This window comes from Macaca fascicularis, chromosome 12 (genome assembly GCF_037993035.2).
Source record: "Macaca fascicularis isolate 582-1 chromosome 12, T2T-MFA8v1.1".
Classification (NCBI taxonomy): Eukaryota; Metazoa; Chordata; class Mammalia; order Primates; family Cercopithecidae; genus Macaca; species Macaca fascicularis.
In genome coordinates this window covers 13,657,697-13,775,149 of record NC_088386.1, presented here as the reverse complement: position 1 = coordinate 13,775,149, position 117,453 = coordinate 13,657,697, and the positions used below count along the sequence as shown (strand labels likewise).

At 39.9% G+C, this 117,453-nt stretch overlaps 1 protein-coding gene and 1 long non-coding RNA gene across 5 annotated transcripts; one reads left to right on the top strand and one right to left on the bottom strand.

Moving 5' to 3' along the window:
- Window positions 1-4,331: 4,331 nt before the first annotated feature.
- Window positions 4,332-69,410, bottom strand: LOC123567885 (uncharacterized). Of its 2 annotated transcripts, none has more exons than XR_010579844.2 (4): window positions 69,150-69,410; window positions 68,616-68,737; window positions 41,521-41,777; window positions 4,332-7,442 (listed from the first exon to the last, which is right to left on the bottom strand). It is a non-coding gene; the product is annotated as an uncharacterized lncRNA (long non-coding RNA). The 2 variants fall into 2 exon arrangements; XR_010579845.2 differs by lacking the exon at window positions 4,332-7,442 and adding an exon at window positions 25,875-25,967.
- A 146-nt stretch (window positions 69,411-69,556) lies between these two features.
- INSIG2 (insulin induced gene 2) lies at window positions 69,557-90,591 on the top strand. 3 transcript variants are annotated; one of them, XM_005572956.4, is made up of 6 exons: window positions 69,557-69,627; window positions 76,577-76,968; window positions 83,422-83,546; window positions 87,271-87,437; window positions 87,624-87,723; window positions 88,842-90,591. In XM_005572956.4, the coding sequence occupies exons 2-6, from the start codon at window positions 76,725-76,727 to the stop codon at window positions 88,881-88,883; spliced, it is 678 nt and encodes a 225-aa protein (XP_005573013.1). In that variant the 5' UTR covers window positions 69,557-69,627; window positions 76,577-76,724; the 3' UTR covers window positions 88,884-90,591. The 3 variants fall into 3 exon arrangements, with proteins under 3 accessions (XP_005573013.1, XP_005573014.1, XP_073864994.1); XM_005572957.4 differs by having other exon boundaries at window positions 69,557-69,752; XM_074008893.1 differs by lacking the exon at window positions 87,271-87,437 and having other exon boundaries at window positions 83,422-83,506.
- The last annotated feature ends 26,862 nt before the right edge of the window (window positions 90,592-117,453 follow it).

The window sequence follows — 117,453 nt, the reverse complement described above, 5'->3', positions numbered from 1 at the left end:
AAAAAGGTCTCAGCAAAACAGCCATGATATCAGTCAAGAAAGTTTGAACAGGGCTAGGTGGCACCTGCTTGTAGCCCCAGCAACTTGGGAGGCTGACGCAGGAAAATCGCTTGAGTTCCAGAGTTCTGGGCTTTAGTAAGCTATGCCAGTCAGATATCTGCACTAAGTCTGGCATCAATACAGTGACCTCCAGGGAGCGAGGTTGCCTAAGGAGTGGTGAACTGGCCCAGGTCAGAAACAGAGCAGGTTAAAACTTCTGTGCTGATCAGTAGTGGGATCATGACCATGAATAACCACTGCACTTCAGCCTGGGCAATATAGAAAGACACTGTCTCTTAAGCAAAAAGAAAAAGAAAGTTTGAGTAGCCCATATTTGAGGGCAGAAACCCTTCACAGTCTTGAAGACCTTTAACAGCCAATGCAGAGAAGGAGGCTTGTGAGGAATCTCTCAGATAAATCCATCTCTCTCCCTTTCCCTTCACTCCAGGTAGCCTCACAGATTGTGTCTCCCTAGTGTGATATCTGAGGACTAGAAATCAGTTATTCTGTCTCTCTTCTGTACACCGAGTACAGAGTCGTGTGATGTTCCTCTAATTGCAAGATTCTTTGGAGCCTCACAAATACTTTCCACTTCCTGGGTAAAGAGGTACCATAGTGATATAGTTTGGATATTTGCCCCACCCAGATCTCATGTCAAAATGTAATCCCCAGTGTTGGAGGTGGGGCCTGGTGGCAGGTGACTGGATCATTGGGGTGCATTTCTCATGAACGGTTTAGCACCAACCCCTTGGTGCTGTCTTCGTGATACTGAGCCACTCATCATGAGATCTGGCTGTTTAAAAGTGTGGCACTTTACCCCCCTCTCTAGCTCCTGCTTTCACCATGTGATGTGCCTGCTCTCCTTTCACCTTCCTAAAGCCCGTTTAAGCTTCCTAAAGCCTCCCCAGAGGCCAAGCAGATGCTGGTGCCATGCTTTCTGTAAAGTCTGTAGAACTGCGAGTTAATTAAACCTCTTCTTTATAAATTACCCAGTCTCAGGTATTTCTTTATAGCAATGTGAGAATGGCCTAATACACATAGTAAAGAGCTTCCTGTTAGGCTTAGCTTTGTTCTGGAGGAAGTCTTCTATAAAACCTCAATTATTCTGTCTCCAGGCTTCTCTCATTCCTTCTACATGTAGTGCAACAATGGGTGTTCAGTAAAGTGGGTCACACAGCACAATAGAGGGAGTGCTGGAACCAGAGCCCCAAATTTCTCATTCCCCATGTTCTTTTGCTTATCCATCCATCCATCCATCCATCCATCCATCCATCCATCCATCCATCCATCCAACAAATATTGCTGAGTTTCTTCTACGTCAGTAGGTCTCAAACTTGGCTGCACATTGGAATCACCTGGATTCCACCCTTAGCAATTCTGATTTAATTGGGCTAGGGAGAGGCATGAATATTGAATTTTTTGCCTTGGAACATATTGTTTTATATACAACACAGTAGTGAATAGTGACTTCATTATGGGTTTGTTTCTTTACAGATCACAGTGGTATACAAAATTCGAAATCCATAAACAAAGAGCTCTTAGGTTAAATGAGTTCTTCCTAAAAATTCTTAATGGCATGCTGGTCTATTCTCAGGCAGTACAATTGTATAATGCACCATCCTATATTTAGCATTTCACATTTCTACAGTAAAATAATGGAGGCACAGGCAGTGCAAGCAGATTTAAACCCCTTCTACTTCTGGACTGAAGGTTAGAAAAACACAGCATGTGCACACACACACTTGGATGAGTTCTTCCAATACATTTTTCCCCCAAAAATGAGAGTTTTATCAAAGATTTTCAATAACTTCCATAGTTTGTACAACCACACTCTATTAGCTACATTAAAAAGGATTCAACAAGGGCCCAACTACACAGTAGTAAATAAACATGCTTGAGAATATCTGCTACATTCTCTATATCCTGGAGAAAAATAATCTTTCAATTTTTTGGTAAAGTTAATAACTAAACAATTCTTTCCTATGGTGGGGGGTGGGTAATGGGACTGTCAAACCTTCACAGGTGATTCCAATGAGCGGTCAATTTGAGAAGAGTTTCTCTGTGCCAGAAACTGTTCCTGGTGCTGGAGATACTGCAGTCAACACACCAAACAAGATAATTATGGACAGAAATTAAACATGTAACTAATAAGAGAACATCAGGTAGAAATAGGTGCTATTAAAGGGGGCAAAACCAGTGTAGTTTGGGTGTGGTGGCTCACACCTGTAATCCCAGCAATTTGGGAGGCTGAGGCAGGCAGATTGCTCGAACCCAGGAAGTTCGAGACCAGCCTGGGAAACATGGCAAAAACCTGTCTCTACAATTAAAACAAACAAACAAACAACAATGACGACAACAACAACAACAACCACAACAAACAGTGTCATGCAGTAAAGAATAGCTAGAGTCAGAGTCACTTTTAGATGAAGGGGCCAGGATTAGGCTTTGCAGTGCCATTTGAGAGGAGACCTAAATCCCAGAAGAGTGCCATAGGATGACCTCAGGGGAAAGCATTGCTGGCAGAAGGAGCATCTGAGGTATTCTGGACAGTTTCCCATTGCCCTTTCAGTCCTGCCGTCAGTCCTCTCCTTGCTCGTTTCAGCACAAGGCTGACCAGTAAGGATTTCAGCAGCAGGGCCTGGGGTGTGAGGATCTGGGATGTGGGTCTTGGGATGAAGGGGTGTCTGGGATGTGAGTCCTGGGGTTTGGGGGAACTGAGGTATAGGGTCTAGGAAGCAAAATTTCAATAGTAATATGAAGAACTTAAAAAATATCCTTTGATACGATACTTCTACTTTCAGGGCTTATATAAGATCTTCATCACAATGTTACTGATAAGAAAAAAAAACCTATAAACTTAGTAAATAGCCCATAATAAGGGATTGGTTAAGTACATTATAGTCTGTCCATTTGATGCAGTGAAAATGTGTGCTTCAGCAGGCCATGAACAAAAACAGTGAGAGATGAGGCTATATAAATGTTAACAATGTCTGCCTGCCAAAAAATTATTACAACATTTAAAAGGCAAACTGGAAAAATATTTGTTACCTATGACAAGAATTCTTCCAAATGAGGAAGAAAAATGTAATAGAAAAATGAGCATAAGACTTGAATAGAGAATTTCTAAAAGAAATTGTCACTAATTGTCTGAAATAAATAACAGCGTTATTCTACAAGGTTAAAATATGGTATCGTTTTGTATGGAAAAAATAATTATGTTTAAAGGACATTAAACAAATGCCAGTAGTATTCCCTAGTCAGTAAGGTTTTACAACATTTCTTGGAGGGCAATTTGGCCAAGTTAATTTTTCACCAAATATTCATTCTATGCCTCTTGTGTGCCAGGCACAGAGAAGGGCTCTCAGTGTGGGTGAGGGTAGAGATTCAGGACCAAGGAGCAGTTTGGAGTTTTCACAGAGCATGGGAGATTGTCTCAGTCTCTTCAGGCTGCTATAACAAAATACTGTAGAGTGGCTTGTAAACTACAGAAATTTATTTTCCTCACTTCTGGGGGCTGGGAAGTCCAAGGTCAAGGCACTACCAAATGTAATGTCCGGTGAGGTCCCATTTCTCATGGATGTACAGCTTCTCATTGTCACCTCACATGCTAGAAGGGTGAGGAGCCTCTGTAAGGCCTCTTTTATAAGAGCACAATCCCATTCATTATGGTAGAGCCCTAATCACCCCCCATCTTCTAATAATACCACCTTGTGGAAGTCAGAATTTCCACATACAGATTTTGGGGTAACCCAAACATTCAGACTACAGCAGAAGTATTACCAACATTTAGCGTCCAGTTGTTAAAGACATCAAACTTCCTGCATTGATTTTAGGTCATAAAAATTTCTTTGACCAGAGAAATGTGGGCAGATAGGCGATTGTGCCAGTTCTGGGTGAGGTGTTAAGAACCATTCTGTGTTCCCTCACTCTCCTATGCTCATGTCATTCACCAGCAGAACGCATACTCAGGCAACCATACCTCCATCCGCCTGGGCCCTCAAACAGGAAACACCAGTGAGAGAGCAGAGCAGACCTGAGCCCCAAGCCCAGCTGAGCACCAAGCCCATGAGTGAGATATCAGTGCTTGCTGTGACCAATGAGGCTTGGGGGTTGTTTGTTAAGCATCATTATCATGCATAACCTAATAAACTGCATGAAGAATTGTTCCCCCAGATGCCATAAGCACGCCCAACCCTCTTTCTGAAAAACACTGGATACAGAAAAGAAACAAAATAGAGCTCTGGGATGAACATACACAGTCAACCAATCATCACAGCACAAATGACACGATGCACATTGAAATAAGTGCCTTTAATAATGAGTTGAAAAGTGGGATGAAAAAGAGGAACAGGAGGAACAGTTTTGAGTGGGGAGTTAATGAAAGTTTCTCCAGGGACACAACATGTAAGACTTGAGATGAAAGAGGGTTAGACCTGAAGTGGGATAAGGGCTTCCAACAGAGAGGGGTCCATGAATAGGGAGGAGCTTGCACCTGAGGGGTTGGAGCAGGAGCGCTAGGTGCCACTGGATGGCCTGGCCCAGTCAGGACCTTGGGGACCACCAGGAGGGGACTGGATTTTACCTAAGTGCAATGAGAGCAATCAGAGGGAGTTTTGTTGGTTTGTTTAAATCAAAATTTGTTTTGTAAACATGTTAGTTTTAGCATGATTTAGCCTTTGATGTATAGAAATGGAATTTGAGTTTCAAATGTCTCCAGTGGCAGGACTGCCCACCTAGGATCCCTATTACCTTTCATGTTTTGGGGAGGGGGTTAACAACACCAACTCAAGTACTACCCTTACACTGTCTAGAAACGAAAGGAAACCATTGACTCAGGAATTTCACTTCTAAATACACCGCATTTACGTAACATTATCCTTCGTATTATAGTTCCATCAAGCTTTCATGTGAAAACTAGATGAGAGAAAATGAAAATTACTTTAGAAGAGAGACCAAAAAATACTGTTTTCTGGATTAATCAGACTTCCTATTAATAAATAGCAATAAGAATACAACTTTCATTATCTTGAAATCAAATAAGATGAAAAGAATTATACTAAGATTCACACATATATTTGCGTGGATGTACATATGGGAAAAACCTAAGTATGTTTCCCCACTCCCTACTCACGATCACACAGTACTTCTGGCACCAGATGTATGGGGGGTTTTCTCCGCATGCCAACCAAGCAACTCTGCAGCAAACACCAGCTAAGTGTCCTGCTATTCTGATCCTACTTACCTGGAGACAGCCAGGTAAAGTTGGGTTGAGAGTTCACGATAGGTGAGGGCTCAGTCCTAGGAAACTGACCCCATTTCCCATGCCAATTACAAACTCAGATTTTGACCTCAGCTTCCGGCCCACTGACTATAAACCAGGGTTCCCATGATTCCCTCCTTGGATTGTGGCATTGGGCATTCTGGTGAGCTCTCCATGTGATCGACACAGCAGGCATGAGATTTTATTCCTGAAACTTATGTCAAATTGTCCAGCTTAGCAGTTTTTGTTCTTGGTTGGAGAGTTGTAGCCAGATATTGAAGTAAACTAGAGGAATTTGAGATCTAATCCTAAATAAATAATAAAAACTTGAAAACAATGAACAGGGCTACGATCTAACAACATGTGTACTATGGTTTTCTTCTGAAACATAATTTCTCTCTATTGTCACCTCCACTTCTACTAAAAATAATCACAGTAACACCAATTTGTTTGTAAAATAAGTTTAGTCTCAAACTTGGCCTAATTATCTGTGTAAGTACAGCAAGAATAACCATATAGGTTCCTTTTAAATTTGCTTTGCTGATAATTTTGACAAGAAACCTCAGACTGGATTTTTTAAAACCTCTCAATGCTAGGAAGTCAAACAAATGCAGACATCAGACTTTGCCCTTAAAGCCAGATATTGTATGCATGTGTTCAAATATGACATTCCAGTCAAAGCCTTGATAATATAGTCAATGTTTTCAGTTGTATCATGTTAAAGAGAACAGACTCTTGTTGAATTTATGCAAATAACCATATCATCATAAACAAAAATAAGAATACCCATGAATTAATTCCTGAGTTTTGGAGGGATCAGGTAAGGAACAAAAGCAACTGTTTCAATTTTTGTTTACGAAAGTATGCATTAGCAAATTGCTATAAGTTATAGTTAGTTTAAAAGGAAAAAAAAGTTCCCTTAAATCTGGATAATGAAACATTAAAGGAATCAGAAATATTTCTCTTTTAAAACGCCATTAAGCCCCATTATTCCTTCTTGTCAGTTCATTCAGTGTCATGTAATACATTTTTGTTCTGTTTAATCTTGGTTAGCAGTTTCACAAACCCATTAGTTTCTTCATTAGAGTTCTAGAAATTCTTACCCAGTCCAACGGTACCTAAAAAAAAAAAAAAAAAGAAAGAAACCCACAAACTCAAATTTATCAGAAACCTGTACTTGCCAGAGTTCTTTCTATCCCTATTATGAACCTTCTTGAAGATATAAAAATATGACTTGAAGAAGGTTAAATTCCATTTCTTATTTGACAAAGTTTCTCATGTAATTTAATGAATCAAATAAGCTGCTTAATCTGTTTACTACCTCTCTTTTGCATTTCCAGGGGTCCTCTGGGCTGTCCAACAGCTGGCTCAAGGTCAAAAAGACTTCATTTTATAATTTGGTTTTAAGAAGTTTGTCGAAAATAAACTTTCAAAACACTTGATCAAGAGTAGGATCACAGGCCACTATGAAACAATAATTATTCCTTTAACCAGAGTTTTAATTGAAAGAAGTTGCAAGGCTGGGGGAAGTGGCTCACACCTGTAATCCCAGCAATTTGGGAGGCCTAGGCAGGATGATTGCTCAAGTCTAGGAGTTCGAGATCAGCCTGGGCAATGTGGCAAACCCCGTGATATGGTTTGGCTGTATCCTCACCCAAATCTCATCTTGAATTCCCACGTGTTTATGAGAGGGATACGGTGGGAGGTAATTGAATCATGGGGCAGGTCTTTCCTGTGCTGATAGTGAATAAGTCTCATGAGATCTGATGGTTTTAAAAAGGGGACTTTCCCTGCACAAGCTCTCTTCTCTTGTCTCCTACCATGTGAGACACGCCTTTCACCTTCAGCCATGATTGTGAGGCCTTCCCAGCCACATGGAATTGTAAGTCCAATAAACCTCTTTCTTCTGTAAATTGCCCAGTCTCGGGTATGTCTTTATCAGCAGCGTGGAAATGGACTAATACGCCCTGTCTCTATGAAAAATACAACAACGACAAAAAATTAGCCAGGCACAGCGGTATGCTCCTGTAGACCCAGCTACTTGGAAGGCTGAGGTGAGAGGATGGCTTGAGCCCAGGAGGCAGAAGTTGCAGTGAGCTGAGATCATGCCACCACACTCCAGCCTGGGCAACAGAACCAGACCCTGTATGGAGAAAAAAAAAAAAAAAAAAGCATATTTGTAGGAAAAAAACTTAATGCTTTAACTCAATTTTCTTAAGTAATCAGAGATCTAATAAAGACAGTATGAAGCATAGGAAATTATCTTGATAAAACACAAAATCTCTTTCTCCTGCTTACTGGTTCCCTCTTTCCTTGCTTCTCTTTACTTCCCAAATCCATATTTTGAAACAACCTTTAAATAATATCAAAATTAGACAAAATTACTTTTCACCCAAAGAGAAAAAAGCACACCTTTATGCCTTCCTTATAATTTTTCTCAACAAAACACTCTCACTTTCCTACTTAGCATATTGAATTGTTCCCCTTATTTCTAGTAGTTTTAGTTATTTATACTAATTATAGTTGTTAATTCTTAGCAGTTGCAAACCAATTCTGTAGACTAGCACCATTTCATAATTTCTAGAAATATGTGCTTCCTGAAGGTACAAATTTTCTTTTTTTCTTTTTCTTTTAGAGATGGGGTCTCTGTTACACAAGCTGGGCTCACATTCCTGGTCTCAAGCGATCCTCCTGCCTCAGCCTCCTAAGTAGTTGGGACTACATGCATGTGCCATTCGTTGTATCTGGTTAAAGTACAACTTTTTAATGTGGAATAGAACATATTTACTAATAGACCTAAATGCATTTTGTCTTTTTGTACAATTTAAGAAGCCAAAAACAAACTTAAACTTATGTGTAACAATTAATGTTTCAGCATTTTATCGTACTTAGAAATGATTCAGATATTTCATGAGAATCTATTACTTACTTATAACACAACTTTAAGTTACTTACAAAGATTTTTGAAATCATGAAAATTTTATTTATAAACTTTTATCCTGTCTACATTTTCCTAGTCTAGTCATTTTTAACAATAATTCTTGAATTGCCCATTAAACAAGGCTAGCCATCATTTAAGTTATTTCCATGTAACCCATTTTTAAAGGATGCAAATGCTAAGCATGAACTCTAAAGTTAAATGCATGGGTATTTTCCTGATCACAAGACACAGTCGTTTTTATTAAAACAACAATAGTAATAAACTCGTCCTATTTACCAAAGATTTACTCAAATCACATGAACTAAAAGGCATTAAAATATTTGATCTAAGTGTTTAGGTTTTCTTCAAGCAAATTAGAGCTTTTTTTCAGCTATTTTGGTAGAGAAATATCACATAAACGTAATACATATAGACACACAGACACACAGAGAGAAGCAGATCTTACAACTTTTTAACGATTCTGCTAGCCAGGCATGGTGACTCATGCCTGTGTAAACCAGAGTATCTAAGACAAGTCTCAATCAATTTAGGAAGTTTATTTTGCCAAGGTTAAGGGTGCACCCGTGATACAGCCTCAGAAGGTCCTAACAACATGTGCCCAAGGTGGTCGGAGCACAGCTTGGTTTTATACATTTTAGGGCGACATGAGGCATCGATCAATATATGTAAGATGTACATTGGTTCGGCCTGGAAAGGTGGGACAACTCAAAGTCGGGAGGGGGCTTCCAGGTCATAGGTAGATAAAGAACAAATGGTTGCATTATTTTGGGTTTCTGATTAGCCTTCCAATGAATCAAAGGAAGCAATCAGCTGTGCATTTGTCTCCTGGGAGCAGAGGGATGACTTTGAGTTCTGTCTGTCCTTTGTCCACCAGGAATTATTTTGTGGACAAATTGTGAGGGAGGCATGTAGCTTTTTTAATCTTTGTAGCCATCTTATTTAGGAATAGAATGGGAGGCAGGTTTGCCCTTCACAGTTCCCAGCCTGACTTTTCTCTTTGGTTTAGTGATTTTGGGGTCCTGAGATTTATTTATTTTTTCATACCTATAATCTCAGCCCTTTTGGAGTCTCAGGTGGGAGGATCACTTGAGGCCAGGAATTCAAAGCCAGCCTGGGCAACATAGCGAGGCCCAGTCTCTACAAAAAAAAAAAAAATTAGTTGAACATGGTGGTGTGTTCCTGGTGTGTTCCTGTAGTCCCAGCTACTCCAGAGGCTGAAGTGAGAGAATTGCTTGAGCCTGAAAGTTCAAGGTTACAGTGAGCTATGATTGTGCCACTGTACTCTAGCCTGGGTAACAGAGTGAGACCCTGTTTCAAAAATAAATAAATAAATAAATATTCTGCATTTTCCAGTTTTCAAAATCTCTCTCCACTTTAGACTATCAATCTTATGATTGATTATTCCTTGCTCTAAACAATTGTTAGGTAGGTGGCCTTAAATTTGCATTTCCAAAGTCATGACATTTGTGTGAAACTAGGTGGAAAATTTATAGAACTTAGGTCTAAATGCCACTATTTGCTGAGATAAAGAAGGGCGTAGGTAAAAGACTCAGTTAAGACAAGAGGGCTGGGAAAATTACCTTAAACAAGAGTAAAATTTGTTACGTAAGCTTTAAGCCAATGTCTTTCCTATTGTGATTTAGGTACTGAGAGGAAGACACCCTTAGAAATGGAGATTTCATTTATAAATGTAAATTTATTTTTACAAGGAATTTCAAAATAGCTAGCTAAATACGGAAAGTTGTATTTTGGAGACCAAGTTAGTTCAATGGGCAGTCTTTTCAATTGAGTTTGTTTCTTAATTAGATTACTGACTTTAGGATGGAGTTCTTCAATGAACTGGGCTAAACAAAAAGGTCAGTAGATTTAATTTTCTTATAAATCACTTAAACTTTTTATTAGGCATTTTGTGAAAAGCCGTTCAAAATATGCAATAAACATTTTTTGAAATACTTTTAGAAGCTGCACCGTTGAAGGCACTATTAGAAGCTTATACCTATTGAAGGCATCCCTGGGTAGACCTAATTTGAGAGCCCTGTAGATCAGCTCTTCCAGAGTCACTCCCAAAAAACAGCCAGAACCAACAACAGCAACAACAACAACAACAACAAAAGCAACAACAACAAAAAAACCCAGAGACTTAAATAATGCCTTGAGAGCTGCAATGATTGAAGTGGCATCATTGTCTGGGGTGACACCTGAGGTTCGTTGCCTCGTGGCCATGGAGAGCAAGGATGCAGACACACAAAGAGTAAGGTTAAGAGTGGAGGATTAACAGGCAAAAGAAAGAGAATAGTTCTCTGCTACAGAGAGGTGTCCCAGAAAAATGCGTTGCCTATTTGTGGTGAAATGCAGTGGTTTTCATAGATGAGTTAAGATGAAGGCGATGTCTGATCTACGTAGGACACAAAAAATCAGTTAGGACCAGGTGTGCCATCTGCACAGGGTGCAAATCTCTGGCAGCCCCCACCCCAATCTTTTATTATGCAGGTGGGTTCTCTGCCTGAGCTTCTTCATGTTGCCCATTTCTTTCTTACTGTACATGTGCTAACAAAAAAGGGAAGATGGAGCTTCCATGGCGGACACGCCTGTCTCCCAGGTAGCCCTTTTTTGTTGGTGCGGTTGCTGGCATTCCCCTGTGCAAGCTTCCAGCTTCCTTTTTTATGTTTTGCACCCCTATTTCTCAGGTTGCTCTTTGTTAGAAAAGACATGATTTCTAGTTATGCTTTTTTGTTAGAAGGGAAGTTCTGCCAAGGACTCTTTGCCGTCACTATCTGCCTAAATAATTTCTTTCTCTCTCCTGTATCACAATCAGTCTAGCTGCAAATAAGGTGCAACCCACATCTCTGTCTGGCCATATTTTGCTAGCTGCAAATGGGGTGCAGCTCCATTTCTGTCTAGCCATATTCTTGAGGCTCCTAGCCTTTTGATTGGCCACCTATATACACAGACCCAACAACCCATGTACCCCTGACAGATGGAAAGTCAAGCCAAGTTCTCAGGACAAGAAATGAGATGATCAGGAAAGCAATCACTGCCCATGAAAGGGAAAGGATCAATCTTAAAGTGTAATTGTTAGAGTAGGTAGTTAGGCAGATATGAGCAGGGCAGAAGAGGCCCCCTTCCACCAGGAATGTCAGGCGACTATCAAGTGATGGTCAGGCAGTTGTTAAACTGTCTAGCTAACGTTGTAATTGGTCACAGCTGGTGCCAGGGAACGGCCCGCTCCCAATAGACAGAAAACACCTGAAGCTGATGAGCAGCAGCTTCCCGGTAAGATCTCAGGACTGGGGCTAGTGGGCCCAGGCATGCACACTAAGAGGCAAGATGGCAGTTTAATTGGTATATGACCTTCTTCTGGGAATATGTGACGGGTAAGGGAAAAATGCCTCAAATGAGCATGTGCACAATTTCAGTAAACACACTATATGTGGCCCCTCCCAAGTCCTGGCAGACCACTGCGCACGTGGGCAGCCTACCCCAAGGGAAGAATCAGGGGAGAAGAAACACAAACCCTGGAATCATACCAACATATAAACCCCAAGTCAAGGGGAGGCACTTGAAACTCCCAAGTTCCTTGCTTGGCCCTTTTCCAAATATACTTTACTTCCTTTCATTTCTGCTCTAAAACTTTTAAAATATACTTTCACACTGTGTGTTATGCTCCTCAGATGAATTCTTTCTTTTAAGGAGGCAAGAACTGAGTTACTGCAGATAGTGAATCTGTACAAACAGTGTCACTGCTGCTAACACAATGTTGAGCCAGGGGCAGTGGTTCTTGTCTGTAGTCCCAGCTACTCGAGAGGCCAAGGTGGGAGGATGGCTTCAGCCCAGGAGTTTGAAATCAACCTGCGCAACATAGCAAGACTTTGTATCAAAAAAATAAAAGATAAAAATAAATAAGTAAATAAATAAATCATTAATTTTTTTAAAAGTGTGGTGTTATTCATCGGGAACATTCTATGCAATAGCCACTATAATTCTGACATTTTTTAGTGTTATTTTGCCACTGTTGTAAAATTTGCAGCTTCCAGAGCCATAATTTCCATACATAAAAAGGAAGGTATAGCTGGAAGGCAGAGTACTTGGAACTTTAGAAATTAGGATCCCATTTTTACACTGGATCTTGGGTCTCTTAAAGTTGAGATGGCTTTGACCCTGACATCTTGGCCTGCATGAAGAGAAGAAATAAAGAGGCCCTTCAGTAAAAACCACTTACTGCCACCAGTTACCTTAAAAACTGGCAATTTTTTGCCAATGACTTGTCAGTCACTGCAGACCAAAAGGCCATGTGTGTCCTGTAACTTGGCTATGAATGAAAGGAAAGAAATAAGAAAATGGTTAGAGGTAGTATGATTTATGAAAAGTTTGTTTGTTTTTTGGATTTTTTCCTCTTTAATATGGCAAAGGCTTAAGTATTTCATTAAATTACAGGAAAGAAGCCAGTTGAGATTTAAAAAAAAATCTTGAAACACAGACTTGGACATTGGAGACTTAGCTTTTAGAATCCTCCCTCAAAGAAAGAAAAATACATGTTTTTCTCCCCCATTAGATTGTCACTTCCTCGAGGAAGGTCAAGGGCTCATGTATTCTGTTTATCTGTATACCTAGAGCCTGACCCAAATAAGTGCACCATGCACATATGTGTAGACAGACGGATGGATGGGTAAATGAATATGAATGATGGGTGGATGGATGGATGGATGAAGGGATAATGAGTGGATGGGTGGATGAATGGATGGATAGATGGATGGGTGAATGAATGAACGATGGATGCAGGGGTGAAGGATGAAAAGATGTAGGCTAAGAATTAGCATAATGTGTGCATCAGAGTGGCCACTAGGTGGCAGATGTGACAGTCAATGACTGCTCTTTCTGAGAAATTAGTTCAGATGGTTAGCTACAAGATAATGGACGACAGTTATAGTTTTTCTTTTTTGTTTTCTTTTTAATTTACTTTCTTTTTTTATATTGAGATAGGATCTCACTCTGTCAGTCACGTGGGAATTCAGTGGCTCAATCATGGCTCACTGCAGCCTCGATCCCCCAGGCTCCTGAGTAGCTGGGACCACAGGTGTGCACTACCATGCTGGGCTAAAACTTCTCTCTTAAATGAACTTACGTAAGTGGAATATGCCCAATATTTGAAGTGGAAATTTGGATTTTCCTGTTATCTATTGATTACTCACTCAAATATCAGTAGGTCGACTTAGTCTTTCCTGGAAAAGGAGCTTTTGGTCCAAAATAATAATAATAATAATAATAAAATAATAAAATAAATAAGGCAGTTACATTGACTTGTAGTTTAAAAAGGGACTGAGCACATGTGTCCATCTTTTCTCTCACCTGAAATCCCACTGAAATGATGGCAAAAGTGTGATTCTACAAGGACACAGAGAATGGAAAAGGAAACAAAAATGCTATTATAACCACTTTCTTAAATGAATTGTACTTGACAAATAACAGGCAGGAAACAACCTGGTCATCCTTAAATTTTCTCTGTCAGATTTTCTTTCTCCCACACCAGGATAATATCTTGTGCAAAGTCAAAGGCTTTTCCGGGCACTTTTGGAGATTAGAACCGTCTCATTTTGGGGTATTGAAAAGTACGCTCTAATCTAATCTTCCATCTTTTATCTAATCTATATCTTCTCCCACTTTCTAGCTTGGGTCTGATTCTGAATTCTGCCAGATGGAAGTGGGGGTTCATGGTCTATTCTTTTTGTCTCCATCAAAACCCTTCTTTCTCTCTTCACCAGCTGATGCTTCTCTGCCCCCCTTAGTATTATGCCCAAGGGGAGCAGGGGTTAGAAGAGGAAAAGACAGTCCTATATTATTGGGCGGTCGTACCTGACATTGGTACCTCTGTGTGGTAGGTGCCCCAATGCTGACCCTTTCTGCTGGTGGTGCTTTTGCACAGTTTTTTTTTTTTTCTCACGCTCCTGTGGGACTTTTGACTTCACACTGTTCTCCCCACACTTTACTTGGTGAAACCTCATGCAGCTGACCTTTCATGATTTCCCCTAATTCTCTTCCCAAGTACTCTTGATGCAAGCTCATTCTGTTGAGCCAGAACTCTTGGGTGGAAACTCAAGCTCACTATTACTTTCCTGGTTTCTCATTTAGTTCTTGGAAAAACTCATGAATCTCTGTCTAATTCAATGACGAAAGTTTAGACCATTCCCACCGCGGTCCCTTCTTTTTTCCACACAAGCATCTCCAGGCAGCCTTAGGTGAGTGGAAGTCACTAATCCTTCTGCCCCACCACCCACCTAACCCCCTAAATCCAGAGGACATGGGTCTAGTTCTCCCAAGAATACTCTTTCCCCACTCTCCGCTCAAGTAGAAGCACAGAACAAGTCTACACATTTCTGCAGCTCAGCAGCAGCTGACTGGGGACTGAGATGTTCGTCTCCACTCCTGGCAAGTAACTCAGTGTCTACAGTGTGCACATGAAGCCTCCCATTGCTTGACCCAAGAGGTGGAGAGAAACTTCTACTTTAAATGTTCATGTGCCCATATATGACGCTCTTCAAAAAAAAAAAAAAAATTCTAACTCACTCTAAAGAGTCTCTAGCTTTTTTATGGAGTTTTCTTTCTTCACACAGGGACTAAAGTTGAGAGGTGGGCTATGGGCACAAGACTCATGTTACTGTAAATGCATGGTATGTTAGTCCTTCATGAATGTCTAACATCTTCTTTTGGAATACGGGCATAGATGGCATTCTAGGCTTTCAGCCTCAGACACAACTCCAAATTTATTAAAAACCTCACTTAGAAGCTTGTTATACTACAATTAAAGATAATTATTAATTATAGTTAGTAACTGTATTAGTTCATTCTCATGCTGCTATGAATAAATACCCAAGACTGGGTAATTCATAAAGGAAAGAAGTTTAATTGACTCACAGTTCCACAGGGCTGGGAAGGCCTCAGGAATCTTACAATCATGGCAGAAGGGAAAGCAAACACATTCTTCTTCATATGGCAGCAGCAAGGAGAATTGCAGAGTGAAGTGGGGGAAAAGCCCCTTATAAAACCATCTTGCAAGAACTCACTCACTATCATGAGAACAGCGCGGAGGTAACCACTCACATAATTCAACTACCTCCCACAGGGTCCCTCTCACAACATATGGGGATTATAGGAACTACAATTCAAGATGAGATTTGGGTGGGGACACAGCCAAACCACATCAGTAATAATTAGAGAAAAAAGAAGGGGCTCTTGAAATTAAAAAACGATAGCTGAAATTTAAAAATTCAATAGAAGAGTTGGAAATAGAATGAAGAAAATGTCCAGGAGGTCAGATATCCTAGTATAAAACAGTAGGGGAGAGGATTTTCACAGAAACAATAAAGCAGTGTCATGATTGAAAAGATCTTCCCAATGCCATGTGTAAGACATGGAAAATGATCTACACAAAGGCACATTATTATGACATTTCAGAACATTAGAGATAAAGAGAGGAAACTAAGATTTTACAGAGAGAATGATCACATCACATAACAAAGAAATGAGAATCAGAGTGGCATGATTTCTCAAGAGTAACACTGGAAGTTGGAACAAAATGGAGCAATGCTTCAAAATTCTAGAAAAATTACTTTTAAACTAGAACTTATGCTCTAGGAAGCCTTTAATCAATGAGAACGATATAGTAAAAATGTATTTATTTATTTTTATTTATTTTTGAGACAGGTTCTCACTCTTGTTGCCCAGGCTGAAGTGCAGTGGTGCAATCACAGGTCACTGTAACCTCGAACTTCTAGGTTCAAGTGATCCGCCTGCCTCTGCCTCCTGAATATCTAGGACTACAGGTGTGCACAACCATGATTGTCAAATTTTTATTTTATTTTTTGTACAGCCAGGGTCTCACTATGTTTCCTGGGCCAGTCTTGAACCCCTGGTCTGAAGTGATCCTCCTGTTTTGGCCTCCCAGGATGCTGGGATTATAGGCATAAGCCACCATGCCTGGCCAAAAATATATTTAAATATGCATTTCTGTGGGGTCACTGGTGATATTCCCCTTATCATTTCTGATTGCATCTGTTTGATTCTTCTCTCTTTTCTTCTTTATTAGTCTAGCTAGCAGTCTAGCTCTTTTATTAATTTTTGCCAAAAAAACAAGCTCCTGGATTTGTTGATTTTCTGAAGGGTTTTTTCACATCTCTATTTCCTTTGGTTCCTGTCTGATCTTGGTTATTTCTTGTCTTCTGCTAGCTTTGAGATTTGTTTGCTCTTGGTTCTCTAGTTCTTGTGATGTTAGGTTGTTGACTTGAGATCTTTCTAGCTTTTTGATGTAGACATTTTAGTGCTATAAATTTTCCTCTTAACACTGCTTTAGCTGCATCCCAGAGATCCTGGTGTGTTGTCTCTTCATTCTTATTAGTTTCAAATATCTTCTTGATTTCTTAATTTAATTTAATCTAATTTAAAGTTCTAGGATACATGTGTAGGATGTGCACGTTTGTTCCATAGGTAAATGTGTGCTATGGTGGTTTGCTACACTTATTAACCCTTCACCTAGGTATTAAGCCCATCATGCATTAGCTGTTTATCCTGATATTCTCCCTTCCTGCACCCCTCCAACAGGCCCCAGTGTGTGTTGTTCCCCTCCTGTCTCCATGTATTCTCATTAGAACTTCTTGATTTCTGTCTTAATTTTATTATTTGCCAGGAGTCATTCAGGAACAGGTTGTTCGATTTCCACGTAGTTGTGTGGTTTTGAATAAGTTTCTTTATCTTGAGTTCTAATTTGATTGCTCTGTGATCTGGGAGACTGTTATGATTTCCTTTCTTTTGAATTTGCTTTTGAATTTGCTGAGGAGCTTTTTACATAATTACATGATCAATTTTAGAGTAAGTGTCATGTGGCAATAAGAAGAATGTATATTCTGTTGTTTTGGGGTGGAGAGTTCTGTAGATATATATCAGGTCCTCTTGATCCAGAGCTGAGTTCATCCTGAACAACTTTGTTAATTTTCTGTCTCGATCATCTGTCTAATGTTATCAGTAGGATGTTGAAATCCCCCACTATTATTGAATGGGAATCTAAGTCTCTTTGTGGGTCTCTAAGAACTTGCTTTATGAATCTGGGTGCTCCTGTATTGGGTGCATATATGTTTAGGACAATTAGCTCTTCTTGGTGAATTGAACCCTTTACCATAAAAGTGTAGTTGCTAGTTGTCTAGGCCATGTCCATTCTTTCTTGCCTCTTTTCTAGAAGAACTTGTTGGGCACAAAAATGTGCTCAGTTAAATTCTACATTTCCCACGCTTTCATGCAGACTAGGAATAGACATGTGACCCATTCCGAAAAACAAAATGAAAGTGGATGACTTCTAGGAGAAATCCCTCAAAGGGGGTAAGATTAACATATATATTGTTTGCCATTTTCCATTCTTGTCTTCCTGCCTGGAAAAGTGACATGAAGCTTGACTTGGAGCAGCATCTTTTCCCATTTCTTTATAAGTTCTTGTTGACCTGTATGTATTATCCTGAATTTCATGAATTTCCACTTTTGAGGTCTGTTAACTAACCCTGAAACCTTTCCCTGCCTGAAGATAATACATTCCCTCTTTGATCAATGCTGTTGACTTAATGTGTCTTATTGGTGTTTACATCCCCAGTGCCCAGTGGAGTAGGTTCTGAATTATAGGACTTTGAATGAGTACATGAACCAAAGAGTGAACAAACATTATCCTCATCTATCAGCTTCCTAGACACCTCCAACTTCTTTCAAGGCTTTAGCACTTGATTCATTGTGTGTTTTCCTCACCATCATTTGCTCACAACTTCCATGATTTCAACGCCCATGAGATCCTTATAACTCCTTGACTTCAATGTGCCGTGGCTTCTCTTAAGGGGATAAACTAAATGATTCCCAAATTCTGTTTCTCCTTGCATCCCTGTTTTCCTCTCCCATGATTTTTTGTTGCCTCTCACCAGGGCAATTGCAATATCTTCCAGTAATTCCCTCACTCTATGGCACTGTAACCCGATTTGTCACCTGAACAACACAGCTTTCTGGCTTAAAATCAAATTTATTAAAAATTGTCTGTCCACTTTACATCTCTCCTTCACAGTCTGATCCCAACATACATTCCTCTCCTAACCTCTCACAGCCAACCCAGGCTTCTCACATCTCCTCAAACCCACTTGGACCTTTCCCAGCTCTTTGCAATTGTTCGTGTATTTTCTCCACCTAGAATTGCACTTGGATTCTCTCAAGCCCATTCATCTCTCCCAACTGAAAGACCAACTCTAATGTCACTTTCTCCCACAAAGCATTCCCCAATGGTTTAAGCAGAATTAATCCCTGGAGCTGTTATGACTGCAAAAATACTTTGCAAGTATGTCTATTATAGCATTTATTAGAATAGTTAATACCATATATAGCTACCTGCCCATATACACTCACTGAAAAAGCTCCCTTTCTGTTACCTTCACAGACCTAGCACACAGTGCTGGGCATGTAGTACACTATCAAAAAACTGTCAGATGAACTGAATTGAGATTCAAGGAGCTATCCCTGACTGTGAGTTAAGTCTAGTGTATTCTGGAAATAGGAAAGGCAATGCATATCTACTCCCTTAGGAACCCAGCCTCATAATTATTTTTAAAGTTTTCTATTTTATCAAAGAGCCTTAGAAATCACTCCTTTTCAAAGCTCTACCAAAGCATTATTTTCCTAATTAATTATTGTGGAAGGATAACTATTGCATAAATCAATTCCCAACTTAGTTTGATCATGATCACTAATGAAATAGATTGGAGATCTGGAGACCCAAAGAGAATGTTTTCAGATGAATAATATATTTTATTTGTCAGCAGTCCTCAGGCTCAATTTATGGTGAAATTAACTGAAAGTGGATTGCAAATAATTGTCAGTTCATTGTCAGTCTGCATTTCCAAGGCGTTGAATAGATAGAATGACGAAAGGTAATTTCGTTTTTCTTCGTAATTGCTTCTGGATAATACCAGAGCCTTTGAAAGAGAGTGTGAGGCTGTGCATGTTGAAAATTGCAAAGAAAATGCAAAACTTGAGTTGAATACCAAAAATTCTCCATATGTCAGATGTAGTAGAATTAACATTTCTAGGATTCTTTGCAGTCTATTCCACTAAAATTATCTACAATAGATAACATGGTTTTGGACTTAAGATATGAAAAACACGATTTTACATGTCAACAGCGATAGTCAGAATGGGGATCTAACTCCCATTAGTTTTATGGTAATTTCTGAAAGGGGTTAAAAAAATACAATTTCTTTCACATAATATGAGGAGTCATTGGGAGGTTTTTTAGCTACTTAAAATCACCAGAGAAGAAAGTAATCAATAGCCAATGAAGATGAATGATGCTCCAAAGACAGATGAAGAAAGTGAGCAGGTAATGGTAGTGGAAGAAATCAGTCTTCATGAAAGACAAAAATAAAACAACAACCTCAGCTTTCTGTCATTTCTTTATATTTATTCTAAAAATGAATTAAGATAAAGAAGGTTACTGTATGACATAATGCCACAAATCACTCACTAGTAGGGATTACCTATGCACTGTGTTGTATGTCGTCAGATTAACATAGTATCTTGACTTGCTAATACCGTTCACCTCACAAAAGGGTCCCGTGGTTCAAATAAATTTGGGAATGTTGCATATAATCTCCTCCTCTTAGAGAATCATAATGCACATTAACATGGGAAACTCTATGAGAAGTCCTGCAATAGGAAAACTGTGTAACTTTGTCTGACCAAATATTTTCCAAGCATATTTTACTGCAGTTACTAATCAATGCCACATGGAGCACTGTCTGAGCAATGGTCCACTGGAAGATCGAGCTGGCTGGTTCTGCAAAAGAGTCTTGGTCTAGATGTTGTTCATTCTTAGAGTTATGTCTGGGAGAGGTATATGGGCACTATCCTTTGTGTATGTCAGACACTGACTCAGTGGTACTGTTGTCTTGAACAGAAGAGACAGGAAAAGCGAAGAGAGAAGTCATGGTTTGTTTAAGTTTATTCTTGCACTGCTATAAAGAAATACCTGAAACTGGGTAATTTATAAATAAAACAGGTTTCATTGGCTCATGGTTCTGCAGGCTGTAGAGGAAGCATGGCTGGGGAGGCTTCAGGAAATTTACAATCATGGCAGAAGGCAAAGGGGAGGCAGGCACATCTTCACATGGCCAGAACAGGAGGAAGAGAGAGAGTGGGGAGGTGCCACACACTTTTAAACAACCAGATTTCATGAGGACTGTATCAGGTGAACAGAACCAAAGGGGGAAATCTGCCCCCATGAACTAACCACCTCCCACCGGGCCCCACCTCCAACACTGGGGATTACAATTTGACATGCGGTTTGGGTGGGGACACAAATCCAAAGCATATCGTGGTCTATATGAAATGGGTGCATACCCTAAATGTAAATTGGAAAATAAAGTAGTGCTACAGAGACATACTCAGTTGCTAACTCAGCTAGTAAAAAAGTACTTGAACATTCACTCTTTTCAAAGTAATCTATGACATGTCTCCTGCTTGGAAGCCCATAGGGTTTGGAGATGAGTGCAATGTCTTTATCATGGGCTACAGTGGGTGCCCTCTCCGGCCCATGCCTGTTTCACACCACAGCCCCCGGGTCACCTCCTGTGCCCATCCTCTCTGGTGTTCTCTCAGATCCCACATCTCAGACCAGGCCCTCTTATGGAACGCTATAACTTTTCTTGATAGTACTCACGGCAAATGATTAATGCTATGTGGAACATTGGTTAACATTGTATTGAAGTATAAGATATACCCTACAAAGTGTCTAATCTTGAAAAACTTGTACATGTGGATAAATCTGAGGAGCTACCACGCTGATCAAGCCGTGGAACGTTTCCAGCACCCCAGAAGACTCTGTTCCTGCTGTTTAAACCACTAAGTTTGTGGTACTCAGACACCTAGTTGGTAGTTAGAGGTGTTCTTGCCACCACCACCTCCACCTCAATGATGCAGGTGACCTGCCAAGGAAGCCAAAGCATTTCTCAGCAAAGCTGTGCCATGCCTGGAAGGAAGTCTGTGGGGGCCACAGAGCTGTGGGTCTGGCAGCCCCGCTATAACACCAGAGTGAGTTAGCCACCAGTGACAATGTTTGGGGGCTGTGGTGGCACCTAGCATGCTAAACTCACATTCAGAACATGGTGGAGGCTGCTTCCCTTTTCTGCTGGCCAAACTTCACACAGATCCTCTTGTCAGCCCAAGCAGAACCACCCAGAGAAGGGGATTCTGCTAAACACAGTTTCCATTTAGCTAAGTCGCCACTGTACCAACCACCACAGGGGGCATCGTTTCTGCAGAGAAGCTCTTTCAATGTCTTGCGTGGGGAGCATACACGAGGCTCCTGGTACCCTGGTCAAAGATGGGAGACAGGATGGGGCTCTGGTCAAGAGTATGTGGACCTCTACTAATCCTTCAGTTTGGGGCACATAACCTCATCCATGGCCTCAACTCTGACACATGTTCCAGAGTTGGGATTCTGGCCTTCTCAGGGTCTCCAGAGAACAATTCTCCGGTTACTTGTGAGAATCGGGGGTTTGGTGATGCAACTGCAAAGGACGGGAATGATCAGGGGTGGGTCCAAGTGGCTCTAACAGAGGCTTTCAGACTACCTCCCTGTTTTCAGCCCTGCCTGAGCCTTACTCCTGCTCTCCAAGCTACCTGTGCCTCAGCCCTGAAGTTGTCAGAGTTCTAAGCAGTGAATCCCTCTCTGCCATTAACCCCACTGGGCTCCAAGGTGTCCCTGCATTCTCTCCTCTGCAATGCCAGATACCTGTTCTCCACTTTTTATTCCACTTCCAAAAATTTGTTGACATTTTTCACTTGCTGGTGCGAATTTTTATCCACTGTGGTCTTTTCGCTTGCTCTCATTGTCCTTGCAGGTTATATATATATATATATATATATTTTTAATAATTTTCCTCACACTTCGGTTGTGTCTCAGAAGGAAGTAGCAGTCAATACATACACCCAACCTACCATTTTAAACACAAGACTTAAAATATTTTTTTCTATATGTTTTTGGGGTATAGGTGGTGTTTGACTACATGAGTTAAGTTCTTTAGTGGTGATTTGTGAGATTTTGGTGCACGCATCACCTGAGCAGTATACACTCACCCTATTTGTAGTCTTTTATCCCTCCCCTCCTCAACCTCCCCCGCAAGTCCCCAAAGTCCATTGTATCATTGTTATGCCTTTGCATCCTCATAGCTTAGCTCCCACATATCAGCGAGAACAATGTGTGGTTTTCCATTCCTGAGTTACTTCACTTAAAATGATAGTTTCCAATCCAGGTCACTGCAAATGCCATTAATTCATTCCTTTTTGTGGCTGAGTAGTATTGCATTGTATATATATACCACAGTTTACTCATCCACTTGTTGATTGATGGGCATTTGTATTGGTTCCGCAATTTTGCAATTGCGAATTGTGCTGCTATAAATGTGTGTGCAAGTATCTTTTTCGTATAACGATTTTCTTTTCCTCTGGGTAGATACCCAGTAGTGGGATTGCTGGATCAAATGGCACTTTTGATCAAATGGCAGTTTGATCAAATGGCAGTTCTTCTTTTAGTTCTTTAAGGAAGTTCCACACTATTTTCCATAGCGGCTCTACTAGTTTACATTCCTACCAGCAGTGTAGAAGTGTTCCCTGATCACTGCATCCACGCCAACATCTACTGTTTTTTGATATTTTGATTATGGCCATTCTTGCAGGGATAAGGTGGTATCCCATTGTGGCTTTGATTTGCATTTCCCTGATCATTAATGATGTCGAGCATTGTTTCATATGTTTGTTGGCCATTTGTATATCTTCTTTTGAGAATTGTCTATTCATGTCCTTACCCCACTTTTTGATGGGATTTTTTTTTTCTTTTCTTACTGATTTGTTTGAGTTTGTTGTAGATTTTGGATATTAGTCTTTTATCAGATGTATAGATTGTGAAGATTTTCTCCCACTCTGTGGGTTGTCTGTTTACTCTGCTGACTGTTCCTTTTGCTGTGTAAAAGCTCTTTAGTTTAAGTTCCAGCTATTTATTTTTGTTTTTATCGCATTTGCCTTTGGGTTCTTGGTCACGAAATCTCTGCCCAAGCCAATGTCTAGAAGGTTTTCCAATGTGATCTTCTAGAATTTTTATAGTTTTAGGTCTTGGATACGGCATCTTGGATTTTTGTATATGGCGAGAGAAGAGTATCCAGATTCATTCTCCTACATATAGCTAGTCAATTATCCCAGCACCATTTGTTGAAAAATGTGTCCTTTCTCCACTTTATGTTTTTGTTTGCTTTGTTGAAGATCAGTTGGCTGTAAGTATTTGGGTCCTTCTCTGGGTTCTTTATTCTGTTTCCTTGGCTGATGTGCCTAGTTTTATACCAGTACCATGATGTTTTATTGACTATAGAGTTATACTATAGTTTGAAATCAGGTAGTGTGATGCCCCCAGATTTGTTCTTTTTGCTTAGTCTGGCTTTGGCTATACGGGTTTTTGTTTTTGTTTTTGTTTTGCTTCCACATGAAGTTTTAGAACTGTTTTTTCTAAACCTATAAAGAATGATGATGGTATTTTGATGGGGATTGCCTTGAATTTGTAGATTGCTTTTAGCAGTGTGGTTATTTTCACAATATTGATTCTACCCATCCATGAGCATAGGATGTGTTACCATTTGTTTGTGTCATTTCTGATTTCTTTCAGCAGTGTTAAACGCAAACTTTTTTTCCACTCATTCTTTAACCCAGAGCCCCTTGGCTTTGTTCCCAAAAAACTCCTGGTATAATTCTCCACCTCCTAATTTCCAGGTCACTAGACTCTTTCTAACCATCACTCTGCTTGAACTTTCTGTATATCTGGCCTTGCCCACACCCACACCCCTGTTTTCTGCTCCTACCTGGTGGACGCTGTCTCCTGTGCCGGGTCTCCTGGAACCCCCTGATCACTCCCTCAGTTTCCTTTGCTGGCTTCTCTTCCTTTTCACTCTCCTTAAGTGATATTCCCTATAGCTTAATCTTTGTATCTATTTGCATTCTCACCATGGTTTTAATGATCATGTTTACAGAATGATTCACAAACCTATATCAATCAGGACTCTTTGTCTCAAGTAATAGAAACCTGATTTCAGAAACAGAAACATAAATTTGCTTTAGACCGAGGCATCCTAAGAAACATGAATGACAGGAAAGCCTACCATATGCTGTCTTATATTACTTCTCTGTGTTGACCAACTACTTATACTGAAAATAATGACACAGAAGGAAAGAGAATTGTAATTCCTTACTCATCAATAAGGTGAGCAATGTTGGTAGAATGTGCACATATCGATTAAGATGAAAACAGTCGAGTAACAGAAACCTAATTCAAATTTGGTTAAGAAACAAAGGGAGAGGTTATTAACTCATTTATGTAACTCAGGACTCAACTGAGATGCTCATAATCTCTACTCCTTGAGGGGTTTGTTTTTGTCCGTGTCTCTCAGCTCTGCTTTTCTCCACATTGGCCTCGTTCTCAGGCAGTCCCTCTCTACCTGGTTATAAGTCCAAAATGCTCTATGATGTCATGGTCCTCATGTCTCATCATCCCAGAGGAAAAGGGTGTCTCTTTCCCCACAGATGTAACCAGGTTCCTGTGGAGGACACGGCTTTGCTAAGCCTGCCTGCCTTCTGTGTCCTCCTCTGGGGGTGAGTCCACCTCCCCAGAACCATGGGGACTGAACAGGATTACTACAGAGCAGCAAAGAAGTGGGGTACCAAAGGAAGGGTGGGTTGTGGAAGGGATGGAAAGGGGAAGGAGATATTACATTTATTTTGACAATTTGAGGAGGTCTAGATTTAGGACATCAGGGCTGTCATCCTGGTTCTTTGGGTTTCTTGTCTTTTGTCTGTATAATAGGAAGGTTGGAATTCTAAGGCCCTCTGTCCACCATCATCTTTCTTTAATTCTATGAATAATGGACACATAAAGCAGAAGCTTTTGAAGGTGCCTCTGGGCATAGTCTGAGGGGCAGCAGAGCACAGTGGTTAGGAGCGTGAACTCTGGAAACAGATGTGTCATTCTGTGTGTGTTCATCATCTCGGAGTCTGCTCAGTGGGTGTAGTCTCACAGAGCCCCAGGCTCAGAGAGCCTCACACTTATTTTAATGCTCTGCTGTCACTGTCTTGAAATTCTCGACAATTTTATGTTTGAACTTATGTTTTGCAAGTGAATTCTGACAGACATTGGAGCATGAACGTGAGTAGGGAAGATAAGCACAATATGTTAAGCTCAATAAGAATAATGGGGTATCTGCTGTTCCTTGCTACCTTATTTCCTTACAGAGTTCACAACACCTTGTGAACACAGAATTCTGGCGGACCCACAATACATGGGAGTTCAGTGAGACTTAAAGAGTAAAAGGTGAGCGTGGCATATTGGCATATCTGCATATCTACCACTGACTTTTTGCTTGGGCCAGAACTTGCTTTGAATGCAGAAAGAAGGCCAAAGCATTCCAAGAAACGTGAATGACAGGAAAGCCGACCATACACTCTCTCATGTTACTTCTCTGTGTTGGCCAACTACTCGTACTGAAAATGATGACATAGAAGGAAAGAAAATTGTAATTCCTCACTCACCAAGAAGCCCAAGGTGAGCAGTGTTGGTAGATTGTGCACATATCAAGTGAGATGAAAACAGTTGAGTTGGTTTTGCGCAGCATTTCTATCATTCTGGAGAGAGTGAAATACACACACATGAGCAACAAAATAATGAATTGTGAAATTTTGATTATTCTGCATGTGAGTTACATGCTCTTCTATTTGCACTGAAAACACATTGCACAACATAAAAATGAATGGTACAATTCATACAATGACAAAATTAAATTTTTTATTAAAATAACATTAAATGGCAAATTAAACATCATAACAAGTTGAGAGAGAGACTTAGAAAGAAAGGAAAAAAGCTTTATATTTTCCTACCTTTAATGGCACTTCTTTCCCTGCTTTTGGAACAAAAAGCCTCACATTTTGATTTTGCACTAAGCCCCACAAATTATTTAGCCTCCCCCTGAATCAGCAAATGACTTTACCTCTTGGCGATTCTGTTTCCCTATTTGTAAAGTGGGCACAACCACAGCAGTGTCTCTATTATTGGACTATTGAAAGAATGAACAGTGCTTAGCATTCAGTAGTTGCTCAATAAACATAACCTTTTATTATAAAAATGAGTTAGTATAAAACATATCTTTATGATGTAGAATAGTCAATCTTTTTTGTTTGTTGGTTTGTTTTTGAGATGGGGCAGGGTGGTTCTCACTCCTGTTTCCCAGATTGGAGAGCAATGGCATGATCATGGCTCACTGAAGCCTCAGCCTCGGGGCTCAGGTGATTCTCCCAACTCAGCCTCCTGAGTAGCTGGGCCTACGGGCATGCACCACTATGCCTGGTTATTTATTTGTTTAATTAATTAATTTATTTTTGTATTTTTAGTAGAGACAGGCTTTTGCCACATTGCCTAGGCTGGTGAATTATTAAATCTTAAATTTCCCTCGATGGTGACTTTCTGTAAGCCAAACTTGATAGCGAATTCCCCTCTCCTATACTTTTCCTATGTTGGAGTAACTTGAATTTTTCACAGTAGCTTCATTAATAGGCTCACTTAATTTACTACTTAAATGATGCCACTGGTATTAGCCGAATACTTTATGTAGTCAGCAGTAGAATAAATAAAGTCAAAGAAATCTTTTAGGAGGAGACTATTGTGGAGCTATTTTTTTTAATTCCAAATAAAAACTGAGGTAAGGATTAAGCTATTGTTTATGTGAAAAAGCAGAAAAGGACACTTTCTACTTCTCAACAACAGATGGCGACGTAGCTAAGCAAATAGAGGACATTGTTCTCGGAGAAAATTCTGTCTTCAAGTGTGAGGAAGCAAAGCTATAAACAACATATGGAAAACAATGAACATTTTAATTAGGTGTTAATAACTGAATATTGAATCCTTGTCTTCCACCTAACTCACAACAATGTTATGACAGCTAATTAATAAGTGATTGTAAAGGAAATGATTAATTATTTACAGTAATAATTAGAATAGCTTACATGCTTGTAATCGTAAAATGGTTTTAAAAGTAGACAGATGCAAAGCAAGTTATTATTCTGTTGTTACAGAAATACTGCGGTGCCTCTTTCGGGATGCTTCCTATTATCATTCTGCATTGTCTGGATTTAATAAGCAGGCACCATCATGCATTTTTTTTCCAGCAAGTTTCATTTCAGCCATGGAATAGAAAATCATGTATGTGTTGTTTTTAAAGGATTTTCTGTCATACTTATTTGAAATTACATACATGGGAGTACACATGAAGGCCTACCGGTGTGGGGGGAACTTTTTGGAAAGATATTAACCACAGAACGAACCAAAACAAAACCCTGGACCAGAAGAATAAAGTCTCCCCCTAGAGTCTCTGTTTGTAGCATCTGATTCTCATATATAAAATCAAAACTAAAAAGCAACTATATAATCCCAAACTTCTCCTCCTCCGCCTTCTCATTCCATATTTCAAATCTCTTTGAACTGTCTCATGTCTTCAGGATATAATGAAATCCCTTGCTCTGGAAGGAAGCCACAACAGATATATTTCAAGACCTTTCCCTTTCCTTTCTGCTGGTAGCAGAGCTAATGCAGTTTACTTATTAGATGAGTCACCATGGATACTGATACACTCAAGCCAAGTCTACCCTAGTGAGGGGAATTGGAGAATTGCGGCAATTATCTCATAATTTAAATAAACAAAGCTTCCCTCATTTTTGTTTCAGCTACCTGAATTTTTCAAGTGAATGTCTAATTTTAGTTTTGAATTATTAGAGGTGGTTCTTGTCTCAACCTTCTTATTAGCTAGCAGAGCTCTGGACTGCTTCGCGGTGAAGTACTTTAAGAATGTGCACCCAAGGCAAATGTATTCTGTGCTTTCTATTTTATCATCCCAAGCATTTCTACTTGGCGTTTGGGGAAACAATGTGAATAACTCAAGTCCAGGATGAAACATTTCTGGAAGGCAGACAATATTGAGATCTGGAAATGGTTGTTTGGAGAGCCTAGATATTTCCAACCAGACAAAGACATTCATAATACCACATCCTTCCGGACAATATGGACCCCAACACGTTTTGTGTGGATCACATGTTTCTTGGCTGGCCCCAGTCCAAGACACAACCTGTACCAAAACTTCCAACTGGGAGTTTACGGCTGATCCTGGCCACCTCTCTTAATCCCATCTTTCTTCTCAGACCATGTCCCAACCTTGCCAATGTGAATTCCTCCATCTTATTACCCCTTACTTATTGCAAGTGAACGTTCTAGGGAGACAGAGGAGCTTTGCAAGTGTAAGTCATGGCTGACATTTCCGGGTCCTAAAGCGTCATGTTGTTGTTCTTTAATAACTAGTTTCAATGTCTTAATTACTCAGCACCTTTAAGCCACAATTGTTTGGCTTCAAATAGGACCTGGGTGATGGTAGTTGCTAAGGTGTGAGCCCAGAATGACTATGATCTGCATTTCTTTTCATACTGTGCATTTTCGAAGACTGACTCTCAATTTTCAGCTTTTGCCACTGCCTGTAATATGTCTTGCTCTATGTGACTCAGCATGAAAGGCTTGTCTGACAATCCTATCTCTAATTTCTTATCATTTGCCAGCAGGAGATAGCCATGTTGCCTGTTCAGAGGAGGAGCATCTGTCTGATTGGACAGCATGCTGTGGGTGGAAAGGCTAAATGTCGGTAGAAGTGGACGCTGGCAGTTGACAGACCTGGGTTTGAATCCCATTCTTTCACTTCAGTCATGTGCAATATTTCTTACCTTCCCTGAACTTCAAATTTTATTTCTGTAAAACAGGGATAATAATACATATCTGGCAGAATAGTGATTAGAAATAACTTGTGTAGGCCGGGCGCGGTGGCTCATGCCTGTAATCCCAGCACTTCAGGAGGCCGAGGCGGGGGGATCACAAGGTCAGGAGATCGAGACCATTCTGGCTAACATGGTGAAACCCCGTCTCTACTAAAAATACAAAAAATTAGCCGGGGTGGTGGTGGGCACCTGTAGTCCCAGCTACTCAGGAGGCTGAGGCAGGAGAATGGTGTGAACCCGGGAGGTGGAGCTTGCAGTGAGCCAAGATGGGGCCACTGCACTACAGCCTGGGCGAGCTCCATCTCAAATAATAATAATAATAATAAATAAATAATAAATAAATAAATAACTTGTGCAAAGTGCCCGGCAAAAGGTGAATGCTTAATAACGGTAAACATTGTTAAAACTGCTCTTTATGCAACAGGAGAGAAGATATTTCTATTCTTTTGCTATTATGCCTCATTCCCCTTTCTCTACCATAGCAGGACTTTACCCCTCAGTTACTTATTTTCCAAAAACATATTGTGAGCCCAACACTGTAGGGAACACAAATAGCATGTGGTGCTGTGACTCTGTCTTTAATCAATTACACTCTCATGAAGAAAAGACAAAATGGATATGCATGAAACACAACAATAATAATATCTAATATAGATTGAGAATTTTACTCTGTGACACATTTGTGTTAATGCTTTACAAATTGGATCTCATATCATCATCACAATCATCCAGTCAACAAAAGTATTGTTGTCATCCCAATTTTACAGAATAGAAAAACCTCAGAGAGGTTAAGAGTCTTGCCCAAGGTCACACAGCTAATAGTGGCAGAATCAGGACTTAAACTTGGGCCATCTGACTCTGGAAACTGAGCCCTTAACCACACTGTTTAATTGTTCACATGGACAGTATGAAGTGATGCAAACAAAAGGCTGTCAATTTTCAGAGGCTGGACAGACCATAGTAGGGTGGAATTTACCCAGAACATTTTTTGGAGGGAGTGTACCTTCATCTGAGTCCCACGAGGCTTTCTTTAAAAGGGAATGGTTAACAGTAAAAATATAACAGTCACAAGAAGGTGAATTAGAAGTTCCCCATGAAACCACATGTCCATCATTTTTCTGCTTGGCTTAATGCCAGGGCCTGAATCTTCTCAAGTAATTCATGGCTGGTTCAGGTGTCCCCAGTATCCTGTGATCTCATTTCTCTTACATCAATCATTTGGACATCATTGTTTAAGGAATCAAGGGATTTTTGTGCAGGAAGGGATGCCAGGCATCCCGTCATGACCTCGAGGGAGAGGGTGGCAGTTGCCCAAGGTGACACAGCTGCCCCAGCTAGGAACTGGGTCTCTTGACTGCCAGACTCATTCTCTTTCTGCTTTGACACATTGGGACCTTGCCTTTGATGGCATCAAGGATGGGGGTATAGGTCTTACACAAATTCTCCCAGTTCTGTTTCAAGTGGTTATAGCACATAGCACTGTGCAATACTCATTTCCTCATTGGTACTTCCTTTCTCTGTATCAAGGCAGTAAGAATTTCCCAAAAGACGTTATTGGTCAGTCCGCATCTCCCTCATCAAAATGCTACTCTACTGTCTTGTGGAGAATCAAACACAATATGCTGGGGGCCCCTTCTCTCCTCCCGAGAAGTTGTGTTTCCCCCCAAACGGGAAGCAAAGCATGTTCACACTCAAAATCCTGAGCGTTTGATTAGATTTTAAAGTTGGCTGTACACCCTCTTCCTGCCACCCAATATGTTATGGGTTTGGCTGGAGACGTTTTTGTTTTGAACTAATGTCTTCATTTAAAACAAAAATTCAGAGCCTGGTTCGACAAATGCATAAACAGGTATCCAATTCAGAGTGACTTCTTCGAAGAGGCAGCCTCTCGCCGGCTGTCAGTGGGTCCTTGGTGAGTCGTTTGATGCATTCACTGCATTTTATATTACTTAATGTGGCTTACGTATCTGCCAATAAATCTGAAATACAGGTCACAGAATATGTAGCTCAAGGAAATCCATAAAAGTAGTAGAGAGAGGCTTCACTAACTGCATCAGATTGCCAAAAGCTGAGGTCATTTCCTCTTGCTAAAAACGTAGAGCTCCATAAATTATTTTTATCACCTCCAGAGTCAAGCAAACAGTTTTGCACAGATGCCAAAGGGGTTTCATTGCCTTTTCTCCTCTTTAAGCTGAAAACATTTTCCCAAGTCTTTGCAAAGTGATTGTGTTTATCCTCCCTGCACCACCCCCCCCCCGCCCCCCGCAGCATTGTTAACGTCCTGGTGTATTGCATGTAAATCTAGTAACATAAACACAACTGCATCTGGCTAGGGTCTTCAGTGAAAGTTACGCAAACACCTGAGCCTAGAAGATGGTTCTGACCTCGGTTTAAATATTCCCTATGATTGGGAGTTGACATTGTTTCCTTGAAGATATTTTTAAGGAGATGTTAGGTATGCAGAGACAGTAAAAATGAGCAGTGAACATTCAGTGGAGAACTTTATAGAAAACACTACTGAATTAACTTACAGTACATTTGTTAAACATGAGCACCTCTAATAATGACATTTCATTTAACAATGCCCTTTGTCTTTTCAGTTCATCAGTTACCTATTTCAGTAATGAACTGCAGTCATACCATTCTGATTTTCTCCTAATGTAAAGGCTCAGCTCACTTCACCGCCAGTGAAGCATGATGCTATTATTCAGTTCCTGGCTTAGGAAAAAAGCTGTAGAATATATCACAATTCTAATTGGCTAACAAATATTAAGCCCTACAATTGTTAAGGGCACCCAGTGATTCTGTTTAGCTTTTGATGGGAATAAGTAAAATAAAGAAAGGGGAACGGTTTGAAGGAAAAAAAAAAAAAGGTTAGCGTGTATACTTTATGAGCAGTAACCCAAGTATCCATTGAAAAAATATGAGCACACATTATATTTAATAGCTCAAATGTTATCTTAATTCTTTATCAACAATTCATGCAGATAGCTTAATACCAAATATTTTAGTTAGGATTAACAATCTGTGAAACAGAAGGTGTAGCAAATGAGAGATGGAATTTGTTCTACCTGCAGTCGCACGAGGAGCCAAATGTAAGCTACTGGAAGACTGGGTCATGCATGAGACATTCTTTTTCTGCCAAGTAAATGCAGGCAGATTTGGAAAATATTATGTCTCTCGTAGCCCCGATTTATACTTCCCACGGAAGGTAATGAAGCCTGGGTCCAAACTTATTTTTGTCCCTTTTGCAAAGCTTTCCTCGGAATGAAAGATGGGTCCCTTCCTTGTTTTCCTTTTTCCACGTGGCAGAATTCACTAAGGCATCTCCCCCATCTCTCTTTTGAACTCACCACAACATCTCATTAGTAAAGGCAAGATTCAGCTCACCATAATCTTTCCCCAGCTGGGGCAAAGCTGCACAATTTACAATAGATCTTTGGAAAACTGCTTTTAACCGAGTGCTGCTGCATCTATAGATCTCTCTCAATTACCCACAGTAAATTTAGGCATTGTACAAGAGCAAATTTTACAGTCCATGAAGAGATGAAGTAAAATCTAGATGAAATTCATTGTGACAGATTCCCAGTTAGTGCTCTGATGTGTCTGTATTACAGAAGATAGACATTCTATTAGCATGGAAGCTCCCATAATGGACTGTGAATCATCTCAGGTAATAGAGATGCCAAGCAGAATGACTGAAAAGCACTATTGAATTCCATTAGAGCTCTTTGTTTTTAAATCAGTCATTTCTTGTGAATAACCAACTATACACTTCTTGACCCTATCTCCAAGTGATAATTGTGGACTAATATTACAATACATTAATCTGAGTTACTGTGCAATTAGCATTTCAGCTGCAGGCTTATTTGGGGTCTCCTAAATGCAAAGGCCCATTCCTTTGGAAGCCACAGCTTATATTTCAAATGTGCAGTTTCAGAAAGGGCCTCTTCCATGATGCCATTTCGAGTTCTGTTTCCACATTCTGGAGTTGTTCCTTGGTCATCCTGTTTTCAGGGATTTTGTATTGTAACTTTGTGACTTCCTGCCCTTTCTCATTTAAAGATTTCTGCCTACACCAGGTCAGACATCAAAGGAAAATAATTATCACAAAGGTAAGTCTATAAGGAAACCATTTTAAATAAGCCAAGTCAGCAAATCTTTTCTGCCTTTTTAAAATCTCAAATATGTAGCTAATCTTTAGGAAAATAAAGAACATCACATTCTACTCCATAAACAGCCCCACCTAATCTATCAATTAAACACGATTGATCAGACACAGTGATTACTTGGATAATTAGTACAGGGTTTAGGTTTATGCTGTACTCTGAAGCCTTTGGGATGTCTGCATAATTACCATTTGTACAGTAGATCGAGTTATAGGAATTCTGCTATTCAATTGTAAACATGAAGCACTTAGAATAGACAACTCGAACTAGTGCATGTTTCTTAATTCATTGCATTTGATACAAATGCAACAGCTTGTCATGAGGCAAAGCTTTATTTGGCCAAAAGCTCCGAAGTTAGTATATATACATTTAAAAAACAACCTATCTCTTCTTGTATCTAGTGTCTTCCATCTGATTTGCAAGGCAGGAGAGAGGTAATTTCACAAGGGGACTGTGGCATCCAAAGCACAGCAACTTGAGTTGAGTCACTTCAATATTTTCCCATAAATTCCCTGGGACAACTTTAAAAAGAGTCGACTTTACATCTTCTGTCTACAATCATCTATTTTCACATTGAGATGAACAACATTATCCTCATCTGCGGGAGGATCTGAGACTAGCGCCTCAACACGAGGCTTTCTACTTAATGTTGTAATGACAGGTGTAAGATTAACTTTGTTAGGTGTCTAGCCACTCATGCAAACTAAATTAAATTAATGGAACAAATTTCTCTCATAATTAAGATAAAAATTCATGTCAGCTGTAACCTTGCTGTACACTAATTATATACAAATGATTTATCATCTGCTTCGCCCAGAATATTAATCCTTACCTCATTGATAACTGCAGCCAGTGTTAAGAGATGAGAGTTGATTAACTATGACAGATTGGGCAACCACAGCCCTCGGTGCCGGCGCTACCAGTGAAACCAATAACACTCAAGTAGCTCTCTGTGTTTAAAATGCATTCCCATGGAAACAGATGCATGCTTAATGAAGGATACTGAGATTATTTTCAATAATGACTGATATTGGAACAGTGGGCAGAGCTGATCAATAACAATTAACCACTTAGTCTGCTAAAGACATGGTTAGAGAAAGCAGGTTATTTACACATTAGCAGAACCTTATTCGAAGCCGAGTGCTCCATAATGTCTCTATGCTGCACCGTTTCTCTTTTTCCCTGACTGGGAGGGGCTCCATGGTGGAGAGATGGTATTGTGCCAAGCGCCCTCCTGTCGCCTCTTAGCGCCTGCTTATGAAATGAGTGATTGATGTTGCCAGCGGTTCTTTGGATGCTCTCAAGATAGCTGCCAAACGTATCAAGGAAACTCCAAAAGCAACTGTGACCATGAAACTAATATTGCTTTGTATGGATTTGGTTTGGTGGAAAACTTTACTGCCAAGGCGTAACTCAATTGTACAGAAATTTCTTTTGATCTTTCATTGTATGCTCTTTTATTTAATTTTAAAGAATCCAAGACGAGTTGTGCAGATATTTAAGGAAACCTTTTGCTTTGGACTCCTGTCATACTGGCTGGGAAGGGCTTTAATAACATAAATTTAATAATAGATATGGCTTTCAAAGCTATTTGGAAATTTGCACTTTTATTTTGTATTAATTTGAATCACCCCAGGAGTCAAGATCTTGCAATGCTAATTACTAATATAGACTCCCAGAATCCCTACCCTGACAGTCAGCTTGGAGAAATCCCAACTCCCTGGGCCAAAAAGTGTTAATAAAAAGTGATTAGCTACTTAGGCCAAGGCATATTATAATAATGCATTATATTTCCCTTGAATGGGTGATGTGCATTCTCATTTCTCTGAATGAAGAAAATGGTTGAGGGAGATGAAAATTCAGTCACTTTGACTGGCATTATTACTGAAAGAATCAAGCTTTTAAAACAAATAGAATGCTGCTTTCTCTGCACTTCTTAGATTTAAGATTCAAATCTGAAAATGCAAATAAACAGAAATGTACCCTTTCTGTTTACCAGTCTAGTTCATCTGTTTGCTCTGTTTTGCAGACCTATGTGTGAACTAATGCAAGCAGCTAATGCCGAGCCTAACATGCTCCATATGTTTTAGAACTTTTAAGGTGAAGAAAATAACTGGCCTTTTTCTTCCTTTAGCCCTGTGAGACAGACATTCTCCACTTAAATTATCAGCCACAGGGCATCCGTGGCTGGGACTCCACACAGATGCTAATGAATTTGGAACAACATTTAAGTGGCTGAACAAAAATGGATCCTAAACACCCCAAATCAAGCGCAGCAAACAAGAAATAGGCTGACACATTTCTATCAGGAAGGCAACCAGAATGTCAAACTCTTGAATGATATTGGGTGATCTCAGCTCTGTTTTATCATCTCAGTAAATAAATCTAGAGATGATAAACAACCATAAATACCTGTAACAAATGCTCCATAAAAACCAAATCTTAAATATATTCCACACATCCCTCTCCAATCCCCATCCTCCACCCTAGCCGCCACCAAAAAAAATGACTAACCTTTGACCAAACCTCTAGGTAGAAATAGAATTACATTTAACACAAAGGTAGTAATAATAATACTATATTTTATACCCACAGAGACTAGAGTATTAGAAGAAAACAAAATGACACTCTCAGGGTACAGGCTCGTTAGTTGTTCTTATTGGGGGTACCTGTTTATTACCTTTCTGAAAACACCACGATCTTCCCCCAGTGCAGAGGACTTGAATCCTTACTACAGCTGAAACAGTTACACCCCTCCACCCTGGCTGGAAATGCAGTAGAGGCAATTACCCTTTCCCTACCGTCTGAACAACACAATTATTGGGAAGATAATAAGATTATCCAGGCTTTTGCTTCTTAAAATTATACTGAGGAACACAAACTGAATACTGTTTCCTATGCATTCATCTTAAAAACAAATAAGGGAAGTAAAAATGTGCCTCTAAGCTAATGAGGACCCTGAGACAGAGCCATAGATACATTTTCTCACTTGCCTAATGAGCAAAGTGACAGACAGTGAAACAGTTCACACTTGAGTAATTCTCTAGTCATCAGCAACTGCAGAGGGGCCCCTCCTGCTAGGGTTGTGGAGGGGGGTGGTCGGGAGATGTAATAAATAGAGCCTGGCTCTGCTGGCCAGAATAAGTTATCACAAAGAGAGAGGTCTTAGGGTACACTCCCCAAGGAAATTTAACCAGAAAAAAGAGCCCATTGAAGGCATCTCCAGCCTTACATTCAATTAGAATTAAATTAAAACAATGGAAAAAAGAAATCACCTGCTCCTCATCAGGCCAGCTGCCTGGAGGGGGTGGGGTAGCTAGGAATCTGGAAGGCAATGACCCCTCCCCACTGGGATCTACACACTGTTTTTAATCCGTGCTGTCTTCTCTAGACCTCGCTGTCATGGAAGCATCCTTTCCGGGGAAAATGGGGAAAGTGGGCAAAGGTTAAAGGCAGTCAAGGTGGTGAGGAAGCGGGTGTGTGTGTGTGTGTGCACATGCACACATGCGTGCAAGAGATAGAAAGCATCTTTTTATTGACTACTTTTAGCGCGTGTGCATAGGGCAAGCAGATCTTGCAAATTCACCACGTTTCCGGTTTGGTCGTTAGAAGGAAGGGAACTGAAACTTGTTCCTTGACAACTATGTGCCAGGCCCTGTTTGTCCTTATTGCAACCTCATGCTGACACTGGGAGTGGGCTCTGTGCTAGTTCAGTCACTTTAAAGGGGAATGAACTGAGGTCTCAGTCTGCTAAGCTATTTGCTGAAGCTCACATGGCCAGTAAATGGAAGCAGAGATCCAAATTTCAGTTTGCTTGGCTCCAAAGCCCAAAGCCTATGCTCTTTCTACTCAAAATCTCCCAGTATCCCTCACCAGGAGGCTGATAAAGGAGAAGTGCCGAGTGAGACGTTGGCCAGAGAAGTGGGAGCTGAGCTCAAAACATGACGTCTCTTGTCCATTATCACTAGTTTAACCCTGGGCCCTAGCAGGTTGGTGTGATTCAGGACTAAAGCTCAACACTGGGGTTCCCAGGATGCCAAATATACAACATCTGCAATCTTCAGACATTTGTTTTGATATCACTTAATATCACACATACATATGGCTTAAAACCTGTTCTAAATATTTAGCACATTCTGTGTCTTTTTATCTTTAGTGCTTTAATTGCCACAGTATCTTCAAAATTAGTGGGCCGACTCCAGCACTTAGAAGAGAAGCCTGTTTAATGCGTGCCAGTGCTCCGTCTTCTAGAGGTTCTTTACTTTATTCAAATTACTAATCATTTAGAGCATCACTAAAAGCCTTTTTCCCTTGCTCCCCATGCATGCTTAACCTAATTAACTATAAATGAGGAAAATGCTATCCACATTAAAAGGAAATGTTAACCTATAAATTATCCCACTATTTCTGGTGAGGCTAAGGACTCCTTTAGAAAGCTTAACTGTGGGGAGAATTTCAGTTTATGTGCATTCCCTGCCCTCCCTCACTAGAATGGGCTGCAGAATCTCCCATTTCTGGTGGATTCCTTTGTCTGTATTTATATTTTCTTAAATTGACTCCCTTTGTGTTTGCTTACATACTCTCAGGAAACTAGAATAATCTATAAAATGCTCCCCAGGAGCCCACTGGGGTGAAAATCTATCAAGTGACAACCTAGATTTGTCCCTCAGTGCAGAAAATTCCTATTCTCATACACTTTTCCCAGACAGATCCCATCGTAGGAAGCCAACAGTGTCTTGAGAGCCTCAGATCACAGACCCCAAAGTATTCTCCCTCTGGCTGACCACACCTGACCCGGCCCTGTGATGGCTTCCTTCCGAGCCACTCCATTAGGGGGGTTGACACAAATAGGGCAATTCTTTTGAAAATTCTTGTCAGAAAGAATACCCATTAACACATTCATCTGAAAGACCAGATTAATTTGTCAAATTATCCTAGATTTGACCTTTGAGAGCTGAGGGCAGGCCTGCGTCAGAACAGAGTGTGGAACACGAAATTGGTTATGGAGCAAGACGAGAGGCTGAGAATGTGGATCATCCTCAGAAAACGCTGTCCAGGGAAGGCCTGAAGCAAATCATGGGCCAAGGGTGGAGGCCAAGTGACGGGGACAGAGAGGCGAAGACAAGGGCAGCAGTGCCCACAACAGGAATTCCTACTCTTCAACTTTGTTCGTAGTGGTCCCTACTTTTAATATATGTAATGTATTAAGACAGACAATTCTGAGGTTGTAGTAACAAGGGAAATGCAACTGGCACAGACAACTCCTGATTCTCTTTTTCATGACCCCCCTATTTGGGCTAACCTTTGTTCTGGTTGCCAAGTTCATGACAAACCCCAGTTCATTCCTGCAGCCATGCGGGAAACTCTAATCTTGGAAGGTATTGGAAGGCTTCTGCCCTGCAGTCTTGTTGTGGGTGTATGCCTCCAATTCCTACCCTGGGCTCCGTGAGATGGGGAGTAGTGGAGGCTGTGATCAGGTCACTGGGGAATACCCGAGTCCAAGCAGGCTTGCCATCCACACGTGCAGTCAATTCTTGATTATCCACACCAATGGTCTGTGACCCAGGCCCAGGTAATCCCAAATAATTGACAATCCAAAAGGAATTTCTCTTTGGTTTTGGAATATGCTTTGCTTTTTCTAGCTGCAGATCCCTGCTCCCACTTACGCTTTCCTTGTTGGATATTAAGAATCATTTATGTTCCTTTAGTTGGGCACTTGGTCTGAGCAATGGCTTGAAGTAAGCTTCATATTGAAAATTTGCCTACTCTATAGACAAATGATTCCCTTGCAGGCAGTTGAATTTGACAGTATCATATATTGCATAAAGAATCATCTGTCCAGGCTAGTGTTGTTAATTCATTCATTCATTCACCCGTTTGACACACATGCATTGAGCTCCTACTGTGTTCTAGGACTGCACGATAAATTAGAGCTACGGAGATGAAAGATGGAGCCCTAGCTCTCAGGGGATGTACCTTCTAGTGGGGCTTAATGGAATAGATTTTAGTATTTTCCTCCGGACCTGCACAGACCCACTGCATATTCACTTCTTCCCATTTTCGGCTCCTCATCTAACTCCTTTTGTGTCAGGAGTTTCAATATTTTGGGGAAAGTGCTGTAGATGATTGCTGGGTTGCGCAGTGTTTCCCAGAGATGGGAAGAACCCAGGCCACTTTCATTTTTGAGGGTCCAGATATATTAAAAATAGAAGAGAGGCCAAAACAGGGGTGCAAATGTGTGGTAGATTTTAAATGTTTACATTTAATCAATTAATATTTTGATACTCCAAAATTCTAGTGATCATATAACTGCATTTGGATAAAATGTCAAAAGTCTAAATTCCAAGCCCTTTATGAATGTGAGATGTAGCTCCTCTCTTTCCCATTCCCCACTCATGCTCAACCCCTGCCAAGAAAAGCCCTGACTGTGGGGAAGGAGGTCTAAATGGGACTGAATGGGGAGTCATTTTAATGCTCAAAGGAACCTCTACAGACATGAAGCACAGTTGGTCCATGGCTCTGTGCCTTGTGGTCACAGGGAATAGTTCTCAGCGAGGCAGACACATCTTAAGCTCTTTACTCAAGAGGCATCAAATCAATTTGTTTCTACAAAGTTCTCCCTTTCCCATAGCATTAAAAGGACCCTAGCAGAGTGCCTGGCTAACAGCTACCACTCTGTTAAGCTCATCCCTTCTGAGTATCACCATCTTCTTCACTGCCACCTCCACACACACCAGTATTTATCCTTAGCCCTCTTATTGAAAAGCCCATGGAAGATAAGAAACTTCTGACAATGTGAAAATTGGAGTTAAGGCTCAGAGGTTGCTACTCATCTTATATTTTTGTTTCTGAACATAAAACCATAAAGAGAGCATGCTAAATAAATTTCTGGTGACATTTCACCCACTCAGTTATGATGGGTGCTGTATAATTATTTTTATCTCGATACCCATTGCTTATTAGCAACTTAGCAGGAATTCTCTCCCAGAGAAGATCAGCGTAATGTTTACAAACTTTTGTTTTCAGATAATAGGGATAGAAGGAGGCATTTTCTCTCTGTCTCTTTCCTCCTCCTAAATGTTCAGTGTTTGTTCGTGTTTGAACTCAGAAGTATTAACTCCCACAACCAATACCCTGGGTCCCCTGTGGTCTAGAAACGCAGACTAGTTAAGGCGTGTGAGTTGGGAAAGGACTTGGGCTGCTTTCATGGCTAATTTTGTGTATTTGAAATATCTGTCTAGGAGCCAGAATTATAGCTTCAGCTCTGCCTGTGGCCCTATTAATACACAGCTTAGCCCTTTGCTTCCTGGAAGAATCAGGCATCTTGTTCTTTTTTCAACTTCCTTCAGAGTGTCTCATGCTTCATTGCAAAAGATCTACTCCTCCTTTGCCTTATACTTTAGTCTTTATTTCTGCTCCCAACGCCTAATTTCTTTATTTTTCTAGTTATTTCAGACAGGAGTGATTCACAAGTTAGGCAGACTAGAATTGAAATGCTTGTGGTTGCTAAGAGGGCATTCAGAAGTCAATCCTTTAATACACACATTTCCCACAGGAGAACTTGTGGTTTAGAGGCATTCTCTTGTTGTGTGTGTGTGTGTGTGTGTGTGTGTGTGTGTGTGTGTCTGTGTGTGGTTAAAGGTTTGTAGGTCGAATAGTCAGAACTGGAGGTTGGAAACCACAGAAAGAACAAGAGGAACGGACTTGTGGTTGTGAAGAAGCAGGTGAGGGGAGAAGGCCTCATTAGTCCCTCTAGTGGGGAGAGATGAAGTTAGCGCAAACTTTTGTGAAGTCAGACTCATTTTACACAGAATGTGATGATGTGCTGTCCATTGAGAGAAAAACTCATGGTTTAAATGAAAGCTAATGTTTTGCAAGCATTTATTGTGGCAGGCACTGCATAAGTGCTTTACATAAATGCATCTCACTCAATCTTTCTCAACATTTCTATGAATTGAACCTGTAAAAATCCCTATTTTACAAAGCCATGAAGTAGAGAAGTTAAGCATTGACCCTGGGTCTGTATGACTCTAGAGTCTGCGGGCTTGACAATCACCATGACACAAAACACATGCTTAGAAGCTATTCTCAGAGCACAGGTCATCCCTGTCTTTGTATTGACTGGGAGAGGGAAACCAGGACTAGTGCTGTAGTCTGTTCCAGGTCCATACTGCTGGGTAACACACTGCTATAAAACTTACCACTTTATAGTATCTCACGATTGTGTGGCTCAGAAATTTAGGCAAGACTCAGCTGGCAATTCCACTTCTGGTAGCTTTGACATAGGTCACTCACTGGTATTCAGCAGGTGGATGGGCTGGTCTAGAGGCTCCAAGACAGCTTCAGCTGCATGTCTGCTGCCTGGCGGGCACAGGTGAAATGTTGGGTTCATTTGAGACTGTGATCAATGTATGGTGGTCTCAGGCTGGTTGAATGTCTTATATGGCTGCTCAGGATCCTAGAAAGAGTATTCCAAGATTCAGAAATGAGAAGCTTGAGTCCTGGGCCCAGAGCTGGCGCAGCCTCACTTCTGTAGTATTCTCAAGCTTACTGAAAGGAGAGTCACTCCGCGCTGTCCCTACTCCCACGCTTTCCACATGTGCCCCACCCTGAGGCTCCTGCCCCCACCAGCCCTCTGACACTGCCCTCCTTGAGGGTCACCAAGGATCTCTTCGTCACTAAACTCAAATATCATTTTGTTCCTGTCCATATCTTACACAATTTCTCAGCAACAGCTGACTTTGCCAATCATTTCTTTCTTGCAACTCTGCTTTCTTGGCCGTTCACACTACCTTCTCCTCTGCTTTGTCTTCCCCCAGGGAGATCTGGCAATGTCCAGAGACATTTTCAGTCATCACAACTGGGGTGCTACTGACATCTAGTGGGTAAAGGTCAGTGTTATTGTTAAATATCCAATAAGGTACAGGATGGCCCCCACAACAAAAAAATTATCCGGTCCTAAATGCCAGTAGTGCTGAGGTTGAGAAATCCTGCTCTGGTTTTAAAAAGAGGGTGCTGGAGACAGGATGAATCTTGGCACAAAGGAAACTCACTAATGGCAGAGTTTCTGGCCTCCTTGGGGAGTTATCTCTGAAAAGGGACTCCTTTCTGGTAAACAGCATGGTGTAATGGAAGGGGAAGGGGTTTGTGGTCAATAGATCTAGGTTTAAATCCTAACTTTCCTAAAGTGGAAGTCATAATTTCTATTTTGTGGAGTTGTCTTGATGAACAAATCAGATAACCTATATAAAGTATACAGTAAGTTCATAAGTGGTAGTCCTCCCCCTTAAGTCACATGATATAGCAGATGTCATGATATAGCAAGAGGTGGCTGGCACAGAATAAGAGTTGAATAAATATTTGCAGGATGAAATACGAATAAACTCATTGCCTTACTCCTTTAAGAGGTTGGTTGCCATGAGAGCTCTCGAGCTAGAAATGATTTATTTTTTTTCTGTCCTTTTTGGACCTAAGGTTTAAAGATAAGTTTCACAACTCTGCCTCATAGTCTGGCCCCATCGGTATAATAGCTAGTGAGGTTTTATGAGGCTAGGCCATTGGCTTGGCATGCAATCCTCCAATTAGAGGGCATGTGACTGCCCATAATATAAAACAGGAAATATGGATAGCTTTGTTCTCTTGTGGACACAGCAAAAGTGGCAGAGAAGAATAATAAATTCAGAGACCTATGTGGTATCTCTTGCCCTCAATATTGACACTAATTATGAAAAGAAAAGTTTGTATATTTGGGCATGGGGAGTGGTCTCTTCCCCTTTACCTTTTTGGTGCCTATGAACAAGGCATCAACCTAACTTTCTGCTGAGATTCAAAGACAGAATTACCATGGAGACCACCTCCTTGGGATTTTATATAGTACAAAATCATTGACATTAACATCTCCCTATATCTCCTTGTCTTGTTCTGATTCACCTTCCATATTGTAATCAAGGTAAGCTTTTGGAAATACACACTTTATCATGATACAATCCCCTACTTCCGATTAAATAAATTTCAAAATGTGTCATACAAGCCCCCATGTGATCAGGCCTTTCCATCCTTTGCTTCAGACTTCAACTCACCTCCCTACATCAAAGCCCCTTCATAGAGCTATGTCTCTCTCCTTCATGGTCCTTGGCAAAGCTATACAATGGTTCATTTGTTAGTGTCCTTCTTTGATTAGCATCAGTCTCTCTCTCATAAACTCTTTGCTCCATGACAGCTGGGATTGTGTATCTTTTAGCTTTCATAGTATCCCCAGAGCCTGGCATATCCCCCGAGCCTGGTTCAGTCAAGGTTTCCTAAATAAATGAATATTTAAACAGAATAGATGATATCATTAGTAAACATTACTTTCCTACTTCAGCCAAGGACCTAACCAAAACCCACTTTTTTTTTCTTCTAACTTTTATTTTAGGTTTGGGGGCTACATGGTGCAGGCTTGTTACATAAGTAAACTGCATGCCACTGGGGTTTGGTCTACAAATGATTTCATCACCCAGCTAGTGAACATAGTACCTTATAGGTTGTTTTTCCATCCTCTCCCTCCTCCCACTCTTCACCCTTAAGTAAACCCCTGTGTCTATTGTAGTTCCCCTCTTTGGGTCCGTGTATATTTAATGTTAAAATCTACGTTTCTCTAAATATGTGACTACCACTTCTACACCAAGGAAGGTGTGAGATATAAACAGTACAAGTTTACTGATGATGATGATAATGATGATGATGGTAATAGCTATGTAATACTAATATACAATTAAATAATAAAATAATTATGTAAAACAGTTAAATCTTCATTAATATTTGTTGAGTGCTTGCCCTGTGCAAGATACTATACTAGGCAATGGGGATAAGCTCTTGAGCAAAATCAGACATGGTATTTTTCATGCATTATCTTATTTAATAGGTCTATTAATTAGGCACAATTATTTTCCCATTTTGTAGATGAGAAATTGTGACATTGGAAGCTTAACTAAATTGCTCATGATCATACAGCCCATAAATTGGTGTGATATAGCAGTTATTTGAACCCAGGAGTGACTCCAAAGTTATTAACCATTACATTGTATAATTTTAGAAGAAAAGAGATGAAGTTAGGCCTAAAAGGTAACATCTGTCGGCAAGTGCCGCAGATACTCATAGATGCACCAGCATCCTCAATGGACTGGGCATTATGACACACCAGACACTGTTTAAGGTGTGGAATATATGATTTCTCTAATCTTCACAGCGATTCTAGTGGTAGGTATTATTATCCTCATTTTACAGGTGGGTCACCAAAGGCTCAGGTAGGAGAAAGAGGCAGGGAACAGGGCAAAGTCAGGTGAGATGCTTGAAAACTTCCCAGCTCTTGAAGTCTTTACAGTATAACTTTTGAATTATATTTTAGACAGGAAAACTTTCTGAATTCAGACTCAATAAACCCAGAGTTTGTAATATTGAGACACTGAATCACAGACTTTTCCAACTGAAAAAGACCTGAGAGATGATCTAGTCTAAGCTCTTCATGGGGCTTCTGATTGAGTATAAAACTGGATAAATCTCAGGTAGCTCAAAACTTTTATTTTACTCATATGTTATGATTTATAGGCCAATCACAACTTGCTATTTTGAACAACCTACTCAATTTGAGTGAATTAGTAGCCATTTCAATCAATTTATAACTACGTTTGTATGTGGGAAAAGTATTTTTCATCATAAATATTTCACATTTGTAATATTTACTAATTCAGATAGGAGTTTCCAAACAAGGTTCCTCTTAGTGGAAAAATGAGATATGAATGATATTTTATTATCCAAAGAACTCTCAGGACCTGAGGCACACATAATCCAGAGTAGAAAAGCACATTCCCTAAGTAAAATAGAAGTCTTCTCTTTCTCTCTCCCTTCCCCTCCTCACTATTTCTATTTCTTTTATTTCCGTGCCACTGCTGCATTCTATTGTCTCGGACAAGTGAGGCTACATTACATTTTAAAACTTTTGTCCTTTGGTCATCCATAGGACCTAGAATGCTTCCCACTCCCAGGTCATTAAAAAAAAATAACTTGGGTAGAAAAGATTTTGTTACTGGTGAAACTGAAGGCTCACCTGAATTTACTTTAATGGAAAACCCTAACTCCCTAGGGGCAAATGTCTGCAAAGATATCACTGGGAGCTCAGAGGAAAATATTATGTTCTAACCTTTTAAAAATTAATCCAACTATTAAGAGGGATCCCAACTGTATTTCATTCAAGCCATAATCTGAAAGGTATGATGATTAAAAGCAAGACAAATGTAGTGTCATAAGCAAATGTCATGCCATAGATTTACCTACCAACAAGACATTGGCATGGTTCAGGTCAGAGGTTAATTAAAGACATCGAAAGGTCATTCTGTGATTAGGTGAAAGCAGGGTTTTAATAGGGCATCAGTCCGACCCACACTGACAGAAGATTTATGCCAGCCGTGATGACATCGCCACGAATCCTGCTGATAACAAGAGCCTCAATATTGGCCTGAACAGAATGATGAATGGAGCACATATCTCCTCACACTTCCCATTACAAGCTCTTTCACTCCTGGTGGCACTTAGCAGCATTTATTTACTGAGGTTTGAAGGTGTGGGACAGCAGAACAGGATATCTAATACTTTTAAATGTAGACTTGTGATATAAAAATGAAACAAGAGATAAGATTAGGTCTTTGAATAATTGCACAGCTTTTCTTCCAAGATTATATTCAGTAGTACTAACATTATACCCCCTCCATGTTCTGCCAGTGTGTGAGCAGTTCAAGAAAATTAATTGTCTGAGGCAGAAGGTCAGAGGGAAAAAATTACTGATAAGCATTAACCATGCTATAAAATAGCACCTCACCACATTTTGCCTTCCACAGCCCTCAGTATGTGAACAAAAGATAATATAAAGAAAAGGATATACACATTTCCCCCGATGCCATATTTAAAGTTGTTAAGTGCTGTTTTTATTTGGATTAGATCAGGTAAAGAATCTAGAAGGCCAAATAAATGAAAAAATAAATAAAAATCAAACAAACAACTTACAATATTCTCAGCTGAAAGCAAATATAAGAGAAACTAAAACCCTGATGAATAACGTTTACTTTTCCACGAAACTCCTTTTCAACATGTTATATATTTATCAAACCACCAGAGTGTAAATTCCATGAATAAGTCCTATCATCTCTCAACCAGTAGACACCATGAAAATTGTAACTACAGAAAATTGTTAGTACTATAAAAGGCTACTTTCTAGAGATCTACATATATCTATTTCTGCAATTTCACAAGAGAAAATAAAATCATAATCTTTTTGCTTGGGCCACGAACAGGGGCCAGGCCAGGATAGGATCACATCACATCTAACCCCAAGCCAATGCTCCCATTAGTTCAGAAACGAAGATGAGTCACTCTGACGGAAGTGATGGAGCTGGTGACCTGCTACAGGACAGCTGTGAGTCTTGTCTTTCCTTTTTTGAGGCAATTGTATTTGTGGATAGAACAAATTTTAGGTGGCTTTACACCAATTAATAATCCAGTCCAGCACATACAACTGCTCGGAGCCATGAAAATGCATATATGCATGTGTCAACCACATACACAACTTTCAGTCCTGCTCCTCGGCACTGAACAAACTAAATACACATTTTCAGTGGTGGATTTAACCCCATCTGAGCATATAAAAGCCATTAATAAAGAGGGGGATTTCCTGGTTGACTTTTTGAAAAGAGACTTCTTTCGGCACTTTTAGCTTAGGATTTTCGTTTGCCCTGACAAATGTTCACGGGAGAGGTCTTAAGAATAGATAATATGGCCTTGCTTCTTGTCCCTTCCAGTCTGATCCATTGGAGGTTTATTTATGTAAGCATCCACCAGCATTAAGATGACAGGCGGTTGGAGAGCAGTCCTGCCTGGGATGACAGGTCTCAGCCAGGCTACTCGTTCCACCCAGATGCACGGAGTTGGACCGGGATTCCAAGTGGCCACTAGGAAGATTGGCGTGATGGCCATCAGAAAACTGTATTGATCAATTTTTGCCAGCCCACATTCTGTCCGCTAGTACACATGGAGAGCTTCAGTCTTGTGTGTGGTGAGAGAGGGGGTTGTAAATGCTTTGGGGCAGTTGGAATCAGTGTACCGTATAGTTTATGGAAAGAGTACTAAGGTTATATAACTTGTGTAAAAAAAAGATAATGTTTCCCCAGCTACCACTGAGAAATACAGTCATGTGTCGCATAACAACATTTTGGTCAATGATGGGACATACATACAACGGTGGCCCCGTAACACAATGGAGGTGAAAAATTCCTATGGCTTAGTGGTGCCACAGACTTAATGTTGTGGCACAATGAATTACTCACATATTTGTGTTGATCTTGGCATAAACAAACCTACTGAACTTCCAGTTGTATACAAGTATAGCATATAAAATAACATACAATTATGTTCTGTACATATTTCATAATGATAATAAATGAACATGTTACAGCTTTACTGTACTTTTATCATCATTTTAGAGTGTACTCTTCAACTTATATTTTTAAAAGTTAACTGTAAAACAGCCTCAGTAGGTTATTCCAGAAGAAGGCATTGTTATCCTGGGAGATGACAGCTCCATGCATGTTACTGTCCCTAAAGACCTTCTGGTGGGACAAGACGTGGAGGTGGAAGACAGTGATATTTAGGACCTTGACCTTGTGTAAGCCTAGGTTGGTGTGTGTGTTTGTGTCTTAGATCTTAACAAACAAATTTTAAAAGTTAAAAAATATTTAAGAATAGAAAAAAGCTTATAGAATAAGGATATGCAATTTTTGTACATCTATACTCTTTAAAGCTGTTATTACAAAAGAGTCAAAAAGCTTAAAAAGAAGTTGAGAAAGTCAAAAAGTTACAGTAAACTAAAGTTAACATACTATCAAAGAATTAAAACATAAATTTAATGAAGCTTCAGTGTACAGTGTTTATGAAGTCTACAGTATGTACGGTAATGCTATAGGCGTTCTCATCCACTCACCACTGACTCTTACTCACCCATAGCAACTTCCAGTCCTGCAAGCTCCATTCATGGTACGTGCCCTACAGAGGTGTACCATTTTTAATCTTTTGTACTATATTCTTGCTGTACCTTTTCTATGTTTAGATATGCTTAGGTACACAAATAGTTACCATTGTGCTGCAGTTGCTTACAGTATTCAGTATAGTAACATGCTATACAGGTTTACAACCTAGGAGCAATAGGCTCTCCCATACAGCCTAGGTGTGTAGGAGGCTGTACCATCTAGGTTTGTGTATGTACACTCTATGATGGTCACACAATGATGAAATTGCCTAATGATGTGTTTCTCAGAACATATCCCTACGGTTAAGTGATGTGTGGTTGTAAGTTGCCACCCTTTTGAGGTTTATCTTACTTTCAGAGAAAATTTGGAGCTAACCAATGTAAACAGCCTGTGTCCACTTCCTATCTCAAACCACTAGACTGAAGTGGTATGAAAACAACATGATGTATTTTACTTTCTCCTTGTTGACACCAGGAAAAAGCATTCTCTTACAGGGAATTTTGGGTTAATTGTGCTTTAAAAAATTCAATTAGCTAGCTTATTGATAACCTATTCTGTGCTAGGTACTACAAAGGATTCAAAAAGTACAAATCATAGCCCTGCTCTTAGGAGGCTTGAAACTCATTGAGAAGACCTGTGGAAACATCGAAGTATAAGTATCAACACGAAGCAAGGCTGCATGTGATTATTAGAGAAATGGTATAGACCAGAGTTCAGCAAGCTTTCTTTGTAAATGACAGATAGTAAATATGTTTGCTTGCATGTTATATGTTCTGTCTTAGCTACTCAATTCTGCTACTATCACAAGAAACCTGCCGTAGATAGTATGTACATGAATGGGCATGACTGTGTTCCAGTAAAATTGTATTTATAAAAATAGGTGGGCCGGGCGCGGTGGCTCAAGCCTGTAATCCCAGCACTTTGGGAGGCCGAGACGGGCGGATCACGAGGTCAGGAGATCGAGACCATCCTGGCTAATATGGTGAAACCCCGTCTCTACTAAAAATACAAAAAACTAGCCGGGCGAGGTGGTGGGCGCCTGTAGTCCCAGCTACTCGGGAGGCTGAGGCAGGAGAATGGCGTAAACCCGGGAGGCAGAGCTTGCAGTGAGCCGAGATCCGGCCACTGCACTCCAGCCTGGGCGACAAAGCGAGACTCCGTCTCAAAAAAAAAAAAAAAAAAAAAAAAAAAAATAGGTGGTAGGCTGAATTTGGCCAGAGGACCACACTTCCTGACCTCTACTATCCATGTTAAATATTATGAGTATTCAGAAAAATGAGGAAATGTTACAGTGGGTGGAAAGGGAAGTCTTCACGCAGTAGCAGGGGACTGAAGACTATGTAGGAATTAGCGTACAGAGGAGACATTGTTGTTGGGAGCACGGTGTAATCAAAAGCTACATGTTCTAGGAAGGCTCCATGTAGTGATTAGTGGGAGTAAAAATGGAAAAAGTGGGCCTCTCCATGAAAGCCACCCAAGAACGAAGGGCATTCCACTTCTGTCAGACAACTGCCCAGAAATTATACGCATAAGTCAGGTCCTGAGCTGTATTTTCCTAAAACCATGGTGCCCTGGTTAGGTCCTTTTACCTTTCCACTTGGCTGTTTTTCTAGCCTATCTCCTTCTGCAGCATTGGCATTTCCGGCTCCAGAATATAGAGATGCCAGCCCACAGGAGGGATGACTTTAGAGTTTTATGAGTATTTGGGAGTGTTTCTTTGTGATGTTTTCTCCATATTGTCAAGAGCTTGGCCGTCAATCCAAGTTATCGAGGTAATTCTGAATGTCTGTGTCTCTGATGACAGGAGCTCCCAGTTTAAGCCAAACCCTTAAGTCAAATTGGCAGCATTTCTTAAAGTATATCAATAGAATACTAGTTTGCCCAGATGATTCCAGGAAAGAGGGTTCTTTGGTGCAAACCATGCTTCCTCTTGAAGACTGACAAAGTACACTGGTAAATTAAAGGGCATGAGAAATCCTTTTGCAAAGACATCCTTTTAACTTGTACAACTATAACTTTTCCCAACATTTGACCACAGAACCCTTTTCCATGGAGCATCTATGAACATCTCATAGAACTTATTTTGGAAAACAACAATTTAGGGAAGCAGATGTGGAAGTAAATATTGGTAACACTTACTAGTCATGGCTTCAAGTTAACATGAAAGACACACATGCACAGGTGCACACACAGAGGTGTGGGAATGAGAGAGATTTAAAAACTCCAGTGACTCTTGAGGGATATAAGCAAAGGGTAGAATTGAGCCTTCTTATTTATTGTAGTTACTTAAAGGTGTGGGAATGAGAGAGATTTAAAAACTCCAGTGACTCTTGAGGGATATAAGCAAAGGGTAGAATTGAGCCTTCTTATTTATTGTAGTTACTTAAAAAGTCTACCCACTCCTCATCCTCAATGTGCCAAGCAAGTGTGGGTGAACGGGAGTACTAAAATGCTGACATATGAGAGCAAAAAATGGGGAGCAGAGTATTTAAACTTATTTTCTTCGTTTTTCCTTCTTGCTGATGTTAAACTTCTGGCTTTGTTTCCTTTTTTCGTATCTGTCTGGAGCGTTTGTTTGACTGAAACCATGAACATGATTGTCATCTTGAGCTATTCTTGGCAGGCAGGACAAAGCTTAGAGGGAAAACAAACGTATGATTAGCAAGTACATAAACATCCCAATTCAAGGCTAACTCCCCTCATCTGTAGAGCGGAGAAAGAGGTGTGCAGAGGAGCGAAGCAACCATGAATTTCATTGAAGCATCTGGAGAATTCACTGGGAGATTCTGTGAAATTTGCTGCAAACAAGTCAGACATTATAATCTAATTAACCATAATCGTATGTCGAAGAGGCTCTAGGTAGCGTCTCATAGCATTTTCTTTTTCTTCTTCTGTATGCTTTCGGGACATCCTAATTTTTATGCACTGCATTGTTCTCTAGTTCTGTCGACTCATTCACCTAGTATTTATTAAGGACCTACTAGATAACAAGCACTGGCAAATTAATGAAGGATACAACATGATCCCTGCCTTGGAGAAGCTGATAATCCAGATGCGGAGAGAGACACTGGAACCAATAAATGTAATCAAGAGTTATAAATGTTATGTGGATATCTGCATAGGGATAGGACAATCCAAAAAAGGCAGTTGTCAGTTCTACCTGAAATGCCAGGAGAAGTTTCATGCAGGGATAACTGTAGAACAGAATCTTGAAAAATGAGCAAGTGGGAGACAACAAGCAATCTCTACCAAACAATCTTTGCGTCCTCCAGAAATATTTTGCGGGTTGGTTCCATGCATATTCGGATGACCAGAACATTCTTGAACCCATTCCATTCCTATAACATCTTGTAATTGAGAATACTGTAGCACCAGGGGTCTTTAAAGAGGTTTATGTGAACTCTAGAGTGGGGGGTGTTCAAGGGGATCCACTAGACTGGGGAAAAAATGCCAAAACTTAAAAAATTTTATCATATCTCTTTGAAACGTCTATTTTTGAGACCGTTTTATAATGTGCATATAGTGAAATAGTACATGTTTATAATTTATAAATAAATATAGCTATTGAAGGTGCATGGTGTTGTTTGTTTGTTTTACTAATGGAGCACATGATCAAAAAACTCATAGACCATCAGTACTCATTATTCATCTATGAAGTAATTACATTCTGAAGTTTTAGGTGGACATGGAGTTTTGAGAACACTCTTCAGCTCAGACCAATTTAAATATATGTTATTATCATTATTATAATTTTAGAAACTGGGTCTTACTCTGTCACTCAAGCCAGAGTGAAGTGGTGCAATCATAGCTCACTGTGGCCTCAAATGCTAGGGCTTAAGTGATCCTCACTCCTCAGCCTTCAAGTAGCTGTGACTACAGGCACACAACACCATGACTAATTTTTAAATTCTTAGTAGAAGTGGGGGTCTCGCTATTTTGCTCAGGATAGTCTCGAACTCCTGACCTCAAGTGATCCTCCCACCTTGGCTTCCCAAAGTGCTGGGATTACAAGTGTGAGCCACTGTACCCAGCCCTGAATCTGTATTATTGATATGCAAAATGCTATATTTAGTTAAAAATACATTAAATAGCAGCACGCCTTGTGTGGTTCCATTTTTATATTTAAAAAGTGTATGTTAATATTTGTATATACATACATAGAAAAATGTTTGGAAGAGCATACACCAAAATGCTAATGATTATCTCTGTGTGGCAGGACTATGAGTGACCTGTGTTTCTCTCTATTCTTTGCCATACAGCCTGAATGTTCTGCTATAAAGAGAAAGTTTTTTAAAAAATTTCTAATTCCTTTTTTTTAAAAACAACTCCATTTTTGACTCAACATTTCCCTACATTGCAATGATGAATTATGAAGCCCTATATCATTCTTAGTATCATCAATACTTTTGATGCTTACAGAAAATCGCTTGGTGAAAAAAATGCTTAGAAAGGATTTTGCTTTATGCTTGTAAGAACAGCACTTCATCAGCTGTGTCTTTTGTCACTAGGTATATCCCTCTGTCCCCCAATTAACTACAAAAAGCCCCTAAGTCCAATTTTTAACTTCTTGGTTACAGTTGTACATCTTTTTCCTCAATAGAATCTTTAGATATCAGGCAAAAGGTTTTAAAAGTATTTTACAGTGTTAATTTAGTGTTAATTTTTCTTTTCCACAGGCAAAACTTCATCTTCTCACTAACGTTGTGACCCAAGGAAAAGACTGTCTTACATTTCTTTGCCTTTCTACTGTGGCAACCTAGCTCTGAATAGAACTCAGCTAAAAAAAGTGGTTATCTGAATGACTGATCTCTCTATATAAAGATACCTTTTAAAAATAAATGTTTGGGCCCGGTGCGGTGGCTCATGCCTGTAATCCCAGCACTTCGAGAGGCTGAGGCAGGCAGATCACTTGAGGTCAGGAGTTCATGACTAGCCTGACCAACATGGCGAAACCCTATCTCTACTACAAATACAAAAATTAGCCAGGCATGGTGGCATATGCCTGTAATTCCAGCTTCTCGGGAGGCTGAGGCAGGAGAATCACTTGAACCTGGGAGGCAGAGGTTGCGGTGGGCTGAGGTCGCACCGTGGCACAACAGCCTGGGTGATAGAGCGAGACTCCATCTCAAGAAATAAATAATTAAATAAATAATGTTTGGTTCCCATAATTATCTAACATTTTATGAGTAACTGAAAGGTTTTCCCTGGTATATATGTTTTTTATTTGCCGCAAATCTATTTTTCTCAACATCTTAGTCACTGATATGATACAGTCAGCTATTTGGATGGAATTCTCTCTCTACTTGCCATTTCTATGTTAGAGTTCCAATCCCTAGGAATGTGTAGACTATTTTTGTCACTACCTTTGCAATTTTAGTTTCATGTTTTGTAATATGAAAAAAAAAAACTTTGGAGACTCTTAAGATTAATGTTGAGAATATTAACCGATATATGTGTGTGTATATATGTGTATATATACACATGTATACACATGTGTATATATATTTTATGTATATATATACACATAAAATCTGCTATGAACCCCTACCAGGCTGAGAACTCTTTGAAGGCACAAACTGGATTTCCTTCCTTACTATAACCCACGTGTAGCACCTTACTGTGTAGATATTTGCCATTGTTTACTCCACTGCGTTGCTGCAGATTTTTTAATAGGCCCTTGAGCCCTCTACACAGTTGACCCTGGAATGACACAGGTTCGAACTATCCCGGTCCACTTATATGCAAATTTTCCTCTGCCTCCGACACTCCTGACACAGTAAGACCAACCCCTTTTCTTCCTCCTCTTCCTCAGCCTCACCAATGTAAGATGAGGAAGATGAAGTCCTTTATAATGATCCCCTTCCACTTAATGAATAGTAAATATATTTTCTCTTCTTTGCAATTAGTATCTTTTTTCTCTATTTACTTTATTGTAAGAATAAAATACATAATATACATATAAAATATGTGCTAAACAACTGTTTACGTTATAAGTAAGGCTTCTGGTCAACAGTAAGCTATTGTAATGGTAGTTAAGTTTTGAGAGATCAAAAGTTATGCAAGGATTTTCGACTATGCGGGGGGCTGGTGCCCTTAACTCTGCATTGTTCAATGGTCACCTGCATTTGTTTTGTGTATGAGGAGAGGAAGGCTAATATGTCCTACTCAACCATCTTGGTGATGTCACTGCTCTGTACCTAGCACTGTATCTGGCCCATGGCACTCACTGAATGTACTTGCTAATGTGACTTCTAAGATGCTAGACCTCTCATCAGCCTTATTAGACTGAAATTCTGAATATTCCTTTCCCATCAGGGATGAGCAGTGACAGTCTCTGGCTGAGGCCAAGGAGAAAGAGGGCCAGGAATTCCTTCTTACCCTGCTTCTGAGCATGCAAACTCCCCCTTGGGATATAAAGCATGCAAGTGTCTTGTCCCTCAGCTCTGGACACACTTACCTCTAACGTGTGATTTAGGGATGCAAGAAGATAAACAGTGGGAAAAGGAATTTCTTTAGCGAATATGAAAAGAATTAAAGGTCAAGAACATATTGCCAGCTCCCTGTCTATCCCACCCACCTCATTCTCAGCCAGACACAGCATGTGAAACACTCCCCCTGCCTCTACACTTCTAACCCCTGCCATACATATTCTGAAAAGGAACACCATGTTTGAACACCATGTGTGGCTCCTGGGGCGAGCAAACCCAGGACGCACATGCTCTGACAATGTCCATGAGCTCCACCAACCTCTAGGAAGACTGTAGTGATGGATTGCACTTACATATTATTTGGTGAGTGTGTGGGGAGGGGCTGGCTGGGGACAGCCAGGGTGAAATAGGCTCAGTGTTTCAGGAGGGCCAAGCAAAAATACTTGATCCCATCATTTCTTGAAGGGACTGTGAGGACCACAGAAGAACTTTGGTTTACACTGTGGGAGCAGCTGTTGCCTCAATGCCAATGGTAATTTCTTCAGCGGTGGTAGTGAGACAGAGTCCTAATTGTAGAGGGAATTCTCCATCCCTTTCTCAGACTACAAAAAAGATACAGTGCCAAAGCCTGCTGGATGTTACCATTGTATGACTGCTGGCATGCCTGGCCTTGGTATTGTGTTTTAGCAATTGTCTCTCAGAGAAAGAGGCAACATTTGTTAAGAGAGGAGAACAGATTACTGGGTGGCTTCATTTAGAACAGTCTTCCGGATAATATCAGAAGTAGAGCACACCTTCTTGCTAGAATATAAAAGAAAAGAAAGCAGCTGAATCAATTGGGAAGCTGAATAACTGAACAACATCCCACATAATTATTGGAGCAGCAAAGAAATGCCTATGTTATTTGCATCATTTCTTGCTTCAAAAAAAGAGAAGCTTAAAAACACCAATAAAGACAGATGTAAAATCTCTGTTTCAAGACTCCCAGTTGATACTGATAGATTCCTGTTGAAAAAAAAAAAAGATGTTTCCAAAAAGTAAGATAAAATCTTACTGCAAATATAGTAAAATTGCAAAGGAGGGGAGAAAAGTAGCCCCAGATTTGTGAGAAATGTCAATCTGCAAAGTCCATTATCCAAAGACCTTGTACATCAATACTAGATTTGAATTATGGAGCTGGGTTGCACCTTCATTTACATGGTATTTCCCCAAGTAGCCAGATAATATCAATATCTTGCATTTATATGATGATCATCTTCCCAGATGGCTTCATTAAATTGTATGTTTTATGAGACCCACTTTCTGAAATGTGGTCATCTCTGAATGAGAATGATGCTCCTGGGTAACTTGGGGCAAGGGAAAAATCGTGTTTTGCATTTATGCTGTCTTTCTATCAGTGATCATAAAAATCTTCAGTTAGCAAGCATTTCCTGAGCATCTGCGTGGGCAGAGCCCGAAACGAGACTCTATGTGGTAACATACGGAAGATTAAAAGGTGTGGTCCCAACCCTCCAATACCTCAGTCTCCATTAAGAACAATTTTCTGTTTCACAAATGTGAAAACTTGTGGCCAGACAAGTTTAGAGAATTGGAGAAGATCATGCAGTATATTTGTTCCAGAGACAGGAGCCCTTATTTCTAGGACTGGGTCTACATAGTTTTGAGAATAATACCTAAAAATGTTTAAAATATGTCAAACCTGCATTTAAGTGTTAAAACTTTGGTTTTTGTTAAGGGAGAAAAGACCAGTTCCCAAATAGGAAAATGAAAAAGCGTCTGTTACATTGTCAATATGAATTTGTAAATATTTCTAAATATCTAAGACTTGTGGTAATTATAGTGGAGGGACAAAAGGAAGGCAGGCTTCCAACTCTGAAGAATTTGGCTGATTTTAGAAGTAAAATCATTGCTGATATGTGGTAATTTCAAAGAAATAAGAAGTCTCCCTTGTGCCTTGAATGAAGATTCAATTTGTCGGCTTATTTCTTCCTACCTTGTAAAATTGCAAGTACTCTGGGAGGAGTCCCACATTCAGTCAACCAAGAAAAATGTCTGGCACACGCCAATCACTCCGTGAACAAATTATGAGAAATTTAAACTGTGTAGATGAATTTCTCATAGCCTTTCCTGAGAACCTAGATTTTAATGGGTTTGGACGTAGTGTGGAGTGGGTAGAGGTCAGAGGTAATAGGTGCCAAGGAAGGAAAGAATAGCCAAGAGTGAAAAGGAAAGCCTAGGGGTTGGGGAAAACTACTCTTTTTAATCTTGTTTAGGGACCACGGTGTGCAATGTACTGTATATCTAGAGATATGGGGATACAAGACTAGTATACTTACAATACCTGCAAGCATAGAGATTAGAAATCTCAACTCTAATTCTGATCAATTTGGGATTTGGGGCAAGTCACTTCACTATACCTGGGCTACAGATATTCCATCTGTTAAACAAGGATATAGACTAGATAATCTCTAAGGTCAATTTCTATTACAGAGGATTCTGTTATTCTAGCTATATGAGAATACGGGACCATTTGAAACAGGAAGTAGAAGAAGAGTTGTTCCGATGCTTACTTATCTTGGTGGAGAGAAGAGAGAACATTAAAATCTAAAGTCTAATAATCCTTTCTTAGTGTAAGTCTAGTCTACCAATCAAAATATATTGGATTCTATACTGTCAACCATAAAAGACCTCAGCCAACTTCAGATGCATTTTGAATAATGGAAGATTCATCTCTGTTCTAGAATTCTATACTTTTTTTCTTTCTTAAATTAGAATATTTTTAAGAAATGTCTAACTTGCGGTTCTATCAGTTGGTAAATAAAGCTTTTAAATGTTTACTTAAAAATTAAACTGTTATCTCCAAAACATTCTACATTTCAAAAACCTTTCTCACGAAATAAAAATGCTAGATTATATATTAAAATTACAGGTACTGCAGGAATTCAGAAAGTAGAAAGATCTTTGTGGTCATTAGGTAACCAGGAAAACCTTCAAAGTAAAAACGAGGTTTAAAGTTGGGCCCTGAAGGAACTTAAGACTGGAATTTTTGCAGAAGGGGGCTTTCTAGTTTTAAGAGGATCTGCCAAAGAGCAGGGCTTTCCAATGCACACAGATGAACTATAATGCTTGAGGATGAAGTTTTCACTGCTCCATGACTACTAAGAAAACTAAAGGGCAATGTAGTCAGTATGTCCAATAACTAAATCAAAGTAATTTAAAGGGCTACCCCTTATTCTGAGATAGCGTCCTTCCTCATTTTAGCGTTAAAACATCCTTTTATAAATGATAGTGGTAGTAGATAATAGTTGTTTTCTTCTTCTTATTTTTTCAGATGAAGTCTCTCTGTTGCTCAGGCTGGAGGACAGTGGAGTGATCTTGGTTCAGTGCAACCTCTGCCTCCTGGGTTCAAGCAATTCTCCTGCCTCAGTCTCCCAAGTAGCTGGGATTACAGGCACCTGCCACCATGCCCAGCTAATTTTTGTATTTTTAGTAAAGATGGGGTTTCACCATGTTAGCCAGGATGCCTTGAACTCTGATCTCAAGTGATCTGCCTGCCTCAGCCTTCTAAAGTGCTGGGAGTACAGGCGTGGCCAGATGTTTTCATTTTGAAGTGATGGTATCAAATTTGTCCTCCATATGATGGTCTCTCTTGTTCTTTCTCTTCCTTTGAGATTTTGCTGGCCAATGAAATCTAAAGATCTGTGGACTACCAGGTAGGTGAGTATTTCTAAAATGTTTCCTTTATTGTAGCCTTTATTCATGTACACCAAGAAGTCAAGCACAGCTTTCTAGCAAGAGAAAGAACCACTTAATTTTAGAATTTTGTTTTGCTCTTCTTGTGATACTGTCATGGTAGTAAACGTTGATCAGGCTTAGCTGTGATGTTGATAGAGTCAAGCTTAATATGCTAGACCTAGGATGTGTTTCAGGCCTTTCGGTGACATAGCACCTAGAAAACAACATCTGCTTCGTTTTCAACTTTTACTTGGTTTCCAACCCATATTCCACGTTGGCAGCAGATCAGCTGCTAAAGTGTTTACCAAAGTCCTTGCTTTGTAGAGATTAAATAAAGAAACGATTTCATAATTCTCTCTCATTCCATTGATGTAGAGTGACTAGATCATTAGATTTGCGGTATAAGCATGCCAAGTTTTTTTCTCAGAAGCCAGTCTTGGGCATTCAAAGTACTGCTTGCCTCCTCTCCTGGACACAGGGTATTCCCGCCCCTCTAAGCCACCAGGTATATATTCATTTCCCTCTGGAGGAAACTGTGAGGACACTGTTTTAGAACAAAACTTTACGGTCTTCCATTTCCACAGCTGCCGTTCTATCTTTTGGTCCTTGACTAAGGAGTACAGGGGAACTTTTCATTATGGTAATAGGGCTTGTGCTCTGAGAAGAGATAATGAGCTTGCTATATTTTAATTGGAAAATTGTGTATGTGTTTTTATTAGCTCACTATGATCACTGAGCTGATATGGGAAAAAAATAGAAACATAAACTCTGATTACATTTATTTCAATCCAGAGATGAAGGAAACAAAGGCCCAGGTTGGGTAGTAACTGGCTCAAGGTCACCTAGCTAGTTAGCTGAAGTACAAGGACTTGAAGTTGATCTAGTGTTCTCTCTCCTACCTCCCTCCAATACCCCATCGGAATTGAAATCATTGCAATAGCCACTGCCAAGTACTTAACAATGGATATTTGATGGTGGTCCTTTAAGTCTGCACCAGGGTGGTTTTTAGTTTTTTACTTCATCAGCACAGGAAGGCAAGGACATCGCACTGACTCTAATATTTCATCCTTAGCTCTGGATTCCCTTGGTTTTACATTTCTGACTCTTCCCTCAGTTTCTTGTAGGGCTTTATGATTTAATTTAATTTCAGCTTATGGCTGGCTTTGGTACCCAGAAGAGTGGTAATTTGTCCTTTAAATTATTCACCCAGGGGAGTCGGTGTTCTTAGAAAACGAAGCGGGGAGAACCTATAAGCTTCGTCCCAGCAGAGGGATACATGACACACACTGATGCCTCACTCACTTGTTCTTCTCCCACAATACCTTATCTCCCATGTTCAGCCTTGGTTCCTATAATACCTTGTATTTCTGCGGCGCTTTTCACATTAACAAATAAAGCAATTTACAGCGTATTTACACACTGACTAGTGACTAATTATACACCTGCAAGCACTGCAATCACTCCAGACAAGCAACATTCCTCTACATTAGCTTCCCTGTAGGAAGGTGTCTTAGAGCTGTTTGCAGAGAGAATTCGGGGCAACAGTCAGTCTTGGCTCTGACACTCAGTTGTTATATAATCTAGGATGCACCTCTAGACATTTTAGCTCAGGCCTGAGCTAGGGGCTAGAAAGATTACAAAAGAAGAGAAAGAGTGGATTGATCTGACCCTAGTAGACCTCACTAAAACTGTTGATAAAACCAGGCAAGGCCAGGCATGGTGGCTCACACCTTTAATCCCAGCACTTTGGGAGGCTGAGGCGGGCAGATCATGAAGTCAGGAGATCGAGACCATCCTGGCCAACATGGTGAAACTCCATCTCTACTAATAATACAAAAATCATCTGGGAGTGGTAGCACATGCCAGTAGCTACTTCTAGCTACTCGGGAGACAGGGGCAGGAGAATCGCTTGAACCAAGGAGTGGGAGGTTGCAGTGAGCTGAGATCACGCCACTGCACTCCAGCCTGGTGACAGAGCCAGACTCCATCTAAAACACAAACGAAAAACAAAAACCAGGCAAAAACATTTGCAACAACTCACAAAGAAATCATGACATAACAAAATCACCTGCCAGGGTGTTTGGTATGCTTTAGGCAGAACTGAAGCACAGAATGCAGGAGACTATTGCAGTTGTCAATTGAAAAGATAAGAGATGAATATTGTTAAGAGCTACCATTTAATGAGTGCCTACTATGTATTTATATTTTCTCACTTAATACCACTGTCATTTAACCCCCTCATAGTTTCCAATTATCACATAAAATTAATTGAAGTTCTAATACGTAAAATAATGTTCTCGAGATTACACAGACAGTAAGGGAGAGCAGGAATTAAAAGCCCAGGTCTGTCTGACTTTTAACCACTCCATTATGCCGTCTTCGGCCTAAGAAAGGGATGGCAAGCATTAACAAGATGCAAATACCTAGTGTGTAAAAGTGGGTTGTGCAGAAAGCATAAGAAAAGGATTGGTAGAATCCATTTAAAGCGGTGCTAAGAAAAGAAATGATATATTTTTAAAGTTTAATTTTTGGCAATATAGTGGGGTGGAAGCAATGGAGGAGCTCCTAAGAAACTAATATAGGCTCAGAGGATGTTCTCTGATGAATTTAAACAGAAAATAGACAAGTAATCACATTTAAAGATAAAGTAGCAATATAAGCCTGTAAGAATATTAGATGCTAATGTCCAGAATGTAAGTGAGTTATATGAAAAATGCTAAGTTAGTAAAAGGAAGCCTACACCACTATGGAGAAGGGAAAACAAGTAACAAATATCTTTACTGCATGGAGCCTAGGTTCTGTTTGTTGGGCTCTGCTAATCCTAGTGTGGAGGCTTTAAAATTTGTCTGCAAATGTTCTCACTCTCCTCTCATTGAAAGGTGGAGTCCAGATCTCCTTTTTTTTTCCCTCTCTGGGATAATCTCAGTGACTGGTTGGCCAACACAGTATGGCAGAAGTGCCCATGTGTAACCTAAGAGGTGATACAGCTGCTACCTGGATTGATACAAAGCAATGAATCACTGAAACACCTGGTGAGAATGTCATAGCAGAGAGTTTCCACCAAGAGAAAAGCACACATTCGCTGATGTGAGGCATTTACTCCTGGGAGACCAAAGAACAAATTCGAAGTGTAGTAAGTATCAGGTCTAAGGAGTGACATAAGGGTGAAAGATGAAAATAAGTATTAAGGTCAGGCTGGAAACAGGTCAGACTGTGGAGTGCAAGCATTCACGACTGCACGCTATGAACAACAACCAGTGTAACTGGGTCAGCGCTGATGTGATGAGCCATACAAGGTACATTTTTATGTATGACACAGAAATGTTCCCAAGGTCAAAGGAGCCTGGCAGTCCTAGACACTCACAATGTTAACAGACAACAGGAGGAAAGGAGAACTCCCTAACCTCTTTAATTCCTACTTTCTCTCCAGATGAACAATTGTCAGATAGAGAAAGGCAGCACTAACATTGGTTTTTAAAAAATAAGGTAGATGAGGAATCTACAAGTAAGCACCGGCTACTGAAGCTGTGTATAAGTCTCATAACCTGGATGAGGTACGTTTCTCAGACACTAAAAGAACTTTAGGATAAAACAGAACTCCTGTCAATCATCATGAAGAATCTTGAGAATTAGGGAATCCCTAAAATGGGTAAATGTCTTCTTCTAAAAACAGAGGTGAATCCTGTGAACCCTAGATAGGTGGGCTTCAGATCTGGCTTATCTTTCAGAACAGATCCTCAAAGAGATGATTTATAAGCCCCCAGCAAAGGAGTCAGCATGAGTTAGTCAAGACAAAGTGGTTAACCTGAATTTCTATATGAATTTACCAATCTCTAATGACATGATTCTGAATATGAGCTGGGCACATAGAGAATGACTGTAGGCAAATAATTATTTCTGATGAATGGATTTATGTTAACCAAAAGGCACATCTCCAGAGTCCACCACAGGCCCCTGTCCTTGGTGTTGCATTATCAAAAATGTTTATTACGAATAAGGTTCTGATGGCAGGATGGCGTGCTGACACAGATTGCAGGGAGCACCATTATATGAATGCTGGAATCTGTACCAAAAAGATCTTGATAGGCAGTAACTATGGACATGGTTTAATAAGGAGAAATTCAACAGGGAAGCCCTTTTGTTTAGGCACCTACCCCTCACTCCCAATAGAAAAAAAATCCAAATGCCCCCAAAATTTTACCCCAACAATAAAATAACAGGATAGAGAGAATGTGGTTTGTGCACATGGAAAGGTTTTAAGAGTTGTCTAAATTTAACAGCTCAATACAACTTAATAGTGGGATGTGGCTGCCAAAAATGCTACTGTGAATGGATGTTATGTTAAAAGAAGTTTATAGAACAAAAGATGTGATGGTGCAGCTCTGGTGTTTGTTCTGGACGTGGTCCTATGAAGGCACAGCGACAGACTGAAGCATATCTAGAAGAAAGCAACCATTATGGTTAAAGGATGGAGAACAAGTCATATGGAAAATGACTAAAGAAGTTGGGTATATTTAGACAGGACGAGGATCTTTGGGGAGCGTGGAGCTGGAAGTGGATTTAGCAATTTAAAGGCTGGCATACAGAATTGAGTGGCAATGGGTGGGAGCCATAAAGAAGTTGGGAAGACTTGAATCCTAGGAACAACTCTCTTGTACCTGGACCTATGCAAAGATAAAAGCAGTTTCCTCAAGAGGTGAGGAATTCCCAAACCTGAAGGCATTCAACAGACATAGGAAGGTCATTTGTCAAGGATAATAGCAAAGTGAATAAGAAAAAATCTGCAAAACTATGACCTTTTACCACTACTTTATCTCACTTATTCCTTACAACAGGAGGCACTTGTATGATGAAGAAATGGAAGAACAGAGAAATAACTTGTCGAAGAATATGCAGCTGGTAGTGGAGAGCACAGCCTGCAAGGCAGATATGCCTTATTCTAAATAGTGCATATGCCCCAGGCTTCCTCAAATAAAACTGAGCTCTTATTTCCAGGAGAGGACACTGGATCAATCTCTAAAAGGAGAAATGGGATCTGCTGAAGCTAGAGTAGCTAATACATCCTCTGAGAATATTAAACATCACCAGGAGTCTTCAGGCCATCTATGAGCTACACATACTGTTTCTCAGTTTGGAATGTCTTTTCTGATGATGGTTCTATCATAGCTCAATACCAAAATTAATTTTATAAATCTAAGATCTGCTTCTTAAAGTCTAAGTTCTTTTAGTTTTCTCCAATCATTACCAAAGTATTAATTCCTAGCCTTTATAAAAAGTAATGCTTCTCAAATTCCAAGCGGATTCAATTTAAAATCATTTCACATAATTTCTTTACTTTGATGGGAAATTCTTTTGATAGTTTCTGGTTTTGGCAAGTCTCAATTCCAGAACAAATCTAAACTCAAGTCCTTGAGTTTCTATAGTGTGTTTTATGTCTGTTACATGAGCTAGCTTTATACATATTTCTTTCATGTAAGTTTAATTATTGGATCATCGTGTCCTTCATCTGCTATCAAATGAAACCCTCTGCTTTTGTGAACAAATGCATATAAATATATACATACATATAATTAGCAAGTCAGAGGAAATTCTCTGCTACTTCCATCAGTGTCTTATAAAAATAATATACACTCTTAGACAACCGCGAGTCTAGCTTAAGTTCAGTTAGAGATAAGAATACATATACTGTCTTTGGGAGGGTCCTAACATTATATAAACCCCACTGTGTGTGAGTTTAGTTTGAACGGAGTGTTCCAGAGCTGAAACAACAGTACGGTGAATTAGCAGGACAAAAATCTCTTAGCAAATACCTTGTTATGTTTTTTGACCTCAAATTGTATGGGCCCTTGTAATAATTAATAGCTAGTGTCGCTTTTATATTCTGGGTCTCTATCATTGCCTCTCTGACAAAGAGTTTATAGTCTGCAATCTTTCCAGTTGTCTTCTCTGATGTTTTACACCTCAGTAGCTTTGTCTTAGAGGTGTATTTTGCATTTGCTTGCTCATCCATAGTGACCTCGCTTGGGCTTTGTTTAGTTTATTTGTTGCCTGATGATACATACCAAGCCTTACAGGGACCATTTGACTTTATATACATTCAATTTATTGACTTTAGTTGTCACTGCTTCTGCACAGACCCATTCAAAAATGCCCCCAAAGTGCTATGCCACTAAAAGATCAATGTCCTCATTTTCCTTTTTTGGAGCTTTTGATGTGCAAACCTCCCCCTGGCCCCCACCATCCACCTCAATATTGAGGACATTATACATCAATTTCAAGATGTCCTTTACATTACTATACTTTTAAGCTTATTTACTTTATGCTTTTCTTCATAGTTATTTTGCAAATGTTTTGCTTTTATGATGTATGTGAGCTTAAGCCTAAGACTTCTCTCTCCAGTTTTATGTTTAAAACATTGTAACTTTTTAAGGTTTAAGTTATATTATGATCAAAATAATTTAAGTCAGTATGAGGGGTACATAAAAATTATTTGTGTGAAAATGCTGTTCTAGGATATTCCTATTACATTTCTGAATGCATCGTATAGAATTCTTCTTAAATATTTACCCAGTGTTTAAAATTGGTTTGCATTCCCTGGCTATGTCTCATCTATTACATTTGCTATGTGGCCAAGGAAAGCCTGGAAAGTATTAACAACTCATCATGGATAATCATGAATTGATTGTATTTAATATCACTGTAGATTAAAAAAATAGCTTTATTGACATATTCAAGTATGGCAATGTCAGGGTTTTTCTTTTCTTTCTCCTATCTCTATTGTCTTTTTAAAAATCCCACACACAGCATACACGTTATGCAAGTCACGATTTCAACTACCTCCTATTAAGTCAATAATTCCAGATCTTCATTTCTAGACCAATTTGCTGATTCAAGTTCCAGATGCACATTTCCACTGCTCTACTAGACATTTTTACCTGAATGTTCAACAAGTATTTCAAACTTATTCAACCTGAAATTCAATTCTTGTACTCTTACTCTAGATCAGTGATGTTACTTTCACTCAGTCTCTCAAACTCAAAAATTTGAATTTTTTTGATTCAAAAATTTGAATCATCTTCCACCTTCTTTTCTTCACTCTCAACATTAGCAGTCAGCAAGTCCTGATGATTCTTTGTATCCTCTGCCATAGACTTTGTTCAGTTTGCACCATCTCTCAGCAGACAATCGCACTAGCTGCCTACGTAGATTCCCTGTCATCAGTTACCTACATCAATCTAGCTTAAAATAGGAAAAATATATCTGATCTCATTGAGAGTTCTCAGTTGACTTGCTTCTGTACATGTGGGCTGACCTAACTTCTGCATTACCAGCCTGTGAATTTATTGATGCCAAGAGCTCTGTCTTATTCATCGTTGTGTCTCAGGTTTAACAGAGTTCCCACATGTAACTGCTGCTTACTATGTGCTTTTGAATGTTGACAGGACACTAGTGAGTGGCTAAGAGCATAGGGTTTAGAATCCAATAGATCTAGGTTCAATTTCTGCCTTCTCTACCACTTAGCTACGAAGTGACCTTGGACAGACTAACATTAAGTCAGTGATTCTCAACAATCAGGTGGGGCTCAGGCACTAGAACTTTTAATATATCTATGGGTGATCCTAACATGCAGCCAAGGAATCACTGCTTTTACCCTTAATTTTTCATTTGCTATTTGGTATCTATTTCAAATGGGTTTGAGCATGTGAAATGAGATTTAACTTAGCACAGTGCCTGGCACACAGAAAGTGATTAACATCAATCATGATGTTAAAATACAACTTCAATTTGTAATTTTCTTTTCATTTGCTACCCCCAGCTCTGCCTCTCTTTCAATTCCCAGAATGCACCAAGTTTTTCAGCTTTTGTGCTCTCACACCTGTTCTTCATCCTGCTCTTAGCAGATCCCTCTCAATCTTCAGCTCACGCATAGTCTCCAGGTATTCCCCTTTATTCTCCATCACAGTATAGAGATGTTACATCTTCATGGCACTTGTCTCAGTTTGTAATTACATATTAATTCCACCATTTACTGTGTTTCCCCCACAGGACTGTAGTTTCACAAATGAATGTGACTTGTCTGTATTGATTTCCTCCTAAAGTCCAGTGCCAAGTGTCCGGTACCTGCCAGGTGCTCAGGTGATAGTTGGATTAATAAATAATCCATTCTGATTTCTCAAAAAAAAAGCAAAATTTCTTGACGCTCTATGTCCTTCAACCATATCTCACATCAAAACATCGTAACAAAAACCAAAACGAAAAAAGTAGAATGATCTCTAGTGTGTGGGGTTCTAGCTACTGACTAGGAAAATTGTAATATTAAAAAAATTATCTTGGATGTTTTTAATTTGGGTAATGTTTCCAAGTCCAAGGTTCTTCGAGGCTTACTGAATGGCTTAGTCATCAACCTGTAGGCAATAATTAATGTGACTCCCACAATATCTCACTCCAACAAAGTCAATAAACTTTTGTGGGTGTTTGTACTAGCTAAGTAAAGGGCTTTTTGTTTTCTAACTTATCTTTTGATCTGTTTGGTTGGGAGACCAAACAACATATAAAGTTAATGGAAAAAACCTTTCTTGAAGTCAATAATTATCACATTGTTGATACTTCTACCTATGAAAAAGACCTCAGAAATCATCTAGACCAATCTCTCATTTCACAGATGAAAAGAAGAAAGCCTAAAAAAAATGAATTTAGTGGAAGTGATTACACACGTATTGTCTTAGTGCTGAAATACAATCCAGGTTTCAAGGATCATTCACCAGCGTTCCACTGACCACATTACACGAACTTCAAAACAACTCAGAGTTACTATGATTTCTTGATGTTCTTAACTAATTTATATTCTAGTATCAATTAATTTAGTATTTCAATGTTTCCATAACAAAAATTCAGTCCAAATTCATGAGCTTGATGTTTAGAACTCACATGTCTCACCATACCTCTTTCTACATGCCAGACTCTGCAATCTGTTTCATGTTTTTCCAACTCTGAGCTTCCACCAGAATGCACAGGCTTACCATATCTGCATATTTATCCTCAATGCCAACTGAAAGACCACATCTTCCATGAAAACTGCCCTCAAACCCAGTCAAAGAAGAGAATGGCCCTTTGTATTTCTCCTAGGGATTTTATATTCTGCCTTGTACTGCCGTAGGAATAACTGCATTAGATGCAGGAACCTTGGGAACTGGTGCTATATGGTTTTTGCTTTTAGGTTCTGTCACTACTTGCAACTAATACATATTTAAACTAAAATAAATGCCCCTCTAGGTTAAAATTTTCCATAAGGATTTTCTTGAACGCAATTTCTAAGTGTCCGAAAAAAGCTCGGTTGGAGTAGGCATGAACTGGACATACAGGACTTGTATTGCTTTAAGGAAATACATGATGTGAGAACATTTTCAAATTATTGTCTCTTTTCTGAGTGCTTTCTCTTTTCTTGTAAAAATCATCGTCCATTGTGCATAATTGGCCCAGATCTTTCTTACTGGTAGTGTGAAAACTTACAGGAGTGAAATTTGAGAGCTACAGAAAACATTAGAGAAAACACTAAGAGATATAGGAAATATTAGAGAAGCATCATGCAAATACTTGCCTAGAAACATTTTGTTGGAAATTCAGATTCTTTTTCAGTTTTCAGAAATAAATGTAGATAAAAAGGTCAGAAAAACGAAAATCTATCTTATCGTTTATCAGTTCAAAGTAAATAAAAGGAGTTTACCATCTGACAGTCCTTTGGAAAACTATTATGCAATTATTATCGGCCCAGATTTCATCTAGAACATTCAAATCCATTGTAATCTTACCAAATCCATAACATGTTTTGGGTTAAGCCACCTCCAAATAGAATAGTTCAATAACTAATATATTCAAGAGAGATTTTTTTTCTCTCTCTCTTTTTAAAAAGAGTTGCTTAAAAAAACAAAATTGGGGGCAGCTCAAGCCTGTAATCCCAGCACTTTGGGAGGACAAGGTGGGCAAATCACGAGGTCAGGAGTTTGAGACCAGCCTGGCCAATATGGTGAAACCCCATCTCTACTAAAAATACAAAAAGTAGGCAGGCGTGGAGGCACGCACCTGTAGTCCCAGCTACTGGGGAGGCTAAGGCAGAAGAATCACTTGAACCCGGGAGGCAGAGGTTGCAGTGAGCCGAGATCACGCCAGGGCACTCCAGTCTGGGTGATGGGGCGAGACTCCGTCTTAAATAAATAAATAAATAAAAATTCAGAATAGGGAAGCAACTCCTCCTTATGACGAGTACCTTTCGGCACTTATATGGGCTTGCTTTTGCACTGACGGCACCACTTTCATTCAAAAAAAAGAAGTTCGCTTGCACAATCTCCAAAGACCCGTTTGGCTTGGTTTCATGTTCTAAAAGTAAGGTTTTAGATTAAGTGAAAAATAATACTTCTGACACATAATTATAAGGTTTTTAAATTTTCTCTATGTTGGTGTAAACTTATAAAGTCCTTCCTATGAAAACTGTCCCCCAAATCACGTTACTTGGTCGTCCTCGAGGAACGATTTTAAATGAAAAGCACATAAAGTGCTGTAGCATGGAGACGAGAGAGAAATTACTATGCTCTTCTCCCAAATTAAGTTATGACTTACTAGGGGAGGAAAAGGAGCAGTATAAAGCCCGGTCCTCTGCGGGAAGTACTCGGAGGCCTGCCCCGGAGCGCGCTCCTCTCGGCTACGAGATGAGGGGCACGCAGACGGCCGCGCCTCTCGGTGAGTGTGCGTGTATCAGTGCATGATTCCTTTACTCCGCCCACAGGGTCTGGGCATCCGTCATTACCCACGGCTGCCTGGTCAGCAAACAACAGCTGATCCGACAGCCGCCAGTCACCTCGACGGTCCACGCCCACCGCTAGCCTCCAGTCTCCCGCAGACCGGAAGCCCCTTTGCCCCGGCTCGCAGGTCCACCCTTTATTGACAGCAGGAACCGGAAGCTCTTTTGCCCCGATCGCCTGCGCGCGGCCTCGTTGGCCGCACAGGCGCAGTGGAGCTCGGGCGGAGTTGTGGGAGTGGAGGAGGAAGAGGCGGTGGGGAGTACGGGGGCTGGTCCCAGAAGATGGCGGAGGCGGGGGTGAGTAGGGGGTCTCCCGGCGAAGCGCGGGTGACGTGGTGCTGAGGAGAGCGGCCTGAGGAGGAGGGTGGCCCTCGGGAAGAAGAACTACTTGTGTTGTTGCAGCCTGGGAACCCTGGTGGCAGGTGCGGGGAGCCAGGACCACTGATGGGCCTGCAGGGCAAGAGGCTCCGCTTACCTGAGAGGGGTCCGCGAGGTCCAGAAGGGGACTGCGGGATCGGGGAGGGGTCATAGGAGGCGTCCAGGCTCCTCGGGCAGTGGATGAGTGTCTGAGCGGGAAGAAGTCTGGAGGACGGCGGGAAGGGCGAGCCAGAGGTCTGATGAGGTGGAGGTCAGCGAGCTGTCAAGCATAGAGCTGCCAGGACTTGGGGGCTTGTAACCTGGGAGAGAAGACTCAGGTTTGGGCCGGGGTTGGATCCCAAGAAGACAGGTTATAATCCACTCAAAAGATAGGGCATTGGGTTGAGGAGTAGGACTCTGGCATTTTGGACTGGAATTGGTTACCTATGGAATAGGTGTTTCGGTAAAGCCAAAGAATTCTTGCCAGGGCCTGGAAGTGGATTTGATGATAGTTACTGGATTTTACGGTTGTTTAGTGGGGATTGGCAATATGGAGAAGGAAAGCAGTGTGGATTATGGGAGTGGGCGCGAGCAATGGTGCTAACACCGTGTCCAGTTAACGTTGGAAAAAGTTGTTAAAAGTATGATATTAGCTAGATACTCTAGGAAAATATACCATGAAGAACTTGCTGTTTTGTAGGATTGATGAAGAACTGCTTTAAAAACGAATGGTTAGGCTTGGCAGCTGGGCCGCTGAAACTGTTTGGTATCAGTATTGCGGTGAAGCTGAGGACTGCAGGGGAATGCGTGCTCCAGTCCTGGTGCAGAAAAAATAAAAGCAGCCAAACAGTAGCTAGATGGTGTTTTGTAACTTTTGGGTTTGGCCCTGATAGTGAACCACTGAATGAAGATAGATGAAGGGAATGCTACTAATGGGGACCCCAAAGAAAACGGAAATTAGACGTGTACCCTTCCTGTTTTCTCTTGCTCAGTACTGTGTTTTATCATTGTGTTATGTCACAGTTATCGGTTCATGTCTGCTATCCAGTGACCAGGCTGTGAATCATGTACCTTTGGGAAAGAGGTTGATTCTGTTTAACTGACAACTGTTGCTTTTGCAGATGGTCACAGGGAAAGGAAAGGATAAAATGCAGTTCAGTAGTTTAAAGACAGTTTTCTTAGTTCAGAAACTTAAAACGATGGAGTAACTTTTTTAGGCACTGAGATATGACATTTAAAAGCTGTAAGGGAATGTGAATGCAGCTAGCTTACTGGTTTCTGTGTTTGGGTTTTAATGTTGAGAGGAAAGAGTTGCAGTGTTTCTAAGGCAAATATTTCTTTTCTTCCTAGAAATTTTTAACGTCTCTAGCCCAGGATACATGTAGATATGTTTTTATTTAGGGAGAATTAAACTGTTTCATTGATTTAAGTATGTTTTTTTCTAATGTTAGTGCTTATCCTATTTCAAGAATGCTATTCTAATTAAGAGAGCATATGATGAAAAATATTTGAGGTAGTAGTTCCACTTTATTGTTTAGTAGCTTATGTGACCTAAGCACCCGAAGAGACAGGGTTATCTGAGGGAGTAAAAATATTTCTTTTACTGCTAATCATTGGAAAAAGAATGGTCTTGTCATTTGGTTTTAGGGGGTGTTGCAGTTGTTGCAATGCAACAGGTTCTTAAGGTTACTGGAATATTTTGTATGTGTGTTTGTTTTCAAACGCTTGTTGCCTCTAAGTTGTTTCAGTGGCCAACATGAACTTTGATTTTTATTCACAAAGCTCATAATCACTTATAACTCTTTTTTTAACCTAAAAGTAATAATATCAATCCATTAGTAGGCAGCCATACACCTGGATTAATGTTTTTCCAGTATTGATGATTCATCACTGATCTATGCAAATTATTTGAACTATTTTTCTTTCTGTTTAGTATTGTACTTTCCAGAAATTTTAGGCCAGGGCTCAAAGTAGAATTTTTCAAGTTTAGTGGAAAGTTTTTCTTTGTGAATTGTTGAAAACATTATTTTGGTATTTGGTAGTTTACCAACATGATTTTAAAAACGGTTTCTTGTGTGGCACTTAAATTGTTTTGTACCATGTTTGTGAATGGAAGCAATGTGGTGAAGCAGAAAGAACTCTAGACATGGGGTCAGAGTGGGTGGGCCTAGTCCTGGTGCTACCTGGTAACAGTTCTGTGATCTTAGAAAGTTACTTAACCTATTTTATTTCGTAATATGGGAACTAACAGCACCTGCCTATTTACCAGGGTTGTTTTCGAGAATCTATGGAGATACTGTCCTTTAAACAGTACCTTTATACCAGAGACTTCCCTGGTCAGCAAATTATTTGTCAAGTAATCTAAAGTTTTCAAATATAGATTTTTTAAAAAATTTTGGAACCTCAAGTTTATCATTAATGTAAGACTAATATTTAAAGATATAGAACCACTTTGTTTGAAGAAAATGGTATCAGTACATAATCAGAAAAACAAACTTCAAAATAAACGAAGGGAGCTTACTTTCCCTTGAAAATAACCCACTCCTCTAGTGTGCAACTGGTATCATAAACATCCTTTTAAAGGAATTTCATTGTTGCATGGTAGGGGGTGAAATGGTTTTGTGGAAGCCTCTATCCCTTTGATGAGTCTGGTCATTTTCGGGCATTCACTATGCATGTTTGTGGTAATAAGAACTGATGGTACTGTCTTAATCTTGTTACTCCAGTTGACCACTTTGCATGTCATTGGCCTTGCAAGTAGAGTGAGAGAACTGTTAGATTACTGATTCTTTACTTTGGATCATGGACTTTTTTGAGTACTTGATAATAATTATGGAACTTTCGTCCCAGAAAAAAATGCATATATACACAACTTTTTTGCTTTGTTTTGCATGGGGGTCTCATACCCATTGGAATAGATGATCTCCCAGTTCCCTGCTATTTCTTAAAGCTTTTACTTTTTGTCACCAGTAATTATATACTATTGTATTATGATGTAGTTACAAAATTAACTTTTTGAATCTCATTCAAATAAACATCAAACAAATGTGTTATTTTTAAGGAGAACTTTTGGGGCAAAGTAGGAAACTGAACAAGCACTGCCAGGAAAGGTTAAATAAACAGCTGTGGTAGAAAATGTAAATAAACAAAGTCTCCAGCTGTCTTGAAATAGAATGAAGTATCTAGCAATCAGTGGCTCTCATTGTGGTGACAATTTTGGTTATCACAAATCGGGGAGGGGGCATTTAGTGGGTGGGAGCCAGGGATGCTAAATGTTTTACAATGCTTAGAACAGTCTCATACAGCAAAGAATTGTCCTGCCTAAAATGCCAGTGCCCTTTGACAAATGCTGGTGAGTGTGAGATGGGGACTAGCATGAGTGAAATAGCTTTTTTAAACTGAAGTTGTTTTCCTTTTTAAAAATACTGTTACACATAAAATACCCCTTTCCATTAATTCCCTTTTGGAAAAATCACAAACAGAAACAAATGATATACTATCTCAATGTGGGTTACTCAGAAAGTATGCCCATCTTCTAGCTACTGTTAGCAGCACATGAGGGCAGTGTGCTGTGTCTACTGGGATTTGAGGAAGTAAAGAGTCAACTTGTTCTCATACAGAGTGTTTGCTATTTTTTCTTTTTACTTTAAAACATATTTTTACACCTTGATCTAGTACTTTTAAAGAAAATTTCAAGGCGATTGTGCATTTATTCGCATCGTCTTCGTGCAGTTGTATAGTCACTTACTTATTTTGGCTTACTACCTTAGAGTGTATTATAGTTGAGATGGTATTTCAACATCTAACCATCTTTTCAGTAACCAAACACCTTTATATAGAACCATGTGCCGAAAAAGAAGTCTGAGCAGTTGAGATGGAATGGAATTCAAGGTATAGAGGCAAGAGGATGAGCTTCGGAGTCAATTAGACCTGAAGTGAAATTTCAGTTTTGGTACTGCATGTCACATGACCATAAGCAAATTGCTGAATCTCTTTGACTTGGTAGCCTCATCTGTAAAATGAGGATGATAATTCCTACCTTTGTGATTGTTTTGAAGAGTAGAGTTACTATATGTCTGGCATGGACTAGGCCCTCCATAAATGGGTGCCCTATAAAGAATGATGATGATGATAATGAAGATGGAGAGTTCTGTAGCTACTGAACCTTGCCAGAAGCAACCAGATGATGATGATGATGATGAAGGAGAGTTCTGTGGCTACTGAACCTTGCCAAAAGCAACCGGATGATGATGATGATGATGATGAAGGAGAGTTCTGTAGCTACTGAACCTTGCCAAAAGCAACCAGGTGGTGGTGATGATGATGATGATGATGATGGATAGTTCTGTAGCTACTGAACCTTGCCAAAAGCAATCAGGTGGTGGTGGTGATGATGATGATGATGATGATGATGATGATGATGATGAAGGAGAGTTCTGTAGCTACTGAACCTTGCCAAAAGCAACCAGGTGATGATGATGATGATGATGATGATGGATAGTTCTGTAGCTACTGAACCTTGCCAAAAGCAACCAGGTGATGATGATGATGATGAAGGAGTTCTGTAGCTACTGAACCTTGACAAGAGCAACCAGGTGATGATGATGATGATGATGGATAGTTCTGTAGCTACTGAACCTTGCCAAAAGCAACCAGGTGATGATGATGATGGAGAGTTCTGTAGCTACTGAACCTTGCCAGAAGCAACCAGATGATGATGATGATGATGATGATGATGATGATGAAGGAGAGTTCTGTAGCTACTGAACCTTGCCAAAAGCAACCAGGTGATGATGATGATGGAGAGTTCTGTAGCTACTGAACCTTGCCAAAAGCAACCAGATGATGATGATGATGATGATAAAGGACAGTTCTGCAGCTACTGAACCTTGCTAAAAGCAACCAGCATGCATGGCATGCTCCTATGCCTGGATTCCACAGCAAGGAATGGTCTGCAGGACCAGGTCAGGAGGAGATGTTTCTGGGCATTTTCAGTTGGTATTTAGAGTATGTTTTCCCATGAATTAGCTATACTGTGGGTTAGTTTTTTTAGTCCCTTAAGCAGTGGAGTTCAATTACTTTATAGTCTAAGTAGGTCAGTGAGGACTACTAGCCTGGGAACAGAATTTCCTCTTGAATGTTGAACACACAGCTTTGATGTGGCACAGCCCCAGGCCTGTTGTCTAAGTGTTTATCACATGGAATTGATAGGCTGTGGAGGTTACTAATACTTACAAATATTCTCATTTTCATACTAGTTTTTTTTTGTAATTCAGCCCCATTCTCTGCAGTTTACACGAGGGCTTTGTTCCAAAATTCTTTCAAAGGTTGTTTGAGACTGGAAAACTCAGAGGAAATGTATATATTTTAAGTGATGATTAGGAGCTAGGTTTGCTCTCATAAAGGCCTACTTTACCCTATATGGTTTGATTCAGAAAGAGTTAACCCAGTTTAAGCAAATATGATTATGTGGAGCTCCCACTGTGAGCTAAGCAGGAACTTTTCTGGGTGCATAGGCACAGTGATATTAATATAATCATAAATAAGACCTTCATGAAACGTTTACAATCCATAAAGCAACTATACCTATAATTACAAAGTAGTCATTCTAAGTGCTACACTTTTTTAAATAAACTGCTTTTGGATTAAAGGAAATATTATTTCTGTACCGACTTACGAAAGTGCCGAAGATACATTGTTGGATGGAATAAAAGTAAATTACCTGTGTAGTATTTTTTCCCATTTAAAAACTGTTAGTATTCATAGAAAACACATCGAATATGTGACAGTTTGGGAGACTGAACATTATGGTAAGAATGAAGGCTTTCGAGTCAGACTGCATACTTTTGAATCCCAGCTTGGTCTCTTACTGGAGGTGTGCACTAGGTCAAGTGACTTAACCTTTCTTTGCTTTTTTGCGTCACCTATAAAATGTACATAATAATTGCACTTAACCTCTGAAGGTTATTGTGAGGATTAAATGAATTACCACATGTCAGGTGCTTAAAACAGCACATAGAATGCCCCAAAAGGAAAGATCACTTTGGTCAGAGGAATGAACAAATACCTAGACTGATTGTAGTAGCAAAGTTTTAGGTTTTAGAAGTCAGGAACCAAGTGGATAAAACTCATTAGAATCTAGCCATTAGATTGTTCTTCATTTTCTTCACTTCCTTTCTTTTGTTTGTCCTCCAGCTTTCTTACAGTCCCTTCTGTGATTGCAACAAGGGCAGACTGTTGAGGCAGGGGTGGGATAGTGTTGTGCCCCTGGGGAGAGTGAATCAGGTCTGGTTTCTGTGGTTGGTGTATATGTAGGTGTGTGCATGGTGGTCTGGTTTTGTAGAATGTTTTTGTGCGGATAACCAAATATATAAGCAATAAACATTAAAACAGGTTATTTTGTCCTTCTATGGAGGTTGTCCTCATGACTTATTTTATTGCAAAAAATACAGCGTCTTCAGTCAGAATACGCTTACCTGTAAAATATAAAATACACTATTGTACTGATAGGCTTAGAGATTTAGGGAGAAGAAAACAGAGAGCAGGGTTTTACCCTCCAGATTCTAGTGGAAGTGTCAGATTACCTGTTCTGCTTTTCTCAGAGATAGAGCAAGCTGTTTCTACTATGATTCTAACCTTTAGGTCTCTTAGGTCACTTTTTCTGTCCTAGTAAATGTAACGGTAGTACTTTATTTTTTATTACATCTTGCATATAAAAATACTTTTAAAACTTTTTCTTATTCAATAAATGTTAATAATTTGAATAAATTAGTATACAAGCTTGTCATTTTCTCATTTGTCCATTTAAATGAACTAGTATTGAAATCAGTAAAATTACAATAATCATGTATTAGATGCTCATTAATTTCTTTTTTCTTATCTCTTTCAGGATTTCTGGTAGGTCCTACTTTAGGACAAGATGTGGTGGTACTGTTGAAGCGTCAGTCTTTGATTCACAGACACTTGAGCTTTTCAGCTGGGAAGCCTTTCCTTTTTTTTTTTTTTTTTTTTTAACGGCTTACTGAACCTATGAAACCATGGCGGAAGGAGAGACAGAGTCACCTGGGCCCAAAAAATGTGGCCCATATATCTCATCTGTCACTAGCCAGAGTGTGAACTTGATGATTCGAGGAGTAGTGCTATTTTTTATTGGAGTATTTCTTGCATTGGTGTTAAACTTACTTCAGATTCAGAGAAATGTGACGCTCTTTCCACCTGATGTGATTGCAAGCATCTTTTCTTCTGCATGGTGGGTACCCCCATGCTGTGGCACGGCTTCAGGTATGTGTAGGATGTTTCTGTAATGCTTAGAAAGGAAATAGGGTAAATGAGTATGGATGTTGTCTGAGCACTAAACCTTTTTTAAAAAGAAAATATATTCATTGAGATACAATTTAGATATAATACACTGGACCTGTTTGAATTGAACAACTTGATGTGTTTAGGTAAATGCGTACAGTCACATGGCCACTGCCAATCCACATGTGGAACATTTCCATCACCCTCCAGAGTCTCTCGTGTCCTCTTGCGGTCCATTCCCCAACCCAGCCTCAGGCTACCACTGATCTGCTTTCTGTTGCCATAAATTATTTCTCTCTGTTCTAGAATGCACTATAAATGAACTCATAAAGTATGTATTCCTTTCTGTCTCATTTCTATCTGTCCTGTAAACTTTTAACATTTACTTCTAAAAAACAATCCTGTTTCCCTTAGGGATGAAGCATTTAACCCTTTAATTTTGTTCTTTCTTCAACCCATTTCATCTAAGTGTTATTTTAAGTTATTTTGAGGATGAGCACCACCATCTGGTTTTAAGGGTTTGATGCGTGTGTTGTGATCTTGTTTTTGAAGTAATAAAAACTTGAAAACTTGAATAATTCAAGTTTAAAGCTTCATGTTGTATTTTTTTAGATTTTTGTAAATGCCTTTTTCCTTGGTATCTTATTTTTGTAAGTACCTTAAGAATAAGAAATATTTAAAGAGATCTATAAGGTAGACTCTTTGCATAAAATTATTATCCTATTAGTTACTTTAGATTTTTTTTTTTTTGGTGGTGGGCAATGTGTAATGCATAGAGTAGAGCATTTCACAATACTTTATTGAAGCCCTACATCCACAGTGGATAGCTCTTTGGTGTTTTCTAATGACCAAGACCAATAGATTAATACTGTTTTTAATAATAAAGTAATAGAAGGAAACCATAATCATGTGGTAGAAGATGATTCTGATTGAAGGAGAAAATTGCTTTTTTAAATACCCATTTAGTGTCTCATACTTAACATATATGAATGAATATCTTGCAACATAATATGTATCCTTCTTGGCTTCCATCCAAAAGCTGGAGGTTGAAGGGTGAGTTTGAAGGGTGAGGTTGCACTTTCGAGAAGTGTTAGAATGGCCTTGTGAAACTTACTGGACAATTATAGAATCTGGTTGCACGGTTAGAGGGGCACTGTTGTAGTGAGGCTTTAGTGCTTATATACTGATGTCTCACTATTACAGGGTTCACATTAAAAGTGAAGTCATGAAGGCAGTGATTCTTAATTTCCCCAGGGTTGTCATTCTCCAAGTGAAAAGGCAAAGTAGTCCAAATAAAAAACAAATTGTATCACTCTGCTGTATGTACTGGTCCTCATGCATTTTTCTTTCATTTAAATTCAGAAGAGAAAACGTTTTCTCAACAACTTTTCTAGTTCTTTGTTTCTTTTCTTCTATGGTATAGTCTGGCTGCCAGTAGAAGCTTTTTGGGACATGGAAGAACATACATGTATTTTCAGGATAGAACAAAGGGAAGGTCAGAGAAGGGAAACTGTTGCTTAGTGAATGTCTGCTAATGTGCTAGGTACATCCTGTAATCCCAGGGTTCTGTAGAGCAACTTTGGGAGAGAGATGTTTGGTTTTGTGCCTGTTTGGGGGGGATGAGGACACTCACTGAGATGAAGAAAGAAAACCAGTGAGCCCAGGGTCCCAGAGCCAGTGAGTGGTGTGACTGGGCCCACATGTCACATGTTAGGGAAGGGAAAAGGAAGCTACTCAAACTTTCCCCTACTCAGGATGCCTCTTTTCAAGCCTCCAGACTTGGTGCCAGACCTAGATGGAATTCCCTGGCATGTGTTGTGCATTTGGGCTGGGGCAGGAGAACTTAACTGAGGTTTCATTGTACCTCCACTATGACGAGTAACAGGGCTGCATAGTGTCCTTCTGGTCCTTCTGCCCTGTAATGTCAGCACTTTTGCCATAAACTTACATTTTAGAAAGGAAAATTTCTAATGCTAATACCACAGTTCAGCTGCTACTTTCCTTCCTATTTCCAGCCACTAGGTTTGTCACACTTACGAACTTAACCTCATACCTTTTCATTTGGGGAATTTGCGTTTACATTTCTTGCTTAAGTATCTCTTCTGAAAGCAGTTTGTACCACGAGGTACTTGGGCAAAAGAAAGAGAGGCATTAGGAAATCTAGATTCCAGCGAATTCTGCTACCAATTTTGTTCGTTAAGTCATGGTGTTTCGTAGATGAGAGTGAAAGATACCAGATTTGTGCAAGTTACCAGAGATGGAAAATGGATTCTCGCAAAACCTCTGCTCTGCTATCCCCTGCATCATTATTTTAGGGAAAGTATCATGGGAAAAGAAGTAAATGATTTAAGAAACATAGTGTGTTTGCGTTTGCGTGTATATGTAATATGCATATGTTTTTGTGTGTATGTGTTGTGTGGGTTTTCAAGACCTCTCTAGGGTCTTACCATCTTAAGTCAGAAAAACTGATAATCCTTTGATTTTCCTGTTCAACTAACATTCATAGTCCGAGCAGCTACCTTTTGGAGGGGCTCCAGAATCACCATCTTCTGTGTGTAGAAAGTACTCCTGGTTATTTGCAACCTTTCTCTGTAGCACAATCCTGGAAAATTTGCTAGTGGTGCTTCTGGAGGGACAACTGATAGAGAACTTTGGTAAACTAATTTTGATGACTTTTTTTCTTAATTCCATATTTTTAGTTTGATAATGCTGATGTTACAAGTTAACTTCCTTATGTATGCCATGTACCAGAATTGGAATTAGAAATATTTTCAGCGTTATTGAGGGCCACAAAGAAATCTTTGTAAAGAATACATAGAAAAAGACAACTCATGTGGATAAAATAAGTAGAGAAGTTGCCTCAAAAATCACAAGTAGCCTGGTTGTGTCCAAACGTACGAAAATAATATCTAATGTAAAAAGAAAAGAAAAATCTTTCCTGTTTAGTTTTACAGTCCATTGCCCCATTCCTGTAGAACCTTGTAAGATTTCTTGCTTTGTCTCCTTTTCTACATCCAGTTTCCAAGTTTTACATCTTTCCTCTGTCTCTTTCTTCGTCCATCCATCCCTCAATGGCTGTGCTTGGAGTCTTGAGTCTTTTCTCTTCCTGCGTCTAGTTTTGCACCCACCCGTTTCTCAGCCCCCTTGTGTGGTACCCTCACTACTAAGAAGATGGCCTCTGTCTGGTACAACAGTGATGACATTGTTTTCCTGATTGCCCATTGTCTGCAGGGTAAAGGCTTTATAATATGGCCCTTACCTGCTTTTATCTTCTTCAGAGTCTTTCTGGACTCTGCAGCTCCCTTTGTGTCTGAAGCTTACAGCTTCCTTGTAACACCAGCAGTTTCCAGTTGTCCATGATTGTCCTCAGTCACCTCCCTTTAATGAGAGCACTGTTTCTGCGCCATTTACTGCTGAATGCTCCTGCCTAAAGTGTCATCTCTTTCTGTGAAGCTTTTCTGACAGCCCAGCACCTTGCCTTCCCGCAGCACAGGCAAAGAGAAGCCTGGGACCCCTCTGTCCTGTCAGCTGTACTTAATGCAGGATTGCATTTAATTGTTTTGTTTCTATGGTCACTTTGCAACTGGAATCATATCTTACTCTTTTGCCTTTTTTTTTTTTTTTTTTTTTTTTTTAGACAGAGTCTCACTCTGTCACCTGGACTGGAGTGCAGTGGCACCATCTTGGCTCACTGCAACCTCCACCTCCTGGCTTCAAGCAATTCTCCTGCCTCAGCCTTCCAAGTAGCTGGGATTACAGGCGCCTGCCACTACGCCCAGCTATTTTTTTTTTTTTTTTTTGTATTTTTAGTGGAAACAGGGTTTCACCATGTTGGCCAGGCTGGACTCTAAACTCCTGACCTTGTGATTCGCCTGCCTCGGCCTCCCAAAGTGCTGGGATTACAGGTGTGAGCCACCACACCTGGCCTTGCCTTTTTAAATCTCCAGCAAATACCAAGAACCAGACATATGGTCAGGGCTTAAGTATTTGTTGAAGGAAAATATTATCTTGTAGTTTTCCATCGAAGTATACCTCATGGAGTGTTTTCGTTTATTCAGTTCCTGTTTTCTTACAAACTGTCTGGCTTTGACTATGTTCCTTTTAGCGCCTCCCTGCATTAAGCACGCTCCCGTAAAAAAGTGATGACTTACTACTGAGGTTTTACAAACTTCTTTAGTGTTTGGCTTTGGTCGACTGTAACTAGTTACTGGGAAATAACTTAAAGATATCACAAGTAATGTGATTTTTGCATCGGAGAACCATTTGATTTATAAGCAGGACTGTGCTTGCATATGATTTTACACAGCCATGATTTTAACAGTCTTTCTTGTTGTTGTTTTTTTTTTTTTGAAAAAAAAAGTACAGGAAGAGGAAAAGAGGCCCAGACATACTCTGTCGAGCTCTCAAACAGTGGAACCTCACAGTATTGCATGTATTGCTATCAGACTCTGCCATGCCTTTATTTAAGGGAAAGAAAGAAGACATTTAATGGGAAGTGACAAGCTTCTTTGAATTTTCCCTCTCAGTGAGCAGCTGAGAACCATGCATACTCAATGGATTTGATTTTTATTGGCAAATCCCAGGGTTGGCAGTGTGGCAGTTTAAATTTCTTTTTGTGTTTTTGCTTTCTCTCCTCAATTGTCTCTCACTTGCAAGTCTGACATCACATGCATAAAAATATAGTCAATTTTACTTATTTATATCTTGGCACACACATGTCAGTATTCTCTATGTAATAATTCTTTACCTGTGGCATCAGTTGCTCAGGAAAATTGACTTGGAATGTCTGCTTTTAGTTGACTTTACTCAGCAACAGGCAAAGGGAGGATATATATCATGGGGGGACCGGGGTGACAAATGAGCTGTTAGTTTTATGAACCCTTGAGAAAAAAAGGTGATATTTGTTTAGTTACATTTGAACTGTTAGAGATGCTTGTTGCCGTTTTATTTGTATAGAAATTTAAAAATCCTGTCAGTTAAATCGTCTCGGAATTTTGGAGCAGTCTTTTAAATAGGAATATAGTGTGAAACTTCTAGACTTACAAATCGTTATTGGAGCTCTGCATTGCCGAGATAGTTGTTAATCTCTTGATGTTCTATGAGCCATCTATACTCAGCAAATGCCTAACTTAAAAGAGTTGTGGACTAGAAAATGCATACAGTATTGCAGCATCTCATCTTGAGATAGAAGGCTGGTCACACAGCCTTTTTCAAATGCTGCACCATTGATCTGCTAGCCTGTGATTTTTGATACTAATTGGTTTCTGTTTTTCTTCGAAGAGTGAATGCATTGCCTGTGAGATATAGCTGGCTAATATTGGGTAAGGGGAGGGCCTCTTGTCCCTCAGGCACTTAGATTTTGGCATTGTAATTTCATGATTCCTCTTGAGTGGTACTGGATATTTTAAACATGCTTTTCAACTGATGTGACAGTAGTGTCTTTATTGCCAGAATGGCACAACATAATCATCCTGTTTTTAGGAAGATTAGAATGTTTTCATTAAATATTCTTTTTAATAACTAATTTAGCATTTAAAGTTCTTTCCCACTAAATGAATAAAATGTTGAGGTTTGAGAAATATTTAAGAAAGGGATGAGAATATTTTGGGACCCAATCATTGACATTTTATATACAGTTATATATAATTAATGACACAGCATTCAAGGTGTTCTTTCCAGAACTAAGGGAAGTGCTAAGATGATTTCTTCTTCTAACAGTGCATTTAAAATTTAACTGAAAATTTTAAATACCTGTACACCTTGTTTCCTCCATTGTTTCTATGTGCAGAATGAGTCTACCTGTAGATTTCTGTTGTGAGTTTTCCTGCTTTGACGATATGACCTACAGCCTCATTAAAGGGCTAGAGTGGAAAGGAGTGTCAGTAAAAGGCGCTAGATGCGGAAGACTAAGACGGGAAGCTGGTAGGGGTGAGACTGATCTACGTAAGAGGCCAGCCAGAACCATCAGAACATTGTGTGTATGATGAGCTTGTTGTATACTTTTATGCTTCTAGATTTTCTTTAGATTTGTGGCATGTAATACCTATTTTATGGTTTGGAGTTTAGAGAGAACATTTCTTAACTGCTAACTGGTTTGATACTTTTCAGGTCTCATAGGTATCAGTAGCAGAAAAGTAGCATGAATCATCTAGTCCAGTCTGCTAAATTATGAATCATATATTTGAAGAGTGTTTTGTTTATTATAATTTAGAATGTTGTTGTAATCATTTGCAATACTTTCTTCATTGGTGTTATCCTCATTTCATTTCTTTTGGAAGGTAAGTTAAAAAATATCAGTGATTGATGTGAAATAACTTGTTTGTTTGTTTTTTAAGAATCTTTAAAATGCTTGTGGTGGTTGTAGTGATTCTTTTAGCTTAAGTGTTGCCAGTACAACATTGGAGATAACTTAATTTTTTTCTTTTTTCCCCACAGCTGTGATTGGGTTATTATACCCCTGCATTGACAGACATCTAGGAGAACCACATAAATTTAAAAGAGAGTGGTCCAGTGTAATGCGGTGTGTAGCAGTCTTTGTTGGTATAAATCATGCCAGTGCTGTATCCTTTACTCTGTAATGAAATGCATGATAACAAAGCTTCCAACAAACCAAAGGTTAAACAGCTCCTTACAACTTCACTGTTGTCAAATTGTGATATGCCCACTTAGTCAGAAGAAGAATGTGAACCATATTGTTGAAACATCAGTGTAGCAACTGTGCAATTACAAAGTGGGGTATAGCCTTTCATTTCAATTCGTATTTTTCAATATCACTTAGAAACTTTGCAAATTTAAAATATTTACCTGTTTTCTTAAATTTGGTTACTTAATTACTTCTGTGTAGTTAATCCAAAAATGGAACAGGTACATTTTCAGAAGAGTTTTTTCCTCTCTTTCTTTAATAATTGCTAATAAGGACATGTGGTAGCTTCAGGTGCTATTTTGTCTTTTGTTTTTCTTTTTTCTTTTTTTTTTTTTTTTGAGACGGAGCCTCCCTCTGTCGCCCAGGCTGGAGTGCAGTAGTGTGATCTTGGCTCACTGCAAGCTCCGCCTCCTGGGTTCACGCCATTCTCAGGCCTCAGCCTCCCGAGTAGCTGGGACTACAGGTGCCCGCCACCACGCCCGGCTAATTTTTTGTATTTTTAGTAGAGACGGGGTTTCACCATGTTAGCCAGGATGGTCTTGATCTCCTGACCTCATGATCCGCCTGCCTCGGCCTCCCAAAGTGCTGGGATTACAGGCCTGAGCCACCGCACTGCACCTGGCCAAGAAGCTTTTTTTTTTTTTTTTTTTTAAAGGTAGACGCATTGGTTTTAATCAATACTGACAAACCATGTAAATGGCATAAGTAGAAATACCAACTTAGACCTTGGTCAAAAATAAATTTCATTCCCAGTACATATTTTTAAAGTTTTATTGTTTGAAGATTCAGACATTTTATTTAGTGGTTAATGAGTGTTTTTACAGTGTCCCAGGCAGCTCCTATTTCTCTTGCCCTTTCTACCTTCTGTGCCCAGAAAAAAATGTTTGCCCTCATAAGGTTTTTCTCCTGTCATCCTCCTCATTTCCTCTCTTCTACTTCCTCCTCATTCGCTCTGACTTTCCTTGGTAGAAGAGGAACTAGGAAATGCTGTTCCTGTCTTTTCTAGGAGATGTGGTTTAGACAGTGAAGGTGGCAGGAACCTTGGGTACTTGGAAAAGCAGTAAGTGTGACCCAGGCTGCCAAAAGTTTGCTCTTACAACTCTGCACTGGACTCAGGGCTGGCAGAGTTAGCTAGCTGGAGAGAGAGGGTGGGTCATGTGTCAAGTAGATCCCTGTGTCTTTCACAGAAAGTATTGAGGTGTTGTGGATAAGCTTGGGGGCAGAAAACACGGAAAAGAGAAGGGTTGTAGATTCCGAAAACATATCTGCCTTCCTCTGCACAGTTGTGCTGGCTGTTGCAGTTCTGTGAATTTGGACGTCCCTCAGTGACTTTTATTATTTTTAATTTCCTTTTGTATTGAGGACATTTCCATGTGTTTATTTTGGTGAACTTTTTGAGATTTAAGATTTTACAAAAAATCTAGTGGTCAGGAGGGCTTAAAAAGATAAGATCATATACCATGATATCTAGAAGAGAACTTAGAAATCACCTAGTTGCACATTTTTTTTTTTTTGTAAAAATAAGACAAATGGAAGCTAGAGAGGTTAGGTAATTTACTAAGTCATTTATTCTGCGACATTGCAGCAGAGCTGAGAACAGACCTGAGAGAGCCTGACTCAAGTCTAGGAACATCTCATTTGCCTACACAGAAGCCTCAAAACTGTGTCAGTTCCTCTCTATCTGGTGGGTTAGATCTTTCTCTCTCAGACATTTCCACTTTGATTTTTGTTTTTATGTAGAGAAATTTAAATAGCCTTTCTGAAATTTTAAAAACTTACTAAGTTTAAAATCTTTACATTGTTCACTCTTTCTTTCGCAATGAAATACTTAAAAATAGCAATCTTAGATATCCTGTTGTCCTTTAAGTAAAGTCCAAAATGTTTACCAAATTTATAGCATACACTTCTAATATTAGGTTACTTAGACTTTTCAAACTCATATGGCACTATTTTTTTATTTTTTGAGTTGGAGGCTTGTTCTGTCGCCCAGGCTGGAATGCAGTGGCACAATCTTGACTCACTGCAAGCTCTGCCTCCCGGGTTCACGCCATTCTCCTGCCTCATCCTCCCGAGTAACTGGCAGCCTCCCAAGTAGCTGGGACTACAGGCGCCCGCCACCACACCCGGCGAATTTTTTTGTATTTTTAGTAGAGTCAGGGTTTCACCGTGTTAGCAGGATGGTCTTGATCTCCTGACCTCGTGATCCGCCTGCCTCGGCCTCCCAAAGTGCTGGGGTTATAGACGTGAGCCACCGTGCCCGGCCCATATGGCACTATTTTAAGACTGATATATCTGTTTACTCTGGAAGCCTCCTTACTTTGCTGTGACTTTTAATTGAGTTTAGTTAACAAACATGAAACTCATTTAATACCAAATTCCACTCCTTACATGAGTGTTTATTTCATAGGGAAATCAGAGCTCTAAACCTTTTCTTTGAACTTTAAGTATAATGATAGCAAAAGAATAAGAAAAGCTTTTCCAGAAAGCATATCCATATGAACTGTAGGTTTCTTTTTAAATCAAGCCTTAACAAGAAACGACCTTGAAGGGGTTGCCCACAATAGTCCTGAGATGCTGAGAAATAAGCAAACTGGGTGTTTAGGATAGTTGCTTGGTGTAGGGGTAGGGAAGTGGTGAAAAACAGAGTGTTAAAGGTAGTGGGAAATGGCTTCGTAGGCTTTTTTTTTTTTTTTTTTTTGACTTCTCTGTACTTGTAGCGTGGTCAGTTTGGTGATATGTGTTCCTCCAAAACCTCCCCCGCCTTCCCCAGTAGCTGGTTATAGAGCCAAGAGATTGCCTTTGGGACATAGATAATGCCCTTTTAATGGCACTTGAAATTAATTCCTTTAGTGTAATCCTCTAGCAAAGAGATGAGAAAACTGAATCTGTAAAGCTTCATTTTACCCAGAGATTTTGGTGTAGAAAAGGGCCATACTTTTGTGAAGAGATGCTTAAGTAGGTGATGAAAATAAAATATCATTTGAACAAACTGTCCTATACCAGAAAGTCTCAGGCACCAAAATAGCTTGGCAGGTTGTAAGATAATGTTCACTTCAAGGCTTTATCCTCAACAAATTAAAACTAGAACAGTTGACATAATAGAAAGGGATACTGTGTCCTTGGTACTCTTGTTTCTGAACTGCATTATTATAAAATGTGTCTGTCAGTAAATCATAGAGAGAATGTGGTACCCTGTTAAATAGCTGTCAACTCTTCTATTTTCAAGTTCCTGTATGATTCTCAAGTAATTCTAAACCTACTGGAGAAGTAATATTGGTTTCCTTTTTTGCAAAAGTGTGTTCTTTTAGTGATACTTGTGTTCTGAGGCTTCTAATTATTTTTAGCAAAGAAAGCATTTCTTAAATAATGGCTTATAATTGGGAATGTATGTAGACTGTTTATTTTTTATTTTTTGGAGGGGTTACAGGTTGGTAGGTAATGTCTTTTATGTATCTGGTATTGGGTAAATACTGGAGATAGTTTTAATCTCACCTAGCTTCATACATTGTACTAAGAGACTGAAGTACTTGAGTAGAAGCAATTAATTCCCTTCTCAACAGATGCATCTCTTATTTAGGAAAATGAACAGGTGATATTATTTGGTTACAAGTTTTAAGATGACTTCTTAACACTGATCTCAGAAAGTGGATTTTGATAACAACATACAGTTGTCTCTCACACTGGCTGCACTATCCATTGGACTGTGGTGGACTTTTGATAGATCTAGAAGTGGTTTTGGCCTTGGAGTAGGAATCGCTTTCTTGGCAACCCTGGTCACTCAATTACTAGTATATAATGGTGTTTATCAGTAAGTATTAATCCTTAAAATTTTGGTGCTTGTTTGCTAGATAAATAAATGTTAACTGCTTTCAGAATTGAGATTATGAAATGAGGTTAGCCAGTTTAATCTACAGAGTAGTTTATTTTCATTGTAATTATCTTAAGTGTCATTGCAGTTCCTCTGTGGGTATTAAAGACATGTCTGTTATTCTAGATATACATCTCCAGATTTCCTCTATGTTCGTTCTTGGTTACCATGTATATTTTTTGCTGGAGGCATAACAATGGGAAACATTGGTCGACAACTGGCAATGGTAAGCTGATGCTTATTAATCACTTTTCTGAATGAGATGTATGACAAGTTTTATCTAAAAGGTAGTCCTTTAAGGGAAAGCAATTTGTGAAGACAACATTCTTTGATTGATTTTTTGCACTTCCATTGAAATAAATCATTTGGAAGAATTTAATCACAGGTGTTTTAAAAGTTGAGAAGCCACTGGAGAAAAAAGCTCAAAATGTGTTATGGATAGGGCAATATGATTTATTGACCATATGGGGGATATTAGTGGTTTTTAAAAAACTAATATACAGGTTTCCACTATATCAAAAAGGGACAGTTTTGAAAGTTAAAAAGGTCACTATTAATAAGTATGTTGCTACAGTAAGTATAAATTAGGACCATCTCTAACAAATCAAGACGTTTGATCATTTTAGTTATGAAGGAAAAGGACATTGTTGATGATTCCAGTCATAGATGGCAAGGGTTAGGGAGTGACATTCAGAGGCCACAGCAGTTTTATGAATAAATGCTGTCACTTTTACCTTTTTAGCCAGGTTAGGAGAATTGAGTGATTTACTTTGCTGTATTTTTGGTAAAATAGCCAACCAATTATCTTACCCTATTGGTTTCCTTTATTTTGAATTGTGGGTGTACATTTTTATAGCTGTACTTTAAAAATATTGTTTTGACTAGAAGCTTTTGTTAATGTAATAGATTTTTTCTTTTATATCATATAATGATTTGAAAATACAGTGATCTGAGTTCACCACAACAGCCCTGTCCTTAAGTTCGTGAACTGTTCTTTGCTAACTTGCCTTATTGAGGACTCAAAGAAAGCTACTTTGCTTCCTTTCATATTAAAAGATTGATCTAAATTCTAAATTATATACTGCCACTATTTGCTTGTAATGCAAAAATCTCATCTTTCTTCTGCTTTTGGCTGTGGCTTTTTCACTTCCAGAAGGTGAATTATTTTTTTCCCTGTCCCATTTGTCATTTAATCATAGTAATTATGTAACTCTCAGATTATTTGAGGAATAAATGGGCACATAGTAATAAAGTGTTCATTGTTAGAGCTTTTCAGTTTATTTGGAAGCTGTTATTCAAAAGAAATTTTCATCTGTTAACCTTTTAACCTTTTAATTTTTGCAGTATGAATGTAAAGTTATCGCAGAAAAATCTCATCAGGAATGAAGAAGGCAAAACATATCTTTTGTACAAAAAAACAAGATGAAAAGGATGTGAAGTGGTAGATATACCAACAAAACTTCAGACTGTAAAATTGCCAGGATGCAGTTTTCCCCTTGATTGGCATGTGTGTATATATGGATAAATATACACATATACACACACATATTACTGCAATCTGTGATTGCTTCGTCTGTAAATCAGTTGCAAACCTTTATGTATTTGACTTAAATAACTGTAAGATATATATGTACTACATTAAAAAGTGTTGATTAATAGATGAAATTTTTAAATTAATTTTTTAAACATGCCACACATTGTTTCACAATGTTAACGTGCCAAAATATTGTTCCTGTCATGCAGAGTCTAAGAATGCTTTGAACAATTTGTAAACTTAGTGAAATAAAATAAGAAAGCCAAAAACAAACAAACAAAAAGCATATGGGGAGCTGGTATTTTCTCTTTAGCTTACTGTTGTGCCTTTTTATTTTTCTAATCACAGCAGTATGAGTTATGAGTGCCCTAATTTGTGGTTAGTTTCTAATTTAATGCTGTTTCATAGAGTTTGGAATGTTTTGATACAGGGTGAGAATGGACTTCTGGTTTCAAACCTGCATTACTGGAGACAGCCCAAAGAGTAATTTTCTGTTTTGACAGATCTTACTGGAAGTAATATGCTAAGCAAAAGAGGTTATCAGCATTAAATTGTTTTGGTTCTAAATTTGGAACACTATATATAATTAAAAGTAAGGACTACTAGAGGATTTAATTAGAATAAATACATGTTTTGGAAATACAATGACCTCTTGCAGTGCCACAAAAGTGCAGAGTGGTATTAGCTGTCATCTGCAATACAGAATCTCATTGCTTTTGCACATGAAGCATATAGGAAACTCCAAACAGATCAAAATGAGATTTCCAATTCTGTTGGATTCTGTCATCTATTGGGTTCTATGAAGCAAACCACTGTAGCTTTAGCTGGGTTCGGTCATATGACTCACTGTTAGTGGAATGCCTAGTTTTTCATCTTATATGCAGTCTGGGGAGTAGATGGGTACATAATTTCTTATGTATTCGTGTGTCCATTAGTGAATAGTTCAAGTCTGTTTAAGAATGTTTTGAGATGGCATTCTCTGCATGTTAAAGATCTTAATGGCAACCAGCACCTCTTAAGTATGGTTTAAACATATTCTTAGCTAAATTTTTTCCATTAGTTTTTGAAATTGATGGCAGTTGTCTGATCCACAAGGGCAAGATCTTCTGAGTACTCTGGAGTGTGTGTATGTGTGCATGCATGTGTGTGTTGGAGTGAGTGAGTGAGAGAATGTGTCTGTGCATGTGCCCATGCTTTCCTAGAATGTCAAGTAGATATTTTTACATTTTGAGTTTTAAAACAATTGCTATCAGACTGAGATCTTGTATGCCAAACTTTAATCTGCTTTTATGTTTTCAGGCTGAAGGTGTGAAAATCCTAAGAGGATTTCATATTGAATATGTGTACACAATCTTAACTATTGTGGTGGAAAACATACTACTATAATTTATTATTATATCTTCCAGATAATGTTATTCATTTAGAACAAATAAGGTATATTTTTTAGAATCAACTTTGTAAGCACTATAAAATCTTTAATAAGTTATAAGATCTATGATGTGTTTACCTTAAAAATTGCCGTTGAAAGCAACATGTATTAAATACGTAATTATCATCTGGGTTAAGAGTCTGTTTCTTCTTTGTGGTAAGTCTTAGAATATGGTACTGTGGATTAATCTAATGAAATTAACATGTGTGGTTGAAGTTACCAAGAAATTATGAAAGGAAACTAAATACAGTTGACCCTGGAACAACAGGAGTTAGGGGCACCACTCCCCAAGATAGTTGAAAATCCCATGTATAACTTTTGACTCCTCCGAAACTTAACTACTAATAGCCTTCTCTTGATCGGAAGCCTTACCAATAAGAAACAGTTGATTAACAACATATTGTGTATGGTATATATATTATGTACTGTATTCTTACAATAATGTAAGCTAAGGAAAAGAAAATGTATTTACTCTTCATTAAGTGGAAGTGGACCATCATAAAGGTCTTCACTCATGCTGTCTTCACTTTGAGTAGTAGACTGAGGAGGAGGCGGAGAAGGGGTTGGTCTTGCTTTTGCAGGGGTGGAAGAAAATTTGCATTATTAGTGGACCCACATAGTTGAAGACTACGTTTTTCAAGGGTCAACTCTATATAGTATTGGTGAGATTGAATGATTATCATTGGTGTTCTTAAATTATTTTCAGGTCATCTAGAAAATAAGATAATTATAGCAAAAAAATAAAATTGTTTTGATATTTTGATAAATATATAAATGTATAAAACCTATTTTTTTCATTGAAAGAAAGTGGGAAACATTTTTTTTTTTAAATTTATTTATTATTATTATACTTTAAGTTGTAGGGTACATGTGCATAACGTGCAGGTTTGTTACATATGTATACTTGTGCCATGTTGCTGTGCTGCACCCATCAACTCGTCATTTACATCAGGTATAACTCCCAATGCAATCCCTCCCCCCTCCCCCCTCCCCATGATAGGCCCCGGTGTGTGATGTTCCCCTTCCTGAGTCCGAGTGATCTCATTGTTCAGTTCCCACCTATGAGTGAGAACATGCGGTGTTTGGTTTTCTGTTCTTGTGATAGTTTGCTAAGAATGATGGATTCCAGCTGCATCCAAGTCCCTACAAAGGACTCAAACTCATCCTTTTTTATGGCTGCATAGTATTCCATGGTGTATATGTGCCACATTTTCTTAATCCAATCTGTCACTGATGGACATTTGGGTTGATTCCAAGTCTTTGCTATTGTGAATAGTGCCGCAATAAACATACGTGTGCATGTGTCTTTATAGCAGCATAATTTATAATCCTTTGGGTATATACCCAGTAATGGGATGGCTGGGTCATATGGTACATCTAGTTCTAGATCCTTGAGGAATCGCCATACTGTTTTCCATAATGGTTGAACTAGTTTACAATCCCACCAACAGTGTATAAGTGTTCCTATTTCTCCACATCCTCTCCAGCACCTGTTGTTTCCTGACTTTTTAATGATCGCCATTCTAACTGGTGTGAGATGGTATCTCACTGTGGTTTTGATTTGCATTTCTCTGATGGCCAGTGATGATGAGCATTTTTTCATGTGTCTGTTGGCTGTATGAATGTCTTCTTTTGAGAAATGTCTGTTCATATCCTTTGCCCACTTTTTGATGGGGTTGTTTGTTTTTTTCTTGTAAATTTGTTTGAGTTCTTTGTAGGTTCTGGATATTAGCCCTTTGTCAGATGAGTAGATTGCAAAAATTTTCTCCCATTCTGTAGGTTGCCTGTTCACTCTGATGGTAGTGTCTTTTGCTGTGCAGAAGCTCTTTAGTTTAATGAGATCCCATTTGTCAATTTTGGCTTTTGCTGCCATTGCTTTTGGTGTTTTAGACATGAAATCTTTGCCCATGCCTATGTCCTGAATGGTACTACCTAGGTTTTCCTCTAGGATTTTTATGGTATTAAGTCTAACATTTAAGTCTCTAATCCATCTTGAATTAATTTTCGTATAAGGAGTAAGGAAAGGATCCAGTTTCAGCTTTCTACTTATGGCTAGCCAATTTTCCCAGCACCATTCATTAAATAGGGAATCCTTTCCCCATTTCTTGTTTCTCTCAGGTTTGTCAAAGATCAAATGGCTGTAGATGTGTGGTATTATTTCTGAGGACTCTGTTCTGTTCCATTGGTCTATATCTCTGTTTTGGTACCAGTACCATGCTGTTTTGGTTACTGTAGCCTTGTAGTATAGTTTGAAGTCAGGTAGCGTGATGCCTCCAGCTTTGTTCTTTTGACTTAGGGTTGTCTTGGAGATGCGGGCTCTTTTTTGGTTCCATATGAACTTTAAAGCAGTTTTTTCCAATTCTGTGAAGAAACTCATTGGTAGCTTGATGGGGATGGCATTGAATCTATAAATAACCTTGGGCAGTATGGCCATTTTCACGATATTGATTCTTCCTATCCATGAGCATGGTATGTTCTTCCATTTGTTTGTGTCCTCTTTGATTTCACTGAGCAGTGGTTTGTAGTTCTCCTTGAAGAGGTCCTTTACATCCCTTGTCAGTTGGATTCCTAGGTATTTTATTCTCTTTGAAGCAATTGTGAATGGAAGTTCATTCCTGATTTGGCTGTTTGTCTGTTACTGGTGTATAAGAATGCTTGTGATTTTTGCACATTAATTTTGTATCCTGAGACTTTGCTGAAGTTGCTTATCAGCTTAAGGAGATTTTGGGCTGAGACAATGGGGTTTTCTAAATATACAATCATGTCATCTGCAAACAGGGACAATTTGACTTCTTCTTTTCCTAACTGAATACCCTTGATTTCTTTCTCTTGCCTGATTGCCCTAGCCAGAACTTCCAACACTATGTTGAATAGGAGTGGTGAGAGAGGGCATCCCTGTCTTGTGCCAGTTTTCAAAGGGAATTGGGAAACATTTTTTAAACATTGCTAGATTGGTAGTGCATTCTTTGATTATTTCAAGTTATAGAAATTTGCACAGTTGAAAATGGGATAAATTCTACAGAAGTGCAAGAAAACAATTCAAATTAGCCAGAGCCCTGCTAAAACTTTTAATGTAAAATTTATTTATTTGCACTGAGCTGTTTAACCTTCTTTAAGACCATTGGGACCTCTCAATGATGCATATGTTTCATACATCTCGTATTTTCCAGGCAGAAGCCAGACTTGGTTAATATCAATAAATACTTCTGTATTCCTATTGGCTCACTTACCTTTATAATGAGGTATATTCTGTAATTCTTCCAGTGATGGTCTGAATAGTAGAGTCTTAGCTTTGTGTGTCTGAAAAGGTCTTTTTCATTCTTGAAGAATAATTTGGCAGGCTGTAGAATTATAGGTTCTTAGTTTTTTTCCCTCCCTCAGCACTTTGAAGATTTTTAACTCATTGTCTTCTGTCACCTAATGTTACAGATAAGTCTGCCATTACCGTAATTTTCTTTCCTTTGTAGATAATCTGTCTTTTCACTGTAGGATATTTGCATGACTTTCTCTCTATCCTCTAATATTTTTCAGCTTCATTATGATTTGGCTAGTTGTAGATTTGTTTTTGTTTTTGTTTTTGTTTTTTGCTTGGTATTTGGTATATACTTTCAATCTGTGAGCTCATGTTTTCAATTCTGGAAAATTCTTAAATGTGCCTGCATATTGGAATCACATGGGGACCTATAGAAAATGCTGGTGTCTGGGTTCCACCCCCAGAGACTCTGATATAATTAGTCTGGGGTATGCCCTGAGCATTAGGATTTTTAAAAGTTCCCCAGGTGATTCTGATGTGCCACCCAGGTTGTCACTTACTGGTGTAGTTATGCATAAAATAAGGGGGAGAGTCCAGGTGAGAGAGATGAGATGGGTAGTGACATTGGAAATGAAGAATGAGGGGCACATTTTGGAATAAAATCACCTGAACTTGGTGACTTGGGTGTGAAGGTTAAGGATAAGGAAGAGTCAATGGTAAGTTCATTTTTTTATCTTGAGAAACTAGGTGGATGATGTTTCCATAAACTAAAAGAGAATGTAGAGAAGCAGGCGAATGGGTACAGTTAACAAGTTTGGTTTGATATGTTGGGGTTGAGTTATGTAGGGCACATCTGATAAAGGTGCCATAAGCACTCAGATATTTGAGTCTGGGCTGTTGGATGTAAATGTGGAGTCATCAGCATGTGAGAGTAATAAATGCCTTAGGAATGGATGAAATCACATAGGGAGCATGCTATGGTGAAAAGAGAAGAGCGATCAGGAGTAGGAGGAAAGCTCACACCTGTCATCGCAGCACTTTGGGAGGCTGAGGCAGGCGGATCACGAGGTCAAGAGATCGAGAGCATGGCCAACATGGTGAAACCTTGTCTCTACTAAAAATACAAAAAATTGCTGGGTGTGGTGGTGGGCATCTGTAGTCCCAACTACTCGGGAGGCTGAGGCAGGAGAATCACTTGAACCTGGGAGGCGGAGGTTTCAGTGAGCCGAGATTGTGCCACTGTACTCCAACCTGGAGACAGAGTGAGACTTAGTCTCAAAAAAAAAAAAAAAAAAAAAGTAGGAAGAAAACCAGAAAAGTGATGGGGTGAAGCCAAGGTAAGAGGAAGTTTCAGGCAGAGAGTAACTGGTACAATGAAGTACAATTGGAAGGGTGAATTAATCTTGATGATAAAGGAGAAGATGTTATTTTACATTGAAAATGTTTTTCTAACCTGCTGTATCTTAACATATAAAATCCTTCCTTGTATACTAATAAAATAGTTCACAAAATATCTTAAAGAAAAGCCTGATTATATACTGAATCTTTTATTGGGAGTGAAGGGTTCTGGGGCAACTAGCGAACTTTGAAAGAATGATGGACGTTTGGACAACATCTATGAAGAATGGACATAGGAACCGACTAGAGATGAAGAAAGAATTGCCAGACAGTTTTGAGGCCATCAAGGATCCATGTGAGGATAGAGGTCAGATATTTGCAGTAGAGCCAATTGACATTGTTCTGCAATGTCTTAGTGGGCTCAGCAGCCCAGGAGTGTAGACCCATCGTGATGTGAAATACATTGATTGTAGCTGATAATTCACTGGTAGGCATGGCACAAAGATATGTGAAAAATTAATAGAGGCTCCCAGTGAAATATCCACAGACGTTATTATGGGATCCATGCAAATTGGGGAAGGAAGTTGAATCAGCAGTGCTGACCTGATGGCGTGAGGAAATGGGGTGAAGTCAAATGACTGCAAGTGTTGAAATTAAAAATCCAGTTTAAGGGTAAGGGTGGTAAGTTTGGAGTTTGTAAGCAAAGAGGAATATAGTGGAACATTTCCAGATCTTGATGAGGTCCAAAGAGTGATCTAAACAACTGTATTTACATAGTTCACTGAAGTGGGTAGAGATGAACAGCAGTGGAGTGGAGGTCCAATGCATGGGTGACCAGATGTTAATGTTGGTATTGATGTTACCTGGAGTGATCTCAAAGGTCAGGTGGGAAGGAAGGGTGTCATCTATACTCTTTTTCACCATTTGAGCAGGGACTTATCTCAGTGCCTTGACTGTATTGGGATTTTAATTAGAATCTCTTTCCCCCTCTTTTATTTATTTAATTATTTTTATTTATTTTCTTATTTTTTTGAGACAAGGTCTTACTCTGTCACCCAGGCTGGAGTGCAGTGGCATGATCTCGGCTCACTGCAACCTCTGCCTCCCGGGTCCAAGTGATTCTCCTGCCTCAGCCTCCCTACTAGCTGAGATTACAGGCACCCGCCACCACACCCGGCTAAGTTTTGTATTTTTAGTAAAGACGGAGTTTCACCATGTTGGCTAGGCTGGTCTTGAACTCCCGACCTCAGGTGATCCACCTGCCTCGGCCTCCCAAAGTGTTGGGATTACAGGCTTGAGTATTTATTTTTTAGATATTTGTCACCCTAGGTGTTCTGAAATTTTACTACAATATGTTTAGGAGTGGGTCTTTTCCTGTTGGTCCTGTTCAGTCAGATATATCTTTTGAATTCTGGGAAATTTACTTCTGTATTTGCTGTTAGTGTTCCTTTTTTCACTTACTCTATTCTTTTCTTCTAAAAGTTCTCTATTCTAGATATATTTGACCTTCTGTTTCTGTTTTTTATATAGCCCTTAGCTTTTCTCTGTTGTGCTACCTTCTAGAAGAATTACATAACTGGTGTTCCAGCTCAGCAAGTTGCTCTTCAGCTGTATCCATCCATTCAGCCCAGCAGTTGAGTTTTTAATTTTATTGATAGCAATTTTAATTTCTAAGATTGCTGTACTTTGAAATGGAAGTATATTGCCATTCTTGTATTTTTTTCTGAGAATATTAATTGCTCTTCTAAAGTTCCAAGCACTTCTAAAGAGCCATTGCAGGGAAGGGTGGGATGAGCCTGCCACCAGCCGATCTCCAGTTGTGAGTGCCCCCTGGTTTGCCTTGGGCACATTGCCATGCTTCTTGAGACTGTCTGCACTAAACCACTCACATCATGGGGTAGATACCATGCTGTCTCTGCCTGGTCCAAGGTTGGCAAGTAGGAGAAGTGTAGAAGGGTTGGCCAGACTGGCTGCTTTCACAGAAGCCTGGTTGAACCCATAAGGTCAGTTGCCCTGCATTTCCAGCTCCCAGCATCAGCTACCTCTGAGCTTAGGATGCCTCTGGTTTCATATTTAGCAAGTCCTCTCCTTGAGTATTTCAAGCTGTGGTTTCCCTCCATCCAGCTGCTCACTGTTGCTTTCAGGGATTCCTTGTAGTTTCTGGTTCACAGAATGTACTTATTTTGCAGTATAGTTGTGGATTCCTTTTCTTTTTAAAAATCTCTTTCTTTTTGTTATTTCTATGGATTTAGGATAGGTGGAAGAAGCTGCAGCATGCCTACCCGACACCTGATTTGGCTTTCCCCACCACTTTTTTATACTACAAAATCATGCCGTCTCCCTGATCATCTGTCTTTACCTTTCAAAAACTCGGTTTAGTTAGGAGCTGAGATAAATAGGTTAAGTCAGTGGTTTCTTACTAGGCCTCAATAAAAATCGGGATGTAAAGGGTTTTTTCCTCCTTGAAATACATAGAGTTCATTCAGTTCATTGTGCCAGCAAGTATACTGGCATCTGCTTTTTTATGCCTCCCTTCTTTTTATCACTGATGAGATCTATGAAACCTGTCATCTTTCTTTGTGATTTACAAGATAGACTTTTCCAGGCTATGTCAACTGTTCTGAAGACAATGTTGTTAAGTATCAGGTTTGGCAGATCAGATAGATAATGATGTGCCTTGGAAAGACTGGGCTATTGATGAGCCTCGTGTCAAAACTGATTGCCATATATGGGCGATTTTTCCTTTTCACTGTTTCCCTGGTTTCAGTTTCTGTGAGGATTTTCATGAACAAGGGCAGTTTTGATTCCAAATCAAAATTGTGCTCTAGTAACCGTGTCCTCTGCTGCTTTCACATGGCAGCATTTGTAACTGCTAATCATTCTGTGGCCTCCCTGAAGGTGGGCTTTAAAAGTAATAAGCACTTGGGAAACATATTGCCATTGAAAAACAATCGTTTTTGATTGCCATTCTGAAAACCGTAAATCCACCTACTGCTACTGCGCTTCCCTGAGACTGTTTCATTTGCAAGATTTGCTTCTCTTTTAGAAACACTTTTTGGGGAAACTTGCACAGAATGTGATCATGGTCCAATTCATTGTGATGAGCAGTTGAGTAGACAAAGCAAAGAAATAACTCAAGTGCTGAAACTGTTTCAGAAGAAAAGTTTCTAAAATGCATTCCCTGGGAATTTCTGCCATTGGATCAAACTCATTTCTATTCCCTTTATAGTCATCACATGTCACTCCTAGATCTTTTGGGAATGTCTGCTCCACCAAAGTATGACAGTGGCAGTTCTGTTTTGAAACAATTCTTTCTGCTTATATTAATAAAGAAGCTTGAGATTTTCCAGCAGGACATTACAGAGAGGCAAAGCGCTGGCCCATCACCTCAGGATCAGCTGGATGCACCTGGGGGGCGTAGTCTCACACCCTGGGCTTGGGAAGCTTGCAGACTGACAAATTTAAGATGAAACTTAAAGATGTTTATAAAGACAAATCTTTGTGGCATTTTCAAAGTCCCAGATCCTAGTACATATCAAGATCATGTCTGTCCTCAAGGCACGTCAGGGCATGTTGAAGCATATCTTCCCGGAATATGTGTAAAATTCATACTAAAGTTGAGTTTGGTTCAGTTTTTTCCCCAGAAAGAATAAATGAGTGATCCTTAAATATTGTTGGATAATCTGATTTTGAAATGGCAGCTTGTTTTCATTGATGCGTAACTTGGCTTTACATAACCAGGTTTATTTCCCACTTACGTGACATACACACTCCAGCTTGTGGGAGACTGTGCCCCACTGCAGACAGGCAGCCTCACTCGCTTGCCAAGGCAGGGGAAGAATGGGCATGGGTTCTCATACTCACTCTTCTCTGCTTGGGCCTAGAAGGAATGTGCTGCACTTCTGCTCTGCATATTGGCCAGAACCAATCCTGTGGCCCTAACTGCAAGGGGGCTGGGATGTGTAACCCGTCCTCCAAAGGGAGAGGAGAACCAAATGTTGGTGATCCCTGGCAACGTCTGCCACAGTTGTAAAACGTTTTGCGGTACTCTGTTCACAACAGAATACTTTTCTCCCTTAGTGATTGATAGTGAACATGACTATAAGAAAATATTTTTTGGTGGCAAAGTTTAAAACAAAATTATGGTCTTTAAAAAACGTAAAATGTAAACTTTGTATCTAAGTCTTGGAGTGGTGAGAAAGAAGGAAGGGGTTCACTTTCATCTTTTCCTCTCACCTAAAAGGAGAAATGTGTGGGATGGAATGAACCAGGTGTCTCTCTGGTGCCTCCTGGGAATATCCCCAGCACATTTCTGTGGGTATTGACCCCATTTTACGGCTGCCAACGCCCACATTTTTCTGGGTGGCACAGCAGTTTCAAACCCTGGTTTGACTTCACTCCGGTGACCAAAGACTTTCCTCATCACCACAGACCTGTCTGCTGTCCCTGAAAGTCCCTTCGCTGCTCCTGCCTCATGTTGCATATGCATTTCTCACGGAAATAAGTGACTTGGCATTGTAGACATTGCTGATAGGAATGCAATCTTAGCTTTTTAGGAGAAAAGGGAAAGACTTTGTAGACGTATTCATAAGTTTCGTTAGAAAGTTAATAAAAAGCATTTCTAGAAAGCCTGGGAATGTCCTTGATTTGGACCTCGAGCCCCTTTCCGTAGCAGCTGCTCTGCCCTGCCACAGCTTCCGGAGACCCAGACCCATGTGGAAATCTGACAGGAAAGAGAGAGTTTTTTCATTTTTATTTATTTATTTATTTTTGAGAGATGGAGTCTTCCTCTGACACCCAGGCTGGAGTGCAGTGGTGCAGTGGTGTGATTATGGCTCACTACAGCCTCAACCTTCAGCCAGGGCAAGCAGTCCTCCCACCTCGGCCTCCCTAGTAGCTGGGACCTGAGGTGCGGACCTGGATAATTTTGTTTACTTTTTGTAGAGTCGGGGTCTCACTGTGTTGCCTAGGCTGGTCTCAAAGTCCTGGGATCAAACGATCCTCCTGCCTCAGCCTCCCAAAGTGCTGAGATTTAAGGAGTGAGCCACTGCACCCAGCTGAAAAGAAACAGTTTTCACAGGTTTTGACTTCTCACGTTGTAAAAAGGTTTCGTGTGAGAGAAGTCTGTATGAATGACTGTGCTGGATGGTGTCATTTTTTTATGTGACCCCATAATAGTATATGTGACCCCATAATACCACTTATATAGTAAGTGGCTAGTTTTGTGAGAGCCGTGTTCCTGGGCTGTATTGATGGTGCGTTCTTTAAGAGGAAGAGCAGCGTGTTGACACTGGTCAAGAAAGCTCTGAAAGGTATGGGCATAGGTACCAATGGGGTTCGAAGGAAGGAGCAGACCCAGCTGGAGGAGGTCAAGGCCTTTCTCCTTGGATGGTATGGACAGGAAACCCACGTGGACAGATACGTGTATGTACTCTCAAGAACAGAAAGTCTGGTCTGGTGGTAGTAAAGGTTGCAGGTAGAGGAAGTGGGTAGAAGGGAGGGCTTTTAAAACATAGGGCTTGGCTTCTCTTTGAGGATTTAAATGGCTACTGCGCTCATGCTTCTTCTCAGGCAGGGCATGCTTCTGCTCAGGCAGGATCTACATCTGCCCATGGGGGTTCTTTTTAGGAGGCCTGCAAGTAAGACTGCCCCACCCACCACAGTTCCTGGTGTTCCCTTTATTAAGCAGCATCATTGTCAGGCTTTTATTTAAAACGAAGGCCGGGTGCGGTGGCTCATGCCTGTAATCCCAGCACTTTGGGAGGCCAAGGCAGGCGGATCCCTGAGTCGGGAGTTTGAGACCAGCCTGACCAACGTGGAGAAACCCCATCTCTACTAAAAATACAAAATTAGCCTGGCATGGTGGCACATGCCTGTAATCCCAGCTACTCGGGAGGCTGAGGCAGGAGAATCTCTTGAACCTGGGAGGCAGAGGTTGCATTGAGCCGAGATCATGCCATTGCACTGCAGCCTGGGTAACAAGAGCGAAACTCTGTCTCAAAAAAATAAAAAGAAAAAATAAAAAGAACATTCTGAGTCTGATCAAGGTGTGAACTTGGGCTGTGGCAGAGAGAGCCAAGGAAGAGTCAGCTGTGGGAGAGAGAGAATGCAGGCTTTAACTCTGGGTTACTTGCAGACTGGGACGCTGGTCATGTTCCTCATGCTATCTAAACTTCAGGTTTCTACCTGTAAGATGGAGACACAATACCACCTTTCTTTGAGGGCTATTAACATTAAATGTGATAATGTTTCAAAGGCTTAGCTCATAAGGGCCGTCCAATGAAATATTAGTTCCATTCCCTCTCTCCTCATTCACTTCAAAGCATGAGTATGGAGCCATGACATTGGCATTTCTTTTGGATTAGGTTGCTTCCCTAATGCTTCTGTCAAAATAAGAGGAAGCAGAGTACACGAATCACTGTGCCTGCTGACACCTTGCCACAGCTCGACTTGTCGGTTAGTTAACAGGGAGCAAGTTCCTAAGGACGTAGGACAGAAACTGGCTGGTTGTTATTATACGGATTAATTGATTGATTGACTGCAGGGCTGAGGGTTTGGCCAGTTCAGGCAGGGGCTGTTTCCATGGAGGGAAGCTCAGGTAGGGTGCCGCAGGATGGCACGAGGCTGCTGGAGAGCAAGGAAAGGAGGTGGGAGGGAAGAGATAGGTTTTGTCAGCATCTTATTTTCACCTAGGGATGATGGCTTTGTCCTCATACTTTATAGTGTCACCACGGTGAGAGTGCAGTCTCCTGAGGGAGGAGTTACATTTTAATTAGCCACAAGGTACCTGATTTCTGATGTATCAGTCCTTTTCTCCAGGCCTCATTGTTTCAGATTATTTTTGCCCATGTCCTCCACTTGCCTGCTCCTTTCATTTGTATCAGAAGGAAACCACCAAGCAGCCTGGAAACCCTCTTACCAGACCTCAGGATATTAATTGTCGAGTTCTCTCCCACGGTTACACAAGTGCTGAAAAAGTGGTTCTCTTTCAATAGTGTCTTGTCAAAATGCCAGGCACAGTTTGTTTTTGACGTTTGCTGCTACTGTTAAATAATAGTCTTGCTTCTGTCATAGCTAATGTTGACTTGAAGGCATTTGGAGGGCATTTCTCAACTCCAGCCTTAACAGCAAGACCTGGGTCTTGACAGATATTTTTCTTGCTTGCCCAAGGCAACTGAGTATAAGGGTTGCAACCTTTGCTTTTCTAACCTCCAAGAAAATTTCAAATGGGTATGCACCATCTTAAGCCATAGATCCAGTTGTATTCTCTCTCTCTCACACACACACACACACACACACACACACACACACACACACACACACACACAGACATAAACCCACAGACACAAAGGCACACATACACAGACAAGTTGAAGTTCTTGAAGTTTTGCCATCCTAGGAATAACATTTAAATAAATTAAACAGTATCCCATATTAGGACCCCTCAAATCTCGCTGTTCTGCCTTGGTAAATCTCTATCAGTTAGAATGTCATACTTAATTACACATCTCTTTAAAAATCAATATGCATTTTTATTGTTTCTGTATTTGCAATGGAGCAAGCCCCTGAACGCTGCTTGTCTAGCTGCATGCACAGCGTACCATCTGTCAGAGAGAAGCTGGGTTCTTCATGCACAGCACTTTCTTGCATTACTATGTCCATTAGAAATTTCATTTCTGCTCCTTTTCCCACTTTTATGCAAAGGCAGCTTTTGAATTTTTCCTCTCATGCCTTATAGGTGACGTGTAGAGACCTTCTTCTAATGGGATAGTTATTTCTGAAATGTTCACCATTTATGAGGTAATGGAGAGGAGGGCAAGAAAAAAAAATGGGTAGAGCGAGTGAGAACTGCACAAGAATTCTGTGGAACTGCATAGGCATTGGCATTATTTGTATGTGAAGAGGCCAAGAAATGCACAGTTGGTTTCAAAATAAATACCAAAGGAATGATTAATTACACAAGTCTGTTTTGCATTTCCAGGAAAATAGAAATATGTCAGTCATTTGGGTTTCCAATAACTAAGGCAACTTGGGTTTGGAGGCTTATTTATATATGGAGTTGCAGATTGTAAGCCTAATGGTGTGTTCTGCTACATACTTTTCTGTGACTATCTCTATGTCCCTAAATTCTATTTCACTTTCTACCTTTGAGAATCATTTTTAGAGATTTCCAAAATTATGAAATGTGAGCATATGAATTGTTCTGTCATCACCTCTTACATCTCTCAATTTTTAGAGATTTCCCAAATTATAAAATCTGAGCATGAATTGTACTACCATCACCTCTTTTTCTTTTGTGAGGTAATATTATTTGAGAGACTAATTTTAGATGTCAACAGTTTGCCTTCCTCCGAGAGGAATATGGGTTTCTTTACGATAAACATGCAATTATCCCATGATGACTCGTGTATATTAAATAGCCATTTAACTGACATATAAGACTCAGAAGAATGGTAAAGTTGGAAGAGACACAAATTCATTTAGAACAGTCCAATCTTGTCATTTTACTAATGCAGAAGCAAAGCCACAGATTGATTACATGTTTGTCCCAAGTTATACCACCAGTCAGTGGCAGAATCAGACATTTCAGTAGCTTTAGCAGGATGTTAACATTTCAATTTATGAAAGATGGAAATTGAATTTTATAACTATGCAAGGTTTACAGCAATGTAGCATGTATGTTGACAACTGGTAGAAAATGGGCATTTATGAATTATGAATGTTTCTATTATGAAGGGCAATTATTACCTTAAGTAGTAGCTGGTAACGAACACTGAATGTCTATTATATGCTTTACATATACCACCTCATTTCATGACCCCAATAAAGCCATAAGGTTGATATTACTATCTATAGAGTGTAAGGTCAGTACTTCATATGTGAAGAAACAGAGGCTTAGATTACACACAACCTGCTAAGGCCACACAGCTAGTATGTACAGCTGGGGATAGAGCCAGGCCCTTGTTCTTTTTCCCAGGATGCAATCTGCACTGCCTGTGGGTGTCAACACAGAAAGCTGGTGGAATCTGGTTTATTCCTCTACAATGTTAGATGTGGAATTTAAACATATATGTAGAAGTTATGCTCTCGCCCTTTCTAAACAAATGTAGGCTTTAATTGAGGCAAGGAACAACTTCACTAGTATAATTCTTGGCAAAGAAAGGAGTTCTGAGCCTGAGATTTACTATTTTGTGGTACAGTAAGTTGGATGTCTTGAAACAAGAGGTGTGGGGAAAGATTTGCGTCATGACTTATTAAAGTGGAAATATTTCTAAATCAAAGACTTGGGTTACATAGTCTTTGAAGCAGAATGTAAGGTACACCTTACCAGATGCAATTTCATTTATGACTTAAATTTGAACCTCTAAATCATTAAATATAGTCTTCAATTTTAAGATGAAGTTGGCATGTCCACAAGAAAATAACTATGAAATGCACACATCATTTTCTCAATTTTCATTAGACTTGCATATGAAAAAAATCACAAGCATTATTTATGAAGTCTGAAGTGATTTCTGCATACTTTGATCTTTTATATTTTGACATTCATGACCTTAGTGAAGACAGGATAGTAAAAATATGATTAGGCTAATTGTCAGATCAAGGACTCTGATTAATGAATATAAATGGAAGAGGTTGATTTTTTTTTCCTCTGCCCCCTTTTACCTTGGAAAGAATATCCTAGAAACCACATTAAACTGCACTTCTAACTGAGCACATCCTTCCTAACTAGGCTAGTCATGAAACTGGAGCGCAAGGCCAGGTGGAGGAATGGGGTTGACTCAATGGCAATCCAAGGCTGACAGCTGTGTTAATGGATGACTTAGGCAAGAAATAAAGTGATTGGCTCATGAAACGAAAAGCAGGACTGTTCTCACAGACAGCTGGGATTCAGACTTCAGAAAGCCTCCATCAGGACTTAGCTTCTTTCCAGCCCTTTGCCCTTTCTGCTGTGTTGGCCTTAGTCTTGCACTTCACAGGGACAGGATGGCTTTGGCAGCTCCAGCCTCGTGTCCTCTCCCCTCCACATCCCACCTCTCTGAAGTCTCAGCAAAAGTCTCATGATTTATTGGCTTTGGTCAGGTCAGGTGTCCATTGCTGAAAACCAATTCCCATGGCTTGTTCTCCACAGAAAAGAATAAAATATGATGACAAAAATGAGGGTAAATGTAAAAAACAGAAAACAAGCAAACAAAAAAAAAACTGTCCTATATCAGAGCCAGAAAATCATAATGAAGTGGAAGCTGCAAAAGCAAGAGAAAGGCGTGAGTTACAAAGAGAAACAGAAGCTGGAGATGAGGAAAAGGGGAGGATGGGGGAGAGCGGGAGGGAGGGAGGGAGAAAGCATCTGACGCTCTGTACTTCCCCTGAAACCTGTGCTTTCCTTCCATAAGCTCTTCAAAAAATGATTTAAAAGTTGAATGGTTTTCTGTTCTTTGTAACCAAATGACCATGACTAAGATGTTTTGTTAATGTTCCCTTTACCAAGTAAGGCTGGATTCCATGTGACATGTAAGTTATAGAGGCCCTACGGTTAACTGTGTCCCTCTGTGGGAAGAGAAACCTGCTTGCCAAACAGATCAGAGGTTTTTTTTTGTTTGTTTTGTTTTTTTTTTTGAGCAATTAGATATATGGTTTGAAATAAATGATCTTGGAGGCCCATGACATTTGAGGTTCTGGGGTTCTCTGGTTTTCAAACAATACCTACACTCAGTTTCATGCAAAACTCACCATTTTTCAGCCATTTTTCCACCCAGCCCAACTTTCTCACTTGGTGTAAAGGAGGAGTTGCTGTGGTTAAGCATAAACTGGCTGGATTTCCTTTTAAGTGGAATCTTCTTCGCGAGTGAGAACATTTAGGCCAAGGGGGTTGGAGACACCATTGAAGCAATTCTCTTGAATCTGAGCTGAACCACAAGGAAACCATTTCCGAATCTTGTTTGAAATGAAAACTAGGAAAACTAGGGAAGGAAATTCTAGAATCTCTCCAAGAAATTCATCCCAAATTTTTAGCTGCTTTCATCTTCATCTGGTATTTACCACATACTAATATTAGGTTAGAGGGCTTGGGAGTCAATTTGGTCTTTAAGATAATAGGAATGCATTTTATTCAGTTTCTGCTGTAAGGCCCAAAGTAGGCAGGTAGTGGGACTACTTTATAGTGTCACGATTTGAGATGAAGACCACTGTTTCTGTTTCCATACCTCACAGAGACTCTGTGTCACTAGAGGGCCAGGTTTCTGGGGCTTGCTGTTGATCTCACCTTGCTGGCTCATCGTGATTGAATGGAGGTGGAACACCACCAGCCGCAGCATCAGAATGCCTTTCTGAAAGCCTCTTGTGTGGATTGTCCAGGAGTGTCACCCTTAATCATCTGGCTTAGGTCCCTGCCCCAGCCAGCCAAACAACTTTGATTTTTGGCAAGTCAAGTAATTCCATTGGGATAAGATGTCTTTGGAATTTCCGAATGAAATTCTCTTATCTTGCCAAAACCATTATGTCCTTTCTTAGTAAAGTTGATACACTGGGTCAGTCTCCCCAAACATGTCATAAACTCCTTTCTTTTTTCATAATTACTGGAATGAATGTGGAATGGAACGAAAAAATAAAGAAAATCTCACCATCTGAAGCCAAGCTATGCAGGGAGACGTTAGATCACTTTTGGCAACAGAGAACGGCTCTGCGAGCTGGACTTGGAGATAAATACCAACAGCTCATCCCTTTATGTACTGTATTTTAATGGCCATCCTCTCCCCTGAGGGCTGACTAGTATTCTCTCCTATTGCCTAACATTAGTTCTTACTTGTTCTGGGAAAGTGCCTGTTTCCAAGGGTGACACCCACAGTCTATAAACAAAGAATGAAGGTCATGTGCATGGGAATTGGAGAGAGAGGAGGTGCTTATAAAGAATACAAGTCTTCTCACCTAGAAATATTTAGCCCCTGTGGAATTTTAGTTTTCTTTACTTACAATCCCCCCCAATCCTAAATCATTTTATAATTCCTAGTAATATTAAACGTGAATGTATTCCACAGCTGAGTGATTTATTCAGGACTCAAAAAGTATACATTACTTAGATAGCATTTGATTACATCATCTTTATTTCTCCTATGGTGCTGGCCCTGCAGTCCTGTGAAGTGAGGTAGGCAGGGGTTGCTATTAAACCATTAGCCCATGTCATTCAGCAAATGACAACCTCTTGCTACCACAAATACAGCTTCTGTGCATCGTGAGGGGCAGTGATGCACAGCAGGAAGGCTCTGGATAAAGGTCCAAATACCAGGGGTCTAGTTTTTAGCTCTGCCGGCAGCTTGCTAGCAGACTTGAGTCTCTGTTTCTTCACGCATGTAGTGAAGCCAGTGGGTGAGCTGGTCTCTAAAAGCAGCAACAGAGCACGGTGGCTCAGGCTGGGGTCCTAGCTTTGCCGCTCACTAGCAGTTTGAACCTGGGCAAGTTATTTTACATCCACGTGCCTTGCTTTTTTTTTTTTTTTTTTTGGTAAAATGGCGGCATTATAAGTTGATGTAAGAATTAAATAATCTAAAACATACAAAATATCTAGAAGAGAACTTGTCTCATAGTAAGTGCTTACATGTAATTATTAGCAACATCACCATTTAAAATCCCCCCACCAAGCCATGAGTAGGATCTTGTCCTACCCACCATGGAGATATAAAAGGAGGACTGAATTTTCCAACTTGATTTGGGAAACAAAATGTAAGTAGAGGAAAGTTAGAAAACAATAAAAAATTACCCGATTGAATAAAAAGTTGATTCTTCCTCCTCCTTTCAAATAATACCAATAAAAATGAGAAAATAGAGACCTCGTTGAATTTGGGGGCAGGGGCCTTTCTTTATGGCCAGAGTGATGTTTGATTGGAAATGATCTACAGACCCTGTGATTTCTCCATACTCGACTTTCCTCCAGAAACTGGCTCCTCAGCCTCTCCATATCTCAGTTTCGAAAAAGCAGCACATCCTCTCAAATCGATTCGACTGAAAATAAAGATAGAAAAAGACCTAAGCGACATAATCATAAATGTAGATATGATGGATAGATGTCATATTATGTGCCCTGAAGGTAGGGAATATATTTTAGTTTCAGGTGCCCATGGAACAGCCACAGTAATTAATCCTACCATTGACCATTGCAAAGAAAATCACGATGTCAAAAAGTAGCAATAATGTAGACATCATTTTCTGTTCACAATGCAGTAACATTTAAAATTAATTCAGAATTGGAGAATTTTATGAAAGTTGTTATTTAAACAACTTTTGGGTCAAAGTTGGCTACAAATCCAATTTGCAGATTCCTAAAAGACAATGATATTGAAAATACTACATATTAGGTTCTGAATCAAAAGGATAGAACTAAAGCAGTACTCATAGGAAATGCCATAGCCTAAAATAATTTTATAAGGGGAATGAAATTGAAGAAATTAAGAATGAACCTTCAAAATTAGAAAAAAGGAGGAATAAAATAAACCAAAGAAAACTAGAAGGAAGAAAGTAGAGATAAAAGGATAAATGAGTTAAATAACAGAGGAAAGAGCAAATTAAATGATAAGTGAATAACTGGGTCATTGAGGAAATAAAAACAGCAAAATAGGTAAGTCTTACCAAAATCAAGAACGAAAGAACAAACACAAACATAATAAGTAACAAGAAGAAGATAATGCAGAAACCAAGGAAATATAAAACTATTTTGCACAATTTTACGTACATAAACTTACGAATCTGAAAGATATGGCTACTTTTCTAGGTGAATATAATTCACTGAAACCAACTCCAGAACATGCAAATAGACTGATTTTCATAGAAAAAGTTGGAGAAAATTAAGAAGGAACTAATATTCAAAAGCACCAGGGCTAGAAGTTTCTCAGTCAAATTTAACCAAATCTTTAAAGACCGGGCCAGGTACGGTGGGAGGCTCACGCCTGTAATCCCAGCACTTTGGGAGGCCGAGGTGGGCAGATCACGAGGTCAGGAGATCGAGACCATCCTGGCTAACACAGTGAAACCTTGTCTCCACCAAAAATACAAAAAAATTAGGGGGGCGTGGTGGCGGGCGCCTGTAGTCCCAGCTACTCGGGAGGCTGAGGCAGCAGGAGAATGGCGTGAACCCGGGAGGTGGAGCTTGCAGTGAGCCGAGATCGCGCCACTGCATTCCAGCCTGGGCAACAGAGCAAGACTCTATCTCAAATGATAAAATAATAATAATAATAATAAATAAATAAAGACATGACTCCAACCTTATTTCAACCATTTCTGAGCCTAGACAAAAGGAAAAAAAAGACTTCCAGATTCTTTTATCAAGAAAGGATAACACTGATAACAAAGGCTGTACAAAAGGAAATGATAAATGAATTTCACACATGAATATTGATTCATAAATCTTAAAACATTAGCAATCAGAATTCAGCAGCGTCGCTAAAGCAGAATACTTCATAACTAAGTCAGCTTATTCTAAGAATGCAGACAGTTCATCAAAATAGACCTAAGGAGAGAAAAAAAACCCAGCAATGTGTAATAATCTCTATAGATACTAAAGATGCATTTGACAAAATCCCACACAAGCTTGTATTTGCATAAGAAGCTCTGGAAGGACAGATGAGAAACTAATGATGTTGGTGATTCATGGGGGCACGAAATGGGGCAGGTAAAAGCATGAGTGGGTCAAGGTTCTCAATGTACATCTTTTTATAACATTTTCCTTTCTGAGTCATGTAATCATTTTATCTGTTCAAAAATTAAATTTCCTAACCAATGCTAAATACTTTAGCTACCATTTTAGCTCATACCAGGCACTCTGAGCTGTGTTCTTGTTGCAAAATTAAACTCCAAGTGAATCAGAGACACGAGCAGTATTATGTCACAGAATTTTAGATCAGAGTTAAATAAAGACCAAATGTGCTTGTTAATTTCCCTCTATAAGGTCTCTTTGCTCCATGCGGACTACAGAGAATATATTTTAGTTTCAAGTGCCCATGGAACAGCCACGGTAATTGATCCTTTGCAAAGAAAGACCGTTGCAAAGAAAATCACAATGTCAAAAAGTAGCAATAACTTCAGGCTAACTTGGACTCGTTCTTGTGCAAACAGCCCTATGCATGGGTTCTGATAAACCATATGCCATCCCAAGCCCATACTGTTGGTCTAACGCTTGCATTGGATAAAAGAGGAAAACAAAACCTTAAGTGATTTGCTCAAGTCCTTCTGGCAGAGCCTGGACCTCCAATCTTTCCATTGCTTTCCTCAAAAAGGAACTGCAAAGTGGTTAACTGGGCAGTATTTCCCAAGACCATCCAAAGGGTCCTGATGCATCCTTAGACATGTATTGCAGCATGCTGCAGTAATTCCACTGTGTTTATCGAGGATCTACTCTGAGCCTGTACTGGCAACACAGAGCTAGAAGATATGCCCCCTTCCTCCAGAGAGCTCAGACTTAGGGATAGACAGTCTGGGTCACCTGCAAATACCTGTTTACTACAGAACTGCACACAGGATGCACAAGAAGCCCACAGGAAACCTGCAAAACCAGCCCTGGAGGTCAGGCAAACCTTTCCAGAGTTTTAAGTGATAAGTTGGAGTTTGTAAGATAAAGAGGTGAGGAGTGGTGCAAACCCAGTGTGAGAAGAGAGACCTTGCCAAGCTACCTCTCTGCCTGCACCTCCCTTCCCAACCATTGTCACTCTCCAAGTGTCCCCTCCTCAGAGACAACCAAGAAGACACCCTCTTTTTTCTAACCCAGGGATTGGTTGGTTTGTTGTTTGTCCTTGTACCCCGGGCCCAGTTCAATGCTTGAATCTACTAGGTGCTTGGTAAATATTTGTTAAATGAATGAATGATTTATAAGTTGTGTTCTTGAAGGAAAGTTGGCCAGAATTTTTGCATCAGTGTGTTCAGTTTCTCCTGTGGCAAGCATGAAAAGCCATTCAGGTGCTTATAGTTTTCTGAAAGAGCCTGTGCTAAGTGTGTGAAGGCACAGCTAATGACTTAGAATATTGGGCTCGAGAAGAGTCATTCCCTAACCTGGGTCCTTTTATCCCTCTTTGCTTTGCTCCACCCCCACCCCTCTCTCCATGTACCACACATAACTCATTCTCTGCTCACAAATCAGCAAGGATGACAAGGAAGTCTTTTGGTGAAAATTTTGGGGGGCTGCCTGAGGGCTATATGCATACGTTCCATTGTTATTTATTATTTGCTGTGTGATATTCAGCTGCTCTCTTAACTTCTCCAAGACTTAGTTTCTCCCTCTGCAAAACAGAAATGTCATCGTGTCCACCTTGTTTATTGGCCATGTTTTTGCAACTCATAACAGAACACCTTGTATGTAATAGATGCTCAATAAATGGGGGCTGAGTCAGTTGCTACTATTATTGGCGATGGTGACAGTGTGTTTAGCGGTTCATTCATCAGTCTCAGCACATTGCAAATACCAATCAGCAGAAACTCCTTCTCCATCCCATTAGGTCTATGTGTGCAGAGAGCAGTAATGAGTAGACAAAGATATTGAGAAATTAATTAATCAGTACTAAATGAGTGAGGCAGTGAAATGTGAAGTCTGGGAAGACAAAGACAAATACAAAAAATAAGACTAAAAACAAGGACTTTTTCTATCACAAGGAAAAACACTCCTCTAGGTTAAGGACTCAGGACTCTTGTTGGAAGTAAAGTCTTGGTGTCTAACCTAAATTCATCATCCTTCAACTTCCTTTGAATTCTTGGAGGATCCTCGCTTGTTTTCCTCCTTCTCTTCTGCTTGCTTGTGTCAGATTTCCCTGGACTCTGCCTCCTTGGCCCTCCCTTGAATGTCAGCATTTCTCAGGTCTTCACCTTTGGATCCTGCTGCCTGCCATCCTGACCCACCCAATCACCCAGAATAGGGACTTCTTTTTTTTTTTTTTAAAGACAAGATCTCTGTCAGCCAGGCTGGAATGCAGTGGTGCAATCATAGCTCACTGCAGCCTCTTCTTCCCAGGCTCAAATGATCCTTCCACCTTAGCCTCCTGAGTAGCTGGGACTACAGGCATGCACCGTGAATCCTGGCTAATTTATTTTTATATTTAGTAGAGACAAAGTCTCGTTATGGGCTTCAGTAGTCACTCTTGATTCCTCTTCCTCTTTCTCTTTCATCAATTGCTATATCTTAGCAGTTCTCAAACATTCTCTCCCCTCTGCCACAACTCCACCTTCAGATCCCAGTCCTAGCAGCTGGATTTTTGTGTCAGACCTTGAACTGTCTCTGCTTCCAGCTGTTGCCCATAACCCCTCTCCTGATATGTCATCCACACTGTAGTTGGAGTGAGGCTTCCAACACATGCTAAGGAACCCCAACTGTCTTCAGAGGGTTTTTCTACAGAGGTGGAGGTCAGGATGGGTACTGGGAGGTGGGAGGTAGGTACTTGTCTAGCTCCCCAGCAGAGGTGCTATGGGGCCACCCTGGGGAAAGGCTGAGAACCTATGGGAAGGCTTGACAAAAAATGCCCAGAAGCTTCATGGTGGTACCAGGCAGGAGGGAGGCATCCAGGGTTCCTCTCCACACACAGTGCGCCTCTCTACTGTGCTGTCCTCAGAAGACAGTTGGCGCTTCTCAGCATGGTGCCCCAGCCCTTCAGGACCTGGCTCCTGCCACATCTTCAGCCATACACTGCCCCTTCTCTCTGTCCCTCCCACACTGAGGACAGCAGTTCTGTTCTCAGCCCTGGGGCGGGCAGCCGGGAAGCTTTGCTCATATTGCTCTTCTTGCAGGGCACAATTTGCTCCACCTCTTAGCCAGAACTCATTTCAGGGACCATCTCCTCTAAGAAGACTTTGCAGATAACTCCCCCAACCCCTCACTCAGCATACACCCCCTTTTCTCCCAGGACATCGGGCATACTTAATGCATTGTAACAGGCTCACAACATTTATGACATCATATTGTGGTTGTCTCTTAGCTGACTGTCTACTTGCGTAGGGTAGTGGTGAAGGTGCATTCTCTGGAGCCACCCTGTCTGGGTTCACATCTGGACACTACCACCCATCAGCTGAGTGGCCTTCTACAAGTTCCTTAACCCCTCTGTGTTCCTGTTTCCTCCAACTGAAAAATGAAGATGGTCATAGCACCTGCTTCTCAGGTGGGCATGAGGATGAAATGAGGTAATAGCCATAGAGTGCTGGGAACAGGATGTGCACACAATAAGCCCTATAAGGATGTAATATTATTATTAGACTGTGATCACCTTGAGGCAGGGTGATCTGCTTTATCTATCTCTGAATCCTTAGTTTCCAACTAAGCCCCTGGTATCAAATTAATGATTAATAGTCATAGCACTAAGGATGATAAGAGCAATGAACATCTGCAGAGGTTACACTTTATAGCCTATAAAATGTTTTCACATACTGTATTTCATTTAGTTGTCAGCACACTGCTGTCAGGTACCTAAGGTTATTCCCATTTCACAGATGAAGCAACTAAGACTCAGAGAGCCCTGGATGAGTCCAATATGTTGGAGGATTCTAGACAGCCATCTGAATTCAATACTCATACTTTTGGAATATGGACGTTTTAATAGCCAAGACTGACTTAGCATCTTCTCTTTCTCTGGAAGTCTCTTTTCCAGATTCTGTCTGGTAAATTTCCACTTGCACTTCAATTCCCAGCTTTGAAGTCATCATTCCAGAGGAGTCTTGCTGCCTCTTACATGCTGCCTCGGCTATTCAATCTGTTTCACCCAACAGCATTTCTCTTTTCCTTTTTGTCTTTTCCTGATGTTCCCACTACCCTGTAATCTCTTTAAAGGCAAGAACCATTTATGGTTCATCTCAGTATCTCCCATGCCTAACATGGCATTAGAAGCTGAAGGTGCTGGAACCAAACTGAACTGAAGCTTGGTTCCTTCAGTATGTGATATGCACACAGGGTAGAGTATGATGTGGATGGTAGGCAGAAGCACACTGTGTGTGGAGGGGGGCCCTGAACTCCCTCCTGCCTGGTGCCACTATGAAGCTCCTGGAAATTTTTTCTCAACTCTCCCCATAGGTTCTCAGCCTTTCCCCAGGGCAGTCACAGCAGTACATCTGCTGGGGAGCTGGACACAGCACCCACCTCTCATCTTCCAGGACCCATTCTGACCTCCACCTCTGTAGAAAAATCCTCAAGGTCTGAGGTGTCTTCACTTTAGGGAGCCAAGAGTGGCCATCAATGCAACTACTTCACCCTAAAAGAGAGGGAAAAGAAAGAAAAACGTAGTATGCCCTTTCAAAATGCTGCCAATCCTTTGTGAGCCTTAGTGGAAGGTGCATATACCAAAACTTTATCTATTGAAAGAGCAGTGCCTTGTATTCAAAATATTGTTTCCTTCTCCTTAAAGCCTGGTTCTCCATCGAATACAAGTCTTAGTCGCCTCAGCCCAGAGCTGCACACTCCCTGAAATCACAAGAAGAATGCCTGGCTGAGATTTGGACCATAATTAAGGTCCCTCCCCGGAATGGTTAGGGAACTTTAGCAACTGATAATGGTGCTAGAGTTCAATTTCAAGGGCTACCCAATGTGAAAGGACAGATGATTTTAAGTAGTTTATTTCTTAATGTTTTGTAGCCTTGATGTCCTCTTTTATAAGTTGGAGGCCATGATATTGTTTTGCAGAGTGATTGAAAAGATGAGATAATATAAATAGATATAGTCATTGTCCTCAGGGAACCTCTTGGTAGCCCAACCAGTGAGCCAAGTCTTTTGCAGACTAGGTGTGATTGGAGCCAGTAATGGTCCCCATCTTCACCCTCACTATATCCATGTCCATTGCCATGCATCTGTACAGTACTTTCCTACCCGGACTCTGGACTCAAGTTCGTGGCTTACGTTGGTCAGTGGAATAAGGCAGACAAGATGGTGTGCCAGTCTGGAGACTAGGTCTCAAGAGTTCCTGCATGTTTCACTTTTCCTCTTGCACTGCTTTCATCGTTGTGAGAATGACATGTCTGAGGTAGCCCGCTGATTCCAGAGGTGGATGAGAGACACCCGGAGCAGAGCTGAGTCACTGCAGCCAAGGCTGGCCTAGACTGGCTAACACATGGCCAACCCCCAGATGCCTCAATGCTCCCAGCCGAGATCAGCAGAGCTGTCCAGTCAAACCCAGTATAGAGCAGTGGTGGGCCCTGCAGACATATGCCAAATAATGTACATTGTTTATCTTCTGAGGTTTTGTGCAACAAAAACTGCCTGAATTGAGATCAGTGGTGAAATAGAATGAGAGCATTGATATGAACACAGTTTACAAACTTTTAAAGGCTATAAAGATCATTCCAAAGGAATGCAGGAACAAGGAGAGAATTGTGTCAACAAAGTCTGGCACATGGCAGGATTCCACTCTTCACAAACTTCTAAGGAAGAAGTAGCTAATTGAATCTGAAGTTTCATTCACTAGAAACTAATAGAGAATTTACAATAACTTCTCCTGGATAGAAAGTAAGATCCGTCATATACATGTTAGACAGGAGAAGCATTTGATCCCTTATCTTCCTAGTTAACACTGATCTTTAACACTGATTATGTGATAGTCTTCCTAATACAAAAACTGCATGATGTCTGATACCATGTGCCTTAACACTTGGGAGGATAATAAACATGGGAGCCCACAGGCTGGTTAGGGCACAAATGGTCCAAAAAACCCCAGGGCCTTATGAACAGTTTATAGTTCATAACTGTGTGTCTGTAGGTTTGGCTTCTTTTGGCTTGAATCTTGCCTGAATATGGTCAGATTTTCAGATAAGCTTTGTGACTGTAAAGGTTTTCCTAGGTGACAGATGGTGGTGGAAAGGAAGTACATGCAAAAGGGTTTCTTTTCTTTTACTTTTCTTTTTCTTTTTTTCTTTTTTTTGGAGACGGAGTCTCGCTCTGTCACCCAGGCTGGAGTGCAGTGTCATGATCTCAGCTCACTGCAACCTCTGCCTCCCAGGTTCAAGAGATTTATCTGCTTCAACCTCATGAGTAGCTGGGACTACAAGCACACACCACCAAACCCAGCTAATTTTTGTGTTTTTAGTAGAGACAGGGTTTTACCATGTTGGCCAGGCTGGTCTCAAACTCCTGACCTCAAGTGATCCACTGCCTCGGTCTCCCCAAGTGCTGGGATTACAGGTGTATTTTTATGTCAACAAATTATCTCCTGTCTCCATAAAGCTCATCAGAACTTTTTTCTTATCTGTGTGCTCCCCTACCCCATCCCCCTTGCTATTTGTATTAGGAAGACTATCACATAATCAGTGTTCAAGAAGAATGTTAACTAGGAAGATGAGGGATCAAATGCTTCTCTTGTCTAACATGTACACAATGGATCTTACTTTCCATCCAGGAGAAATTATTGTAAATTCTCTGACTATTAGTTTCTAGTCAATGAAACTTCAGATTCAATTAGCTACTTCTTCTTTCAAAGTTTGTGGGAGTGAGTGGAATCCTGCCATGTGCCAGACTTTGTTGACACAATTCTTTCCTTGTTCCTGCATTCCTCTGGAATGATCTTCGTAGCCCTTAGTTTATAAACCATGTTCATATCAATGCTCTCATTCTATTTCACCACTGATCTCAATTCTAGCTGCCTGACTTATTGAGCTTGGCCATCCATCAGCCTAGGTATATGTCTGGCCTGGCTAGTTGCTGAGTGACCTCAATCGAGTAACTTAAATTCTCTGAACTCCTATTGCTTTATTTCTAATGGGGTTAAACAGCACATAGCCAGAAGGGTTGTTGTATTAACAGCACCCAGCACAGTGTGTGGCATACAATCACACTGAAGAAGTGTTAGCGTCTTCCTTCCTTTAGGTCTCCCATCCTTGATTTATTTATTTATGTATTTATTTAATTATTTTACTTTAAGTTCTAGGATACATGTGCATAACGTGCAGGTTTGTTACATATGTATACTTGTGCCATGTTGCTGTGCTGTACCCATCAACTCGTCAGCACCCATCAACTCGTCATTTACATCAGGTATAACTCCCAATGCAATCCCTCCCCGCTCCCCATGATAGGCCCCAGTGTGTGATGTTCCCCTTCCCGAGTCCAAGTGATCTCATTGTTCAGTTCCCACCTATGAGTGAGAACATGCGGTGTTTGGTTTTCTGTTCTTGCAATAGTTTGCTGAGAATGATGGTTTCCAGCTGCATCCATGTCCCTACAAAGGACACAAACTCATCCTTTTTTATGGCTGCATAGTATTCCATGGTGTATATGTGCCACATTTTCTTAATCCAGTCTGTCACTGATGGACATTTGGATTGATTCCAAGTCTTTGCTATTGTGAATAGTGCCATAATAAACATACGTGTGCATGTGTCTTGATAGCAGCATGATTTATAATCCTTTGGGTATATACCCAGTAATGGGATGGCTAGTTCAAATGGTACTTCTAGTTCTAGA

Excerpts from the sequence above, each read along its gene's own strand:
- INSIG2 (XM_005572956.4), top strand. The coding sequence starts at position 76,725 with ATGGCGGAAGGAGAGACAGAGTCACCTGGGCCCAAAAAATGTGGCCCA. Across the intron at positions 76,969-83,421 it reads ATGCTGTGGCACGGCTTCAG|CTGTGATTGGGTTATTATAC; the intron begins GTATGTGTAGGA and ends TTTTCCCCACAG. Across the intron at positions 83,547-87,270 it reads GTATAAATCATGCCAGTGCT|AAAGTGGATTTTGATAACAA; the intron begins GTATCCTTTACT and ends CACTGATCTCAG.